Source organism: Antedon mediterranea, chromosome 10 (genome assembly GCF_964355755.1).
Source record: "Antedon mediterranea chromosome 10, ecAntMedi1.1, whole genome shotgun sequence".
NCBI classification, from domain to species: domain Eukaryota; kingdom Metazoa; phylum Echinodermata; class Crinoidea; order Comatulida; family Antedonidae; genus Antedon; species Antedon mediterranea.
Window position 1 is genome coordinate 10,111,375 of NC_092679.1, and position 144,179 is coordinate 10,255,553.

General features: G+C 34.1%; 10 protein-coding genes and 2 long non-coding RNA genes across 13 annotated transcripts in view; 5 read left to right on the plus strand and 7 right to left on the minus strand.

The window, feature by feature from the left end:
* Positions 1-1,953: 1,953 nt before the first annotated feature.
* Positions 1,954-3,404, minus strand: LOC140061011 (uncharacterized). The gene is made up of 2 exons (XM_072107412.1): positions 3,004-3,404; positions 1,954-2,479 (listed from the first exon to the last, which is right to left on the minus strand). The coding sequence occupies exons 1-2, from the start codon at positions 3,223-3,225 to the stop codon at positions 2,114-2,116; spliced, it is 588 nt and encodes a 195-aa protein (XP_071963513.1). The 5' UTR covers positions 3,226-3,404; the 3' UTR covers positions 1,954-2,113.
* A 7,366-nt stretch (positions 3,405-10,770) lies between these two features.
* LOC140060973 (uncharacterized) lies at positions 10,771-14,120 on the plus strand. The gene is made up of 4 exons (XM_072107351.1): positions 10,771-10,892; positions 11,150-11,309; positions 13,614-13,686; positions 14,081-14,120. The coding sequence occupies exons 1-4, from the start codon at positions 10,848-10,850 to the stop codon at positions 14,118-14,120; spliced, it is 318 nt and encodes a 105-aa protein (XP_071963452.1). The 5' UTR covers positions 10,771-10,847.
* Positions 14,121-22,751: 8,631 nt separating this feature from the next.
* On the minus strand, positions 22,752-25,019 carry LOC140060519 (uncharacterized). 2 transcript variants are annotated; one of them, XM_072106774.1, is made up of 3 exons: positions 23,729-25,019; positions 23,109-23,175; positions 22,752-22,980 (listed from the first exon to the last, which is right to left on the minus strand). In XM_072106774.1, exon 1 carries the CDS (start codon positions 24,990-24,992, stop codon positions 24,249-24,251), a length of 744 nt encoding a protein of 247 aa, XP_071962875.1. In that variant the 5' UTR covers positions 24,993-25,019; the 3' UTR covers positions 22,752-22,980; positions 23,109-23,175; positions 23,729-24,248. The 2 variants fall into 2 exon arrangements, with proteins under 2 accessions (XP_071962875.1, XP_071962874.1); XM_072106773.1 differs by having other exon boundaries at positions 22,752-23,175.
* Position 25,020: 1 nt separating this feature from the next.
* LOC140060974 (uncharacterized) lies at positions 25,021-26,180 on the minus strand. Its single transcript, XM_072107352.1, has 2 exons — positions 25,254-26,180; positions 25,021-25,059 (listed from the first exon to the last, which is right to left on the minus strand). The coding sequence occupies exons 1-2, from the start codon at positions 26,178-26,180 to the stop codon at positions 25,021-25,023; spliced, it is 966 nt and encodes a 321-aa protein (XP_071963453.1).
* A 222-nt stretch (positions 26,181-26,402) lies between these two features.
* Positions 26,403-28,064, minus strand: LOC140060976 (uncharacterized). Its single transcript, XM_072107353.1, has one exon. It carries the CDS (start codon positions 28,062-28,064, stop codon positions 26,403-26,405), a length of 1,662 nt encoding a protein of 553 aa, XP_071963454.1.
* Positions 28,065-28,092: 28 nt separating this feature from the next.
* Positions 28,093-30,173, minus strand: LOC140060824 (uncharacterized). Its single transcript, XR_011847374.1, has 3 exons — positions 30,021-30,173; positions 29,408-29,474; positions 28,093-29,279 (listed from the first exon to the last, which is right to left on the minus strand). It is a non-coding gene; the product is annotated as an uncharacterized lncRNA (long non-coding RNA).
* A 948-nt stretch (positions 30,174-31,121) lies between these two features.
* On the plus strand, positions 31,122-82,041 carry LOC140060355 (uncharacterized). The gene is made up of 4 exons (XM_072106526.1): positions 31,122-31,173; positions 51,753-51,839; positions 59,086-59,229; positions 77,127-82,041. The coding sequence occupies exons 2-4, from the start codon at positions 51,755-51,757 to the stop codon at positions 79,847-79,849; spliced, it is 2,952 nt and encodes a 983-aa protein (XP_071962627.1). The 5' UTR covers positions 31,122-31,173; positions 51,753-51,754; the 3' UTR covers positions 79,850-82,041.
* Positions 82,042-94,496: 12,455 nt separating this feature from the next.
* LOC140060363 (uncharacterized) lies at positions 94,497-95,429 on the plus strand. Its single transcript, XR_011847317.1, has 3 exons — positions 94,497-94,561; positions 94,686-94,936; positions 95,061-95,429. It is a non-coding gene; the product is annotated as an uncharacterized lncRNA (long non-coding RNA).
* A 36,674-nt stretch (positions 95,430-132,103) lies between these two features.
* LOC140060977 (uncharacterized) lies at positions 132,104-132,391 on the plus strand. The gene has a single exon (XM_072107354.1). It carries the CDS (start codon positions 132,104-132,106, stop codon positions 132,389-132,391), a length of 288 nt encoding a protein of 95 aa, XP_071963455.1.
* Positions 132,392-135,264: 2,873 nt separating this feature from the next.
* Positions 135,265-135,837, minus strand: LOC140060978 (uncharacterized). The gene has a single exon (XM_072107355.1). The coding sequence runs from the start codon at positions 135,835-135,837 to the stop codon at positions 135,265-135,267; it is 573 nt and encodes a 190-aa protein (XP_071963456.1).
* A 120-nt stretch (positions 135,838-135,957) lies between these two features.
* On the minus strand, positions 135,958-140,173 carry LOC140060979 (uncharacterized). The gene is made up of 2 exons (XM_072107357.1): positions 137,317-140,173; positions 135,958-136,904 (listed from the first exon to the last, which is right to left on the minus strand). Exons 1-2 carry the CDS (start codon positions 140,171-140,173, stop codon positions 135,958-135,960), a joined length of 3,804 nt encoding a protein of 1,267 aa, XP_071963458.1.
* Positions 140,174-143,678: 3,505 nt separating this feature from the next.
* LOC140060980 (uncharacterized) overlaps positions 143,679-144,179 on the plus strand; it is a 586-nt gene continuing 85 nt past the window's right edge. Inside the window, exons 1-2 of the mRNA XM_072107358.1 lie at positions 143,679-143,694; positions 143,909-144,179. The exon at positions 143,909-144,179 is cut by the window's right edge and continues 85 nt beyond it. Of these exons, the coding sequence (XP_071963459.1) occupies positions 143,679-143,694; positions 143,909-144,179 (287 nt within the window). The remainder of the gene's footprint in view (positions 143,695-143,908) is intronic.

Sequence of the window (144,179 nt, forward strand, 5' to 3'; positions counted from 1 at the left end):
AGAATAAACACTCATTGTCGATAATCATTTGTACTTTTATTTTCTGAAGACATCTTATATACTACCATTTGTTTTAATCTAATCAATACATCATACATAACGGAAACAAAAAATATCGATTCTTTCATGTCACGATTATTATATATCCTTGGTTCTCTATTGTTCATCCTGTATATCAATGATATGCCGATGACACATCTATGTTATTTTCAATAAAACATTTTAACTATCTGTATGAAGAACCTAAATTAATAAAATAGTAAATTAAATACGTTATTTTTCCGGCAATAAACTTTCTAATAATTTCAATAAATCAAATGCTTTATGGATGAAACAATCTTATAAAATCTCCAAATGTTTAATGACATTGAGATTCAACTGGTAGACCTCGTAAAGTTTCTTGGTGTATTGACTCTTATTTAAGCTGGAAACATCAAATGCAAACAGGAAAAACAAAATAATCTTGACAGAGCCAATAATTGAAATGTTTACTCTCTCTAGCAACTGAACCCATCAGAATAACAAATAAATAAGATACACATGAACATTATTGCCAGGAAAGTGGATTAACTTTTTTGTAAGATTATTTTCCTAATTGCTATTGGTATCTACGAACAGCAGCATTTCTAAACTGGTGTCGGTGTCTTCTAGGCTTGCCAAACGCATTCGACACATTTCTACATAAATTATAAAATATGATATAATTATATAAAATATGCCTTTTCAACTTATTAAAGCTCTTTTTCTGACCTCTAAAATGTACCATGATGTACGTTTTATTTATTAAAGATGTATTGTCCCTTGAAACACAAAAAATGAAGGTCAAAATATTCTAAATATAAATTGGCCATATCAAAGTAAATATTAAAGTTATTCACTTTAAGTCGAAAATTCGCGCCAAAAACAAAAAGTTTACGTAATTAACAGGTAAATTAATTTGATTACATTTCGTCTGGAAAATCGTCGTGAGCGAAAGTAAACAAAGATTTCAAACAACGAGTATGCATTATGCATGATGCTAATTAGGATTGTTTACAACTCGTCACGGGTGAGAAGGTGTTCTCACACAGAGGTGTTCTCACACAGACCGCGAACAAGTTTTATGATTATGCATACAGAGTAGCCAAACAAGCGCGTTGCATTATGGGATATGTTTTGATCGAAAACTTTGACTGGAAGTCAAAGTTATTTTTTGAACAAAAAAACGTCTATATTTCAGTTAAATGAATTTTTGTTTCGACTCATTTTCGGTGAAAGTTAATACCTATTCTATGATACTTAAAAATCACCCACTTTTTTTCGAAATCTTTTTGTTTAACTTTTTTTTTAAATTAGTCAAAAGGACAATACATCTTTATCATTTTCATTGTATTATATTATATTAAAATGTAATTTAAACCAAGGCAGCTATGCATAAAGAAACATACAATGTACAGTTACCTAATGTAGCCTCATTTGCAAATGTTGTATCTATATTGTATTAATACCATAATTATTGTAATTTATTACCTCCGCCAAGGAGGTTATGTTTTCACCCCTGTATGTTTGTGTGTGTGTTTGTGTGTGTGTTGGTGTGTTTGTGTGTGTGTTTGTGTGTGTGTCTGTGAACAGCCTGGAGGCCACAGTTTTTATCCGATTCTAACCAAATTTGGACACAATGATCTATGCCCAAAAAGCTCGGACGAGTTCGAATTTGAGGGGGAAAGGTCATAGGTCAAGGTCACAACTAACAAAAAACTATTTTACTGTCTAGAGACCACAGTTTTGATCCGATTCTCACCAAACTTAGCCACAATGATCAATGACACATCATATAATTGTGGTTACATTTTGAAGGGTCAGGGTCAAAGATCAAGGTCCACCAAAAAAAAAATAATAAATAAAAAAATAATAAAAAAAAAAAACCCTCAGTGGGGCTTGAACCAGCGACCTCAACTGTGAGAGGCTGGATACATAACCATTACACCACACTATCATCCACAACTTTGTAGTGTGCAGTTAACACATTTACACTTAGAGCTAATAAAAAAAAATAAAAAATAAAAATATTCAGGGGGCATTTTATGTAGAGGAATTTTACAGTAGGCGGAGGTTTGTACTCTCGGAGTACCCTCTAGTTTAGAATATTTCTTGTTGCTAAAATGCTAAAAAATCCAATTTCTCTTCTAACACAATCCCTTAGGTTGATGTAAAAGAGCATAGAACCTTCTGGAGTAGTTGGGATCTCCCATTCGTTGAATATGATTGCATTCAAACAGTATTCAAATAGATCACGATCACATGGGTATTGGTCTTTGAATTTACTGGATTCTTTACAAAGGTCTATTCTCCTCTGATCTACCTGCTTGATGTGATCCCTGCTGTGATAAACCTGTGGCAGCTGAAACATCACTAGAGGGCATCCATTGGTAACATGGTCTTGCTTAGACCTTCTTATCAAATGAGTGTCCCATAACTCCGCTGTTCTATCAAGATCATCCTGCATAAATGTAGACAATGATAATCATAAATACATAATTCATAATCTAAATCCGACGTATTACAAGCTTGAAAACGAATAAGCGAGTTTCGAATGATTGTTTCTCAGAAATGGCATCCATGTATTTATAGCTAACATTATTTAAAAAATGCAATATCTTTTTAACCAGGAGCTGTACAGTAGGTATGACATATGAAGATGTGTTGAAATTTGTGTTGTGATCATGAAATACTATAGTGCATTAGCTAGATTGACATTGAGGTAAAAAAAATCTAATGTAGCCATTTAATTAAACTACTGCATTTGTTAAAATTTGAAAGCGTTCCTTTATTAGGAAAAAAAACCCATAAATTAACAGACAACCACAATTGATATGCCTTCCATTTTAATGCTTATAATTGATATTCTACATTTAGGCCTACATGAAGATGCCAGATGATCAACAGGCATTATGATTGGAATATGCCTTCCTTACATTGGATACTGGTTGGTTAACACACAAATTCATGACAGAAGTTACTAACCTGAATAAGCCTCATGAACACAAATCTAACAAGTTCTTTGTCCAATAAGTCACCAGAGAAGTGGCCTTCATGAATAAGATATTTAAAAATCAAAATCCAAAACTCTGTGCACTGCTTCCTTAATTGTCCCCACCAAGATTCTATCCTTTGGTTTGCCGTACTTTGGCCACTCAAGTAACTCTTTTTGCCAGCAAACGTGTCATCATGATTTCTGAGAAACATCGGAAATGCCGCAATATGCCCATTTTCTGTTCCTTTGTCTGTTCTGACAAGAGTAGGACATCCTCCTATCCTTTTGACTGCTTTCAAGAAGAAACCTCCAATATAAGCTGGATCATTTGTTGTGCTGTTCGCCTCAACCCATCAATGCATCCATTAATACCAATGCCATACGGTTTGAGTTTGTCCATTGAATCGACATGCCATACAAAATTCGGCCCTCTGGCTGAATACCGTCGATGTACTAATCTTCGCCTTTTCCGAAGCTTCACCCCTTCTGGATCTAGTTCAAGTAGAATCTTTCCAGGGGTGGCGCCAGTATCTTCCCGACGCGGGGGCTACATTCCCCGACGAGGGGGCTATGCGAGCGAAGCGAGCATCACTAGTCTGGGGGACAGGGGGCCGCCAAGGGCCCCCGGTGGGGGTCCAGGGGGCGAAGCCCCCGGAAGCAACGCGTTCTAGCGTCATTTGAGGTCATTTTAATCAGATTTAGGGTAGCCATTTTTTCCATTTTTTATAATGCATAAATAAAATACTGCGTGCAAAAAAACGATGCGCGATGACTGTTTCAATCCATATTTTTCAATTTAAAAAATAAAAGTTCAACGAAAATTTAGAAAAATAGAGTTGGAGGTCCCGGAAATTGGACTTATTATACTTCAAAACATGAAACAAAATATATAAGTCCCTATCATGGTTGTGACTGAGCTAAGAAATGTTTGAAAAATAGAGATGTTAGGTCCCGGAAAATGCATTTCTTGTTCTTCGAAATATGACCAGCTTTATTGTTGGGGCTGAGCTAAGAAAATGTTTAAAACTAGAGCTGCAGGTCTTCAAAAAATTGCATTTTATACTTTGGAAACGTCAGGCCTAGAGGCTTAAAAAACGCAAGCGTAGACCTTTTTCAGTCGGGGAAATAAGTTTATTCCTCTCAAGTGTATGCGTGCGTACCATCTGGACTTCCAAGTGGTGAGAAATTCATGACATAGGTCTACAGGATATTGAAAATGTAATAACTTAGCTATAATAAGATGTTGGCTAAGCAAAAATAGCATGTTTTTTTGTTTAGTACGAAATGGATGAAAAATTTATTTTAGGTGCCCCACAGTACAGAAGGTTACTTGTAAATTAAAAAATTGGTGAACATACGAACAATTAACATAATTCGTTTTTGCTGTAGTGTAGCGTACGTCGACGCAGTACACGACGTAACCGTCGGTAAACTTCGCCTGGAAAATAACTACAGTACACATTTTGGTCCCTGGATGGAACATCATATCACCCGTCTCGACCCAACGTTGAACGATTCGTACAAAGGGATACCGCCAGACAAGTGCGTACCTAGCTATTGTTTAGTAGTAAGTTAAGATCGCTGGCAATAATGAATGCATATAAAGTGCATAATATCACTCTGACGTACTCTCACGGTCAATGAAACGTCGCGGTTTTCTAGGCGCTGAAGCTAACTACGAAGTGAACGCGAACACTTTTTACTGTATATTATATTCCCCGACAAAAAGTACCCGTGTTCCCTTCGGTAACCGTCGGTATACTTCGCCTGGAAAATAACCACATTACACATTTTGGTCCCTGGATGAAACTTGATATCACGCGTCTCGACCCAACGTTGAACGATTCGTACAAAGGGATACCGCCAGACAAGTGCGTACCTAGCTAATGTTTAGTAGTAAGTTAGATCGCATAAAATTGCATATTAGCCCTCTGACGTACTCTCACGGTCAATTGAACGTCGTGGTTTTCTAGGCGCTGAAGCTATAGGCCTATGAAGTGAACGCGAACGTTTTTTACTGTATATTATATTCCCCGACAAAAAGTACCCGTGTTCCCCGACGGGGGGGGGGCTAGGCTCCCCAACGAGGGGGCTAGAGCCCCCATAGCCCCCCTGCTGGCGCCACCACTGAATCTTTCTAACGTTTTCTCTACTAACAACCATACCTGCCTTTACCAACCTCAGATGCATCCAGCGATAACCATGCAACTCACCACCTCTTTGCAATAGATTTAGTATAAATCTTCTAACTTGATCAATGTCAGTTTGTTGTCTGTGACGGTACAGCTCTAGGCGCTGTAGTTCCCTTTGCAGCTGACGAATGCTTATGTTAACGTCATAACAGCAACTCAATGTGGCTGCTCTTTCAACATGTGTATACCCAGACTTGAAATAATACTTGATAAGTTCATCCGTTTCATTCAATGTCACTTCCATGAAGATTAAATTATAAGAAAAAAAAAGTACAATTAACACCAAATTTACAAAGATATACTGAATATCTTTCACAAAAGACAGCTCACTGTTCCAACCTGTAGGCCTATGTCAGAACAACAACACATACAGTATAATGTTACAATGTCATAAAATTGTGAAATGCCACACTCGCAATGATTTTCAACTAATGCCTATATTAATAATTCCAAATAAACGTATGATCTCCATTCAAGAAGTCTAATTATGTTTGTCTCCGTTTATAATGGTTATACATTAAACCATCACGATTAGGCATAGCCTTATATTAGTTAGGTATTAGCAACATTATTACTAAATAAGTACTATTTAAGCATGGACCTAATTTATAGGTCTATGATTTAAGTAAGCAATATGCACAGTTCTAGTGTTAATTATAGGTGGCGCTATTTCGTTTAACAGTATGCCTTAAGTTGAGAAACTATTTTCCAAATTAAACAAGAAATATTTCTTACAAAAAACGCCGCGTAACTTTTTGACTGGACAGTTGTAAGAACAGTCTTCATTAATCTAATATAATAGGTCGGCCAATCAAAACGCAAGTGAACAATTGGGACTTTACTTGTGATTTATGTCATTGGCCTGTCAGCACAGTCGTTTCTTTCTACTGTAGAATTAAACGCACAAATTTGTATTGGGAATAATGTATGTGGTTATTACTATCGCATTTAGGTATTGATAATAATAATAATATGGCTTTTGAATATATAATTACTGTCTGTAGAATAACATTTATACATTTTCGGTTCGCGATGAAAAGTTATATGAATGGATTTGTAATAGGTATTTATAATAATAGTATATGGGTTGTATTATTGCTAAGCTATCACCAAATCGCGTTATAACATTATTTCTCAGGGTTTTTTGCACCATTGATCAATACCAAACGCGTATCGGTATTATAGGTTTTAATGAATCATTACATTAATAAAAATACCCAATTAAATCAATCGCGTCAGTCCAATTCCGACTTATGTTTCGATCACATAGTTCTGTGTCTACACTGTCCCAACTAGTTTAATAAAAAAAGTGTGATGTGCCCAAATATGGTAGTGATATGCCCGATTATCGTAGTGATATGACATCGTCATATCTATATAATATGGGCACATCATATTTAGTTTGATAGTATAGACAGAGCTTAAGGATTATATTTAAAAAATGTTTTCTTACATTTTGAACGGAAGTATTTATTTGTTTATAAGCCCAATTTTCCAGTCTTAATTTTACATTTTGAAAAAAAGTATTTATTTGTTTATAAGCCCAATTTTCCAGTCTTAATTTTACATTTTGAAAGAAAGTATTTTATTTGTTGATAAGCCCAATTGTGCAGTCTTATTTTACATTTTGAACGAAAGTATTTATTTGTTGATAAGCCCAATTTTGCAGTCTTATTTTACATTTTAAACGAAAGTATTTATTTGTTGATAAGCCGAATTTTCCAGTTTAATAATAATGACCCCTTCCACAGTGCTTATACCATATACATTTTACATGATATTGACCGTGGGTTCCTTACGCCTCTGATGCATTTGTTTTTATTGTACCTTTTTAATAAATTATGTTTAGGCCTAATCACACCCAATTTAATGAAACGGTCAGATTCCGATTTCAATTGAACAAAAGTAGTACTATATTTATTATTCATTGATAAGCCAAGGGTCCCATGGCGTTAGCCAATATCTTGAGCATTTGACTCTTGTGTCAACCTGTAACACAAATCATTCTTCAAAATCTAAAGAAAGAACCTCACACGTCTTTTTTGTGAGTGATACACTATGGATATGCCCACGGAAATAATATGTGGACATTGCAAACAATCATAGGCCTACAGTAACAAACATAACATGGCTAATAAGCATAACATTCAGACTTGCTTGTTTTCTAGTGGATTTTTATTTACTTTAGCATGTAGAATAAAACTAGTAACAGTGGCTATATTAATAATTATACTGATTATCCTTGATGTTATCGCGTCTAATAATAACATATTTTGTTGTTGATAAGCCCAATTTTTCAGCCTTGATTTTACATTTTGAACGAAAGTATTTATTTGTTGATAAGCCCAATTTTGCAGTCTTAATAATGACCCTTCCACAGTGCATTTTACATGATATTGACCGAGGGTTTTTACGCCTCTATAGGCACTGATCAATACCATAATTAATGTACTTTTTTAAATGAATATTGAAATGTTTCAACACTCCCAGATTTCCTCATCTTTATCGTTTCAAAAATTAATTAAATAATTTTCAGTGTATCACCGGGCGGTTTGGAATTTATTTCTATGCCTGTTGTGTTTATATATATAATATTAAGTATAATTATGAATTCACCAACACTTTCAGGCCCGGGGCCGAGTTTGTGTAGACTAGACTTCCATGCACAGCCACATGTTAAGGAATATGAATCTCTTTATGATTTTAATATGGTTCGAAATGATATTACACAACAACGATTAGACAGCAACTGTGCAAGAGTCAAACTAATAAAATCGGAATGATCAATTAATTGAACATTTGCAGCATAAGGCCCATACACTAGGACGATAACGATCGACGATAAATAGACAAATGTGCATTTTTAATATATAAACCAAAAGAAATATAAACAATTCCTTTGATGAAAATTATATTTTCACACGTCCAATCAAATGACGTCATGATTAGTAAGACCAATAATATCGTGACAATACAGCGATTTTATTGTTTTTATTTATCATGACGTCATTTGATTGAAATTTGAAAAACATTATTTTTAGAACGAAAACCTTTCTAATTTCTTTTGGTTTATGTAAAAAAAATGCATGCTATATATTTATCGTCTGTCGTTATCGTCATAGTGTAATTGGGCCTTTATACACAAAAAATAAATTGATTACGAAGTTACATGTCATTTTCACCTATCACCAAAAAACTAACCTTTTCAAAACTAATTAATTGTTACGAAGCCAATTTATATTATATATTTCATTAAAACTGAACTTTACGGTAAATGAAGAGTAAGTATCAGTTAATATGAATAATATAACTAGTAGGTCTATGAACTTGCGTCCAGACACACAGAACTGTGACATTACTATCATAAATGTTGAAACCACTTATAAAACCTTTTTTTTTAAAGAAAATATAATTGTGTTAGGAGAAGGCTAATAAACAAATAGATAATGTTCAAACCTTTTTCTGGATTAATTAATGGAGCAGGCGTTCCTAATAATCTGCTGTAGACTGATTGTTCACCTTCTGACGATAATTGATTGGACCCCCCACGGCATCTGATAACCAACAAAAAATTTACGAGGACTGTTTCAATGATTTAATATCTAACGGCGTATTATTATAACATTGGCCTAGATTGAAAGTCAAAGAAAGTCATTGTAAATACCTCCCTTTATGTTGACAGAGCCAAAATAAAGTTTTGACCATTATCGAATGATTATTTGACAGTGACTTATTATAATACCGGCCTGGTTGACAGCAAAAACGAAGTTATTATTTATTGATCAATATTTTACAGATTTCCGTCTACATCTCAATAATACTGTATTATCAGCAAAGGCTTTCATATAGACTCTCTTCTCCCAGACGTTTTTTGGGTCCAGCAGCTACCTATAAATTATAGTCGAGTTTCCAAATTCACAAAACTGTCAGTCTTAGATACTAAAGCTACCGCTATGAAACAGCTTATTAATGAATGTGTCCTCCTGGGACATAACTGGCTAGAGCCGCGGCGCGAAAAAATTGCATAATAATACTATAGGCCCAATAGGCCTAAACCGGTCCTAGTTCGGAGAGCGGGATCGATTAAATTCCTGATTGTGATAATTATACTTATAGGCATCTTTCAGCTATGTCCAGCGCTAACAGGAAGCATACATTTTGATAACATAACAATTAACATGAAGCGCATCACACACGCACGCAACCCCTTCGGCCCACTATTTATTATAGAATACTGTAGGCCTACAGGCCTAGCTAGTAACTATTATTAATAATTATTATTAGGCTCAGCCTAGCAGCCCATTAATTTAATTCATTATCTGTCGTCACTTGCACTTATAGTGTAAAATTTTACAAGGCCAATTTTCAATCAAATAATTATATTGTCCAAGGTATAAACATGTTTTTAGTCGCGTGGAAGCGACTCTATAGTTCACTATGTCGGTCGGTTGGTCGGTCTGTCTGTCTGTCGGTCTGTCGATCCGGTATCACTATGCGTTTTATCGCTTTCTGACCTTATCTTGATATCAGTTTAATCTAGCTAGGTCAATTTTTCACAGTATATTCCTTATGGCCAGGAATCAATGTGGTTATGTTTTCACGCTGCGCAATAAAAAATGACGCGGTCTACGCACGATTTAACGAAATCACGTTTGTAATCATATCTTCACAACCATGAATCACAATTAAATAAAATTTGGTACTCATAAATTTCAGGGCATAAATCATCATATGGCAATACAATTACGTGCGTAGCGCAACTAACGCATGCGTACGCGCGCTTAAAATTTTCAAAATTTATTTTCGATGAAATAAGAGTGCGTTTCAGGCAATTTTAAGCGTTTACAAAATTGCCATGAGTGCGCATATTTTTGCGCGCGCACTGCGCGTTAAATGTTATTGCACACTCTTTTTGCCCGATTTCTGTTTTCTTGACTTACTTTTCAACTTGAAATTACGTTATACGAGCACGTCAAAAGTGACAGGCTACGCACGTGTAAATTAAGAAAATATAAATGTTTTTAAACATTTCAACATTTTTAAACATGTTCAGTAATTTCGGTCAGTATAGTTCACTATGTCGGTCGGTCGGTCTGTCTGTCTGTCTGTCTGTCGGTCCGGTATCACTATGCATTGTAGCACGCGACTTAATGGCTGTTGGCCTTGTTTATAATACAATAATAATTAATACTACTAGGCCTATACTTACTTTTGATTTCTGTGTTTCTTCTTATTACACGTGACGCTGTGGAAGCGTACTACGCATGCGCATGTACGTGGGAACGGATTGTATAATTAGGGCGTTATAACGCCCTAAATTAGGGCGTAGGGCGTTATAACGCCGTATTAGGGCGTTATAACGCCCTAATACAGCGTTATAACACCCTAATACGGCGTTATAACGCTCTAATTACGGCGTTATATGGCCGTATTATTATTATAAAAAAAATTTCTTTGGCGGAAATCAGCCACCGTAGATTTGTCTTCTAAGTGAGATTAAGGCAAACATTGATGAACTTAAGACGAAGGTGGAGCATAATACATTTTTGTTGACGGAATTAGACGTTTCTGGGATCCAAACTACTGTTCCAGAACTTGAGGAATTACCTGTGGAGTTTCCCATTCGTTCAGTAGAGAGTTTGATGGAAATTGAAGCTTCTCTTGATGCATCTATGTGCAAACAATTGGTGAGTTTAAAAGTAAAAACATATTAAACTTTTGATTATCATGGAAGTTTTAACCAAATTTGCACCAATTGGTTCTGACGATACTGTAGGTCCCGATAAATGGTTTCAGAAATTATATAACTTTTAAATTATTAGAAACTTAATTAATGTGAGTCCAAAGACTATTATGATGTGTAAGCCTACCATGATAAACATTTTTATGTATTAAGTTTATACATTATTGTATCATTAACAATGTATGCCAATCATGATTTCAGGTTTTAAAGCTTGGTTTAATTGGCGGTAAGGACTCTAAAACTACAACTAACAATATTTTGAAAAACCTACTATCACCGTTTGTAGCCAGCCAATATAATTGGACTGGAGCAAAAGGAAAACTGGAATTTGGAAACCTAAAGTTGTTGAAAGTAATACTTGGTAAGTGATTAGTGTCATTTATACATAGACCTAAGTATACTCCTGTCTGTATAGACCTATAATTGATTGACTAGTTTGTAGCATTGGTTCCTTTCAAGTCCCCTGTGTACTCATTACTATCCCTATGTTTACTTTAACTTTCACTGTAATGGCTTAAAGAGCTGACAGGGTGGCTTGCACAAGGGACCAATTTATTGTATATAGTCAACTCTATCTATTCATAAGGACAGATTCAGAATGACATGACTATGGCGCGCCAAGCTGTCATTTATTCGGAAATAAGGATATCTTAGTTTTAAACTAAGATATCTTAGTTTAAAACTAAGATATCTCTATTAATAGAGATATCTCTATTAAAAACTAAGATATCTCTATTAAAAACTAAGATATCTCTATTTAAAACTAAGATATCTTAGTTTTTAATAGAGATATCTCTATTAATAGAGATATCTTTATTAATAGAGATATCTCTATTAAAAACTAAGATATCTTAGTTTTAAATAGAGATATCTTAGTTTTTAATAGAGATATCTTAGTTTTTAATAGAGATATCTCTATTAATAGAGATATCTCTATTAATAGAGATATCTCTATTTAAAACTAAGATATCTCTATTAAAAACTAAGATATCTTAGTTTTTTAAAGAGATATCTCTATTAACAGAGATATCTCTATTAATAGAGATATCTCTATTTAAAACTAAGATATCTCTATTTGAAACTAAGATATCTCTATTAATAGAGATATCTCTATTAATAGAGATATCTTAGTTTTGTTTCCGGTTCAGTGTTTTATGGGTAATACGATTTTCCATCTGTGACTGAGGTAAGGTCAAGTTCCTATATTGTTAACATCGCAGTCCCAGTTGTAATATAGAGGCTATAATGAAATAAAATGGAACAGAGGCAGAAACAGAATGTTTCAGAAAAAATGATGAGGCTTATAATGAGCACATAAAAACTTTCCATAAAGATAAAAACCATTGTATTTGATCACTCTTTAATTATGGATGATAGAAGTTTCTATGTACAATTTTGAATAAGTTTTCGTGAATTTTGAATGATAAAACAAAATTGAAATACCTCTAGTTTTCTAGAAATTTCACTCTTATTTATCTGATTCGCGGTTAATGCCTAGAAAATTGTTTATAAAATACGTGTTATTCCAGGTACAATCAGTGGGGAGGAGTAGAAGATGTAGATGAACAATTGTTATCTCCATGTTTGTAAAACGAAAAATAAATTTAAACGTGAACACGTCGATACTCATTGCAATGAAACCGACTGTCGTCCTTTTGAGCTGTCTTATTTTATACAAAATACTACTAATCGGAAAGGGAAAAAATACTATTTCGGAGAGAGCGCACCACATATTTATTAATTATTTATTTCGTTTTCTTTCAGTAGGATAGCCCTCTCAGAAATAATATAAAAACTGCTCTTCCGATCCCGAGGGGCCCTACGACATGCACATTTCGTTTTCTTAGTAATAATATAACAAAGTTTATGATGTCGATCCATGTCCCTTTTCACTTCTTTGATAGATTTTTAACCTTCAAAGGCTCGGTATAACTATAATCACCACATTCACAACTATACCATTCCCTACATACTTTGCAACAGGAAACAAAACTAAGATATCTCTATTAATAGAGATATCTCTATTAATAGAGATATCTTAGTTTTTAATAGAGATATCTTCGTTTTAAATAGAGATATCTCTATTAACTAAGATATCTCTATTAAAAACTAAGATATCTCTATTTAAAACTAAGATATCTTAGTTTTTAATAGAGATATCTCTATTATTAGAGATATCTCTATTAATAGAGATATCTCTATTTAAAACTAAGATATCTTAGTTTTTAATAGAGATATCTTAGTTTTTAATAGAGATATCTTAGTTTTAAATAGAGATATCTCTGTTAATAGAGATATCTCTATTAATAGAGATATCTCTATTTAAAACTAAGATATCTCTATTTAAAACTAAGATATCTCTATTAAAAACTAAGATATCTCTATTGCTTGAATAAATGACAGCTTGGCGCGCCATACATGACATTGGACTAGTAAACACTTTAATATAGGATAGGTACAACTCTTTTATAGAGTACATAGTAGCAATAAAGTTTCATACTTGAACTGAACCTGTTGTCTGTGTGCTAAATCAGATTACATAAACATACAGACTATAATTATGTCATGTTATGTCATTATATCACCACCATCCATACTGTTACATCAAATCAAAAACATTTATCATATAATAATTGTCTTGTTTTTGTTTTGTTTTTTATTTTAGGAGCTGTTCGAAGAAATCCAAGTACGAAGGATGCCACACGGGAGGAAATAAAAGACAATATAAAGTCTTTTTTGTACAATGCAAGGGATAAGGAGGGGGCGGGGGTGGGGAGAAAGGCAAGAACTAACATATTGCCTACTACACCTTAAAAAAACTGTATTTATGTACATCATTTTTTAACTGTTTTATAATATAGTTGGTCCCATTTCTTTGCTCATTTGTTTAATGGAACATGACATAACCAAAATACTAAAACTTTTATATTTTATTTTGTAAAAACGTTTTCTCACCCAACGTTTTCTCACTAAGAAGGAAACTTTTATAAAAATATATTTTGGAAGATGAATTAAAAAATTTTTTAACTGGACTAATATATTAGTTTCGGCTTGTGTGTCGTGTTTCGACTGTATGATCAATATTTATACTATATATGCTATTTTAAATTTGTAATGTATTGTTTTTTTTAGTAATATCCAAGTCCAAATAAAGGAGCATCTAGAGTGTTGAAACTTAAATACTGCAACTTTAAATTACTTTTTGTGATCTCGATTAACTACCATTTTGGAACTGCTGCCCATATCAGCAATTAATGGGTACCATATGGGATGAGGAACAATCCATATGCAGCCCCAATGGGCAAACCCATATGCTGCTTATATGAGCAAGCATATATGGGTACCATATGAGATTTACATATGGGCCCCATGTGGGACAATCCATATGCAGCCCTAATGAGCAAACTCATATGCTGCCCATATGAGCAAGCATGGGTACCATATGAGATTTACATATGGGCCCCATGTGGGACAATCCATATGCAGCCCTAATGTGCAAACTCATATGTTGCCCATATGAGCAAGCATATGGGTACCATGTGGGATTTACATGGAATGATATGGGGTAACCCATATGATGCCCATGTGGGGCTTGGGTGCAGAATCTGCTGGGGCCCTACTGGGCAAGCCCATATGCCGCCCATATGAGATTTGTATAAGGGTCCCATGTGGGATAACTCGTATGGGGCCCTAATTGGCAAACAAATATGGGTACCATATGGGATTTACATGGGATGATATGGGCTAACCCATATGACGCCCATGTGGGGCTTGGATGCAGAATCCGCTGGGGCCCTACTGGGCAAGCCCATATGCCGCCCATATGAGATTTGTATATGGGTCCCATGTGGGATAACCCGTATGGGGCCCTAATTGGCAAACAAATATGGGTACCATATGGGATTTACATGGGATGATATGGGCAAACCCATATGACGCCCATGTGGGGCTTGGGTGCAGATTCCGCTGGGGCCCTACTGCGCAAGCCCATATGCCACCCATATGAACAGTAATATGGGTACAATATTGGTACCATATCGGCTTGCTACCTGGGTAACGTCCTAATACGGCGTTATAACGCCCTAATTACGGCGTTATAACGCCCTAATTATTATAAAATAATTTTTTTCTTTGGCGGAAATCAGCCACCGTAGGTTCCCCCTCCTGCTTGGAATAACTTTTCACAGAGCCATATATAGAGAGAGTTACGACTTTGCGTTCACGGATTTTAGAAAGTCACGTGGTGTGCAGGCCGGCCATGTTTTTGTCCAACTATGCGTCCAACTATGCCTATAATAATGTCTTGGGTAACTTTTGTATAGATATTTTGTACTTTTTAATCTTCACGTTGTTTTTAATGTTGTAATTTTGTATTTTATTGTTGGATGATTTTGTTTTGCTGTAGGCCCTAGCATTTATTCTTTTGTTATTATAGACACAATATATAATGTTACCAAATTAATACCATTAATAAAATTAATTACTAAAATAAAAACGAAATATAAGCGTTATTTCATAGACAAAAAAATCTAAAAATAATGCATGAACTATAGGAAAACGCTATACAAAAGAGATGCGCGAGCCCCCAGCGTGCGAATTCTTTGACACAAAAATAGCTCTATTCTATCCCACAATGCCTTTCGAAATTGTTACGCGCTTCGGACGAACAGGAGATTCTTGTGTTATAAGTTCTTTGACAAAAAATGTAAAAAAAGTGCATTACTATAGAGAATCGCTGTACAAACTAAACGCGCACGCGTAGAGCGTGCATGGAGCGCACAACCAGAGCCGTTCCGAAATTGCTATTTTTGTTGTTTCATGTTCGCAGTAACTTTATAATTTTTTTATTATTTTAACAAAAACCTTTAATCAAATTGATTGTTTTGATATTAAATTCGATAATTAAAGCCTTTTAAACATTTTCGAAACAAAACACTCAACTCCATACGCTACATAGGAATAGTTGGACACACAAACACGGCTTCTAATCCATTCAATGCCGTAACTCTCTCTATTATATATATATGGCTCTGACTTTTCAGTCTGGAGTACTAGTCCATGGGATTTAGCTAAAAAATGACCCTTTTCTCACACAAATTGCAAGAAAAGTTTTTTTTGATGAAATGTGTTCTTTAGACAGTACTGAACACATTTATCAACGTTAGGACATTTTTCGACAACAGGAAGTAGCCTAATTTGCATAATTAAAAATGGCCGCCATTTTTAATAACGTACTCTGTATCTTGGGAACCGCTAGTCACAGATACTTAATTATGGTGTCAAAATCGTTAGAATATATGTTTTTATATTCACTTTAATGAAAAAGTTTGTCCAAAAATGAATGGAAGTGCTATTTCTAACATTATTGACCTTTGACCTTGATTTATCATATCTCAGCAACCACTAATCGGAAATATACAAATTAGGGCTTAAATTGTTCAAAAACTACACATTTATATCCAGTCTAATGGCATGTTTTTGCAAAAAATGGCGGATTCTAACATTATTGACCTTTGACCTTGATTTTTCATATCTTAGCAACCACTAATCTGAGAGACACACAATATGGCTCAAACTGTTCAGAAACTACATATTTATATTTAGTCTAATGGCATGTTTTTGCAAAAAATGGCCGATTCTAACATTATTGACCTTTGAGCTTTGCACTACATAAAATCGCATAACTTTGAAAATATAGTACATATGAAATTATTTTTAGTGTCAAATTATTCAGAACATACATGTTTCTATAGAGTCCAATGACACATTATGTCCAATAATGACCTATTGTATGGTTATTAACATTTGAACTATATTTGAAAAAGATTTTTAAACCCGGAATCTTCTTCATGTAGGCATTCATTAGAACATGTGATTTGGCACTGCTTGTTTGGAATATGGTGGTAATTTAAAATGCATGTAACCAGTTGATTTAAATTAAATTTAAAAACTGAAAATATTCACTTAAAAAAAAATATTAGACTATGTATACATACATTATAGGTTTGGATTATTAATAAATTTTTAATTAGGTCTTGCATCTTACTCAGGAGAAAGTTGGTGTTGACACTATTAACAGAGCCAACAAAAATGTAGTTTTTTTATGATATATTGTATACTTGAAATAGGCCATGCCATTTTGCAGGTTTATTAACGTTTTTTTCAAGTTAGTAATTTATTTTTTGATCAAATTAAATTGCAATTAAATGGCATATTCAAAAAACTAATTTCTAAAGCTTATTTAGTTTATATTTTTCTAAGTATAGCATCACTCTTGAGGGCATTCTTTTAGGTTGAAACTATAGTCTTATTAAGAAGGCATTTTCTACTAATAGACGCATTGTTGACAACTGGAATTTTAAAAGATCGATATGGCTATCGAGACTCCTAATTAGGCTGACCACCACTTGCAATATTTTCGCAGTATACATAGACCGGGCGCCCAGAAGATTTATTCATGTGAAAAGCCACAAAAGGTCTGATGGTCTGATTATGTAGATATATGGCCAAGATTCAATAATCAATATTGCTGCCGGGTTCTCTCCTGTAAATTTACCCTGGGGACACCAAATAAGAGGGGTAAAAAATGGATTTATTCATGTGAAAATCCACACGGATAAAAGTTGTTAGACATTGTTCCCATATGTGTATACAATGTTAAAACAGCAATGACAGCAACTTTATCCTGTAAGTTGCCCGAGACCGTAGCCCCAAGTGACCACTAAAAATGGTGTTATTCATGTCAAGAGCCACACGGCTAATTCCTTTTGCATTGTAACTGTTACACATTGGGGTGCACAAAAATATCATTGACAGCAACTTTATCCTGTAAGTTGCCCCAAACAGTAGCCCCAAACAGTAGCCCAGAAATGCCCGTTGAGCCATACAAAAATTAATCACACGAAAAGCCACACGGCCAATTCCTATTTTATTCGAACTGTTACGTCTTGGGATAGACGAAAATACTCATGACAGCAACTTTATCCTGTAAGTTACCCCAGACAGTAGCCACAGACAGTAGCCCAGAAATGCCCGTTGGATCCGGGCCTACAAGATTTAATCACACGAAGAGCCACACGACCAATTCCTTTTTTATCGGAACTGTTACGTTTTGGGATTGACAAAAATACTTATGACAGCAACTTTATCCTGTAGGTTGCCCCAGACAGTAGGCCCAGAAATGCCAGGACGGCACAAATGCGCTTAATCAAATTGCAGACAGTGACGAATTCTTAATGAATATGAAGAATTTTTACATCGTACTATAAAGGGTGAATTTGGCAACACTGCCGCATATTGGGCTATTTACGTGTACCTTATCAACCGCTTGTATCGTCAATTCCAGCGTGCAGTAATAACGAATGATGTGATTCTGTACATTAATGTACTACCGTATTTGGTTGAATCATTCTTTGCTCTGAACCGGGCAAATTATGCTCGTTGGGGTCAATTTTATTGAAAAAATGAAGAATTTGGACTTCGCAGCATTACATGTTTTTAAATCCGGTGCCTTTTCAACAAGACGAACGAAGAAAACGTACTCTAGAAGTTCAATAGATCTTACATTCGAGCAAACTGTTAACAGAGATGCTGCGTCATCGGCAACTGGAATTACAGCTTTTGCAAACTCAGAGAGTGCATTTCGTCGTTGGTGCGTAACACATGTTAAATTATTTCTACCAACAACTCCGTTACAAGGTATGACTATAAATATGTTGTTAAAGTGTTCATTTGAAATTTATATATTCAAATCATATAAAAATAATGTGTTTCTTTAACCAGTTAATGTTTGCATCATATCCATAGTAAACTTCGGTTTCACAATCTACTATTTATGCACTATATGTGTAAAACAGACAGTAAGTTTTAAATGTAGTACTGTAATATCAACTGAAAAATATAAAACTATGATACTAAAAGTATTAACTAACAAATTAATTCATTCACTGTATGTCTTAATTATCACTGATCATCATCATCATCCTCATATTCACTCTCACTGTCACCACTCCATGGTTGGCTATCATAGTCAATGTCTTCTACTTCACTATCTTTAGAAATATCTCTATCGAAATCATACACGACTGCATCCTTTGCTTCATCACTCATTACGTTTCTGGATTCGCATTCTGCGTCTTTCAACTCTTCTGGCAGAGATGTTCCTTCAAACCAACGAGGCACATAATAACCATCTTCATCGTCAAAAGTCATCTAAAATTCAGCGGATGCAGATGTTTTGTTGGTTCTGGGGTGTTACTCGCCTCCATACCATAGATATATAGTTGCCCGTAAAATATGTTGATAAAGTGTTTTGCTGTATGGCGGTAATGATGAACAGTTTATTTTCTTCACCTGAACACCCTTCCTACCCTATGTCATCTTAATAAATGACTGATACCTTGCCTCATTTATGTCATTTAACGACTTGAAACCGTAAATCTGACATTTATCAATACCTTCATCACTACCGAGTAATATTAACGCAGCAATATGTTTTGAATTTTTCTCTAAATGAGTAAATAGCATTAACTTTCCCTTTCGGTAGAAAGCCGAGTTAAAATCACATCCGGTAAGGGCGTGGAAACCAACGAGTGCTTCGCTTAAACCACGTTGTTTCTTTTCAAGTTTTCGTGAAATACGTCTATGTCAGATGACCGAACAATTTTTGTCACCTATTATTGGACCATAGTGATCATTCTAGACATCGTTTATAAGAAACTGTGCTAGAGCTTCCTTAAATTCTCTATTCTTTAATAGATCTATACCTTTCTTTTGCTGTTGTTGATCCGGTCCTGTTATAATGAATGTGTTCTTGGCGTTCTGCTCTGCACCTCTCTTTAATATTTCGACATCTTTGATTGATGGTTCTATATATATGACCAGCAACAGGTGAACTGAATTTCCACTTGCTGAACATACCTTAATCATGATATCTGCAACGATTTTCCCATATGTAGACACATTATGACGAGGTAAAACTTTATGCAGAACAAGTCCGCCATCAAAGAGAGTTGTGTCGGTCACGGGAGTGTCTTCCTTATGTGAACCAGATTGTCTTGTTCCTAAAATCTTCGCAAGAATTGCCTTTTCTGTTTTGTTGGAGTACCATCGGAATGTGCAATAGCTATTGGTATTTCAATGATCGGAAAACTTAGTACATAATGCAAATCTGTAGTCGTCTTTGATAACAAGTATCCAAAAGCATCACGAACACCGTCAGCTGCACCAAGAGCTTTTGTTGCATTTAATGATTTCTTCTTCATGTTTGAAGCAGCAAAATTGCGCACCTTTATACGCTTGACCGTCTATAATAATCTTGTTTCGTCTGAAACACATTCTTTGTGAAATAGCTGCCGTGATAAGGCTCCTTTCTGTAGTGTTCCCAGCAAATATGTACTTGTTATGTCATTTGCAGCTTTACCTGGTGAATCAGTGGCGAATGGATTGCATGTACTATTTAGCTTAATGAGTCTACATCATTATTATCTCTCTCAATCCTCCGTCGACGTAACTGGTTAGCTGGTGTTGAATTCCACTCATGGACAGCCATACTCCGTTGAGTGAGACTTACGCACCAACGACAAAATGCACTCTCTGAGTTCGCAAAAGCTGTAATTCCAGTTGCCGATGACGCAGCATCTCTGTTAACAGTTTGCTCGAATGTAAGATCTATTGAACTTCTAGAGTACGTTTTCTTCGTTCGTCTTGTTGAAAAGGCACCGGCTTTAAAAACATGTAATGCTGCGAAGTCCAAATTCTTCATTTTTTCAATAAAATTGACCCCAACGAGCATAATTTGCCCGGTTCAGAGCAAAGAATGATTCAACCAAATACGGTAGTACATTAATGTACAGAATCACATCATTCGTTATTACTGCACGCTGGAATTGACGATACAAGCGGTTGATAAGGTACACGTAAATAGCCCAATATGCGGCAGTGTTGCCAAATTCACCCTTTATAGTACGATGTAAAAATTCTTCATATTCATTAAGAATTCGTCACTGTCTGCAATTTGATTAAGCGCATTTGTGCCGTCCGGGCATTTCTGGGCCTACTGTCTGGGGCAACTTACAGGATAAAGTTGCTGTCATGAGTATTTTCGTCTATCCCAAGACGTAACAGTTCCAATAAAATAGGAATTGGCCGTGTGGCTCTTCGTGTGATTAATTTTTGTATGGCTCAACGGGCATTTCTGGGCTACTGTCTGGGGCTACTGTTTGGGGCAACTTACAGGATAAAGTTGCTGTCAATGATATTTTTGTGCACCCCAATGTGTAACAGTTACAATGCAAAAGGAATTAGCCGTGTGGCTCTTGACATGAATAACACAATTTTTAGTGGTCACTTGGGGCTACTGTCTCGGGCAACTTACAGGATAAAGTTGCTGTCATTGCTGTTTTAACATTGTATACACATGGGAACAATGTCTAACAACTTTTATCCGTGTGGATTTTCACATGAATAAATCCATTTTTTACCCCTCTTATTTGGTGTCCCCAGGGTAAATTTACAGGAGAGAACCCGGCAGCAATATTGATTATTGAATCTTGGCCATATATCTACATAATCAGACCATCAGACCTTTTGTGGCTTTTCACATGAATAAATCTTCTGGGCGCCCGGTCTAACAGTAAAAACCTCAGTTTCTTATGGAATTTATTTATTTATTTCAATAACCATATACAGTACGACTACTAGTGGTGTATAGTTTTTAACCTTTTATAACTTGTTTTTGTACTTTTTTTACGTGAATGTATTGTTTATGTACCATGTTTCTATGTGGTTTAATTTTTACCATTTTTTAACCATCAATGTTAATGCTTTTAATATAAATATCTTGTAATTCAGCTTCAGCTGCAAAAACGATAAGAAATAAAATAAACAAACGTGTAAACTTATAGGCAGTTTATGGATGAATGCAATAGTTTATGCTTATAAATTTAATGTACCATGGCCTACTTTAAACTAAACATAATAATTCAACGTTGCAACTCTTACATTTTAGAGTGCCAAATCACATGTTCTAATGAATGCCTACATGAAGAAGATTCCGGGTTTAAAAATCTTTTTCAATTATAGTTCAAATGTTAATAACCATACAATAGGTCATTATTGGACATAATGTGTCATTGGACTCTATAGAAACATGTATGTTCTGAATAATTTGACACTAAAATAATTTCATATGTACTATATTTTCAAAGTTATGCGATTTTATGTAGTGCAAAGTTCAAAGGTCAATAATGTTAGAATCGGCCATTTTTTGCAAAAACATGCCATTAGACTAAATATAAATATGTAGTTTCTGAACAGTTTGAGCCATATTGTGTGTCTCTCAGATTAGTGGTTGCTAAGATATAAAAAATCAAGGTCAAAAGTCAATAATGTTAGAATCCGCCATTTTTTGCAAAAACATGCCATTAGACTGGATATAAATGTGTAGTTTCTGAACAATTTAAGCCCTAATTTGTATATCTCCGATTAGTGGTTGCTGAGATATGATAAATCAAGGTCAAAGGTCAATAATGTTAGAAATAGCACTTCCATTCATTTTTGGACAAACTTTTTCATTAAAGTGAATATAAAAACATATATTCTAACGATTTTGACACCATAATTAAATATCTGTGACTAGCGGTTTCCAAGATACAGAGTACGTTATTAAAAATGGCGGCCATTATTAATTATGCAAATTAGGCTACTTCCTGTTGTCGAAAAATGTCCTAACGTTGATAAATGTGTTCAGTACTGTCTAAAGAACACATTTCATCAAAAAAACCTTTTCTTGTAATTTGTGTGAGTTAAAAGTCTAAATCCCATGGACTATACGCCCTCTAGCCTTCGGCTTATTACATCTCGCTGGTGGTGCCTGTAGTACGCAGCATGCATGGGAGTGATAAATACAGGCAGGATCTTTGTGGTGACTACTGTTTCGATATTCAAACTGATAAAAAACTCGTGAACTCAGATTGACTTGAATACTGGATTTATTGTGTCCCAACTGATTATCTCAAGTAGGTTGTTCGAACCTATCAATAAAAATACAATACTATACGTAAATCTTAGAACGTTTAACTCAGTAACAAATGTATAATCTAAGCTATTGATAATTAAAATTAAAGTTCAGCTCATGATCAAAGTGTATACTTAAACTTACACTTTTCGACATCCAAAACTCAACTCAAATTACTCAACAGCTTGAACATTGAAATGTTAAATATCACCTAAAAAAAACACAAGAACGTTTATACATGTTAAATCATTCCGTAAAATTGTAAGCTCAAAACTAATAAAAGTAGATCAAATCAAAGTAATAAAATCTCTTCTTATCTTTCTACACTCAGAAACTTCTAACCCCAAAATACCATTAATCAGGGATCAACATTCACGAGCCGAACCCCAACCTCAGCACAATAGAAACTCAAAATGATATCAATCTGCGTTATGTACTTGTGTAGAACATTACTAACATTTTACTCTTACATTAATACACTGATAGAATATAGTTCCAATAATATAATGTTCTTAAACATCTACAACTAACTTTGCATTACTAATACATATGCCGTATCATTCAATCCACAACTTAGTTCAACCATAAGCTATAATGTTGATTAAGTAATTAAACATACCGTAGTAATTTCCTTTCAAACTTTAAGTTCACTAACTATCTATACTGTTACCGTATTTATATACTATGATTTCGGCATTTAAATCGTTCTAATATAACTAATACTTTTATAATCACGTTTAATACAATAAAATAGATTAACTCACCGATCGTTTCTTAAAATACTCTTAAACAACGGCGTTAATTTACTCAATTATTTCTCTTAATGTTTTCACGTTTTCTCAGAAAAGTATGCAGTCTTCTCACGTGTATTACTGTAAAACCACAACTTTGTAGAGGGCGTTAATTCCTTTCTCTAACGAAACACTCCCCCCACCTTAATACAATTACTAAAATTACATATGTTTATTTTTTGTTTGTTTGTTTGTTTTAACTCTCTTCAACAGGTAGTAATAATACCAATCTCTGAATTGCTCTTCTCAATCTTGTTATAGCTCCAGTATTTGTTGTCGATCGTACAATCACGTTGCGCACTCTATCATCATTGCTAACAATTGCTTCTTCAACTACTCCTGTCTTCCATTTACCTCGCTTAATTCCTTCTTCTTGTATTAATACTACGTCGCCAACTTTCAAGTTCCTACATTCCGATCTCCATTTCTTTTTCACAATCAATGACGTAAAATAACATTTGGTCCATTTCTGCCAGAACTCCTCTATCAGACACTACATGTATCTCATCCTTCTCGCATGACCTCCCCTGTCATTCCATGGTCCCATAGGTGCCGCTTTATCAGATCTACCCAGCAACAAGTCGTTCGGACAAAGATACGTGCCATCTTCCGGACTAGTAGGATGTTGACCTATTGGTCTACTATTTAGCAGATCCGATATTTCAAATAACACGATCTGTAGCTCCTCAAATGACAACACTTGTTCACCTACTGTATGAAATAGTGCTTTCTTTATGCCTTTAATTAAAGACTCAGTAACCCCATTTTGCCAAGGAGCATCCGGCGTACTATATGTCCGCTTAACATTATACTCCAGCGACGATTTCTTGAGTGTCTCATGCATCGCTGCCAACTGTGACCCACAGTCCGTAAATACTTCTGCTGGATATCCTCTTATCGCAGAAAACCTCCTAAATACTTTCTGCACTGCACCCTCACTGTAGTCAACCGCCAAATCGAGATGCACAGCTCTAGTCACTAGACAGTTTAGTATCACTCCATACGCCTTGCCGTGAGTCCTCTTCTGGACTTCACCTCTTACTCTGAATGGGCCGAACAGATCACACCCTACATAAGTCCACGGGGGTGACGGTTTTAGTCTTTGGATAGGTAGTGATCCCATAATTTGTTCCTGCACTTTCCCTTCAAGGCGTCTGCAACCCATACACTTGTTTCTTACTGATGATACTATGCGCCTTAATCGGATTATCCAATATTTTGCTCTAACCTTTGCCATAGTAGCGCTCACTCCACTGTGAGATAATTTATGTACCTTCTCGGTATAAAGGTGAGTCCCGTGTTCTCTGAACGTAGGGGAATGAGCTGTTAGGAGCTCATTGTACTAAGCCTCGGCATTATGTGGTAGGGTGGCCAGTTCCTTTCCACGCCGCCTTTTCTCCCTAGTATTTTCAACCAGGTACTCATTTACAGCTGAGTGGACTGGGAGTTGTCGGGAATTGAACCCGGGTCTATCTGTATGACAGTCAAGTGTCCTAACCACTCGGCTATCCAACTCCTTGTCGGTATACAACTTAGAAAACGTATGATCTGTTGGAAGTAGAGGTACTAGTTTGTTATTGTAACTGAAATGAACATGGTTCTTGATTCTCTCTCCCACTACCACAATTCCATCTTCGTCTATCATCGGTCCTAAGCTACCATATTTGTTCGTAAATGCTACTGGCGTTTTAATCTTTAAGTCTCTTATCGGGCGTTGTACAGTCTTGATCCAATACCGTTCGGCTTCATATATGTCGTTCTCGTTCAGATCTATTCCAGCGGACTTAAAGCTTTTTTGCTTTGCTATGCGCTTAACCATGGCGGTTGTTTTTAACAATTTGTCGAAGCTTCCAAATCTTTTAATGTTAATAGGGCTTTCTATCACTTCCTCTACGTCTGCCACCATGATCACTCCAACTCTTTCTGGTATGTCCGAAACGCTACAACTCTGAGAGATTGGCCATTGCTCTAAAGGATTTCTCATGAATTCTGGCCCCTGGAACCACTGTTTATTTTCTTCTAAACATTTGCTCGTAATACTCCTAGAAATAATATCTGCAATGTTATCTTTGCCGGCAACCCAGAACCAGTCAGTAGAGTCACTAAACTGCTGAATTTCTCCTATCCTTGTCGCAGCGAATGTTTTAAAACCATAGCTTTCTTTCTGTATCATGGATCGGACAATTTCGCTGTCTACTAGGTATAAAACCCTTACAAACGGGATTCTGCTCTCTTCTCTGATTGTTTTTGCTAGTCGCACACTCATTACTGCCGCGCTCAACTCCAACCTGACTATACTTGTTATTCTCACGGGGGCAACTCTACTTTTAGCAGCCATCAAGCGAGATTCGAATACCCCAAGATTCGTCTCATATCTGATGTAGGCAACTGTCCCCATAGCTTCTTCTGAGGCATCTGAGAACATTATCAACTTAGGGTTTTCGCTTTGTTTGCTTGGTTTTACACTTCGAGGTATTGACACCTTTTCGCAATTTTTAACATCCTTTAGAAAGCTGCGCCATTCGTCTAAGTCTCCCGGCTCAATTTCTTGATCCCAATCCACCTTCTTTCCCCACAAATTTCTCAGTAGTATCTTCGCTCTTAGTCAGGCTTCCTACTTCTTCGCAGTACGTTGGTACTGGTACCTTTAGCTTATCGTCTCGGGGTTCCATTCTAACCCTAAAAATGTGGTAGTGTCCATGTTTACACCTGAGATGGTCCATTCTTTTACATTGAAACTTCCTTTGCTCAGTATAGCGTTGATCTCTTCGGATCTCTCGTAGGCCTTTTCTACGGTCTGTAGATTATCGGCTATATCGTCCATATACACGTTTTCCTGTAGCGTTTGTGCTGCTTCCGGAAACAGTTCTGCTGAAAGCTCTGCTGTCTTTTGTAGTGCTCTTATAGCCATAGTAGCAGATGGTCCATCTCCAAAATTTACCGCTGTGACACAATAAGTGTGAATTGGACGATCTATCTCCATATTCCTCCAAAGAAAGCGATGGGTATGCTGGTTCAACATTGAAATATCAATACTGTGGTACATTTTCTTGATATCTCCTACTAAAGCAACTTGTTCTCTTCTAAATCGAAATAGAACGGCCAACAAGTTATTGTTAACGTCTGGTCCTTTGGCCCAATATTCGTTCAGCACATGGCCCTTATAGTTTGCACTACTGTTAAAAACAATTCTTAAAGGTGTACTTTTACTGTCCGGTTTTGCTATTCCGTGATGTGATATGTAGTGAACAGGTCCTTTATAGCTCCTCATCTCACTGTCAGATAACTTACGAGCAACTTTCCGCTCTAACATATCATCCATCTGTGAAGCATAGTACTCTGCATATTTCTCATTTTTCTGCAATCTCTTTTCGGTTGCTCTCAGTTTCGCTTCCGCAACCGATCGGTTGTCCGGTAAATCTTTAGGATCTCTGATCCATGGATATTTGGCTGTCCATTTACCATCTGAATAACTCAAACCTTCGTCAATAAGATTCAGTTCTCTTTCTTCCTTTAGGGTAAATCGTTTGGACCCAATGGGACAATTGCCACACTTGCAACTTCTGCACTTCGGATTGCAAGCAACTACCATACTTTCTATATCAAGGAATTGCGAAGAAACCTGTTTTTCTATGTACGTAAGATTGGTTGCGTTAGACTCACTCCGACACACAGGATGTTTACCAAGAATCATTACTCCAAACGTCCCTTCACATAGAGCCAATTCCCCTTCAGTCCGCAGAATGTTCGGAAATAGACTTGCATTGTCTGCTCCTATCAACAATTTTACTGCACCTGTAGGTCTCTCTATCAGATGCTTTTCCACCTTAAAGATGTCAGCTAACTTCTCAGTGTCTTGAGGGAGTAGTCTGTTTGTAATGCGTGGCATCCCAAATACTTCTATTTTAATATATCCATTATACTTCGTCTTTAGCGGCAATGTATAACTGAATGTCTCGATTTGCTCAGTTTCACCGCCAAATTTTGTCACGGAGACTGTCAGCGGCTTTCCTTTCAACTTTAGTTTTTCAGCTACGTCTGCCAATATAACGGATGACGTACTGGCCGTATCAAACATCGCGTTGACTTTGGTTCCCCCTTTCGTTATCACGCTCTTGGCCATTAAGATACACGGCGCGTCAGTGCCGGTACTAGTCTGTTGCGACGTTGCGGTGTTCTGAGTATTTTTTGAAGCTGGCTCTTTTTTCGGTGGAAAATGAATTAACGGGTGATGCTTCCTACTGCATCCATCCTTTCCACAATTTCCCAACTTACATGTTTTCACTTGATGCCCATGTTTTTGAGGCATCTGAAACAAACTCTTTTCTGTTTGATGACCTCTATTCGTTCTTGCATTGACATGGCCTTAAAACCTTTGCAGTCTTGCGTTTGGTGTTTAGCATTGTCATGTAAGATACAAGCAGCAATATCTGTGGGCTTCTCTGTAAATACCGTATTGACAATGCTGCGATGCTGTTTTGGTCTCTGATTAGTTTCGTGTAAGCTAGTCATCATATATTTCAAACTTTTGGCTTCTTCTTCTAGATAGTCCAAAAGAATCTTCAGTTTACCGTCTTTTTCTATTTTACCCTTCGATTGAGGATCATGTATTAGTCTGACCCATCTTCTCTTTTGATCGTCGGGTAACCTACTCTCAATTTCACTTATTACTCTGGTATTGTTCATCTCGTGCTCTATTGCCATCCGCTTCAGATTTCGATGGCATGCTGAAATTAGATCTATGAACTCAACAAATTGTTTCTCTTCTCCTTCCTTTAAAGGATTTTGCTTCAGAATGTCCCCTATGAGCGCATTGACCAGCTTGTGTCTATCGCCATATTTCTCGTCTAGTAGGGTCCACATTTGCTCATAATCGTCTTCCTGCTTGTACAACTTTATTCACCTCGTTACCTAAACAAGACCGGAGTCTGAAAGGCAACTGCTCTGGATGTGTAGCCTTTTCCACAAATTTCTTAAAGTCAGTCTTAAACCTCGTGTATGTCTTCTTTATGTCCCCATTGAATTTCGGCAACTCCATTTTCTTTAGCTCAATTTTATGTGTTTCGGTTTGTCTCATTCCGTCTTTGGAGTCCTTTTGTACCGCCTCTTCTTGATCTTTTCTATGTTTATAAAAGAGTAGTCTGATCGCGCTATGAACGTCTATCCGTGGTAGCATCCATGCGTCTTCTTCCGCTTCTTTGTCAGCCTCAGTCAGATCTAGTATCTTCTCGTGCGCAATCTTTAAATTTTGGAATGACTCGTCCAACTCTTCATACAAATCTTTTAATAACTCCGGTGGATGATTTGCGTGTACCGATGTTTTCATCTCCTCTGCCTTTGTTTTAAAGCTCCGTTCTCTCCTCCGTCTGTGCCTTTTTGCATCCTCCATCTCTGTGCGTTGACAATCTTGCCAAGTGTTCGAATGTTTCGATATTCAAACTGATAAAAAACTCGTGAACTCAGATTGACTTGAATACTGGATTTATTGTGTCCCAACTGATTATCTCAAGTAGGTTGTTCGAACCTATCAATAAAAATACAATACTATACCTAAATCCTAGAACGTTTAACTCAGTAACAAATGTATAATCTAAGCTATTGATAATTAAAATTAAAGTTCAGCTCATGATCAAAGTGTATACTTAAACTTACACTTTTCGACATCCAAAACTCAACTCAAATTACTCAACAGCTTGAACATTGAAATGTTAAATATCACCTAAAAAAAACACAAGAACGTTTATACATGTTAAATCATTCCGTAAAATTGTAAGCTCAAAACTAATAAAAGTAGATCAAATCAAAGTAATAAAATCTCTTCTTATCTTTCTACACTCAGAAACTTCTAACCCCAAAATACCATTAATCAACATTCACGAGCCGAACCCCAACCTCAGCACAATAGAAACTCAAAATGATATCAATCCGCGTTATGTACTTGTGTAGAACATTACTAACATTTTACTCTTACATTAATACACTGATAGAATATAGTTCCAATAATATAATGTTCTTAAACATCTACAACTAACTTTGCATTATTAATACAGATGCCGTATCATTCAATCCACAACTTAGTTCAACCATAAGCTATAATGTTGATTAAGTAATTAAACATACCGTAGTAATTTCCTTTCAAACTTTAAGTTCACTAACTATCTATACTGTTACCGTATTTATATACTATGATTTCGGCATTTAAATCGTTCTAATATAACTAATACCTTTATAATCACGTTTAATACAATAAAATAGATTAACTCACCGATCGTTTCTTAAAATACTCTTAAACAACGGCGTTAATTTACTCAATTATTTCTCTTAATGTTTTCACGTTTTCTCAGAAAAGTATGCAGTCTTCTCACGTGTATTACTGTAAAACCACAACTTTGTAGAGGGCGTTAATTCCTTTCTCCAACGAAACAACTACTTCTTCGCATGCAGCTAAAGTAAAATGACGTCACGTTAAAGCGTGTCGTCACAGAGTCTCATGCATATGCAAAAGGTATATGTTTGTCTCTGCTTGTACCAAATAAGCGCGTAGCGGCGCTATACAATCTTTGATTTTATAAAATGTTTTCAGTGATAAATGATGGTGCGATCTGCGATCGGTGGTACGGAAAATAAAATTATTCCGATATTGTTCCTGATAACAAAGAAGCAGATTAAATATAGTTGTTTATTTGACCCATTTGGCTTAGATGCCTATGCCTAGAAATATTTTCTATGATACTACCTACTCACTAGCGGCCTAACTAAAGTAAAATACAGTATATTTGAGTAGTAGTTTATTAGTACACTACACACTATCAGGCCATCCATATCCTCCTTCATCGTTACCGCGTGGCATCGTGCAGATGTACACTAACCCAGCACGTGCAGATGTACACTAACCCAGCATAATGCTGGGTTAGTGTACATCTGCACGATGGCTAATACACTTCCCACCCACCCTTCCTAGAGGTATGCACTGCGCTACCACTAGGCCTAGCCTATTTCGGATCTCATGTCTTGCAACATCTGAAAATACATAATGTACTAATAGTAATACTGTACATTATTGTTATTATTTTTTATTCGCACTGGAAGTATCTAGGCTTTCCTGTTATGTTAAAATTAAATATATTATTTATTATCCTCAGCAGTGAAAACAATTATATTATAATTGTATATGCCGTGATTTTAATTGTTAAAAATATGATCGTCAGTCGATGGCTCAGGAGGAGTTTCGATAAATCTCGCGTCGCGCGTGGTGGAAAACACGCTCAGCAAGTTTGCCTCATTAATATGCATGACGACCCACTTTAACGTAACGTCATTTTACTTTAGCTGCATGCGAAGAAGTAGTCACCGCCGATCATCTCTCTCTCTATGTGTGTTCATCCGGGTATTTTGTTCGAAGAATGACGACGAAATAAGTAAATATAATTTACCTATTTATATTCTTTGATAATACTGTTGTTTGTACACTCTCTAGGCCTGCGCTACCTACGCCTAGACTATACTCAAATTGCTTTGCTGCTGTGTGTGCCCGGCCGGCTTGGAAGAAGTGTGTTTTGGGTACTAATACCCCTAATAGTAATACAGTACATACAGAGTGATAGAAGGAGCTTCTTATCCCGTTGTGCCACGTAGAAGAAAAAGGCCAGCTAGCCTAGCCTAGCTAGGCCTAGCTAGTAAGTTACAAGTGGGTTGCCTAGGCCCTAGGCCTAGTAGTAGTCTCTACTGGCGTAGCTAGCCTAGGGCCGGCCCTAGTCTCTAGCAAAAAGGAGGCCTACTAGCTAGGCCTAATAGAGCAGCAGAGGATTTAGCCTAGCATAATATAGGCCTAGCTAGGCTAAAGCTTTTCTAGCTAGGGCCTAGCTAGTAGGCTATAGGGCGCTAGTTCCGTTTCGCACCTGTTTTTATTTCGACTTCCTTTTGACTCCAAACTGTTAAGCAACTTATTGTGAATACCACACCTTAAAATTGGGCCTCATAAGTACTTTTATGAAGAATAATCGGCGCTAGTTCCGTTTCGCACCTGTTTTTATTTCGACTTCCTTTTGACTCTAAATTGTTAAGCAACTTATTGTGAATACCACACCTTAAAATTGGGCCTCATAAGTACTTTTATGAAGAAGAATCACATAAAAAGTAACAAATAAATCCTTAAGGCTTAAATTGATGATTTTACAGACATGTTTCTCGCATACCGTTCGCGAATTTAGCATAGGCCTAGGCCTACTCGAAGTTCAATATTTTCGTTTCTATGGAGCGCCAAAAGAGCAACAACAATAGATGGTTAAAACCTCAGTGGAATTCTTGAAATACATGTTTAATTTTAATATATTTTGTCAATAAAAATGCTGTATGTAACATTTTACAGCTAATAATTTGCTGTTTTCAAATAGCAACCAACCCTAGGCCTAAGACTATTAGAGTAAGACTAAGACTATAAGAGGAATATTATTTAGATCAGGTATACCCATACAGTACATGTAATATGATGATGAATTTGTCGATTTTCATTCCTAAAAGTTCCTGCAAAAACCATGTACAGTATCATATCAACAGTAAAATTTTTGTTACATTGACAAAATTGAACGTAATTTTCACCAATAAATGCATTAAATATACGCAATTTACCGAGTTTTTAGCCCTCTATTATGATTGCTCTTTTGGCGCTCCATATAAACAACAACATTGAACATGGAGTATGCGAAATTCACGAACCGATGTGCGAGAAACACGTCTGTAAATTCATCAATTTAAAGGATTTATTTTTTACTTTTTGTGTGATCTCCTTCGTAATAGTATTTTTGAGGCCTAATTCTAAGGTGTGGTACTCACGATAAAGTTACTTAACCAATTTTGAGTTGAAATAAACGACAGGTGCGAAACGGAACTAGCGCCGGCTATAGTATAGTACGGTTCCAGGACGATTCAGCCCTTAGACCACTTTTGGTGGGACGATTCGGCCCACTTTTGGGCCGAAAAATCCCACTTTGTGGGCCGGAACGTCTCACTTTAGACCAAATTCATATTCATTTTTTTGGTATTTTTATCATGTTTTTAAAGTTGTTTCACAATCCGTATTTTATAATTAATATTGAAAACAATGTTGATATAGGCTAATCTATAATAAATTACTAAAAAAACGTAGGCCTAATTTTATGTTCAATTTATTACTTCGAAAACCTTGTTTATTTCATAAAAATCGCCAAGCGGCCAACAGAGGGCGTAACTTGTTTCGTGTGACTTAAAAATGATCATTTTCGACAATGTTTTCAAAATGTTTGCTTTATTGCATCTTTATCCCTAGTAATACTACCCCATAGTCTCTCTGAAAATAAAGTTTGAGGAAAAAAGCTTATTTTATGCTTATAAAATGCATATCAAAGCCGATAAATTTAAGTGTGCCGAATCGTCTCAGGGCCGAATCGTCCCGCTACCTTTAGTATAGCCTAGGCCTGGTAGATATGTGGGTGATTATTTTAATGAGGGAGCAAATAGGAAATTTGTGTACCAACATGATGTAGTGTGTTTCTTGTTTTAATTGGTAGATTACTATCAATTTGTGTTTATTTGATTTGATTATGGTATAAATGGAGAACATTATAAAATGATCAAAAATAAAAATATTAGCCAAAAACATTGTGGTGTTACCTGTAATATAGCACAAAATGTGTGACATTTTTATGTAGTATGTTCCATTATACTATTCTGTGTTTATTATTAAAGAAGATAACATCTGTTCACGTTAAAAGTATAAAGTAGTGAATATTTAGTAGGCTGTGTACGAGTTTCTTTTGTATTACTTTACGCACGGATAATATCGACCTTGAAAGTGAGGCATAACGACGTAACATTTCGTGTTTCAAAATGTTACGTGGTAAATCTACTATTTAAAAGGGAACTACAACAAACCAAGGCTATAGGGAAACTGTATAACTATGTTTTATAAAGCACGAGTTTACAACAAATACACTAAAAACAGTTTTGATGAATAATCATAAGTTTTAAAAACAAATAAACGATTATTCATACTTTTGTTATGCATGTCGTGTTCTCGATTTTCGTTACGCCGTGAAACTCTCCCCGCTTGAAAAATGCCATCACCTGTTCAGAAATAAAAATCACGAGGTTCTATGACGCCCCCAGTGGTGCGAAGCGTTATTCGCCGACCTCTCGAACTTCATCTGACCTTCCAGAGGTAAACACAGCAGACGATAAATTTTCGTGTTACAGGTTGTTACGGAGTTAATTTGTTACGGCGTGAACAACAGTTCGTCGAAATATCGTAGGTAAGTTACTTTTACAGACATCAATTGTATTGTTATTTTTAGTAATATGTTTCCTAAAATAGTTATGAAAAGTTTCAAATCAATTGTGGAATTTAATCTATATAATTTGGGGTTTGTATGTGATGTTTTTACATACAGTAACGCCATTTTGTTTGGTGTTAATGTTACGGGTTTCGGGGTTCCACAATTATTAGCTTATTTATCCAATTCTTCCGCATCGAACTCTAAAACAAGATGCAATATATGTAAACTAATTTTAAATTTAAATGATATATACAGTATATGATGATGTATATTCCTATAAACACGTCATACCTGGTGAATATCATGATTACGAATGAAACCACATCACGACGTAAACTGAACACCAACAGGCTAGGCTAGGCCTCTTAGAGGCCTAGCAAATTTTGTGTTTCGTTTTCATGTTACGGCGGTAGCCTACCTATAATTCCCTAATTCTTTTGCAACAAACTTCTAAAATATATGTGGTACACTTGTGAATTACTTTTAAATACTAACGACTAGCTAGGCCCTAAGTTATATTTCTATAAAAACTGCATAGGCCTAGGCCTAGCCTAACTTGTAATTATGGTACCAAATTCAACATGTAACTGAACACGATACCTAGGCCTAGGCTAGTCTAATTATAGGCCTAGGCCTAAAAAAACAGCCAGGTAAAGTTAGAGATTTGGATGTGACTTTTTAACTGACTTTATTTAAAATAAACAATGATAACAAATGTACTATATTTTATTACTAGGCCTAGTAGTATTTAATAAACTAAATGTTAATTGTATCATACATTACAAAGTTCATGTTGAATGATAATTATACAAAATAATTAAGCAATTTATGTATGGATCATCATCATCAGCATTGGTAATATCTTCCAATATTTTTCGTATAAATTGGTAATTTTTCCTTTTCTATCCTCAGGCACTTGTGATGCATGAAAACGCAGCAATGCTTCCGTTTAATTTACGGTTAAGGTTCAGCTCAAAACAAAAATTACATGCGAAGAAGTCACCCGTGAAGAAGAAATCAGCATCTCATAACTTACAATGCGAGAGTGGAGCAAAAAAGCCAACATGGAGAGATCGGATAAAAGCTACTGTGCATTATATTAATAATTCATATTCCACTATTAACGTTTCGGAAGGTTTTATCGTTACAATTAATTGTGGTGTTACCGTTACACGTGCAATATTTAGGTTGCATATTACTTGTTTTGTATGACTTAAATATCTCCTGTGCAAAACAACAAACATACTGCATGACGAAGAATATAAATTGAAAACGAAACGAACGAAACAAATAAAACACACAAACAAAACGATTTATTCTTTTATACTGTATTGTTTGATAAAAAACTTGATCCAGGCAAGGCTGCACATGTTGTCCTGATAAAGGCCTGACGCCGATCACACATGTATCGCATCAGGCCGGTGAGGCTGCAGTAGATAGGCCTAACATTTTTGCATGCAGTCATGTTTTATTTGTAATCACAAATTTTGATTGAATAAAAGTTAAAAACAACACAAGTGCAATTCCATGGTTACGGAATTACACTTTTTCCATAATTTGATAATTCAATTCCTTGTACCTTTAATACTTGGATGCAGTGGTGGCGCCAGCGGGGGGGGGCTACGGGGGCTCTAGCCCCCTCGTCGGGGAGCCTAGCCCCCCCGTCGGGGAACACGGGTACCTTTTGTCGGGGAATATAATATACAGTAAAAAACGTTCGCGTTCACTTCATGCTTCAGCGCCTAGAAAACCACGACGTTCCATTGACCGTGAGAGTACGTCAGAGGGCTATTATGCACTTTTATGCATTCATTTATTGCCAGCGATCTAACTTACTACTAAACATTAGCTAGGTACGCACTTGTCTGGCGGTATCCCTTTGTACGAATCGTTCAACGTTGGGTCGAGACGCGTGATATCAAGTTCCATACAGGGACCATAATGTGTAATGTAGTTATTTTCCAGGCGAAGTTTACCGATGGTTACCGAAGGGAACACGGGTACTTTTTGTCGGGGAATATAATATACAGTAAAAAGCGTTCGCGTTCACTTCGTAGCTAGCTTCAGCGCCTAGAAAACCGCGACGTTTCATTGACCGTGAGAGTACGTCAGAGTGATATTATGCACTTTATATGCATTCATTATTGCCAGCGATCTAACTTACTACTAAACAATAGCTAGGTTCGCACTTGTCTGGCGGTCCCTTTGTACGAATCGTTCAACGTTGGGTTGAGACGCGTGATATCATGTTCCATCCAGGGACCAAAATGTGTACTGTTGTTATTTTCCAGGCGAAGTTTACTGACGGTTACGTCGTGTACTGCGTCGACGTACGCTACACTACAGCAAAAACGAATTATGTTAATTGTTCGTATGTTCACCAATTGTTTAATTTACAAGTAACCTTCTGTACCGTGGGGCACCTAAAATAAATTTTTCATCCATTACTAAACAAAAAAACATGCTATTTTCGCTTAGCCAACATCTTATTATAGCTAAGTTATTACATTTTCAATGTCCTGTATGTCATGAATTTCTCACCACTCGGAAGTCCAGATAGTACGCACGCATACACTTGGGAGGAATAAACTTATTTCCCCGACTGAAAAAGCTCTACGCTTGCGTTTTTTAAGCCTCTAGGCCTGATGTTTCCAAAGTATAAAATGCAATTTTTTGAAGACCTGCAGCTCTAGTTTTAAACAGTTTCTTAGCTCAGCCCCAACAATAAAGCTGGTCATATTTCGAAGTACAAGAAGTGCATTTTCCGGGACCTAACATCTCTATTTTTCAAACATTTCTTAGCTCAGTCACAACCATGATAGGGACTTATATATTTTTTTTCATGTTTTGAAGTATATTAAGTCCAATTTCCGGGACCTCCAACTCTATTTTTCTAAATTTTCTTTGAACTTTTATTTTTTAAATTGAAAAATATGGATGGAAACAGTCATCGCGCATCGTTTTTTTGCACGCAGTATTTTATTTATGCATTATAAAAAATGGAAAAAATGGCTACCCTAAATCTTATTAAAATGACCTCAAATGACGCTAGAACGCGTTGCTTCCGGGGGATTCGCCCCCCCCCCCACCCCCACCGGGGGCCCTTGGCGGCCCCCTGGCCCCCAGCCTAGTGATGCTCGCTTCGTTCGCATAGCCCCCTCGTCGGGGAATGTAGCCCCCGCGTCGGGAAGATCCTGCCGCCACCGATGCAGATTAAAAAAAAAAATTATAGTTTTATAGCTAGTGAACCTACAATAACCTCTTCAATAAAAAATTTTTTTAAAAAACCTCCCATAATTTTAAATAATTTCATAAAATATGTATGGTTACGAAATTACGAAAAAATACTCCCACATTTTTACCCTAAATATTCATCAATATCCCTGTGAATTGTATTTTAGATTTTAAAGCTCAGGTACAGGCATGATATTTTAATAAAATTTTTGGTTAATTGTACATAAATCAAAGATTTGGAACGGAAATCAAGACGAAAAAAAACATGAATTTCCCTTAATATCGTCAAATACAAAATTTGGCAAAATTCTTGCATAAAAACCAGGAAGACTTTTTTTTCAGTAGTTACAGTAGGTGGTTAACCTAATGTAATAACATGTATAATATAGTTTTTGATAAATATTAAAATTTCTATAACTGGTCTGGTTACGGAATTACAGTTATGGAATTACTTCTGAAATTATTAGGTTCCTAAGTTAAATTTTAATGGAAAAACACAATATAATAACTAGACATGAAACTCGTCACTTTGACGAGTTAGTTATCCGCACGACAAACGCCACGTGCACGTCATACGTTGGGATATTGCACACAGAAAAAGATTATGGCATTATGACATGAACTGAAGAATATGATATGTTGTTATTGCTGAATTCTGTTATTTTGTGTCATATAGTATACACGGTATAATCTGTATACATATCACATACAGTGTAGAATAGGTGAAATTACGGGACCCGCTATTTATTGCAATTTTTAACATGTTGACGGTTTTAAAATGAAACGCGAAGGTAGCAATTTCGGAAGGAAATTATCTCGGCAACAACATATTAACGTGTAGAAGAAATTTTAATACGTGAAATATTAATGCGTGCTCTTTTAAATGTAATGAACTATGACGCAAAATATGAAAATACGACTTTTTTTTATTTAACTGGCCATATGATGACGTCACAACATCCGATTGGCGAAAAGTTCACATGATTTCGTATCTACAATCCAATAGCTTCCAGAAAACGTTTTAATCGTGATTATCACATTTTTTTCTTACGAGCTATTACAGATTAAAATTTACTCTAAAGATGAAATTAATGACCCACGTAATTAAAATTTTTAGGCATGATGACGTTATAAAAATTAAAATATTTTTATCTCATGCTAAAGAAAGTTGATTGACCTAGACAATATATAAATGTAGGAGAAAAAGGAATACAGATAAGCGTGATGCGCTCCATTGAATGTGATGAGCAATAACGAAAGAGACAAAAATCCTATATTTTACATTCGTGTGGCCATACGATTACGTTACAATGTTTTTTTAGCCTTATCGATGCATGATCCGATATCTACAACTCATCAACTTCTAGATTTTGTAATAAAAATAAACGGTTCACGGTTTACTTTAGAAACTATGACTGTTTAAAAAAAGACATTATTTTGATTATTTTTTAAGCCTTTTCATAAAAAACGCGCACGAATTGTCTAATTCAACGTGTTCGTATGGCGTTATTTAAACTGGAAAAGGTCTAAATTTTTTTCAAAATTACTAGGAAAGGCTTGAAAAATATAATTCAAGAGAAAAAAATATGTTTTTAACGCTACGTGTGCACCGCGCGCGTAAAAAATTGCGCGCCCGTGGGAATTTTTGACATGCTCAAAATGACATGAAACGCGTAAAAAGTTGATTAGAAATTAATTTTGCGCATTTTGAAATTTTAAATGCGCGTGCACGCGTAACTTCTTGTGAAACATGCCATTTTTAATCCGTAGAAAGTTTGCCCCTGATATGACTTAAATTTTGTCAAAGTGTCAATACTAAATGACTTTTGGTTTTTAATCTATGTTCAATCATTGAAATTCATAAAATTGCGCGTAAGTCACGTTGCGCAACTATGACGTCATTCAAAAATAGGAGGTGCACAACTTCACGTAAATGCCCATATGCTGTCAAAGTTATGAAATGTTATGTTTACACATTTTAGAGAAACGCGACTCACAAAAAGGAAGGAAGGAAACAAGAACTAGACATGTAACTCGTCACTTTGACGAGTTAGTTATCCGCACGACAAAGGCCACGTAGACGTCATACGTTAGAATATTGCACACAGAAAAAGATTATGGCAATATGACCTGAACTGAAGAATATGATATGTTGTTATTGCTGAATTCTGTTATTTTGTGTCATTATTATACAATATAATCTGTATACATATTACATACAGGGTAGAATAGGTGAAATGACTGGACCCGCCATTTATTCCAATTTTTAACATAGCGACGGTATCAAAATGAAACACTAAGATAGCAATTTCGGAAGGAAATTATCTCGGCAACAACATATTAATGTGTAGAAGAAATTTAAATACGTAAAATATTGATGCGTGCCCTTTTAAATGTGATGAATTATTACGCAAAAGATGAAAATACGACTTTTTTTATTTAACTGGTCATATGATGACGTCACAACATCCGATTGGCAAAATGTTTACATAAATTCGTATCTACAATCCAATAGCTTCCAGAAAACGTTTTAATCATGATTATCGCGTTTTATTCTGACGAGCTATAACAGATTGAAATTTACTGTAAAGATGAAAATAATTGACCCACGTTATTAACGTTTTTAGACATGATGACGTAATAAAAATTAAAATATTTTTAACTCATGCGAAAGATAGTTGATTGATCTAGACAATATCAAAATCGGGGTGAAAATGGAAAACGGATAAGTAGAGATGCGCTCTATTAAATGTGATGGGCTACGACGAAAGATACAAAAATCCTAAATTTTATATTTGCGTGGCCATACGATGACGTCACAATGTCCGGTTAGCCATATTAATACATGATCCGATATCTATAACTCATCAACTTCAAGAATATGTCATCCACAAAAAATTGACCGTCCAGTTTAGAAATTACGACTGTTTAAAAAAAGGCATAATTTTGACAATTTTTTTTACTTTTTCATCAAAAACTCGCGAAAATTATCCAATTCTACGTTCCCGTATGACGTGATTTTAAGTCGAAATTGTTTAAAAGTTTGTAAAATTACTAGAAAAGGCTGGAAAAACATAAATCACGCGAAAAAAAAGTGTTTTTGCGCTACGTGCGCACGTGTACGTAAAAAAATTGCGCGCGCCTGGGAATTTTTGACATGCTTAAAATGACATGAAACGCATAGAAAGTTGATTAGAAATTGAATTTTCGCATTTTCAAATTTTAAACGTGCGTGCGCGCGTAACATTCTGTGAAACATGCCATTTTTTTTCCACAGACAGTTAGCGCAAGATAAAAATTATACTTTTGCTAAGTTTCAATTTAAATTGTTTTATGGTTTTCGATCTATGTTAAATACGCGAAATTCATAAAAACGCGCATAAGTCATGTTGCGCAACTCTGACATCATTCAAAAATAGGAAAGCACAACTTCACGTGAATGCCCATATGTTGACAAAGTTATGAAATGTTAACTTTACAGGTTTTAGAGATACGCTCTGCACAAAAATGACAGAAAGAAAGAAGAATACAGAAAAAAAAAGATGATGAAACAGGACAGTTACAAGGAGTTATCCGCCATGAGCGGATTAATACAGAAAACTAGATTTGAACTCGTCACTTTGACGAGTTCGGGTTATCCGCGCAAACGCAACATGCACATACTTTAAACTATATGAACTTCGACAATTGTTATGCCATCCTATGACATGAATTAAGAATGTTTACAGTGCTGAATTGTACCTATTTTGTAGCATACAGCATATTACAGTATTTACAGAATAAACTGTATAATTATGTTATATACAGTGTAGCATAGACGAAATAACGAGACCCATCTTTTAAATCCAATTATTAACACGATGACGTCATCAAATTGACATAAAAGATAACAATTTTAGAAGATAATTATCTAAATAATTGCATTATTACAAATTTGAAGTATTTTGGGCACTTAAAAGTGAGATGCGCTCTCGTTTAAACATGCTGAACTATGACGCAAAATATGAAAATACGACTTTTGTTATTCAACTGGCCATATAATAAATGACGTCAAAACATCTGATTAGCAAAATATTGACATGAATTCGTATCTACAATCCAATAGCTTCTAGAAAACGTTTTATTCATGATTATTACTGTTTATTCTGATGAGCTATAGGGCAATTTCACAGTAACCTAGGCCGTCAGTAATAACTGAGAAATAAGCAAATAGCTCTTCATCAGGTTGTAGTTGTCTGATTTAGTTTGTAATTTTTGATAAAGCACCTGATGGGCAAACTACAAAAAAAATTTTATTGAGCGACGATGAAAACTTTTGTTACAGCGGCCAAAGATGTCATGTTTTTAGACAAAATTGAGTGTCTCATTGCAAAAAATCATTTTTATGAAATGCATTGTTGTTGTTTGTATGTATATATATTTATATGAATTATGTACATTTAAATTGGTTGATCTACCCCCAAACGTATAAGGTATAAACAATGAGTGTGAAATGTATACATGTTTAACTTTTTTGTTGTTTTCATTATTGTAATTCTGTCCGTCCAAAATGTCCACTCCGACACGTTGGCTTATATCCAGAGCAAATAAGTAAGCAAGTCTACTGTTTTTCATCTATATACAACACTAATAAGATTAACCATACGTTAAAACTTAAATAATATATTTAACTGACAATTTGGCTGAATGCCGGGGAATCGAAATCTGTCCGTCCAAAAAAATGTCCACTCCGACACCTCATAAACTACCATTAATTTTTATGTTAATAATATAAAAAGTTGAATATTCATAGCAAAAATTATAAGCTGACATACTACAATTAATATAATGTACATATAATGTTTCTAAACCCAAGTAATTCACTGTAATGCACTCTAATATGGTGTTCACATAATGTCCACTCCGACACACATATTTGATCAAAGTAAAATGGCTGATTTTTTAACAACTATGATACAATGTTATTGTTATTTTATTTATATCTGTTTGTGTCATTGTTATTTAAGTGAAAATAATCTTGTTTAACTGTGTTTTTAGTATTACTAACGAGTCACCGGCACCTGCTTCGAGGCGGTATTTTAGTCTTTTTATCATGGTAAAGCTTAAAAAGTACAAATTTTAACACAGTAAGCTGTAGAAGTGGCAATTAGTTGGTTTTATTGTATTTGTAGCTATATAATACAACAAATTTTTTATTTGAGTCTAATGTTTGCTAATTATTCAACATTTATTGTTAAAATTCTCAGAAAAATTCAATTTTTCCACTCATATGATGTTTATATAAAGCGCGAGTATATTTTTTATATTGATACTCTGTACTAGTAATTAAATATTAGCCAAATAAGCAGTGACTTTTGTGTTATAATAAAAAATATTGAGATGTTGATTTCCAAATTTTTCAATAAAATTCTTCCAGTTACTAAATTCCTACTATTACTGTGAAAATGTCCGGATAGTTGTAGCTTTATAATATTATTTTTTATTAAATATAAACCAGTATGTTTCAAAATTAATTGAAAAATATGTAAAAAAAGGACTTTGAATTTTTGACCCTGTGAGACACTTGCGGCCTAGGTTACTGTGAAATTGCCCTATAACAGATTGAAATTTACTGTAAAGATGAAATAAGGTTACCCACGTTATTTACATTTTTAGACATGATGACGTCATAAAAATTAAAATATTTTTAACTCATGCGAAAGATAGTTGATTGACCTAGACAGTATTAAAATATCTGAGGAAATGGAATACGTATAAGCGAGATGCGCTCTTTTTAATGTGATGAGCAATAACGAAAGAGTAAAAAATTCTATATTTTACATTCGTGTGGCCATACGATGACGTCATAACATCCAAGTGGTAAAGATTCTGCATGAATTCATATCTACAATTTATCTTCTTGCATAATAAGTTAAAAAAATTGGGGGTCACCTTTGATCCTGAAGAGCTATAATAGATTCAAAATAGGCATTATTTTGACAATATATTGTAACTTTTTCAACTAAAACGCGCGCAAATGGTCCAAATCAACGTGCTCGTATGACGTGATTTTAAGTCGAAATTGTTTAAAAGTTGGTAAAATTACGAGAAAAGGCTGAAAAAACATAAATCACACGAAAAAATCTGTTTGTTAACGCTACGTGCGCACCGCGCGCATGGGAAATTTTGACATGCTCAAAATGTCATGATCAGCGTAGAAAGTTGATTAGAAATTAATTTTGCGCATTTTGAAACTTTAAATGCGCGTGCGCGCGTAACTTCTTGTAAAACATGCCATTTTTAATCCATAGAAAGTTTGCCCTTGATATAACTTAAATTTTCACTAAGGCCCTGTTCAGACCCATGGCGTTAGACCGTTTTAGCGTACGACGCTAAAAGAATGTGTGTCTGAACAGTTGGGGATTAGCGTACAACGCGTCGTACAACGGTTGTAGCATTGTAGTGGAAAACGGTTGATAGTACCGTTTTAGCGTACGACGCTACTGTAAGTCAACGTTGTATCCAATCAGAACGTTTCCTGTTATGACGCGAAACAAGGTTTGACCTAGGCTGACATCTTGTATCGTCAATGTGTGAGATGGATTTCAATAACAAAAAGGCCAGAATAAATAAGGCCTAACTACACTACAAATACAACTGTTACAAAGGCTACAAACTACTATCAACTGATTACCATTATATTTTCTAACAAATGACATAAATACATGCACCTTGTATTTAAACATAGGGACTACGATCCCATCCGCTTTTAGGCCTAGCTAGGCCTAGAGCCATTCACGCATTTCATTCAAGCTAAAAACTAGCGTGGGACATCAAGTCACTCATTCATACAAGGCAGACTAGACTGGACAAGTTTAATGCTGAAAACCCCCTAACTCCTAAAAAAATCAGTAAACAAACAAGGGGGAGCTGTGTCTCTTTTATTAGCAAGTTAAGGGTTATTTTCACCAAAGAATATACATATCTTTGACTGGACTGGATAGACTAATCACAATAATATTTTTCTTCATCATTACGAGGCCTGCTTTATTTTCGTAACACAAGAGCCTGGGGAGAATGTGTTTTTACTACAAAATAAAAACAATAGAAACAGAAATTTGGCTTTACTATATTTTTCTTAAATAAATGCTGAGGTATGTTTTATTTACGGCAAATTTTGTCATAATTGTAGGGCTGAGATCTAGGCCTATATACAGTGGAAATAATGATGAACACGTGTGTATGAGCACATGAATATGCAACTAGAAACAACCTGGATGACGTACTTCCGTTGTAACGATAATCGTACGCTATGGGTCTGAACACCTCGTTTTTTTCTCTGCGGTTTGTAACGTGACCTTGATAGTAACGTTGTACGCTAAAACGGTCTAACGCCATGGGTCTGAACAGGGCCTAAGTGTCAATTCAAAATGACTTTTATTTTTTATCCTATGATCAATCATTGAAATTCATAAAATCGCGCGTAAGTCACGTTGCGCAACTCTGACGTCATTCAAAATATGGAGGTGCACAACTTCAGGTAAATGTCCATATAATGACAAAGTTATACAAAAGATATATTCACAAGCAATATGGGATATGCTGCTCACAAAAATCCGGGAAAGAAAGAAGAATAAAGACGAAAAAAAAAGATATTTACAATAACAAGGGTTATCCGCAACTTGTAAAGTTGCGGATAACCAAAAAATGTTGATCCCATACAATAACAAGGAGTTATCCGCTCTACCAAGAGCGGATAACTAATAAGAAAATAAAACCACTTAGAATTGTTAATAAGGATAAATGAGCTTAAAATTTGTATAAAGTATTATTATATAACAGCTAATATTAATATGATAAAAACATAATTTGATATAAAAAAAATGTATTTTTAATTTATGGATTACTCGCCCAGCTAGTTATGCTGCAATACTTATTTATGTTACAAAATACACATTCAACATATTTAGGTATGAATAAAATTAAATTTTTTGTGCAAAATCTTGTTTTATTATTATTTCATTAAGGTTACGGAATTAAAAAAATTATATTATAACATATTTTGCATTAAATGCATTTGCAGAAATAATTATCAAAATAAATATGCCCTATGTCCTTTAGTAGTGGTTCCTTAAAACATTATGTCCTATAAAATATTGAATATAGTCCATCCAGGGCAGGACGTTGGTCCATCATCCTTGGCACTTAAAACTGTTGATAATATGAAATACAACTATTTGTTTTGCAATGACATTAACAACATATGAAAGGACTTTAACTGTAATTGTCACCCAAAATGTTCTCCATTCACAATTGTTAACCTGTAAATAATGCAGGTAGACATTGTCATGAACAACCAGTGAAACAATTGTTACAATTTGTGTTTAATTTTAAGTTTAATGGTAAATGTAATAATTGTTTGATGCAAATAAATAAAATGAATGTTATTTTTTTTAAATCACAATAAATTAAAAGTAATAAAATATTAATACTAACAACTGAAACAAAACATGTTTTTAAGTAAACTGTAGTGTTTAATCTTTTTTTAAGCAAAAACACAAGTCTACCAGAGCCAGTAGCTATGTTTAAGTCAGAAAAGCTATTTTTTCATCTTTCCTATGTTAAACAATGGTTACGGAATTACGTAATTCCGTAACCACATATTGGTTACGGAATTACAGTTTTCAAATATTAATAATTTAATAAATAAAAATATTCAAAAGAAACAACAATTGTATTCTGATACATACAAATGCTTGATTTGCATTGGTACTACATTTTACATAACAGATTATTTTTTGAGAAATGCAATGTACTAATTTGAAATATCATGCAATTAATCTTGTAACATAAAACTATTTATGTTTTATTGGAACTTGAAAATCTCTTAAATTTATCATTTTTGTTAGATTTTTGGTAGTCAATTTTTGAAATAAATTTTCTATATCATATCTTGAAGATAGAAAAATATTTCTTATATATCCTTTTTCTACATAAATGAGGCATGGGATCACAAAATCGGCGTAGTGTCGGAAATAATATTATTTTAGATTAAGACAGTGGAACCATAATTACCTAGACATAACATCGGCAGGGGTTCGAGGCTCACTCACTCCATGTTTCTGGTGGTAGAACGAGTCTTCTCGGATAAGGACTATAAACCGTAGGTCCAGTGTACACATCTAGCTCGTGTGCACTTTAAAGAACCTAGTACATCTTTCGAGACGAGTAGGGGGTTACCCCGGTGTATTAGTACATCACAGCCACTGATCACCAACTGGGCCCTCTGGGAGACCAGTCATTGACTGAAGAGGCAACCAGTACATCCATTCATAGAAGCTTTGATGAAGTAAGCCTACCTGGTGGTGGCAATAGAACGGTCCCGAGATAACGACTATACTTCGGCTTTAGTCGATAGAAGATTGAATAAATTGTTAGAGATAGAGTATACGATGTTATGATTATGTGTAGATATGTGATTTTTTTTTTTTATTCAAGTCAAGTTCAATATTGAATATCGAAACGTGGCAGGCTGAAGGCGCTTGACCTTTGACAAGATCGCCTAAATTTTTAATATATTAACTTTACAATACTTAGTGTTGTATATTCTGGTACAGCCGCTCCATAATCTCTTTGCTTTTCTTCCTTATATCTATATTTTTAATTTATACTAACAAATATCTTTTTATTAATATAATAATAATAATATATCAAACATTTATTAAATAATATTTATCGCATAATATGCAATCTACGATAATTGAATTAATTGATATAACAAATTTATTAAATACATAACATCATTTGAATAAAAAGAACAAATCACATATCTACACATAATCATAACATCGTATACGCTATCTCTAACAATTTATTCAATCTTCTATCGACTAAAGCCGAAGTATAGTCGTTATCTCGGGACCGTTCTATGGCCACCACCAGGTAGGCTTACTTCATCAAAGCTTCTATGAATGGATGTACTGGTTGGGAGCAGAAAAACTAGTAGACCATACCCAGTACCATTTTGATTACGATCAATCGGGAAATTACCTCACGAAATACGAGTCACTTTCTAGCTCAAGAAATCTTTATTTTGAGAAAATCAACAATGAAGTAGCGACGCCGATTAGCTTTGCCTGGCCTGGCCCACTGGATCACTGCGACAAGACTCTCTGTCAAAACTCACTATTATCTCCTCAATAACGGCAAACTAGTCGAAAATATATCACTGTGTGGTACATAATATTATATTTGTTATTTTTTTTTAATATATGGATAAAAATAACGAATAAAGTCCTAAATATTCACAAAATGTTGAAACGTTGATTCGAAAAACTACGGTGGAAGTTTAATCGTAAACAAAAGCGTCAGCCAATTAGAGAGCGTAATTTTTCTCTATAGCCAATCACAGTCAAGGATTTACAAATTTTTGTTAGAAATTTTAGCAACCTAACACCTTAATAAAACCAATTTCCATTGGCTAGATTAACAAAAATGCCTTAGGTTGTTAAAATTATGTTAGCTGATATATTTTCAAACAGATAGGTGCCAAACATGACGTCATTCGGGTTACCGGTTTGTTTACAAAGCGCCATAAAGAACGTTGATTTTTCGTGAACAAAAGTACAATTTCCTAATAGATTTTCAATGGAAATGACTTAAATAATTGCAAAATACACATACTTGTGATATTTTTTCATGAACAAGAGTTTGATATGTTAAGTGTTTTAGAATAGTATCGTTTTTTATTGAAATTTTAAAATGGGTAGGTTAGGCCGTTTTTCACATTCTGAACTTCAAGGCTATATATCTCAAAAGTTTAGGTTGCGACTCTGCGCCGCTTTTGTGATGCCATGCCTCAAATTAATCTTTAATTTGATTTGAAAAGATGAAAAAAATGCCTCTTCATCATGGAATTGCCCACAAGACAACAACCTACTCAATTATTACGTTCCAACTACTCGTCTGTATAGTTAGGTAGGCTCGCGTATCATCTACAGTAGGTCGTGCCCACAGATGGTTCTCGAATACACATTAATTTCAGCGTTAACAAAAATTGTATCTTCTAGTACGATGATATTGACTGAGTAATTTTCGCGTAATTATCGTGTCCCTGTCCTTAAACATATAAAATCCAGCAAATTCTCAAGTACGATGATATTGACTGTGTAATTTTCGTGTGACAACAGTCGCGTTCGGCGATAAATAATCAAAAGTCATCTTGAGTCTTGAACTCGCGATGAGATTGTCACTCCATCACAAGACAATGCTTCAACTGCTGCGCTAAGGAACTTGCTTGAAGAAATTAATCAACTAAACTATTTAAGTTATGCATACATAGCGCCCTCATTTGTTATTAGTCCTCCCTAGATGTGATGAAACACCGTTTGTGATTGGTCAATACTCACGGTAGTATCCTAGTAATTAGTAAGCGCTGAACATCCAGTGATTCGGCTCGAAGAAAACGAATTGTTTATTAGGCCTACCTGATTATAATATTATTATTATTAATGTAGGCTTTAATTGATGGAAATTCTTCTGTTAATTTAAACGACCTAGGGCTATTGTGAATATTTTATTGCCATGGAATATATAATTAGTAATAATTATCTGTATATTTTTATTCGCAAGGTAAGATGTCTAGGCAGGCTTGTTTACATACATACAATACAAAAAGGAGGCCTATAGCCTAGCTTCACCCGACCCAGGAGATATTTTACTTGTTGTTGGCTATGTATTGTAATATAACAGATATTGCCTTTTATATCTGTGAAATATAAGAGTTAACATCCCCTCGGGATGATATTATGTTCTCGGGGAATTACTTTATATATTCCCTCGAACATAATATCATTCCCTTGGGGATGTCAAATCTTATATTTCACCTCTAAGCAGGCAATATCTGTATAATATCTAACAGTACACACTCGCAGGAAGAGATTTGCAGTTCAAATTGGGACCAATATTGGTTAATACGTATTTACAATAATTGTCAAAGTATTGCAGTACTATCCTAAGCTCATAAATTTACGGTACTTGTGTTAAACCACTGGGAGACTGAGAGATTGGAATGTTCCATTCATGGCAAATCAATACATTTGTATCATATATTAAATCTATCAAAATAGTAATTTCATTATTTCATTTTTTTAAATGGATGAATATCTGTAGATTGTTACTGTAGCCTATGAGGACTAAAATTGCGTCATCATTTTTTCTGAAGTTAATACTATAGGCCTTTCTCTTATTGATTGTTGATCATTCTGAGAGGTATTTGAGAGCGCAACTAATTATGCATCGGAGCACCAGCAGGATCTTAAATTGAACACGCAACTCCGCTCCAAATACGATCGCCTCGGTCTTTTCATTAAGTAAGCTTGAGGAAGTTTAAGCCCATCCATGTCCTAATCTCAGCAGTGCATGCTTCTAAACGTTTTACGGCGGTCAGAATCTCAGTCTGACGGGGCTTGACAGAAACATAAATTTGTATATCATCAAGAAGTTGACCAGGAATATGTCCTCTATACATTTGACCTTAGAGGGTTAGATGAAGGCACTTCCTCTTATTTGGAAATTTCCTGATGTATGGCGTGCCAAACTGTCATTTAATCATTAAAACAAGATATCACACTAGTATGAATGAACTACAAGGGCATGGTGACAGGACAGTCTGGTCATGCGGTCGTATTCTTTAAGCCCATCTTATTGATCTAGTTGAGAAAACGACCATGGAGTTGAAAGAGTATGAAGATGATGAACAAGAAATTGAATTTGAGGTGGACGATGACTGAACATCTATTGTAGTAACTTGATAAGTGGGTTTTGAATGAGTAGTTTATGTAGACCTACTGTACATATACATAGTTTTATTTTGAAAACAGAAAAATTCTTACTATATAAGATTTCTGTGAAAATTGAGGTCCTCACTCCTGAGGACGATCAAAGCATATTGATCGAAACGTCGAAAAACTTAACAGTTCTTTTCAGAATTAATATATGTGATGTACCGCAAACTTTCAAAAATTGAGGTCAATGATTAAATGTGACAATACTAAAATTTATGACCATTTCTTGAAATAAATATTCATTAGAGTGGATAGAAACATGTATGTTTTGAACAATTTAATATAAAAAAAAAATCTTTATGACCAAGGGTTACTGAGATATGACCTTCAGGTGTAAACAAGGTCAAATGTCAAAAGTGGTATTTCTGGCCATTTTGTATGAAAATGTTTTATTAAATTGCATATTCTGAACAATATAAATCAACATCAAACCTCTATGACCACTGGTTGTCAAGATATAGAACGAATACAAAAATAGTCTAAATTATTGCGAAAATCGTTATACAATAATGTCAAAGGTCAAAAGTGATATTTTCCATCAAATTTCAAAAATATGTTTCATTAAAGCTAATATAAATATGGATACTCCGAACAATTTAAAACAAAAATAAAATCGTTATGACCATTGGTTACCGAGATATGACCCTTATGTAAAAACGAGGTCAAAGGTCAAAAGTCGTATTTCCGGTCATTTTGTATGAAAATGTTTTATTATAGTACATAGGAAAGTGCATATTCTGAACAATATAAGACCAAAATCAAACCTCTATGACCACTCGTTGTCAAGATATAGGTCGAATACAAAAATAGTCTAAATTATTGCGAAAATCGTTATGCAATAATGTCAAAGGTCAAAAATGATATTTCCCGTCAAATTTCAAAAATATGTTCCATTAAAGCTAATATAAATATGGATATTCTGAACAATTTAAGATAAAAATAAAATCTTTATGACCAGGGTTACCAAGATATGACCCTTATGTAAAAACAAGGTCAAAGGTCAAAAGTGGCATTTACGGCCATTTTGAACGAAAACTTTTCATTATAGTACATAGAAATGTGCATATTCTGAACAATTTAAGACCAAAATCAGACCTCTATGATCAGTCTTTGTCAAGTACCGTCTATATTTATGATTTTGATCAATCCAAGATGGCCACCAAAATGGCCCCCAAAAGACCCCATGGGACAATATTTCGTCTTGGGAACATCAAAAAATGTTAATTACATATATTCAGGATTACAAAAATGTACATTAAAAAAATACATCATGGGAGTGCACGGTAACCCCTCCTTCCTACTAGACTAATAGATTCCTTGTCTGTGGTTTAGACATCAAGATATCGTATTACCTTCGCCTGAATGGCGAGAGGTTATTTGGTCACTTGTGTGTTTGTTAAGAAAGTTGGTTAATAATAATAGAAATTGTTTTATTTTTTGCATTTCAAATTTTTAAACTTTTAAACAAATTCATTACTAGTATAATGTTGACCGACTTACAAAATGTTCATGTTTACAAGTTTTAGAGAAACACAAAAATTGACAGAAAGAAATAAGCAAGAATTTGTTTAAAAGTGCAAATAACCAAATACATTTTAAATTTTCTGTGCTTTTTCTGTTTTATTGTAGCAATGAAGGCTTATAAAGTTTGGGATTTACCAAGAGAGACAAAAAAAACTGTTGTTGCAAGCTCACTTGTTGAAATTATAAAAAAAGGTAAGAAATGTCACAAAAGTCTATCTTTATGCTTTTTTTTTTGTGATGTTTACTTGAGTTATTAAAGATACAATATAATTTGCTGTTTATCAGAAATGCAAGACCAGAATGACTACTGCAGCTACAGCAGTTAGCGATTTTTTTTCCCGTACGATGGTTCCTCCATTTTTTAATTAACTCAATCGACTCTTCGGATCTGTGGCTGCTCACAAACCATGATCTTACTTACTTACATCTACTTACGAACTTGAGTGCCAGATTTATAAATGCTGCTTTTTAGTTACAGTAAGAAAATAATATGCCTAGCAATTTGAAGATATTTTATCATTAATTGGCCTATGTCTACTACCCAGTGTATGCCCTATCGGATAGTATTTGTTGAAGTTGTCACAAACAAAGGAAGCTGTGTTCTAGCAAAGCGTGCATATTACCATGTATCAACAAAAAAGAAATTTACTCATTACCGTACTGACACGGTTATAAGCCCATACTCGGGTATAACCCTACGCCAGACTCTCAAATTCAAATTTATTCACCTCCCAATAGGAGAAACATAAAAAACTGTACAATAAAACACATCAAAATGAAGATTCACACGGATCAAAAGATTAAAATGGTTTTAACAAGTTACTGTAAATAAGGTGTCAAAATCATTGTGAAAAAGGGCAGACTTAACACTATCACAGATACCATGATTGACACAATCCACAGATTTATACATTTATAAAGGATTATGGCGGTATGTACTATTAAAGACAATATTACAAAAAGAAAAGTCATTGCTTTGTATGTTTTTAATTAGGATGTTTTTTACATGTTCTAATTTAAATAGCAATTTAGAACATGTAAAAAACACCATCTATTAAAATTGATGCATCTATTAAAATAGATGCTTGTAAAAAGACCTAGATTTGGAATCACTAATAAATATCTGGTGAAGTAATAATTCACTTGGTTATATTTAATAATGTTGGACAACTTAGGTAAATTTAAGGAGTGAAGGAGAGCAGTGTTTCTACAGAATTTAGGTAAACCCAACGCTGCTTTAATTAATTTACTTTGTGTTTTTTCTAAGTCAAGAATATCCTTCTTGCTCAGATTTACACATTGTAGGCCATACGTTAGAGTTGGTATCAGGACTGTTTTCCAGACATGTAGTTTTACATCTGTAGATGAACCATATTTACACATGCCAGTTCCTTGCAATGCATAGAACTTATTCTATTCCTGACATGAGCTTCGCCCTTAAGATTACCACCCAGTTTAACGCCTAGGTGACATAACGACATCAAGAAGATACTGTTTTCTATAGATACTATGTGGGATCTTCAACAAATGGTGATTTTCCAAACACAGTGTAGAACGTTTTTGTTAGATTAAATCTCGGACCATGAGGAACAATGTAACTATTAGTATTAGCAACATAAATTAATTTCTAAAGACCCACAACAGATAGAAAAAATATCATCCGCATAGCAAAATGCATTATAAAAACAGTTGCTGATTGCTATACCACAATTAAGGTTATTTAATTGAGTTTGTGTTAACGATCTAACTTAGGCCAAAGGCGATTCAGTCGGTCGCTCGAAAAGACTGCCGACAGAAGACCGTAATTAATACAGACCTAGTTGTTTTGGTCACATGCCATAAAACGCAAAACTCTCTTTTTTTACCGCAACCTCTTTTTTTTAAACTCAGTACAAGAGGCTGCCGTCTGGCGATTAAACAGTGCCGTAATTATGATCATGATTTTGTGCCACATGAACATGAAACGTAACTCTCTCTCTAAACTGTTCCCACACGATCGACTTTTTCACATCTCCCCCCCCCCCCCCCCAAATTCTGGTCGTTATGTGACTTCATGTTCATTTTTGGATCCTAGGGTATAAGCCCACCCCCAAACTTGACATGATTTCATTCAAATTTTAAATTTGTTTCAAATTACAAACTGTTTAAATCTAGTGCCCTATTTATCTACTCTATGCAACTATACTTCATATACCGTATATTTCGGTGTACAAGTCGCACTTGTGTATAATAAGACGAACCCATAATGGAGACTGAAATATCATTATTTTTTATGTTGACGATGTACTATAGGCCTATAAGACGCACTTATTTCTAGGCCGAAATTGAAACATTTTACAATTAAAACAATGGTATTTATTAATAAAACAATGGTTTTCAAGATGATATAATTTTGTTTGATGACCTATTTATTAGTAGTATAAAGCTACGTTCACACCAAGCCCGGACCCGGTCCGGTGGCCGGAGAAAAAATCGTGGAAAATGGGTATAATGTTAAAGAATAGAAGCATTCACATCAAATCCGTCCAAATTTCGTACGATTTTTCTCCGGTGGACGGATTCGGAGTGATGGATTTGGAAGCCATTTCATTTGTAAAATCGTACGGATTTTTTCTTCTGACCAATCAGCGTTGAGTACTATGACCTTTATTTTTACGTTCGTAAATATCACAGATGTACAAAACATGCGCGACGAAAGATCCTCCTGGAAAAATACTCTGCTTTTTTTTTTAATTTTGGACATTAATATATTAGCAAGTTATTTTATTAAGATAAGTATACTTCTGTTTGTTATTTTAGGCTAAACTAGGCCAATAATATAATAATTACATCTACTTTACTTCCAATTCTGTGCACACCCACCTTCAACGTCCTGTGTTCCTATGCAACACAAAACAGACGACACTGTGACAGGCACTCCGTTTGCCTTTGCGCCTAAACGCCCAACTAGCCCAGGAGAGGAGGAGAGTATATTCGTACGCCAGCACTAGACCTAGCTGTATTCGTGATTTCTAACTAGCATTATTATTAGAGTATATTCGTTATCCAGAGGTAGGCATGTATTTTTGTGTGCAGTTATTTTTTCATGAGCACATCCATTAGACAGTGTATACCACGATCGGAAAACACCCCTATTTGGGGCAAATCGTTGAACCTAAATTCGTTTTAATTGTCAATAACTAATTATCTAACTAAATTTAATTAGTAAACAAGGTTACCGTATATTTCGGTGTATAAGTCGCACCTGTGTATAAGACGCACCCCCTAACTGAGAGTAAAATATCGGTATTTTTTATATTGTCGATGTATAAAACGCACCTTATTTTTCATCAAAACAATGTTTTTTTAAATTGTTATCAATATTATTGTAATAATATATTTTGTTATATCTACAACGGCGTCCTTTATTTAGGTTTTTTCATACCTACTGTAGGCTCGGCCGCGCCCAGCCTCTACAAGTTCTTTCTAACTTGTTATCCATGAGTTTCGCCGCAACATCGAGTGCATGACCGTGTGTGTAACACGTACGTGTGTGGGCTAGCCTCGCTCGATCATTTCGAGAGGGCGCACGTTTTCCCGGACAATCGTATTCGATTAGTATCTATGTATCCGAGAAGTGTATACGCTAGGCCCATGCTATAATCAACTGGAGAATATACTATTCGAATACCGTACACCATGTGGCCGCCAAGAAGGGCTTGCGCTAGGCTAGGGGTACGGCGGTCGTGCGTATAACTATAAATACACCATGTGGCCGCCAAGCTTAAGAAAGGGCTTGCGCTGGGGGTATGGCGATTGTGCGTATAACTACTGTATAAATAATAGTATTCCAACCGTACGTAAACGTTTACAAATGAAATTTTATCGGAGCGCCTTAATGAACAAATCTTTTCATCATATTTAGTATAACATCATGCTAAAATGTCTTGAAAACTAGGCAGAAGCAGGTTGCTGTTACGTTAGTTAGTTACTGTAGCTAGGCCTAGCCTAGCAAACGAGGTGACGATAGCCTAGGCCTAGGCTTATGTACAATCTGTGTGGTGAGGCATTTATGTTCGGTGTATAAGACGCACCCTTAATTTAGAGGTCAAATTTGCGTGTCAAAAGTGCGACTTATACACCGAAATATACGGTACATCAGGTGGTTAAAATCAGTACCCAGATTCTAACCAACTTTATATACCATCGAGTAAACATTCTAAATAACACGCGATTTACCGAATTTTTCCCTTACGTAAATTTATATATAGATAATACAACTTAACACTAATTCTTATTGGTCTAATACATCATGCAACTGTTTAAAGGTGATTATTAATAATAGTCAGTAACTTTTTTGTTGTTTAAAGGGGGGTTCCGGGTTTAAAATGAATAGTAAAAAATGTAAAATATATTTGTTTGTCTCTTGAACGGTAAAAGTTTCAATTTATATAAGCGCCCAGTGAAGCAGAACGAAGGCTGTGAAATGAGGCCAGATTACAAGTGCAGCTACGGCAAAATCACACTGTGGTTACAGAATAGCAAATTCGTGAAATGGTCAATCTTCCGACGACTCGTTATCATTAACCATATCAATTACTTTTGTAAAATTATACTTATCTGATGTAATTTTAGTCGGTCTTCCCATTTATAAAGTCAATTTTCTATGAAAATCCATCAAAACAGTGAAAAATTAGATAAGTTTGCACTTTACGTTTGCCAATTTTCGCACTGACTTAGGGAAAGCCTTCAAAATCAATGAAGCGTAACGTATACATTCCTGCTGAGCGAGGAGAGCGAGACGACGATACACGTGCTCTCTCTGCCCATGCCTGGCATCGTCACGTGATAAGCAGATACAGTATACAATACCAAACTGGTCGGGTCGAGTATACCCCGTCTATAATCACAACATGAACGATGTACAGTATTTGATTGAAGGTCGACTCAACCTACCGGAATGGTATAGATAATATAGCTCGAATGAGAGAGTTGGAATATTTGTAAACATAAGTACAGTATTGCTAATTTTAACAAGTGTAGCCTATAGTAAAAGGCCTGGTAGTATCAATTCGCATAGGGTCTACTACACTAGCTAGCTCAATTTTAACTGGGCCGGATCGGCTAGGCTCTAGGCTAGGCCTCCTTCCTACTACCGCCCGGTCTACTTGCTTGATGCAGTATCCGCTTTTTTGGAGAGTAAACTAGGCCTACTTATTAGACGATCGGGACACCATACGTGCGGACGGCGATCGGACCTTGTTTTGCCTCAATATTTACTGCCGATTTTTGTAGAACGTTTTAGGTTTAGATTGTTGTTTAGGAGTTTGGTTGATAGGATGGGTTTGGAATCCACTGAGTTTTGTTATTGATGGGCCAATCGTTTAGTAATAGGCTAGCTAGGCCCATGAATGATGGCCCCAATCAATGTTTTAACGTAGCCATCGTGGCATGGAATCCCTAGTCAGAAATGGCTCTCACCCCGGCATGAATAAAATGATTTAGGCTAGGCCTAGCCTAGTACGTGAAGCCGATATACGATCTGTACTATTAATTCGAGGTATAAAAATAGTATAATTTATGACTCCGTAATCTGTACTAAATTTTGTATTTCATTAAATGTCAAATAAATATATGCTACTACTGTTATTATTACACTTTAGGCCTAGCTTAGGAAATCTACAAAAAATGTATTTAACAATGATCGGGTGGTCGTCGTTTGACAGAGGAGAGAGAACACAACGTACAAGCTTGACGTCGCGAGTTTGGAATCCACTGATGACGTGATTTTGTGAATATCTCATGAATATTAATGAGCTTCCCTAAGCTGCTGAAAAACAGATTTTCCATGAATTTACCCTAAAATGTATATGAAATTTAATTTTTTTAATTTCTTGTTATTACTTCTTCATTCTGACATGTCTATATTGTTATAATATTTTTTATTTAATAAATAAACGATATTTAAAAGCAATTTTAAACCCAGAATCCCCCTTTAAGGTAGTAATTCATAATAAATCTGGTAAATTAATAGGTCAGTCTGCTACTATCGGTTTGTTACCAGACCCAAGTTTGTAAATATTGATCCACCAACACCAAGGAAGCAATTAAAAATATTTTTTTTTAATCATTAATTCCTGATACATTATTTCACGTAATGAGTATGTTACCATAAAGATTGGTAATTGCAAAAAGTATATACAGTATTGGTAAAATTGTTGTTTTTTTTTTGTCGGGCTGTTACCATTCATATTAATATCAATATTTCATTTTTGACTATAGATATTGATTTTTAGAAGATTGTCAATTGTATGTGTTTGGAATCAAGAATAAACTTACCTCAAAGCTTTGATTTATACTGTACAGTAGAACCTCCATTTTACGTACGGTACGGGACCGAAAGGCGTACGTAAAACAAGGGATTCGTAAAATCAAGGTTGACCTTAAATTGACCCCAAATACGTAGAGATCGTAGCTAGCCGTATTTGCCTACTTCTGTACTGTGTACAGTATGCGTCACTAGCTTAGCTAGGCCTAGGCTATTCAGGCTAGGCTAGCAGGCCTAGCAAGATGTGAGGCCTAACTAGAAAAGTACAGTTATACAGGCTGTGCGATGTTTAAATAAAGTGTAAAATATAATTGTTTTCTATCAATAAAAACAGTCGCTGCTTTAGGGGGAATGCACGTGCGTAGCTTGTCCCCCACACACAGCAGAATTCCTCATACAGCCATGATTGTGGCTTTGTGTGCTTTGTTGTTGTTAAATTGCGCCCTCAATGTAAGAAAATGATGACGTCATCGGTTATTTTAAGCGTACGTAAAATCGAGGGAACGTAAAATCAGGGTACGTAAAACACAGGTTCTAGTGTACTTCTTTTCTATAATATTTAAACCCTTTTAAACTGATATGAATACAAAAAAATGTCAGTATGTTACCGTGGAATTGCCCCTTTATTAATACTGTACTACAAAATAACGTATTCATAGTCTGAAATAATTAATCTTTATTTTTTCATGTTTTTGGGAGACAATACATCTTTAATGTTTAAACATCTCATATCTAAAACCAATAGCAAAAAAATATTGTATTCCAACTGAATTTGTTTGTATTTAGAATGGGCTACTGACTGATATTAGAAATTCATTTCTATGCACAATTTGGATACATGATCGTTATCAAAGACAAGCGCGATAATGGTGGACAGCTAATTTTACTAGGTGAGAGTAAATTATACTATTAATATAAATGAGAAAAAGATGCTCATAGTTGCGAGGTTTGCCATGTGTATGTTCAGATTGAGTCTGAAACAAATCGATGGAGGAACTCTTGTATGGGAAAAAAATCACAGCAGTCATGGTTTGTAATAAAATAATGGATATACTTTAGTATACTATAAACAGATGCCTAAGCTGATGCAATATAGAAAGAAATTAATTTATCCATTGTAAATGTTAATAGGATCAGAGAAACTTAATTTAAATAATGTGGTGAAAGTTGTTACTGAAGAAGATGGTACCGAGATAGATGATGAATACCTGCCACATATCAAAGAACACACAATTTTATTGCTTTTGAAGAAGAATGAAAGGTGGCAAAAACCAGGTTGGTAATGGTATAGTATTTAATTTAACAATCAATCATAGAATTTCATGACAAGACAATACTATCACAAGGGTTATCCGCATTAAGTGCAGATAGAACTGACATTATTATTTTTTTTTTTTTATAATTTCTATACCCGTGAACTAATTGACATTGTTTTCTTTCTCTTAATTTCCCTTCCCTTTTAACAATGATTGGTTGTATTTTACATTATTTTACAACATGCACATACGTTAAACTATATGAACGTCGACAATATTTCATCCTATAACATTAATTAAATATGTTTATAGTGCTGAATTGTAACTATTTTGTGTCATAAAGGTATCTACAGAATACAGTGTATATGTTATATACAGTGTAGCATAGATGAAATTACGAGACCCTTCTTTTAAATCCAATTATTAACATGATGACATCATCAAATTGACATACAAAGATAACTATTTTAGAAGATTTAGCGATGAAACGCGATGAGCTTTTACGAAAAGAAAGAAAGACTTTTTGAATTCAACGGCCATATGATGACGTCATGACATCAGATCATCTAGACAAAATTTGTATATGAATTCATATCTACAATTTAACAACTTCCATAAGTTTTAATCGCGTGGTTCACTTTTCATTCCGATGAGATATAACAGATTAAAATATTCTGTAAAGATGATATTAAGTACGGTAACTCATTTTATTCTAATATTTATATATATTAATAACAAAATAAAACTCATGTGAAAGAGAATTGATTGAGAAAGAACGTATTAAAATCTAGGAGAAAATGGGGAATGTGCTCTATTAAACTGGATTAACTAGTACAAAAGTGAAAAAAATTCTATTTCTAAAATTCGAATAGCCATATGGAGACATCAAAACAACCGGTAGGTACAAATTTTACATGAATTGATATCTACAACTCATCAGCTTCCATAATATATTAAAAAATAATAGGGTCGGCAAACATCCTGAGGAGCTGTAACTGATTAAAGGTATTTTTTGCACACATTTGCATTAAATTACTATCTACAACATTATCTGCTTACATAATAAGTTAGAAAAATTGGGGGTGAACAATGATCCTGAGGAGCTACAATAGATTCAAAATAGGCATAATTTTGACGATATTTTGTAACTTTCGCAACTAAAACGCACGCATTTTTTATTTATTTTTTTTAAAATAACAATTCATGAGAATAAAACATGATTTTCATGCACCGTGGTAAAATTGTTTGCGCGAACAGGAATTTTTGACATGCGCTGAATGTCATGAATCGCACGGAAAGTTGATTAGAAATAAATTTTGCACATTGTGAAATTTTAAATGCGTGTTTTTAATCCACAGGAAGTTTGCCCTTGATTTGACTTAAATTTTCACAGTTTCATAAACAAATAATGTTTGGTTTTTAATCTATTATCAATCATTGAAATTCATAAAGTCGTGCGTCATGTTGCGCAACTCTGACGTCTTAAAAAATAAATGCTGCACAACTTCATATAAATGTCCATGGTGTTGACAAAGTTATGAAATGTTATGTTAACACGTTTTAGCGATACGTGAACCACAAAAAAGTGAAAGAAAGAAATAAGAAAAACATAGAAAAAGAAACAAGACGATTACAAGGAGTTATCCGCTTGTAGCTTGTAGCGGATAAGTAGTAAATATGAAAAAAAAAAAGATATTTACAAGCACAATGGTTATCCGAAACAAAGGTCGCAGATAACCAAAAAGAAACAGGACAATTACAAGGAGTTATCTGCCGAGTGCGGATAACTAATAAGATAAAAAAAAAAAAAAAAAATCATCCTGACAATGACAAGGGATAACCAATTACTGAAAAAATGACAATGCTGTGTGTATCAGTCGCTGGTTCTCAATGGAGATGCAAAATAAAATATGCAAATGCAAAATCAAAACGATAAAAGTAAAACAGCCAGAAAAAGTAGCAGAGCTTTCGGGCTGGACCTAAAAACCTTCAGAATTCATCAGTGCAATATTTTATATATATATATTTCTTTTCAAGCTGCTGATCTAGCCAGCTAGGTCCCATGAGGAATACTCATTCAGAAGCTAAAGCAAGCAGCAGTTATAAACTCGACTATAATTTATAGATCCCAGCTGCTGGACCTAAAAACCTTCTGGGAAAAGAGAGTCTATGAGGGCTCACTGTTGAACAATTTTGGATTCTTGTCCTTTGATTGGTTGACGCGAATCAACAGACTGGGAAGAATTTCCTCACTTGTACCACCGTGAAGTCACACTGTCTCTAGAGGGTATTCAATTGCATGCCTACAGGTTGAGGTCACACACACAGCACATTAAAGTTCAAAATTAACCATATTTAAAGGGGCATGTGATTCATAATTAAAGAACTATCTTTGATTTGTATGTATTTTTGCGATTAAAGGATATCTTTTTAATAATTAATCATAAATATATCTGAAGAAAGAACAATGATTAATTTTAAAATGTCGAGCAGCGTTTTTTGGAAGAAATATTTCTTGTTTTACTATGATCTGAACACATGGTCTGATGGAAACTTACCTGTGTAATAAATAGTTTATTTGTGGATTGTGACCTTGACCTTTAAATTAATTTGAAAAAATATAATATATATTTGGGTGTCTAGAAAACTCAGATCTAGAAAACTCAGATCTGACTTTTCTAGATCTAGAAAACTCAGATATCTGACTTTTCTAGATCTAGAAAAGTCAGATATCAATATCTGAGTTTTCTAGTTCCAAAATAGAACTAGAAAACCCAGATCATCAAATATGGATCGTTCCATTATAATCAGAGGGTAGCTTGTTTGAAATACTATACTATAATTATTATACGTTTTCTTACTAATAATAATTATTATTGCAACTTGTAGTAGCGGCCTATGTTAAATCATAAAGAAATACAGTATAAACCTTTTAAAATGTAGGCTTAACATTTAGGCCGAGCCTAGCTAAGCAAACTCAATTTTACGGCTCAATATGTGGGCGCTATAGCGATGTATCACGAAGAGTAGGCCTGGCCCGGGTACTAGGCTAGAAGTGGTCAACTCGTACCCAAAATAACTCGTACCTATTTTTTTATTTTATTTATTTAATTTTGGATTTATATAGCGCTTTTCCAAGTGACCAAAGCGCTGTACAATAGAAAATACTATATACTCAACAAAACTTACAAAAAACAAAAAATAGAAAATGGAATGAAAATACAAAAATATATATAATATAAATAAAAACTATGAGGGCCTATACAAAAAGTTACCAAATTTCATTAACATTATTTAGGAAAGAGATAGGTTTTAACATTTTCTTGAAATATTGCACATTTGGGGCTTCACGAATATAAGATGGTAAGTTATTCCACAATCTAGGACCGATGACAGAAAAACACTTATCGCCAAACGACCTCTTGGTCTTGGGGATGGTAAGACGGGTATGGCCTTGGGTAGATCGAAGTCCATGCCGACCAGAATGGTGTTTGTTTATAAGGTCCTGTAAATAACCAGGTGCTGAGCCATACAGACAGTTGTACACATGCACTAAGATCTTGAATTCAATCCTCTGCTGGACAGGCAACCAATGCATCTCCCCAATGAGAGGAGACGCAGTGGTGCGCTTGCTAGCTTGAAAAATAAGACGTGCAGCGCTATTTTGCAGTGTTTGCAAACGTCGGACGTCTGAAACAGCCAATCCACCGAGCAAAGAGTTGCCATAGTCCAGTCGGGAAAGAATTAAAGATCTTACTGCATGTGTACAAGTAGAGCGGTCTATGAAACACCGAATCCTACTCAAATTACGAAGATGGAAGTTTACCCTACTACGCAATGTACTAACATGATTTTTCATAGAGAGTTGGTTATCAAGCATGATACCAAGATTTTTAATCTTACTGGATGGGGTAATAATAGATTCACCGATTTTCAAATCAAGTTGGGGTATAGCCTTAACATGCCTATTAGATGAAATCACGAAAAACTCAGTTTTTGAATCATTTAGCTTCAGTTTGTTGAGCATCATCCACGGACGTATTTCAGTAATGCATTCGGTAAGTTTAAACTTAGCAGCGGAGATATCCTCCTCCGACTTTGAATCAAAGCTAACGTAAAGCTGTATGTCATCAGCATATATGTGATACGCTACATCAAATCGCCTAATGATATCTGCAATAGGTTGCGCATACATAGTAAAGATAGATGGACCTACGATGGACCCTTGAGGTACACCATATCTCAAACCATGATTCTGCGAGTATTCACCTAGAACACAGACTCTATTTACACGTTCATGATAGTAACTAGCAAACCAGTTTAATGCAGTACCGGAGATACCAAATTCACTCTGCATTCGATTTACAAGGATGTCATGGTCTATGGTGTCGAATGCAGAGGAGAGATCTAGTAGGACCAACATAATTGATTTACCTTTGTCAAGTTCATTTAACATATCATTCTTAACCCGCAAAAGGGCAGTTTCCTTACTATGAGATGATTTATGCAAACTGGTACGGTACTGGTAAGATCGTTGTTCTGGAGATGCTCTTTAAAACTAGAGACTGCGGAATATTCAATTATTTTACCTAACGTTGGGAGGTTGGAGACAGGCCGGTAATTTTTAAACACATCAGGATTTAAAGGGGGATTCTGGGTTTAAAATTGCTTTTAAATATCGTTTATTTATTAAATAAAAAATATTATAACAATATAGACATGTCAGAATGAAGAAGTAATAACGAGAAATTAAACAAATTAAATTTAATATACATTTTATGGAAAGTCTGTTTTTCAGCAGCTTAGGGAAGCTCATTAATATTCATGAGATATTCACAAAGTCACGTCATCAGTGGATTCCAAACTCGTGTACGTTGTGTTTGTCAACTAATTTACATCTCTCTCCCCCCCCCCCCCTGTCAAACGACGACCACCCGATCATTGTGAAATACATGTTTTGTAGATTTTCTAAGCTAGGCCTAAAGTGTAATAATAACAGTAGTAGCATATATTTATTTGACATTTAATGAAATACAAAATTTAGTACAGATTACAGAGTCATAAATTATATACTATTTTTATACCTCAGTACAGATCGGCTTCACGTACTTAGGCTAGGCCTAGCCTAAATCATTTTTTTTTCATTGGTGAGAGCCATTCTGACTAGGGATTCCATGCCACGATGGCTACGTTAAAACATTGGGGCCCATCATGGGCCTAGCTAGCCTACTACTAAACGATTGGCCCATAAATAACAAAACTCAGTGGATTCCAAACCCATCCTATCAACCAAACTCCTAAACAATCTAAACCTAAAACATATCGGCTGTAAATATTGAGGCAAAACAAGGTCCGATCGCCGTCCGCACGTATGGTGTCCCGATCGTCTAAGTAGGCCTAAAATAAGCCTAGTTTACTCTCCAAAAAAGCGGATACTGCATCAAGCAAGTAGACCAGGTAGTAGGAAGGAGACCTAGCCGATCCGGCCCAGTTAAAAATTGAGCTAGCTAGTGTAGTAGACCCTATGCCAATTGATACTACCAGGCCTTTTACTATAGGCTACACTTAAAATTAGCAATACTTATGTTTACAAATATTCCAACTCTCTCATTCGAGCTATATTATCTATACCATTCCGGTAGGTCGAGTCGACCTTCAATCAAATACTGTACATCGTTCTTGTTGTGATTATAGACGGGGTATACTCGACCCGACCAGTTTGGTATTGTATACTGTATCTGCTTATCACGTGACGATGCCAGGCATGGGGCAAGAGAGCACGTGTATCGTCGTCTCGCTCTCCTCGCTCAGCAGGAATGTATACGTTACGCTTCATTGATTTTGAAGGCTTTCCCTAAGTCAGTGCAAAAATCAGCAAACGTAAAGTGTAAACATATCTAATTTTTCACTGTTTTGATGAATTTTCATAGAAAATTGACTTTATAAATGGGAAGACCGACTAAAATTACATCAGATAAGTATAATTTTACAAAAGTAATTGATATGGTTAATGATAACGAGTCGTCGGAAGATTGACCATTTCACGAATTTCCTATTCTGTAACACAGTGTCATATCGCCGTAGCTGCACTTGTAATCTGGCCTCATTTCACAGCCTTCGTTCTGCTTCACTGGGCGCTTATATAAATTGAAACTTTTACCGTTCAAGAGACAAACAAATATATTTTACATTTTTTACTATTCATTTTAAACCCGGAACCCCCCTTTAAGGTTGGTTTCTTAATCAAAGGGGTAATAATCGCTTGACGAAGGATAATAGGAAATATTTTGACATCATCGTATGGCCATCCGAATATAAAATATAGGATTTTTGTATCTTTCGTCATAGCTTATCACATTTAATAGAGCGCATCTCCACTTATCCGTATTCCATTTTCTCCGAGATTTTAATATTGTGTAGGTCGAATCAACTATCTTTCGCATGAGTTAAAAATATTTTAATTATTATGACGTCATCATGCCTAAACATTTAAATTACGTGTGGCATTAATTTCATCTTTACAGAAAATTTTAATCTGTTATAGCTCGTAAGAATAAAATGTGATAATCACGATTAAAACGTTTTCTGGAAGCTATTGGATTGTAGATACAAAATCATGTAAAAATTTGGCAAATCGGATGTTGTGACGTCATCATATGGCCAGTTAAATAAAAAAAGTTGTATTTTCATATTTTGCGTCATAGTTCATTACATTTAAAAGAGCGCGCATTAATATTTTACGTATTAAAATTTCTTCTACACGTTAATATGTTGGTGCTGTGATAATTTCCTTCCGAAATTGCTATATCAGTGTTTCATTTTCATACCGTCACCATGTTAAAAATTGGAATAAATGACGGGACCCGTAATTTCGCCTATCCTACACTGTATTAATATGTATACAGATTATACTATGCATACTGTAAATAGTATATGACACAAAATATACAGCATTTAGCACTAACAACATATTATACTCTTCAGTTCATGTCAATATGCCATAATCTTTTTCTGTGTCCAATGTATGACGTGCACGTGGCGTTTGTCGTGCGGATAACTAACTCGTCAAAGTGACGAGTTTCATGTCTAGTTAGTTATCCGCTTAATAGCGGATAACTCCTTGTAATCGTCCTGGATCTTTTTTTTTTTTTTCTTTATATTATTCTTCTTTCTTTCTCCTCCATTTTTGTGTCTCGCGTATCTCAAAAACTTGTACACATAACATTTCATAACTTTGTCATCATATGGACATTTACGTGAAGTTGTGCACCTCCTATTTTTTAATGACGTCAGAGTTGCGCAACGTGACTTACGCGCGATTTTATGAATTTCATTGATTGATCATAGGATAAAAAATAAAAGTCATTTTGTATTGATCATGACATTTTGAGCAGGTCAAAAATTCCCACGCGCGCGAACAATCTTACGCGCGTGGTCCGCATGTAGCGCTAAAAACATCTTTTTTGCGTGAATTATGTTTTTTCAGCCTTTTATAGTAATTTTATCAACTTTTAAAACAATTTAGACTTAAAATTACGTCATACGAGCACGTCGAATTGTACAATTTGTGCGTGTTTTTAATGAAAAAATTAAAAAATTCGTCAAAATTATGCCTTTTTTTAAACAATCATAGATTCTAAACTACGAGGTAAACTTTTTTTTACTTACATATTCTGGAAGGTGATTGAGTTGTAGATATCGGATCATTAATCAATATGGTTAACCGGACATTGTGACGTCATCGTATGGCCACACGAATGTCAAATATATGATTTTTGTCTCTTTCGTTATTGCTCCTCACATTAAATGGAGCGCATCACCGTTATCTGTATTCCTTTTTCTCCGAGATTTTAATATTGTCTAGGTCAATCAACTATCTTATGCATGTGTTAAAAATATTTATTTTTTATGACATCATCATGCCTAAAAATTTAAATTAGGTGTACATACAGATTATACTGTGTACTTTAAAATGTATATACTATGACACAAAATAGACAGAATTTAGCACTAACAACATATCATATTCTTCAGTTCAGGTCATAATGCCATAATCTTTTTCTGTGTGCAACATTCCAACGTATGACGTGCACGTGGCGTTTGTCGAGCGGATAACTAACTCGTCAAAGTGACGAGTTTCATGTCTAGTTCTTCTTTCTTTCCCGGATTTTTGTGTGTCGCATATCCCCTATTGCTTGTGAACATAACTTTGTATAACTTTGTCAAAAGATTGATCTGTAGCTGTAGATGTGCAAGAAACTTCGTTATATGACGTTAGAGTCGCGCAGCGTAAGTTACGCGCGTTTTTAAGAATTTCAATGATTGGTCATAGATTATAAACCAAAAGTCATTTTTTATTGACACTTGGTGAAAATTTAAGTCATATCAAGGGCAAACTTTCTATGGATTAAAAATGGCATGTTTCACAAGAAGTTACGCGCGCACGCGCATTTAAAATTTCAAAATGCGCAAAATTAATTTCTAATCAACTTTCTACGCTGATCATGACATTTTGAACATGTGAAAAATTTCCACGCGCGCGTAAAAAATTACGCGTAAGGTGCGCACGGAGCATGAAAATCATGTTTTTTTCTCTTGAATTATGATTTTCCAACCTTTCCTAGTCATTTTAAAAAAGATTGACATGATTTGAAATTAAAATGACGTCATACGAACACGTTGATTTATACCATTTTCGCGCGTTTTAGTTGAAAAAGTTACAAAATATTGTCAAAATTATGAATCAGGATCATCCACGACCCCCAATTTTTTAAATTTTATATGTAAGTAGATATGTTGTAGTAGATATGAATTCATGCAGAATCTTTACCCCTCGGATGTTATGACGTCATCGTATGGCCACACAAATGTAAAATATAGAGTTTTTTACTCTTTCGTTATTGCTCATCACATTAAATAGAGCGCATCTCACTTTTACGTGCCCAAAATTCTTCAAATTTGTTTTAATGTAATTATTTAGATAATTATCTTCTAAAATGGTTATCTTTATATGTCAATTTGATGATGTCATCGTGTTAATAATTGGATGGGTCTCGTAATTTCGTCTATGCTACACTGTATATAACAGTTTATTCTGTAAAATACTGTAATATGATGTATGCTACATAATAGGTACAATTCAGCACTGTAAACATATTTATTTCATGTCAAAGGATGGCATAATAATTGTCGAGGTTCATATAGTTTAAAGTATGTGCATGTTGCGTTTGCGCGGATAACCCGAACTCGTCAAAGTGACGAATTAAATTCTAGTTTTGTTATTATTGATGTTAACTAGAGCATCATTGATCATAGCCAAAAATGCTATGGGACCAATGATTGTGCCCTGGGGCACTCCACCCATCAACTCAATCCAATCAGAGTACGAATTTTTATATCGGACTCTTTGTTTTCTTTCCGTCAGGAAGTCCACCACCCACTGTACGAGTGGAGGAGGTGCCCCAAGTTCGAGTAGTTTTGTGACTGAGATTTGATGGTCAACTAACTCGAACGCCTTGGAAAAATCAGTTAGCACAAGTGTGCTAATGTTTTTTGGCTTCTCTGCACCAGAAACTAGATGGTGGTAAATATCAATCAGACAGTGGGTGGTGGACAATCCTTTGCGGTTACCGAATTGTCTATAATCAATCCGGGGATTAATTGCCTCAACAATCCATTTACAAACACGACCTTCAGCAATTTTTGCTAGGCACGGGGTCAAGGAAATCGGGCGTAACTTGTCAATTGATGGTGGGGCCGTTTTAGGGAGTGGGATCACATTGGCTTCCTTCCATTGGGTGGGCACTTTGCTCTGCGTAAGGGATGCATTAACTATATTTGTCACTGGTTGACTTAGTTCGTATGCTACAACCTTTAATAAAAGTGGGGGTAAACCATCTGGGCCACCAGCCTTACAAGTGGAAAGTTTATTCATATCGTCAAATATCTCCCAAGGCTGGACCTGGGGAGGAGGCACTGGGCTAGGTAAATAGGCAGGGAGATCAGTTAAAACCAAAGGTTGTTGTGAGTTGGCGGCTATAACTAATTGCTTATTAATAGCAGCAGCTCCTACAAAATCTGTAGGTGCAATATCTGTCATTTGGATGGTAATATCAGATTTGTTCATGTTTGCTAAATACCTGACCTCTTTGTGCTATTTCCCAGGTTCAGTCCTTTGGAGTCTTCGAACTTTATTAATATTGTGTGAAGCCTTGGCTTTTTTAATTTGCTTAATAATTTCGTTTCTGAGGCTAGTCCTGGAGGTTTTATCATCCATGGTTTGTCCCTGTTATGTAATTTCACAGTTTTGGTTGGAAAAAAACTATCAACACCATGATTAACCGTTTGATAAAAGGCGTCTGCCTTGGACTGAACATCAACAGCTTCATAAACATTAGACCAAGTTTGGTTTTGGATCCAATTACCAAATTCTCTTACTTTAGAGTCCTTAATGGGCTGGATGGTTTTCACATTTAAGATGTTTACACACTTAGAAATCTTGGGCAACCAACTGACACAGTTGTGGTCACTACGACCAATCGGAGAACTAATATGGGGAGTATGGTATAACCCCGCAAAATCTGATATAATCAGATCAAGGATGGCGTTTTCCCTAGTTGGTGACTTAACCACCTGTGTTAATCCATTACCCAAACATAAGGGTTTAGTATTAGTCCGGTTAAAATCTCCTAGAAGCACTAAACCAGCCTGTGGTTTAACAGTACGTAAATAATCGATAGTTTCTATTAAATGGGAGTTCAAAAGCTCTTGGTGCGGCGAATCCGGTGGTATATATATTGCACCTAATATAATGTACGGTAAACTTCTGGGTAACTTTGGGTGCGTAATTAGTAGCCAAGTTACCTCTAATTCATTAGGCACGTTCACATCCTGTATAGACTCCTGTATAGACTACGAAGTTTTAAGTAAGTTTGTCATCCGAAAATAGGCTGAAAACGCTGTTATTTCTGTTGTTGGTTACGCTTCGTTGCACGGCATTGTTTGTCATCGATCAAACGATCAAGATTCGTGAAAAATCTATCATGACATTACAAAAAAATTTCAGAAATTTGTCTGTCCAGCGTCAGCGTGTGACACACTGATATGACCCTTTGCCAATACATATATATAGTTATGTCTATGTATGCCTAACATGCATGTTAGGTGGAAGGCCAAACCGTTCGAATTCCCTGGCGAACTGGCCCGACGAGCGTCTCTAGTAGTAGTACAGTACAGAGTAGGCCTAGCCTAACTGATCGTCTGCTGCGCGCGGCCTTTGCAATGGTGGTAGACGTGGGCCATTATCGAACGGTCTTAAAATGTTAGGATTTACTGGTAGTACTCCTCTTCTAGGTCTATTTCTATATCCGCTACAAAATATTCCTCTTCACTATCCAATTTCCAAAATGATTATAAAAATAAGCACTCCTCCGTCGATCATGGAAAAAAAATGGCGTCGGGGTTTCTCTGTGTAGAGAGCGATCGTCCGCCGTGTGTAATTGATATTTTCACACATGCGCACTGTATCTACGTTTCTCCAGCTTTCCGATGCAAAACGCTAGTAAATTTGCAGAAGATTGCCGTAACAACAGATTTTAAAACTCATTTTAAAAATTAATCGGTTGACAAAAAAAAAATATTTGTATCCGAAAATATTAAAAACATATTCATAAACAAAAATGCAAAGCAGATAAGCCAACGCTGTAATAGTATAGAGCCAATCTGCAAAAGACTGTGAATTACCCAATTCTCCTAATGCAAATTTTTCTTTTAGTGACGTCACAAAAAGATTTTTTGTCACCGATTAGAGGGGGTCCCAGACGTCCATAACATTTAGCATAAAGGTGACTGACATGTTTCTATGCGTAATTTCCGATAATGAAACTAACTCATTTTTTTTAACATCATTTCATATCCATTTTAACATTTTGCTTAAGGTACATTTCACGATCTTCACCAGAGAGTTTTTCTCTTGCGTTCAAGTTGTCTACGCTCACGACGCGAGTCTTTTACATCATCAGTATACCATTTAGGTTGTCTGATCAGCTTCAGGGACCGTGATTTCTCTGGGCAATGTTTATCAAGTACTTCGCGAATAGAACTATTATATAACTCAGCTTGAGAATTGGGATCATTTGTCAGAAGAATACACTTCGTATGAAAGATTCCATGTCTAGGTCTTTAAACGATCTACGGGTGATAATTCTTCTTTCGGGACATGGTTTAAACCTATTGATACTACACTCTATCATGTTATGATCAGATCCATATCTGCATGGTGATACAGTAATGGATGACTCGCATGTAATAAAGATCATCTTCTGGATGACAAATAACATGATCAAGCGTATTTCCACATTTATGCGTTGGGCTGTTAACGTACTGTTTCATGTTGTGTTCTGCCAAAGAAGTTAAAAATTGCGACACGTCTTGTTTTGTAGGATCATTAACATGAACATTCAGATCACCCATAATCAATGGTTTGCCAGGGAGTGTAGATACGACACCCAGGAAACTGTCAAAATCTTCACAAAAATTGATTATGTGTAAAGCCATTTTTCTTTGAGGGTGGTGGTCGATAGACTGCAATAAAACGAACAAACTTTGAGTTGTCAGTTATTGAAGCATGTTCAAAAGTGACGGTATCTATTCCTGTAGGTGAAATACCTAGCTTCAGACTTGATTTGCTGATCATTGCAATACCGCCGTGTCTATCACCAGGTCTTGGAAAGTTTAAGAAAGAGTACCCTAATGGCGTACATTCACCAATAATAACAGGGTCTTCTTCAGACAACCAAGACTCTGTGATAGTCAAGACATCAACAGCTTTGTCGAGAATGTAGTCATAAATTGTTTGAGTTTTATTACCGATAGATTGTGCGTTCCAGAAGTGAACATCGAGATACTTTTTACTCTCCACTGTTATTTGCACAAGATTATTATAATTAATGACGCGAAGTTCCAACTTCCTCTGAAAGCATACATCAGTTGTGTCAGAAAAGCGAGATGTCGTAAGGACTTTTATTTGTCGTCGCTTTTTCACGCCAGCTCTACATCCTCGTACGGTCTTTCTACAAATACCGAGGTCACTCAGTCGCTGCCATAATTGTTGACTAAACGATTGTGGTCTGTTTACTTGTTTGCCAATATTCTTGATTTCATTCAACGTGTAACGTACAAGTGACTTCATAATGAATGCAAGTCAGATGAGTTGAACCATTCACTCTGAGCAAGAAATGCCGATAATACTGTATGCAATGAAAAACAGAGTTCGCAGAAAGTTCAGTTCAGCTAAAACAAAAGAATCAGCTGAGCATGAATAGACTTGAACAACAGGTCAGTCTAGGCTTGTCTGGAATCAAAGCAGGAGGCCTCAAACAGGCCTTAACTTAGCTAACTCGTACCTCAACCAACTCGTACCCACACCAACTTGTACATACCTAATTTTTAGGCCTACATTTTAACGGTAACGGGCACTGTATTTTCTTTATGATTTAAGCCGTAGGCCGCTTCTACATGTTACAATATTAGTAAGAAAACGTACACAGTAACCAGTTTCAATAATAACTAGACATGTAACTCGTCATTTTGACGAGTTAGTTATCCGCACCACACAAACGCCACGCACACGTCATATGTTGGACTTTTGCACACAGAAAAAGATTATGACATGAACTGAAGAATATGATATGCTGTTTAGTGCTAAATTCTGTCAATTTTGTATTACTATCATATAGTAAATACAGTGCAAACGGCATAATCTGTATACATACATACAGTGTAGAATAGGTGAAATTACGGAACCCGCCATTTATTCCAATTGTTATATGGCGACGGTATCAAAATGAAAAACAACGATAGCAATTTCGGAAGGAAATTATCTCAGCAACAACATTAACTTGTAGAAGAAATTTGAATACATAAAATATAGATGCACGCTATTTTAAATGTGATGAACTATGACGCAAAATATGAAAATACAACTTTTTATATTCAACTGGCCATATGATGACGTCAAAACATCTGATTGGCAAAATGTTAACATGAATTCGTATCTGCAATCCAATAGCTTCCAGAAAACATTTTAATCATGATTATCACTTTTTATTCTAATGAGCTATAACAGATTGAAACTTACTGTAAAGATGAAAATAAATGACTCATGCGAAAGATAGTTCATTGACCTAGAAAATATCAAAATAGGGGTGAAAATGGAAAACAGATAAGTGGAGATGCGTTCTATTAAATGTGATGCGCTCTATTAAATGTGATGCGCTATGATGAAAGATACAAAAATCCTATATTTTATATTTGGGTGGCCATACGATGACGTTACAATGTCCGGTTAACCATATTAATACATGATCCGATATCTACAACTCACCAACTTCCAGAATATGCAATAAAAATAACTTTGACCGTTTAATTTAGAAACTACGGCTCTTTAAAAAAAGGTATAATTTAGACAAATTTGGACGAATTTTTGAACTTTTTCAAAAAAAATGCACGTAAATTATTCAATTTGACGTGCCCGTATGACGTAATTTTATGTCAAAATTGTTTAAAGGTTGGTAAAATTACTAGAAAAGGCTGGAAAAGCATAAAAATTTGCGCACACGTGGGAATTTTTGACATGCTCAAAATAACATGAAACGCGTAGAAAATTGATTAGAAATTGATTTTTTGCATTTATGAATTTTAAACGCGCAACTTCGTGTGCGACATGCCAATTTTTTAACACAGAAAGTTAGCACATGATAATTTATAAATTAAACTTTTGCTAAGTTTCAATTTAAAATTTTATATGGTTTTCGATCTATGTTAAATACGCGAAATTCATAAAAACGCCCGTAAGTCACGTTGCGCAACTCTGACGTCATTCAAAAATAGGAGGTGCACAACTTCATGTGAATGCGCATATGTTGACAAAGTTATGAAATGTTATGTTTTAGAGATACGCTCTGCACAAAAATTACAGAAAGAAAGAAGAATACAGAAAAAAAAAGATGATGAAACAGGACAGTTACAAGGAGTTATCTGCTCAATGCGGATAACTAATAAATAATAATCTAGCAGTCCTATTTCAAATGACCTACCTTCTGATTAATAATGGAATGATCCAAATGACCTACCAACCAATCATATGATGATCTGAGTTTTCTAGTTCCATTTTGGAATTAGAAAACCCAGATATTGATATCTGTTTTTCTAGATCTAGAAAAGTCAGATATATCTGAGTTTTCTAGATCTTAGTTTTCTAGACACCCTATATATTTTTTTTAAATATGTTTTTTGAGCCTCTTTTATAGTATAATTCCCTTATTTAGATTTTTTGTTTACTATTTATTAATACTGTAGTGCATTGTGTTTGATTTTGATTATCTCTCTAAGACAGTGGTGCCTAATTAACCATGCATAGCCATACCACTTTACTGAGATATAAGTTTTACTAGGAAATAAACAATGCCAATGCCATGTATGCGATACAATAGAAGAAACAAACTAGAATTTAATTCGTCACTTTGACGAATTATAGGTGATCATTTTTATCGCTTTACTTACATTAATATTTTTTAAACATGCATGTACGTTAACATACAATAGGAAAATGTTGATGTATACCATCCTGTTATACGCTTACAGTGCTGAGTTGTGCCTATTATGTGTCATATACAATATGTACAGTATATACTGTATATCTATATACAGTGTAGCATAGGTGAAATTACGGGACCCACATCATGTTCAAATTTTTTGGTATGATGGAATTATCAAAATAAACTCGAAGATGACAATTTCGAAAGATAATGAATTGAGCAAATAAATATAAGGATTGGAAGATAATTTGAAACGTAGAAGCGCAATGCGCGCTCTTTGAAATTTGTATAACTTTGACTAAAGAAATTTAAAAACAACGTTATAACTTCAACTGGCCATATGATAACATCACAACATCCGATAGGCTTAATTTTTATATGAATTCATATCTACATTTAATCAGCTTTCATAATAAATTATAATCTTCAAGGTCACCTTTAATTCTGAAGAGCTATAACATATTCAAATGTATGGTGTAGCTGAAATTACACGACCTTGGTTATTAAAGTTTTTACACATGATGACGTCATCAAAATAAAAATGTTGACAACTGATGAGAAAGATAATTAATTGAGCAAGCACATACTAAAATTTCGGCGAAAATCGGGCTCAAATAACGGAGATGCGCTCTATTGAATGTGATAACCCACACAAAAAGATAAAAATTACTAATTTTTAAATTGAAGTGGCCATTTGATGACGTCATACCATTTTGTACGTCTAATGTGTACATGAATATGTATCTACAACCCAATGGCTTCCCGAATAAGTTAAAAAAATTTGGGGTCACCTGCCATTCTGAAGAGTTATATTCATTTTAAGAAGGCCTTATTTTTCACCATTTTCAGCACTTTGATGCAATTAATTTGCGCATTTTGTTATTTTTAACCTGCTCGTATAGCGTTATTTTAAGTCGGAACTGACTCAAATTTGGTGAATGTACTAAGGATGGTGAGTAGAACGCAATTTGTATAAAAAAATTGCAATTTTTACGCTTTGTAAGTATCGCGCGCGCAAAATATTTTTTTTGCGCAGTAATTTTTTGAAACACGCAAATGGCCTAATTCATGCTCTAAATTGATTAAAACGTAATTTTGAGCTTTTTAAATTTTTAATGCGCGATTCTACGCGCATGACCCTACGTGCGCGCGCGTTTTTACTTGCTAATATTTTTACCCTTGACCTGAAGTTTACGTGTAGTGAATTTCATAAATATGTGATAATGAATTATGGATATATGATTGATAATGTAATTTCACAAAATTGCGTATACGTGACGTCACGGGTGAGAGATCACGCTGAAAAGCTTATTATGGCTAAGTTAAAGTATTTGAAAGACATTGTGAAATTTTTGTGATCATTGCTATTCAACTTTTTGAGATATTTGATGAACAAAAAGTGTACAGAAAGAAGAATCCGATAGGCTTAATTTTGATATGAATTCATATCTACATTTCATCAGCTTTCATAATAAATTATAATCTTCAAGGTCACCTTTAATTCTGAGGAGCTATAAGATATTCAAATGTATGGTGTAGCTGAAATTACACGACCTAGGTTATTCAAGTTTTTACGCGTGATGACGTCATCACAATAAAAATGTTGACAACTCACGAGAAAGATAATTAATTGAGCAAGCACATACTAAAATGTGTGCGAAAATCGGGCTCAAATAACGGAGATGCGCTCTATTGAATGTGATAACCCACACAAAAAAGATAAAAATTACTAATTTTTTAATTCAAGTGGCCATTTGATGACGTCATACCATTTTGTACGTCTAATATGTATATATATTTATATATTTTTTTAAACACGCAAATGGCCTATTTCATGCTCTAAATTGATAAAAACTAAATTTTGAGCTTTTTAAAATTTCAACGCGCGATTTCACGCGCATGACCTTGAAACGCCCGAGTTTTTATTTGCTAATATTTTTTACCTTGACCTCAAGTTTACGTGTAGTGATTTTCATTAATATGTGATAATGAATTATGGAGATATGATTGATAATGTGATTTCACAAAATGGCGTATACGTGACGTCACGGATGAGTGATCACGCTGAAAAGCTTATTATGGTTAAGTTAAAGTACTTGAAAGACAATGTGAAATTTTGGTAATCATTGACATTAAACTTTTTGAGATATTTGTTACACAAATTTGTACAGAGAGAAATAAATAATAAGAATAAGAAGAAGAATAAAGATTTCATACAATAACAATAGGTGATCATTTTATTCTAAATGATCACCTAATAATATTAACTTATGTAAATGTTTTTTGCTGGCTAAATTATCTATATTATTGTATATTTCAGCAAAAAATGCAACTCTAAAGTGTGCTAAAAACCGGAAAAAACAAAGACAACCATTTTTAAAAGATGAAGTTAAAATTGAAGAGTCTTCCGTAAGCATGGGTAGAAGTTCTGTGAATGTTCATAAAAATAAATCTCCAAGACGTTCTGGTCGTCAACGAAAAGAAAATAGACGCTATAGGAGTAATGGGTTTTTAGAACTTGCAGATTTACCGAATGACATAAATGAAAATGATGACAAATTAATTTTTAAAAGTGATGATTATCCAGGAGAAAGTAGGTGTGCTTTTGTTGATCAAATTACAAATGGAGTTGGTGAAGAAACTTTAGAAATTATTGACAAGACAGTTGTTCGATATTCAAAACGAAAACTATTGCCAACGGATTGTTCTCATTTTGTTGTTCAAGGAAATACAGACAAATTGGTAGAGTCAATTGATTACAATTATATTCCACATGATTTAGAATTAACTGATAATGAGTCTCATGGCCCAAAAATAAAACGTGTTCGAACTCGTCCTCCTCTACCACTTTGTGAAACATGTGGAGAACAATTTCCAAAAAGATCATTTCTTTATCAGCATATTCAAACAGTTCACAATGTTCAAGATGCTTACAGTTGCTTTGGATGTGATAACAAATTTAATGACTCTAAAGCATGGGAAAATCATGAGGAAGTTCACAAAGTACAGAAAATAGCATGTACTTATTGTGGAAAGTATTTTTCTACAAAGACAAAATTAAATGTTCATATCCGGATACATACTGGTGAACGGCCTTATAAATGTGAGTTGTGTCCTAAAGCATTTGCCACAAACTCAACCTTTAACACCCACATCAAGATGCATACTGGCGAAAAATTGTACACTTGTCGTGTTTGTCATAAGAAATTTGTTCAACGAAGTGGACTAAAGACTCATTTACTAACACACAATGAAGATCGACCTCATGAATGCTCATTGTGTCGGAAAGCATTTACATTGCCAATTTATTTAAAACGACATATGTATACACATACTGGAGAACGTCCTTGGAAATGTACAATCTGCCCAAAAGCTTTTGCTAAAAAGTGGACTCTTGATGAACATATTAAAATTCATAATAAAGATAGGAAATTTCCATGTAAATTTTGTGACAAATACTTTTATGGAACAGGTGATTTGAAGGTTCATGAACGTATTCATACTGGTGAAAAACCATATCCTTGTCCTGAATGCGAAAAATGTTTTGCAACGCTCACTAAAATGAAAGTGCACCAGAGAGTTCATACGGGAGAGAAACCATACAAATGTAATTTTTGTTGTAAAGGGTTTGCTACAAGTTCTACCAGACATGTGCATGAGCGTATTCATACAGGAATAAAACCATATGTATGCAGTTATTGTGGAAAAGGATTTACACAATATGGAAATTTAGAAAATCACATAAAAACACACACTGGGGAAAAACCATTTCAGTGTACAGAATGTGGTAAGACCTTTTCTACCCGTACAAATTATGACAATCATGTAAAGGTGCACACAAAAGAAAGGCCTTTTAAATGTCAATATTGTGAACTGGCATTTTTGAGTAAGTTTAGACTTGACGCTCATGAAAGAAAGCATACAGGTGAAAAAAAATACAAATGTAATGTATGTCAAAAGCAGTTTGATGTACCTTCTAAATTAAAAACCCATGTGCGGTCACATGATGCCCCTCGTGTATATCAATGTAGTCACTGTAATAAGAATTTTGGAAACAAAGCAGGATTTGTAACACATTTAAAATCACATGAATCGGTTGCTCATGGACAAAACCAATGCAACATGTGTAGCACATCTTTTGAAGACAAAACTGCTGCAGATGTACATATGCAGATACATGCAGCAGCAGAAGCCTTAATGCTTCAGATGCAGCAAGAACCTGTTACAACTGTATTAGATGGAGAGGAAATACCTAATGATGCTGAAAAGGAACTTCAATCTAGAAAAGTTCAACAAGTAGTCCTTCAGCGTGAAGGAGAATCTGAAACTGTTCATTTGGTCCTAATACAAGAGCAGTCGTCAACAAATGATAGTGATTCACTGGATGGTATTAGTGAGGAGAAAGAGCACAAAGCTGTTGAAGCAAATCAAGAGGAACTTAATGTAACTAAAAATCATATTCAACATGTCATTTTGCAACAAAATTCAGACACTGTTGTTCATACTCAAGAAAACCTTGAAGAAGAAGTGTTTCAACAGTTAATATTACAACAAAATCTTGATAACTCTGGAAGTCAAAATCAAGAGTCAAAACTAGATGTTGTCACTTCTGATACTGATCTTGAACAGTGCCCATCTCGGGGGGAATTTGTTCAGAAATATCAAATAAACCCAATAGAAAATCAATCTAAACAGGAGATATATCATATTGTTTCAAGTGAAACTAATTCTAATTCTCAAACATTGGCTTCAGAAACACTTATGCAGAATACATTAAATGAAACTAATGAACTTTTTTCAAATGCTGAGGTTCCCACCCAACAATTAATTATTCAGGATGGAAACATTAAAGCTAGTACTTCTGCAGCAGAACTCTTACAGCAGGTTGCCATCCAACAGGGATTGATTCAAGGTGATCATAGCTTAGTTGTTTATGAACAATCTGAATTGCCATGTGATACAGTGCAACAGGTAGTTCAAGGACAATCTCAAGAACCTGTTAAGTTGTATGTGATTCAAGAACAATTTGTAGAAAATGATTAATCTAAGTTATTGTGTGAAGATTTATTTTGGATACAAGATGCACAATCAATAAAGTATACTGTACATGCTCGTACAAACCTATAATGATTACTCTTAAGAACCACTAATGTGTTGAATAAAATATGTATGTCTATAAGCAATCTATAAACTGAAAAAAAAATCATAATCCACTAATGACAAACATGGCGTTAAATGTAAAAACGTTCAGTTTGACAATTTGAATCTGCACAACCTTGTGTAATTAGAAATTGTACAAGGCAGTCTTTGCGCAATTTTAATAACATTTTATTTGTTCACAGTTCTTGCATTTTCGTGCCTCGCCTTTAGGCAGTTATAGGTCAAAGGTCAGAAGTGACATTTACGGTCATTTTTTACTAAAATGCCCTATTAGACTGAATATGAATGTATACCTTTTGACCAATTTGATACCAAAATTACCAGTGGTTGTCAAGATTTAAGGACCTATTGGTGTTTGGTCTTATAACCTTTCACCCTGACCTTTGACCTTTTGCCACATTTTCAAAATGTATAACCAAGCCAAAAATGATTGTTTGACCACCCTAAACCAATTTCTGAAGTCGGATTCTCTGGACCTCAAAGCTACTGTGTATTATGATTTCGTAAACTCGACTAATTATATGTCCATGATGCTTGACCCAACGTACGTCTGGAAAAGAGAGTCTATGAGGGCTCACAGTTGAATGATTTTGGATTCTCCACCTTTGGTTGACGCGAAGTCACGTTTTCTTCGAAGAGTGTCCAATATACAGGGAAATAATGTATTGGAATTCTTTGTATAAGGTTTTTACAGTATTTAATGAACATGTAATATCATATTTTATTGAATTTTACATTGTTGATATACAAAATGTATTACCAAAAACCTAAATTTTATGTAATTATTTATCGAAAAATGGTGTAGTTCATACAATTGCTGACTGACCAACAAGTCAGGTTTTCAAAATCCTTTCTTTATTATAAATATTGATACAAAATACTAACAGGCAATGTATAATTGTTTGAAAAATATTAACTTAACTTTTGCATCGTTATTCCTACTCTCTTAATGTAAAGGAGTGAAAATCCACTCTTTTCGAGTGAATTTTCACTCTTTTGAGGAGTGGTAAGGACCACTGTTTAAAGAGTGAAAACAACTCTTTGAATGAATGAACACATTTCAATCTTAAAATGTACTTTAAATCTGCTGGATCAATTGATAAAATCTGTACAACAATTTTAATTGTTAATTAAGCGATCAAAGATGAATTATAAAATTAAAATATTTAATTTGTCTCTAGTGCAAAATTGTATTTTACTTTTACTTTAAATGGCTATAATATTCAATTAGTATTTAAAATAGCATTGAACACTCGTACTATGTGTAGAAAGAATAAAGGCAGCCAGGAAAGGAAACATTAAAAGCATAAAATGCCTTAATATCAAATCGGAAGCTGCACACTGCTGAACCAGGGGGCACAAATAACAAAATACTGTTCTGGATTTGTAGAAGGACCAAGATCTAATAAAAAGGGTTGGGTGAATCTGTCTTTTTATTCAAAATAAGAGAACAATTAAAGTACATTTATTTGTGTGTACTTTATGTCAATAATTGATGAAACAGGTACAGAAAATGAAAATGAAACTATACACTATACAATTGACCAAACATAATAGGGCATTATATAAAAATATGAACAACAAAATAACAATGAATAACAATATTATTAAACAAATTTGACAAATGCACTAAGTGTGAATTGTATAAAAACTGTCAACAGTATCAATTTCTACAAAAGATGACTCAATCATTGTTACTGATTGTGAAATAAGAATCATTTAAACAAGACCTAACCTATTTGTTACTTACTGGTTGATGTTGGATAAGGTAGTCAACTACCTCCCTACTAGTTGGGGAGCCAGAAAGGGTTTACGTGCACCCTCTAGCAAACTATGTAAACAATGTTTTTTTGCTTCCTTGTCAATCAATTTTTTGCTGTTGGCCGAAAAAAAAATTGGGATGCTTGGTCAGTACAGCAGCCAAAAGGTCAATATGGTCAAAGTTAGAACTGTGCGTAACTTGGTAACTATTAGGTGTATTGGAATATTTTTTGTGCCAACTACTCAGAAGACCCATATTTCTATTCAGTCTAATGGGAAACTTTTGCCAAAAGTGGACAGAAACCCCTTTTCTGTCCACTGGTCAAGAAATTGGCCATATGAATATCTCATCAACCACTGGTCAGAAAGTGATAATTATGGTCTCAAATTACTCGCAACGTGTATGTTTATATTTGTTCTAATGTAATAAAAATGATAAAACTTTCAATAAACCCCTAATTTTGACCTTTGACATAAATAGCCGGCACAAATATTTTTGGCTTGGAGCACACTTTACATATCTCAGAAATTGTTGGGCGGATATGGTCATAGTTGGTGTCAAAATACTCAGAAGATACATATTTCTTTTCACTTTAATGGACAACTTTTGCCAAAAATGACCATAAAACTTTATTTTTGACCATTAGTCAAGAAAATAGCCATATCAATATCTCAGCAACCACTAGTCAGAAAGTTATAATTTTAGTCTCAAATTACTCGCAAAACATATATTTATATTTGCTCTAATACAACAGAAATACACAACATGTTAAAAAACACCTTATTTTGACATTTAAGCTATAGCTGGTACAATCATTTTTGTGTGGAGCACACTTTTATTTTTAATAACTAGCGAATGTTGTCTTTGCTTATCAAAATACACTAATATTGATATCACTCTAATAAACAAGTGCCAAAAGACAAATCATGACCACTTATCAAGAAAATGACCATAGAAATATTTAGCAACCAGGTCACAAAGTGATAGTTTTGGTCTCAAAATACTAGGAATGAATGTTTTTAAAAAAAATTACAAGTTATGAAAAAGTGGAGCCTTTCTTTTCGGGCATCATGTGATAAATTGAAACGTGTTGCCCACGATACACCATACGGTAGGCTTCTCTAGGCTAGTAAACTAGTTTTTATAGAGGGGTTTGAATTTGAAAGCCTACTCTACCAATTACGATAAATTTGTATGTGTCTATTAAATTTAAAATACACCGGCTCTGTGGATGATGGTTTTCAGTGGAAGAGGTGGCGATTGGAAGGAAGTTCTCAACCTCAGCCCCCCATCGTGTTCCGATTGAGTAAGGATATTTTGATAATATGGACTTATAGTTGACCAGAAATTAAGTTATGTAAAAATCGTATCAAAGTTCCAGCTTTGAGTCAATTGTATACAACCTTAAAAAGATATTTGAATCTGAAATATACACATAGGTCGAGCCAATTTCAATGGTAGGGGCAGTTAAGGGAAGAGGTCTTCTGTACCACCTCAGTCCCATCACGGTTGGGGCTGAGGTAAGAAATGCAAACATGGACCTTTTAGTTGGTACAATCGTATCAATATTCTCAATTCTTTAACAATAATGTTGTTGTTTGTACTGTCTAGTTTTAATTTATGGAGAGGGAAAGTCACGCCGTCTCCACACATAGACTGCCCAAATCATTAAACTCTTGCAATATTTCACTTTAAACTATACCCACTTTCTTTCTTGCTTGTGTTTAAAATTATAAAAATCTAAAGACAAATCAAATAAAACCGTTACTACAGTAGTATGACTATGTTATTATAATCCTAAAGGACATTATTGTTATTATTATTTGTCATCCTTTTTGTTGGATTTACTAAAATTCTAAGAAGCAAATAAATGATATAAAATAAATTGCATCAAACAGCTTATTGGAATGGAGGGAAACATTGGAACATCTGAACAAAACAAACCTAAGTTCGTTAGAATTAAATTATTAATTTTTAGTTTTAATTAAAATCACATATACTGAGTAGTATGAATGATGTTTAAGGTTTACTGTGCAATGTCATAACAAACATGGTAAGCTTCTTAATTAGTATTAGTTATAAATTATTATAAATTTTTGTGATTCCAACAAAAAGGAGAACAAGTAAATAAACAATATCTATAATATAGTCATACTACGGTTACTTTGATTTGTTCTATCTAACTAACTATCGTTTTAAAATATGTAACAGTATACTGTATAGCATTTGTCATTTACCAGGTTTTTTTTTAAATTGTTAAACAGTGATATAGTTTAGATCTGTAATTATAATACTAAATATTAATAATGATCTTGGTGATGAGAAATTTAACTGTGATGTTATTCATTAAAATTAATAGAATTACCTACTTAGGACTTCCGATACAAAGTATTCATAGTATATACCATACTCACACAACAGTCACTGATATTTTGATATTAAGCAAGACAATATTCGCTTGTTATTAAAAATGTAAGTGTTCTCCACACAAAAATGATTGTATCAGCTATAGGTTAAATGTCAAAATAAGGTATTTTTTAACATTTTGTGTATTTCTGTTCTATTAGAGCAAATATATTTATATGTTTTGCGAGTAATTTGAGACTAAAATGACCAAGCATCCCAATTTTTTTTCGGCCAACAGCAAAAAATTGATTTGTATTGATATAAGGAAGCAAAAAAACATTGTTAACATAGTTTGCTAGAGGGTGTACGTAAACCCTTTATGGCTCCCTAACTATATTGGCTCCTCTTGAATTTCCCTTTGCATTTCTTTGAACAATGTGCGTTTGAAGATGGCAGCATCAAGGCTAAACCTTTAGTGCACTTAGGTCATCTGAAAATCAACACACGTACAAGATATCATCGTCTTTTTTAGAATGAAATACTGTGTACTACGCCTAGGCTGTGCACGCAAATCGGTTTACGATGAAATCGGTCCCGTAAAAATCAACTTCCGGTGTTTTGTATGGAGCGCCGCTAGGTACGTTTTTGATAATTGAAATCGGTCGGAAATAAATCAAAACGATAAAGTAAAACAGCCACAAAGAAATTGCAGAGCTTTCGGTTAGCATACTTCCTCACTCAAGTATTATAATTAAATACTCAAATACAGTAGGTAGATTTTGATGATGCGGCCCAGTAGGCCTATACGCGAGATTATTTACACAGTTAATTTATTGTTTTAATGCATATTATTTGTAAGGATACTTTAGTTTAATTGACGACAACGGATACCAGTATACAGTCAGAAAGTGGAAAAAAGGCGTGCTCAAGTGAATTGGCGATGCAGTGTGACAAATAAGAAAGTGAACTATTAGGGATTAATCCAGCAAAGATAATTAATGGACAACCAAGATTAAACAACAGTAATAATATTTACGAACTGTCGGATATTTTGTTCAGACATTTAAAATGTTTAGGCATCTTGAATATGAATAGATCGCGCAGAGGAGGTAAAATAACAAGAAGACATAGGCCTATAACTGCTATTATTACTGTTATTATTGTAGAAAACTCGCTTTATACAAGCCAAAGAGGAGCTGCTGGCTAAGAAAAATTACGCTTCGAACTAACTCGCGCCCAGAAGATACCGGTAACAATAGACAACATTTCCATCATGCTCTCCCGTGTTTCTTCCTGACTAACCCTAGGTCACTTGTCTACAGACTGGATGAACTTGAGGTGCATAACCTTGCATAACAAATGCATAACATTGATATAGTCCAGTCAATCTAATGATATACCCACCACAAATTGCAATAGTAACAAAGCAGGTATTTTTGAATTCCATATAAAGTGTAGAACGACATACTAAAAGTCACCGAAAATCCAAGCATTGGGTCAAGGGGTCAGAGGTCAATAAAGGTCATTTTAAGTCAAAATTAATATGCCCCATTAATTACATATATTTACCCATTTGAAATACATTATATACAAGTGTGATTTATGTCATCCGAAAGCTTATTAAATTTCCTATTCAGTGATATCAAACTTATAGTCATAACATTTTATTTAGCATGTCATTTTTGCGGAAAAACACAACATAATGTGTCAATTTTGGCTAAAAATGTTGTTTTCGCTGTAAACAACAATGGTATACAAACAGAGATACCCTGGGGTGAACATTTCAGTCCAAAGTGATACACATGACCAGCTCAAGATGCAGATGAGTTCCTGTTCCTGTTGCTTCTGGATGATCTACATTCCATTTTTTCCAGATGGCATTTGTTTTGCCATGGTTACAGTATTTATATTGGGATGTGTAAGTATTTTAACGATTTTTTAACCAGTAGAAATACAAAGATGTTCAACAGCAGTTTGACAATGACCTCCATGTTGTATGACGTTCGGACCATCTGGGCTGGATTGTCAACAGACCTGGTGATTGAAAAGGTTTCTATGAGAAGTCTCAAAGAAAACCAGAGGTTTGAAAAAGATTTAGGAATGAGTACATCCAGACCAAATCTGCGCTGAATGTAATGCCTCGCAATAGTATCAGGGCGTTACTCCAGCAGCGGCCAACATAAGAACTTATGGCCACACGTCAGGAACACAATAGCAATTAAAACATCCATTTGGTTACGACTCAGAGATTTCATACCATTGACACGGGAGTTACTGCAGGTGACTCGGAATATTGGCAATGTGGTATTAAGCATTGAATATTTTGGACGGATGTTAGGCCAGAAAATCTTGCAATGTATTCAAGATCCTGGCAATAAAGTACATACAGGCAAATATGTGTGCATCGATCCTACAGTTCCAGAGGAGACTCAGGGTGACAACAAGGAAGTTTTTGAGCATGAACTTTGCCACCAGTACTTTTTGAAACAACCAACTTACAATACTTTCAGCTAATAAACCAACATGATGCCATGTGGAAACAATGAATAGAGTCTAACACATCCAACTCACTGAATGATGTCCAGTAGGCCTACATTCTAGATGGTAGTGCTCTACTGCACAGCATTCCATGGAATAGTGTAGAGACTTATGATGCGATCTGTAAAAAATATTGATCTGCCATCATAGTCTTTGATGATTATGAAAGCGGCTCATCCACCAAAGACGGCGCACATGGTAAGGCGGGTCAGGTGGTAGTATCCCTGTACATTTTACCAGTGACATGTTCCACAAAATTGGATCACTTTCTGTAACAAACAACAATTTATAAATCTTCGTAATTAATATTTGAACAAAATGGCAATGAGTTAATGCAGCTGCTGCTGATAATTATTTCGGATAGTACAAAAAACCATTGAATCAGCAAACAGGAAAACATCTGTCATTATCCGATGACACGGATCTATCTAGTGCTCCTCTGCAGTCAAGCATTTAAAACATCTTGTGATATTCTTTAGACTGGAACTGAGATACTGGATTATCAAACTGGTTCAAATAGTACTTTTGAGAGACATCTGTGATAACCTTCTGTTTGCTCATGCGATACTGGTGACAAAACATCCAGAGCTCTAAAAAGCTTGTCATTGCACTTATTTCTGACGTTATGCTGTAGTCTTCAGATGCAAACAAGCTACAAAAGATGACATTGTGGTTGCTAGAGAAAATGATTTAGTGTGTCTGTACAATGGACGACCTGGACAACGTGGAATGCCTTTGACTCCATCCCATCTACAAGTACAATCTCGCATATATAACTTCATAATCGTACCACAACCATAAGGTACATAACATCATGTTCAAGTTCAAGTTCAAGTTATCTTTTAGCAATGTGTACCGAGGATTGGGGATGGAAGATCAGATGATGGAAATATGGTTCCTCTACACACAGACTTAAAGCCAGCACCTGAGTATCTCCTTGAAGCCTTCAGGGGTAACTATAACTACATGTGGTGAATGCAACGGCATTGCACTGTACTGTACTGATACCCGAACAAGAAAGTGATACTGATGACATAGTTGTGAGTCCTTTTCTATTTGAAGGATTAAACAATATCATCCCACACAGGGCAATTCAAATAAAAAGGTCTGGATTAAAATGATCTTACAAAATATACAAAAATATCACAATACACAGTACAATATAACAAGAGTCAAAGTTCAAGAATTTAAGAGTCGGGTGGCAACTGGCAAAAAAGAATTTCTTTTACGATGTGTTCTACATGCCGGCCATCGAAAGCGACGCCCATGAAGCATGAGCTCGAAATCACTGAACAAGGCATGGTTAACACTTTTTAGAATAGCTCTACTTTTTTTTTTTGAGTTTGCATACAGTCACAGAAGGAAGATAAGCTACGAAGTCGACAACCTATTAATTTAGAACTTAAATTAACAATTCTTTGTAGTAAGGCATATTGCATCCAATACCGAAACCAGGCAAGAAAAAAGGTCCACCAAAAAACATCCGACCCATCATCCTTCTGTCGGTTCTTAGGAAAATGCTAGCAATATGCTTACTTAATAGGATAAACGACAGATTAGATGAACATGTCCCTGTAACACAGGACGCGTATCGCAGAGGACGAAACACTACCGAACATGTACATACATGCAAAATGTTAGCAGAAAAGGCAATTGCGTCATCTAACTACGAAATAATATTACTACTACTTGACATGACCAGTGCATTTGACACTGTGCGGAGGAATACTCTATTCGACATACTGACACATATATTACAAGATGTGAATTACACATGTTGAAAGTTTTGATAAACAATGTAAAATTAAGCGTTCGAATTGGAAAACAGACAGGAAAATTGTTTACTACTACACTAAGAGTACCACAAGGTGACTGTATGTCTCCGATACTGTTCACACTATACCTAGCAAAGGCACTCGAATCAGCAAACACAACACCACTACCCCTACAACAGCTTAATATCCAGATGCAGTATGCAGATGACATTTCATTTATTAGCGACTCAAAAGAACACATAACTAAAATAAAGAAAAATGTAACAGAGAAATTAGCAGAATTCAATCTAAAGATAAACGAAAGTAAAACAGAAGAATACCTAATAGGAAGAAACACCGATAGTAAATGGGAAGAATGCAAATACCTCGGTAGTAACTTGGACACAGAAAAAGACATTAAAAGAAGAAAATCACTAGCAGCTATGGCATATAACAAGCTGAAGTCGTCGCTAGAACACAAAACGATGTCTATAGACGTGAAATCCCGTTTGTTTGACGCATACATAGCAAGTATTTTCTTATATAACAGTGAACTCTGGGTACTAAACAAAAAATTACAAGAGAGTATCACAGGAAAATGTTGCGAAAGATGATAGATATTAAATTAACAGATAGAGTGTGTAACACGAAAATATACGAGATAACAAAACAAGAAGAATGGAGTAAAAGAATTAAACGAAGGAGACTAAAAGGGTATGGACACATAATTAGATTACCGGATGATACCCCAATCAAACAAAATGAAGGAAACAGAAAAAAATGGAAACAAATTGTGGAAAGCGTAATGTCGGAAGACGGAAAACGTTAACAACAACAACGAGTTTCTCTCTTTGACCCTAAGACTAAAAAACCAGCATATAAAGTAAAACAGTTAAAACGTTCTCAATAAAGGAATTATAAAAAAACCCTGAGAATTACTTTATCGACATTAAAATGGTTCAGCTTCCTTAACAGATAAAGTCTCTGGTGCCCTTTCTTTACTATTGGCTCTGTATTTAATTCCCAGCTGAGATTGTCCTAGAGTAGGTATTTAAAGGAATGGACAATTTTGCTGGTTCGTCATTTATGAGGGATACCAGAGGGCTGCGTCCTTTCGCCTTCCTAAAATCTACAATCATCTCCTTGGTTTTGGTCACATTGAGTTCCATCTAATGCGGAACCATGACCGTCCTGTGAATTTTTAAGGAGAGACAGCAAGACAGTGTCGTCAGCAAATTTGACAAGATGACTATTGTCCTGTTTGCTGCGACAGTCATCCGTGTATATAATATACAGGAGAGGAGAGAGGACGCAACCATGGGGAGATCCAATACTTGTCATTACGTACATTCGTTGATACTAAAATCATCAAACATCTATCTATAGTAAATCATGAGTTGATTCCAAATTATCAAGACTCATTAATTAATCAGCAATAGTACATACCACTATTGAATTTCAATATTCTTCTAGCTAGCATCATTTTTCCTATTTCATGACGATACAATAGGTACAGGAAAAACATTATTTGCACCAAATACTTCCAATAAACATAATTTAGTTTTACGCTATTTTAAGAAAATTTGAGTTTTCGTAAAAGGTCACTGACCTCTATAGTTACATAACAACTGTTGTATCAATTAGTTTTTAGAGTAAGAAATACATAGTATACACATTTGTAGTTATTTAGATGTTATTGGCAGGCATAAATGTTACCTCTAAACACAAGTTTCATCAAATGCATCTGCAATTATGGAATAAGACATTGCAGTTAATAATTTTGTTAGGAAAAATTTGAGTTTTTGTAAAAGGTCAATGACCTTTTGACCTCTAGTTACGTATAACTGTTGTATTAATTGTTTTTTTAATGTATATTAGTAGGATATACTATACACATTGGTACTAAAGCTATTTAGATATGATTATAAAACAATGGATTATAGGCATAAACGCTACCCCCTACCACAAAATTGTTTACATTACATTTGATCAAGAATCAATTTCAAGAATAGTACATCATTACTTTTAAAATTCTTCTAGTTAACATCATTATTCCTATTTTATATATCGATAGGTACAGAAAAAACACAATTTTGATTAAATGCATCCACAATTATGGCATACGATATTACAGTTAATCATTTTTTTATGGAAAAAAATGAGTTTTTGTAAAAGGTCAATAACCTTTTGACCTCTAGTTATATGAATAGGTGTTGTATTTTGTTTTTTTAAATTGCATATTAGAAAGAAATATATATTCTACACATTGATATCAAGATTATTGAGATTGGATTATAAAACCACAAGTTATGTGCATAAATGTTACCCCCTACCCCAAAAATATTTACGGAATAAAATCGCTATATAGTTGTTGAGATTATGTTAAAAATAATGTGTTCCAATGCTTCAATTTTCGGTGACTTTTAATATGTCATTCTAAAGTACATTTGGAATGAAAAAATCAATGTTTCGTTACTATTGCAATTTGTGGTGGGTTTACCTCTAAATATCACTAGATTGACTGAACTAATATTGCAGTCATCACTGAAACGTGGCAAACTCCTCAAATTGAGAATGATGCACTCACGATTAACGGTTATGATCTATTTACTAAACATCGTTGCCATCTACATAAGAGCTAATATTGCATCAAAAAATCTATCTAATATAGTTCCTGCTAAGCCAAAACGACTGCCAAGATCAGTTTCGACAATCATCATATGCGCTTTTAATATACCTCCTAGTTCGCCTAATCAAACCCTACTAATGGATCATATTACGCAATCAATTGACACATTAAAACTTGTTCATCCTGATGCTGGCTTTATAATTTTAGGTGATTTAAACAGAACTAATGTTGAGCCAATTTGCCGATCTCACAATCTACAACAAATAGTCAAGGAACCTACTCGAGGAGATGCGGTGCTTGATCTTATTGTGACCAATCTAAAAAGTCAATACGACTGTCCAAAGATTTATTCACCAATGGGCACCAGTGATCACAATGTGATAGTCCTATCACCGAAAAGAATCCTAGTCAAGCCTGATCCTAAATCAGTGAAAAAAAAGATAACGCAACCCATGAAGGCAGCGGATATCCAAAGATTCGGTCAATGGATTACGATTTACGATTGGTCTGATGTATATAATTGTGATAGTGTTGAAGATAAAACATCTATGTTTTATGAAAGCTTAAATGTTGCGATTGATTACTACTTTCCAAAAAAATCAGTAAAAATGCATGTGCGTGATCGACCATGGATGACACCTGCAATCAAGAATCTGATAAAAAAAAAAAGCGCCAGCAAGCTTTTGCGACCAGAGGAACATCAAATGTATGGAGATTCTACAAAAACCGTGTGCAAAATCAAATCAAATCGTGCAAAAAACACTATTACAAAGAAAATATTAGTAATCTAAAATCATCTGACTCGAAAAAATGGCACCAAGGTATCAAACTACTTTCAAATAAGCTTAAACCACAACCTACCATTTGTGCCCCAGGTGTTCCGTTAGATAATTTGGTTGGCACGAGCAATGCTATCAACTCCTTCTTTGGTGACATAGCACGCAGCAGACCCCCTATCGCCTTAAACAAATTACCATCATTTCTACCTGCACAACTGCCGCCTTGTGTGTCGGAGTGGGAGATGTATCTAGAACTTAAGAAAGTGAAGGTTGGAAAATCTCCCGGACCCGACAATATTCCAAATAAAATCTTGAAGGAATTTGCATGTGAGATTAGCCAACCAATAACGCATATTTTCAACACATCCTTAAGCAAAGACATTGTCCCCGGCTTGTGGAAGGATGCCGTAGTTGCCACAATCGCAAAGGAGAAGAACAAAAGTATTGTGAATGTAAATACCATAGCTCTAACTTGCACTCTTGCTAAGATAGCAGAGGGATTCGTATCCCGCTGGTTAATTTGGACATTCATAAGAATATTGATAAGCGACAATTTGTTAGCCAAAAAGATTGCTCTACCAGCCATTATTTAATTGATTTGATTTATTAAATGTATTTTTTCTGGTAGTAATACACCTAAGTCCTTGGGGAGGTTGGTTTTGACCGACTTCTCCAAGGCCTTTGACAGTGTGGACCACACTATTGCTGTGAGCAAGCTAGTTAAATTAGGATGTAGACCAGAAATAATACCTTGGATCATAAGTTTTGTTTCAGAACGTACACAAAAAGTGAGGTATAACTCTGTCTTGTCTAATAGTGTTCAATTAAACTGTGGTGTTCCCCAAGGAACCCGACTAGGACCCATCATTTTCCTTGCAATAATAAATGATGCACTGTTGAATAGTGATCTAAAAGTATGTAAATACGTTGATGATTTATGTATCGGTGAAGTGGTTAAAAGAAACAATTCTTCTAATATCCAACAAACAGTTAATGATTTTTGTATATGGTCAAATGAAAATAAACTCAATCTTAATGTTGATAAATGTAAAATGATGTACTTTTCGTTTCAAAAAGTACTTCCAGTCATTGATCCCATTGTAATTGACGACCGACAACTAGAATGTGTCACAGAAGTGAATATCTTAGGTGTCTGGGTCCAAAACAACCTTAAATGGGATAAAAATGTTAGTGAAATCATCTTAAAAAGTAGTAGAAAACTTCATATGTTATGTCGTCTAAAAAAATTCAGTGTCCCTGTAGAAGATCTAGTAGCGGTTTATACTGGCTACATTAGATCTACCCTTGAATATGCGGCACAAGTGTGGCATTCAGGTATAACTAACGAACAGAGCAATGCCATTGAGAAAATACAGAAGAGGGCATTCCGAATCATCCTAGGCCATAAATATATAGATTATCCCCACGCATTGCATAACCTTAACCTCCTAACTTTATCAGAACGTAGAACAAAGGTGTGCCTTAAACTTGCCAAAACTTGCGCAAAAGACGATCGTTTTTCATGGTGGTAGTATTTTTGGTTTAAAATACAAATTAGCATACATCTATACTATCTAAAAATAAAAATATCATCTTCAGACCCAAATTAATAATATTATAGGCCAGTTATATTTTAAATATATACCTTATACAATTTAAGATATAAATAAAGTGTTAAATGGTGAAAATATTTGAGGTGATATCAATTAAAATAAAAATCAGAATTATCAAATTTACTACGTATTAGGCCTTTAGTAGGCCTACTGTAAATAGTCACTTAATTCATTTTTGCCGTTCAATATATCAATTGCTATTAATTTTTTTAAATTTTGTTGCGTGAAAAAAAAAACCTTTACATTATCTATAGGACGTATAAATGTTGCAACTATGAGACGAGATATAAAAGCTAAGGCCGTTAACAACCCCTTTGTATCTGTTGCCGATATAGTTGAACAGTCAATAAGGGAGGAAATTGGACCATGAAATATTGCTGTGCATCCCACATTACCTAAACCTATTAATCTTTCACAACAGGCTAATTATAAGAGAAAGCTATCACGACCGAATCATCCAAGAGATTTAAATGTTGTTATTGACCAAGACTATATTCCTGTTGGTTTTATTCAAACTGATGTCGTTCTTGGTAACCAACGGCACATAGTGTTTGCGAGAAACTGTATGATGGAACTTTTTTCGAACGCAAGGAATTGGTTAGTGATTGGTTAAACTATTACTTTAAATATATATTTCATGATGATTATGAATAGTTTCGTCTTTAAAACGATATCCCTTTTTCTTCTTTTTAATATGTACGTGGATGCAACTTTCAAACTGGTTTAACAGCCGTTTATGCAACTGTTTTGTATCCATAGCTTTGTAACATCTGGTAACTGCAGTAAGCAAGTACCTATCGTCACGGAGGCTAGAAGATTATGTTGCGATTTTAGAAGCAATCGTTGATCTTATACCGAATGTTCCTTCTGTGACCAAAGTTGTAGCCGATTATGAGGCATCTATTTGGCAAGCCTTTAGAAGAGTATTTCCTGATGTGACTATTACGGGTTGTCTATTTCATTTTACACAGGTATATAAACACATACGGTTCATCTTTGTTGATTAATTTTTTTTTAAAGTTTTTGTCAACATTTGATTTCACACTCTTTTAAATTATTGTTTCACGCAGCAGCTACTTGACTACTTTTTTATTGATCTTGGCAGGCCATATTTCGAAAAGTCCAGGAACTTGGACTACAATGAGCTTATGGAAATGAAAACGGCACACATGAGGTATGAAATCAGTTTATTGATATTTAAAATGTTGGGCCTTATATTGTTGTAAACATGATTCATTGGATCTTAGAACTACATATTTTTTTATCATTATTATTATTATTATTATTATTTAATACAGTTAGTAAGGCAGCTCATTGGTTTACCGTTGCTTCTTGTTGAGCACATTCAACCTATATTCGACTTCCTTTAACGCAATGCTGGGGATAACGGCGTACGGCGTAATACGCCAACTTCTTGTGTATATGCAGCGAACATGGGTATATGGTAACGTTTTCACACCGAGAGAATGGTCTGTATATGGCCAAGACAGGCGAACGAATAACGACTTGGAAGGCTGGCATGGCAGACTAAATCGAAAAAGACGACGATGTAAGTATTCTACAGTATCATTGCGATGATTTGATACTCAATTAAATCGTTATAATATTTATTATCTGGTTACGTAAATATAGCGACTAGCTTATATATGCTTATAATTTAATTTATTTTTTAGCGAAATTACCCTTTTGCGTGGTGATTCATCTCCTGTTCGACGAAAGCAAAACTGTTCATATTGCCATGGAGCTCGTAAATCGAGAAGATTTAGATAGAGTCCAAAGACCAAGGTATAAATTGGCAACACGACATCTGTTAAGACTATAGGAGCAATACAGATTGGGGGAGCGTTCGGCGGTGTCACTTTTAAATGCTGGATGTCGCGTGATATCGAATGATGTTCGCGACCTCGAAGATGTCTAAAGTGTATCAGAAGATGCTTGGTTATTTTTTACTGGTATTTGCTTAACTATATTTTTAAATAATTTATATGATTATGTCTAGTATTTGTGATAGTGAAATGTTAATTAGTGCAATCAAGCGTTATAGGAAGTGTTAAATACCATATAAAATAAATACATTGAGTTTATATTATAATAATATACTTGAAATGTTCACAAGTTCATCTGATTTTTTTTTTTCTGTTTCATAGGCCTACATATAAGATATAAATGTACATTCATTTAATATTTCAAATTCAGTTCGTTCCTAGAACACAGAAATGTTGGCTATACATTTTATCTTTTGTAGCTATTGCTCACATTTTATTGTAAGTAATAACAGTAGATTCATTTTTAAAACAAGGGGCCTACATAACAAAATAATGTTACATTTATGCTATGCTATTCTAAACTATTTGAGTTGATCCACTCTGTATGCATAGAAACTAATATATATATATATATATATAAATATCTATCTTTCCATAAAAATATTATAGGTAAAGTTTTTCAACAAGCACACATCTTTCCTTGCAACCTGTATATAAAATTGAAAACAAATCATTAACTAGAAAGCCACTCCGAGAGTGCATACCTCCGCCTACTGTAAAATTCTCCTACATAGGCCTAAGATTTCTCCGGTAAAAAAAATATATATATATATTTGTGTGTGTCTTAATGCTGTTTGTGATTTAGGCTAATTTCACAACAAGCATGTGTATGCGAGTTTGGTGTAATGTTTATGTAACAAGCCTTTCAATTAACAATAGCTTCAGTTGACTAACAATAGAACAGCAACGCGAAAATCAAACGAGTGAATTTGAAAAGAAAACAGGTTTTTTAAACTACTGGCATAAAAAAAACGTGAACATTAAATAAAATTATGTTTTAAAATTACAAATCACAAATTATAACTCTTGCCTCTTGTACAAAAATGAAGTTTTTTGGACAAGTAGACGAGAAAATGCAATTTCAGTATACTTGTTACTTTAAGACTGCTCGCCGGCTTTTGACAAATTCTGTCCTATCTTTTAACACTAGCAGGTCTGAAAAGTATACTAAAAAGTGGTCCAGAATTGGGACAATGGTCCCAAAATTTAATGGAATGGTCCTTGACCACATATCTATCTGTATATTCATTTTGGTAAAGATCTCGTCATTACTTTTTGAGTAATCCTGCTAACAAACAAACCAATGAAAGCACTCAGAAACTGAGTGAAGTACTTGGCAAAATATATCCACTGATTGAGAGCATATTGAATTTTTTTTTTATTTAGTAGGTATTAGCTTTACATGGTTCAAATCCTGCTAGGGTTTATAATTTGGTTAAATAATTTTTAATACAAATAATGACCTTTCTGAAGATCTCAAGATTGAACTGGGAAAATGTGGACGTCTAAAGAGAATGATTACAATTAAATAATACTGAAAAATACATATGTATACATATTACTTTCTTCTTCCCGATAATAATCAATTAGTTCTGTAGACAATTTTAATTTTGCCATTCTGATTTTATCTGAACTGTGCTAAAAGCAAGTGTATTCACTGGTCACCAAACCAAGAATGTTAATTGTCCTGTGGCTGTACTGTACAGTACCCCCATGTAGGTCACTAGTGTAGCCCCAATGGGATTAATAATAATAAATAAACAACCTGTTTATCTATAAATATATATATATATATAATATATTTGATTGATTATGAATTTTAATAACACTTTATAATCTTTGTATTCCATTCAACTCCTAACTAAAGTTATTTCAGGTATCTATAATCAAAAGATATATAGCGAACTATATTATATCTCTCTGCTACAATATTCAGATGTTATCATATATATCATATCATATCATTTATTTCGCCAATATACAGAACAGTACAAAAAAACAATACAAAAGTACCAAGCCAAATTCCTGCCCATCTGATTGGCTATTGGTTTAAAAAACTGGTGTCAGTTTTGTTAATAATAGGACATGCAGTAAAAAGTCACTATTTTCTCTCTTTTATACACAAGGGAGCAGTTAAAATAATAGATTTGTCCCTAAAGGTGACTGGAAACAGGCACTTTCCATCAATCAATACAGTGTCCCTTTGGAAGACTGAAGAAAAAACCAGATCGTGGGACTCGAGAAAAGAAATAGGTTTTTTAAAACTACTCGTATAAAAAACCTGTACATTAAATCAAATTATGTTGTTAATATTACAAATCACAATTTATAACTCTTGCCTCTTAATATAATAATAATAATAAATGAAAACTTATATAGCGCCGGTATCCTCCACCCATGTGGCGCTCATGGCGCTTTGTGCATTAACAACGTGCGAGAACATCAGCGAATAGCGACGTCTTTAGGTTGGTCTTGAAACTGTTTAGACTAGTTGAGCATTTAACTGTTGCTGGTAAGCTGTTCCATACACTTGCGGCCGCAACGTAAAAAGATCTCTGACCCCACTGATTTTTCGCTCTACGCTCTTGAAGAAGGTTTTGTGACAATGATCGTAGGCCTCTGCGGGATGATTCGTAACGATCCACAAGGTCAGATAAATAAGCAGGAGCACTGTCATTTAGGATCTTGAATACAAACAACGCAAGTTTGTACTTAATACGTTGTTGAACAGGCAACCAATGCAAATCCATCAGAACAGGAGTTATGTGAGCGTTTGATTTTGTATAAGTTACAATTCTAGCTGCCATATTTTGCAAGCGCTGCAAACGTTGTATTTGAGATTTTGGTATGCCAAACAACAAGGCATTACCAATGTCAATTTTAGAAGTGACAAATGAGTGTACAATCAATTCAGCTGTTTTCTTGTTAAGATTACCGCGAATACGACCAAGGTTCCTAATCGATATGCATGCTGCTTTGGATACAGTTGTTATTTGTGCTTCCATAGTGAGATTACTATCCAGCATGATTCCCAGATTCCGGACCACCGATGAGGGAGCGATGTTAGAGTTTCCGATTCTGATATGTGTGATGTTGATTTTGGAGATGTTACATTTAGACCCGACGATAATAAACTCTGTCTTTCCATCATTCAACTTTAGGTAATTTGTTGTCATCCAATTGCGAACATCTTCTATACAGGCTTCCATCTTACTGATTGCTGCAGCAACATCCCTTTGCACTGGATTTACTGACACATAAATCTGTGTATCATCTGCATAGAAATGGAAATGTAGACTGTGTTTGCGAATAATGTCACCAAGGGGAAGCGTATAAATGGAAAACTGGCCAGGCCCAATTACTGACCCCTGTGGTACACCATATTCCAGGCAAGCTTCATCTGAGAATGCATCATTGATACAGACTAGCTGACGTCTTCCTGTAAGATATGACTGGAACCAGTTAAGAGCAACACCATTTATGCCAATGCGATTTCTCAGACGGGTTATCAGTCTTTGGTGATCAACTGTATCAAACGCTGCTGACAAATCCAACAACACCAATAGCGTTATTTTCCCATCATTCATTCCTTGTAACAAATCATTCTGTACCTTTAAAAGGGAACTCTCCGTGCTATGACATGCACGATATGCCGACTGGTAATTCTCATTTAAATTATGCTTTTGAAGATATGGAGTAATGCGTGATGTCACTACACGCTCCAGAGTCTTTCCAAGAAAAGAAAGATTCGACACCGGGCGGTAATTTTTCAGCGTGATGATCCAAGTTTTGCTTTTTTATTAAAGGACGAACGTGAGCAATTTTCAGTTCATCTGGCACTATGCCGGTATTAAGAGAATGGTTAATGATTTCCGTTATTATTGGAACGACTGCGTCTATACACTTCTTCAGTATAGAAGTAGGAACTGGATCTAACCTGCATGATTTTGTTGGTGATTTCATCAGAATGTTGCGGATCTCATCTTGAGATGCTGGTGTAAATGTTGTGAGATGGTGATGAACAGCTGTCACAGGCTCATTAAATGACATGTCATCAATCTTGAAGTCGTCTCTGATGATCTTGATCTTGTCTTGTGCAAAAATGAGGTTTTTTAGACAAGTAGTTCTCCAGAAAATGCAATTTCAGTACACTTGTTACTTTAAGACTGCTCGCCGGCTTTTGAAAATTGTCTCCTATCTTTTAACACTAGCCGGTCTGAAAATAATATCATTTTTGTTATTTGTGAAGTTATTAATAAACCAATTGTCATGATTTTCAATAGGCATGGCCTGAGAGTATATACCTTTCTACACCAAAAATTTCAGAATGATAACTTGAAAACTGTAGGCGCTATCGTGCTAACAAACAAACAAATGAAAGCACTCAGAAACTGAGTGAAGTACTTGGCAAAATATATCCACTGATTGAGAGCATATTGAAATTTTTTTTGATTTAGTAGGTATTAGCTTTACATGGTTCAAATCCTGCTAGGGTTTATAATTTGGTTAAATAATTTTTAATACAAATAATGACCTTTCTGAAGATCTCAAGATTGAACTGGGAAAATATGGACGTCTAAAGAGAATGATTACAATTAAATAATACTGAAAAAATACATATGTGGCTTAATTTTTTGGAACTTAAATGTTTTATTATGATAAATTAAATAAATTATCACAATTATTAACAACACCAGAACAACATCAAAGAGTGACACAAGCACTATAGTATACAAAGTGCCTTTCCTCCTGTGTCAATCCCGCCAATGTTCAGTCAACACTTTTATTGGTTTGGGTAGAGAGGCTATAAAAACCCAGGGAAGGACTGAGCCTCCCTTTTCACCAAGAGATAATAATATGAAGTGATCGTAGAAGAATGAAATAGAATGTCAATAAGCTTGCAATTTAGGGACAATCTTTGTATACTGTATATTCAGAAACAAAAAGCATATAAATGTATCTTTCTTATATATTTTTTTTCTAGGCAACACTTATTCTTATTTAACGCCGCTTTTCGTTTATCTCTGTCCTTATAATTATTCTGGCATCAGAATATGCCATAACACTTCTTCTTCCCGATAAAAATCAATTAGTTCTGTAGACAATTTTAATTTTGCCATTCTGATTTTATCTGAACTGTACTAAAAGCAAGTGTATTCACTGGTCACCAAACCAAGAATGTTAATTGTCCTGTGGCTGTACTGTACAGTACCCCCATGTAGGTCACTAGTGTAGCCCAAATGGGATTAATAATAATAAATAAACAACCTGTTTATCTATAATTATATATAAATATATAATATATTTGATTGATTATGACTTTTAATAACACTTTATAATCTTTGTATTCCATTAAACTCCTAACTAAAGTTATTTCAGGAATCTATAATCAAAAGATATATAGCGAACTATATTATATCTCTCTGCTACAATATTCAGATGTTGATCCCTACCAAGCCAAATTCCTGCCCATCTGATTGGCTATTGGTTTAAAAAACTGGTGTCAGTTTCGTTAATAATAGGACATGCAGTAAAAAGTCACTATTTTCTCTCTTTTATACACAAGGGAGCAGTTAAAATAATAGATTTGACCCTAAAGGTGACTGGAAACAGGCACTTTCCATCAATCAATACAGTGTCCCTTTGGAAGACTGAAGAAAAAACCAGATCGTGGGACTCGAGAAAAGAAATAGGTTTTTTAAAACTACTCGTATAAAAAACCTGTACATTAAATCAAATTATGTTGTTAAAATTACAAATCACAATTTATAACTCTTGCCTCTTGTGCAAAAATGAAGTGTTTTAGACAAGTAGTTCTCGAGAAAATGCAATTTCAGTACACTTGTTACTTTAAGACTGCTCGCCGGCTTTTGAAAATTGTCTCCTATCTTTTAACACTAGCCGGTCTGAAAATAATATCATTTTTGTTATTTGTGAAGTTATTAATACACCAATTGTCATGATTTTCAATAGGCATGGCCTGAGAGTATATACCTATCTACACCAAAAATTTCAGAATGATAACTTGAAAACTGTAGGCGCTATCGTCCTAACAAACAAACAAACAAACAAACAAATAAACCAATTGTCATGATTTTCAGTAGGCATGGTCTGAGAGTATATACCTATCTACACCAAAAAATTCAGAATGATAACTTGAAAACTGTAGGCGCTATCGTGCTAACAAACAAACAAACAAACAAAGTGAATACTATACTTGGCAAAATTATTTTTGCCAAGTAACAAACAAATAAACCAATTGTCATGATTTTCAATATGCATGGCCTGAGAGTATATACCTATCTACACCAAAAAATTCAGAATGATAACTTGAAAACTGTAGGCGCTATCGTGCTAACAAACAAACAAAGTGAATACTATACTTGGCTAAATTATTTTTGCCAAGTAAAAAGAACACTTGATAAATATCGGTACATTTTGAAATCCTAATTGTTTTGTAATTTTTATTGAGACGATTAAAGGAAATCGAGTTTTTTAGTTTTTTCTAATCAAGAAACAGTAAAAATTGAGCCTTCATTCAAAATAGCGCGACCGATTTCAATTTTTAAAAAACGTACCTAGCGGCGCTCCATACAAAACACCGGAATTTGATTTTATCGCGACCGATTTCAAACGCGACCGATTTCATCTGACACCCGCAAATCTAGCCTAGCCTAGGGCTGTATGTTGTTGGTGGGCTGTTGGGCCACTATTTACGCCTAATTCCCTACAGACAACGTGTGGGTTTATAACATGGCAATGTGTGCTGGTTAGATGTTTCCACACCCAAAAGTCTTTAAATTGTATTACTTACGATCTCCACCATTCTCAAAATGTTTAAGAATGCCAACCGCATTGCTTTGATCTTTTGCGTACTTTAATGTTGGTTCTAAAAGAAAAACCTTCCATCTAGATAAAAATCCATCTGAAATAGCATCTCCATATTTAATATTAAAATCAAGATTTATCTGTGGGAAAACAATGGTAAAAGACAAGTGATCAATATGTGAATAATGTCATTGTGTTAAGTTACGGTGTATTGTCGAGCGGTAAGGCAGGGGCACCACAGACCATAACCAGTGAGCCTCGAACCCATAGGCATGGCTTCGAGGCTCACTAGCTCCATTATTCTGGTGGTAGAACAAGTCTTCTCGGATAAGGACTAAACCGTCCAGTATACACACACAAGCAGAATTCGAAAATATAAACCTATAGTACATCTTTCAAAAAAGAATAGAAGTTTACCCCGGTGTACTAGTCCACACAGCCCGTCGTCTAGTCTGGGTTCCAGACGGAGTTTTGTCTTAATATTAGTAAAAAAATAAATATTTTGGCACATATGGCGTTTCATACGTATACTACTTGAGACAAAAATTGAAATAAAAACAAATAAATAAAAAAAAAAGACAATGAATACAGACTTGGGGCAAATCTGCCCGTCGTCATGGTAGATTCTGCACTGTGTCTGCCGTGATCTTCAGCTTCCAGTTAAGCTGAAGTCCAATTTATATACCGTAAATAATAGATTTACAGCCATCACTCTTAAATCATCATTGAAAACATCTTACAAATGAGGGCATGTCCTTTATTCATGGGAACATCTCCAGCACTTCAGTAATCGTTGGATTTTAGTTGTTATTATAGTGAACCTCATGGTGGCTGTCTCCTTAAAATATGCTTTTATTTGAGCATTATTTTCTTAATTAGGTGGATGGTACTTAATACATTCAAACTTAAATAAAGTTATTTGTATATATAAAATATATTTATATTTATAGACAGGTTCCATTTCTCAAAAAAACGGCCTAGAAAACGAATCAAGAAGCATTTTTGGGTAGAAGCTGGGATCCACTTGATTTAGGATATTTCGACCTCGCTGATTACGAATATGGCGGATCCCAAGCGAAATTCGGCCATCTAAGCCCTTAATTTGCATAAATAAAAATGGCGGCCATTTTTAATAATTACCTTATATCTCGAGAACCACTAGTCACAGATAATTAATTTTGGTCTCAAAATGTTTTAAATATATGTTTTTATATTCACTTTAATGACACATTTTCTCAAAAAATGGATGCAAGTTTTATTTCTGACATTTTGACCTTTGACCTTGATTTATTGTATCTCAGTAACCAATAATCGGAGAGACACGAAATAGGGCTCAAATTGTTCAGAAACTATACATTCATATTTATTATAATGAAATGTTTTTACAAAAAATGGCCGATTCTACAACTATTGACCTTTGAACTATTAGTCAAATATAATAATATAACTTTGAAAATTGTGGTCTTATGAATTTTTTTTTCTTTTTAAATTGTTTAAAACATGTGTGTTTCTATCCAGTCTAATGGCACATTTTGTACAAGAATGGCCGATAGTATGGTTATTGACCTTTAAACTATAGCATAGGCCTACTGTATACTAAATAATATAATTGCATAACTATGAAATTATTTATACACAATAATAATTAGTAAAATTATAAAATTCATTGCCATCAAATATTATGTGTTATGATTTATATAGATTTTAAAAAAAATTGAACGCGCAAGTTACATTTGTTGAAATTTGAAATTTGAAATTACCTGCCATCAATATGATGGAGTATGATTATAGATTTTTTTAAATGTGAACATGTCAGCTACATTTGGAAATTAACTGCCATCAATATGATGGATTATGATTATAGATTTAAAAAAGAATTTGAACACATCAGCTACATTTGGAAATTTGGAAATTACCTGCCATCAATATGATGGATTATGATTGTATAGAGGCCTACCTGCCATCAATATGATGGATTATGATTATAGATTTAAAAAAGAATTTGAACACGTACTAAGCTACATTTGAAAATTACCTGCCATCAATATGATGGATTATGATTGTATAGATTTAAAAGAAAATGTGAACACGTAAGCTACATTTGGAATGAACATGTTAAGGGAATCAGTTTAAGATCATTCATGCAAAGGTTTGGCGTCATCTTTAGCGTTGTTACAGCGGCATAAAGCTGTACATGGTAGTTTTGACTTCTTGCACCTACATCTATTGGTTATGCATCGTGTCTTGCATCCACAATAAATCATCTCTAACGAAGCAGTAGGAATAGTTTCATTTTTCAGAAGCACTGGTTGAAGTTTACCATTAGATAGCTCCCACCCAAAATCTGTTGGTGATGGCAAATGCTGGATTGGCGATACAGCTTTTTTCCATACGAGTGCTTGGAAGTGTGCTCTTTTTATATGTTGGTGCACTGCATCGCTTGTTGGAGGTAATGCCTCCGGTTTTGTTTTTTTTTTAAAAAGCCTAACTTCATTGGTACTTTTAACTTGACAAACACCGTAAACGTAGCAAATGAATCTTTCCGATTTCATAATAACTTGGTCACTGATAGGTTTTCTCCCAGGTCTTTAATTAGTTCATAATTTTTTTTAATACTTCCCATGCCGATGCCTTTGAGTGACCACTTAGATATGAACAGGGAAGAGTTAAATTACTGTATGTATGTATTAATGTAATTTAACTCTTCCCTGGATATGAGGTAGTATCGCATCCACTAATAGTGTGGAATGGAATCAGTGCTTTTGCATAACCCTCGGGCAAGGCTTGAAAAATGTCTTTTATAGATACTTTCTTTTTTTTGGATGTCCCTGTCATCATCCATTTGGATACCATTCTTTGGTAGTGAGACACTAGAATCACTAGTACGTCTGTATCCCTAGAAGCAACTACAACTGTGTCGTATCGGACATTGGCAGCATGACAAGTCTCGTGTCGATTCTTCATGATCTGCGACCAGAGACAACGTATTCGTGTAGACTTTTGATGATTTAAAAACTGATTCTTTCATAAATCCACCAGCTGTGACAATTTCTTTGTCTATAGGAGCTTGACGAATCAACTCCTCTGATAGAAATCGTGCCAGATCTGCTTTATTATCTTGTAATGCCAAAAAGTTTGACCAGCAATTTGGCAGCGGTATTTCACCACTTTCTATAATTCGACGAATTGGTCTCTGTGTTTTGGTTCATCTTTGTCTAGTGGTGCCCTTTATCGACAGTTTTAAGTTAGGCATGCCATGTTAAAAAAAACAAAACCAGAGGCATTACCTCCAACAAGCGATGCAGTGCACCAACATATAAAAAGAGCACACTTCCAAGCACTCGTATGGAAAAAAGCTGTATCGCCAATCCAGCATTTGCCATCACCAACAGATTTTGGGTGGGAGCTATCTAATGGTAAACTTCAACCAGTGCTTATGAAAAATGAAGCTATTCCTACTGCTTCGTTAGAGATGATTTACTGTGGATGCAAGACACGATGCATAACCAATAGATGTAGGTGCAAGAAGTCAAAACTACCATGTACAGCTTTATGCCGCTGTAACAACGCTAAAGATAACGGAAACCTTTGCATGAATGATCTTAAACTGATGCCCTTAACATGTTCATTCCAAATGTAGCTTACGTGTTCACATTTTCTTTTAAATCTATACAATCATAATCCATCATATTGATGGTAGGTAATTTTCAAATGTAGCTTAGTACGTGTTCAAATTCTTTTTTAAATCTATAATCATAATCCATCATATTGATGGCAGGTAGGCCTACTATACAATCATAATCCATCATATTGATGGCAGGTAATTTCCAAATTTCCAAATGTAGCTGATGTGTTCAAATTCTTTTTTAAATCTATAATCATAATCCATCATATTGATGGCAGGTAATTTTCAAATGTAGATTACGTGTTCAAATTCTTTTTTAAATCTATAATCATAATTCATCATATTGATGGCAGGTAATTTCCAAATGTAGCTGAAATGTTCACATTTTAAAAAATCTATAATCATACTCCATCATATTGATGGCAGGTAATTTCAAATTTCAAATTTCAACAAATGTAACTTGCGTGTTCAAATTTTTTTTTAATCTATATAAATCATAACACATAATATTTGATGGCAGTGAATTTTATAATTTTACTAATTATTATTGTGTATAAATAATTTCATAGTTATGCAATTATATTATATTTAGTATACAGTAGGCCTATGCTATAGTTTAAAGGTCAATAACCATACTATCGGCCATTCTTGTACAAAATGTGCCATTAGACTGGATAGAAACACACATGTTTTAAACAATTTAAAAAGAAAAAAAATTCATAAGACCACAATTTTCAAAGTTATATTATTATATTTGACTAATAGTTCAAAGGTCAATAGTTGTAGAATCGGCCATTTTTTGTAAAAACATTTCATTATAATAAATATGAATGTATAGTTTCTGAAAAATTTAAGCCCTATTTCGTGTCTCTCCGATTATTGGTTACTGAGATACGATAAATCAAGGTCAAAGGTCAAAATGTCAGAAATAAGACTTGCATCCATTTTTTGAGAAAATTTGTCATTAAAGTGAATATAAAAACATATATTTAAAACATTTTGAGACAAAAATTAATTATCTGTGACTAGTGGTTCTCGAGATATAGGGTAATTATAAAAAATGGCCGCCATTTTCAATTATGCAAATTAAGGGCTTAGATGGCCGAATTTCGCTTGGGATCCGCCATATTCGTAATCAGCGAGGTCAAAATATCCTAAATCAAGTGGATCCCAGCTTCTACCCAAAAATGCTTCTTACACCATATTTCAGAGGAAATAGAACTTGTCTATTAAGGAAACAAAATTGAACAATTCAGTATTTGAAAACAAAGGAAATAAGATAAATGCTTTCAAGATATTTATATAAAGTTAATATTTCAGTTTTTCTTCTCTGCGAAAGAGTTTTGTTTATAATGTAATACCGAAAATCTAAATTAACTTTAGTAAAGTTAAAAACTGAATGGTTGACTAAATTACCTCTGTTCTTCGAGCAAAAAATGTGTAAAGTTGTATCATTTCTATTAAATTATTCTAGCGTTAAAATAAATCACCTTTTGTAGAAGCTCAGCTGTAGGTTCACAATCATGTAGTGTGCCATTACTACTTGTTTCAGTTGCTGTGATCTTCCGCTTGGTCTTCTCTGGTTTTCTTTTTTCTGCAGCCATAGGAACCCGAAGGGTTTTAAGTCTGTACTCAATGAAGCCCGACCCTTCATTGTAGAAATGTTCCTGCATATAACAAAAACCACTTGATTACAAAGAGGTACAAGTTTTTAAAAATTGTAAAAATTTAAAAAAACTAGATGGTACGCGAGCGAAGCGAGCGTACAATCTAGGTCGTGTCCAAAGATGGTTCTCGAATACACATTTCAGCGTAAAAAATGTACGTACCACAGGACTATAATAGTACATTGTCTTTTACAGAAACGAATAAATAGACACGATGATTTATGTAAAATTAGCACCCTGGGAATTATCTTAAAAATGAGTCCAATTGTTTTATTTGAACTCATTTAAACAAACCCAATTTGTGTTTTGTATATAACATTTGAGAGTTGAGTTAAGAGATGGGGAAGAGGATGGGAAGTCAGTCAGCAACGAAATATTGTTTTAAATATACCACTAAACACAGTAAAACATTTACGATTTATCATACTTTTTTAAAACTGTCCCTGTTATAGTCGATTGAAATAGTAAAGTACATATAACGATACACCACTACGACGTTTATATTTTTTATAATTATTAATTAATACAAACGTTGAGAAGTGTCAGTAATCTACCCACAGTCACAGTAATAATTTTGCCCTTACGTAAATTGATATATAGATACACAAATATTGTTCCCAATTTGACTTGGTTGTGGACAGTTTTTTATTAGTAGAAATACTGTACCATCATTTTTGTTTAAATAATCTCTTGACCTATTTTGTAAACATTTTTTTTCTGCAAACATATACCCTTAGGGTGTAGGCCTACTTTTTGTTACATGGCCTGTTGCATTTATTTACTCTACGCTTATAAATATAGTTTCATCTATATATAAATTATGGTTAATTCTGACATAGCCAAGCACAATGCAAAAACTTCGGTACAAATCTCCGCCTTGGATACCTACCTTATCTATCTCAGATGTACCGCGAAAGGTAGATTTGATAACATTAGTTTTCACATCGACGCTATTGTTCCATATTTCTATCTTAGGAAGATATTATAAAGAGTTTTTTAACAAAATTTATGATTTCAATAGTAGATTTTCAACTCAATTTCAAATCTTCGCGGTCAAAGTAATTTCCGGGTTCACCTTGCAACAACCTGGTTTCAACTATTTTCTCTCTTTTATACACAAGGTACCAGTTAAAATAATATATTTGACCCTAAAGGTGACTGGAAACAGGCACTTCCCATCAATCAACAAAGTGTTCCTTTGGAAGAAGGAAGAAAAAAACAGATAGTATGACAGGAGCTTAAGTTGGCCATTAGCCATAGCCATTTCAGTTGTTTGCTTATTTTAGGAACGGACCGCGCGTGTTTGAAGGTACAGTAGTTAAAAAATAAAAATTATACTGCAAATTAATAAAGATCAAATTAAATATACGCCATCAAGGATCGGAATATATTGTGGGAAATAGTATTATAAAATTACATAAGGAGATTTGATGATAAGACATTTTGTTTAAAATCGAGTGAAATCCCGATAGTTGATTGAGTAAGCTGGCAGGAATAACTGTAGGCTATCTTTGTCCCGTTAGGACCGAGATGTCTGCCCATGTTGCAAGCCGTAATGTCTTCTTTCTTGGGCCCACTCTGTCACGGCAGTTAGTTTCAAAAGATGTTTAAATTAAATAATGTATTAATAATTATTAGGATGGTATTTATTTGAATAAACGCCTCTCCAATAAAACATCACTTAGAGTGATATCTATTAGAGGATTTCATTTGATTATAAATGTTACCATATTATTAAAACTAAAAAAATTAATATATATCCCTCGAATAAGCACCTCCTTCAAATGAACTCCGCCTCCCCAAACAATAAACACTATACTTTAAAATGTTATTAATCATCTAAAACACTGTGAAACAGAGTAGTTTAGTTTTACGAATGTCAAGCATTTTCAATATTGGTAACCGACAGAAATTGTACAAGGAGAACATTTTTATCATTCCCAGAACCATCGTCTACACTTCCTAGAGGGGGAGCGAGCTAAGTGACTAGTAATATAAATGATGGCAAGGATACCTTCTGACTTGTTGTAGGATATATATAAAAATACATTGATTTGAAATTACATCCATTTTTATTTACCAACATTAAAAAAACTGTATAATTAGTGGCCTACTTACAGTCCTCTCCCACCTCTTTCAGCCACAGTTATCTGGATCAGTTTTTTTTTTTTTTTGCATTTGCAGATTGCATTTTATTTTATTTTGATTTGACTCATTAAGTAGATCCTTTCCATTGACATATGTTTTCCAGAATCTCCATAATATTGTAATCCTGGGTTAAAACAAAATGATTATACCTTTTCATTTGCACCATAAGTAAAACGGAGGTGTCAATAAAAGTGTACTCCAACCTGATGGCAAAGATGACCGTGATTAAGAGTGGATGGAGACAGCGGAAGTGTGGGTATGTCCAGATCAGATGACATTGATCTGGAGGGCGATGACGATACATCTGAGCTTGGTGGTTACAGTGACTTTAAAACTGCAATTGATAACCGACGCCTTTCACCAAACGTAGCCACACCTATTTGTAAAAAATCTGCTTCTGTCATGGTTTCTATACACTGCAGGTCAATATTATTATCTACAAAGAAAACTAATTAATAACGTTAAAATACCTGTTGCATAAAAACAAACAAATGATCAATATGTATTTTATACCAAGATAAATCAATAGAATTTGTAATCATGGTCAAAACAGCCATCAAAATACATTGCTACACACATTATTTTTTAATCTTTTGATGACTATAGTACTGTTCCACAATAAGTAGTTAAGAATGTATGATGCTACGTAGAGAGATGTAGGATTTCGTATCAAGTTCACAATATGTATACAAAGCAGATTGCGGAAGTTGATCCTTTAGTTCATTAGGTACTACAGTAGTAAATACAGCAGGATTATCAACAACTACTACAAATGTGGAACATAATCTAATGTTAAGCATTTTTGTAAAACAAAATGTACAGCCTGTTGTCCACGTACTAAAATTGCCATAGCCACATCTATAATGACAAACAAGCGAGGAATGTACGATGTGCCAAAAACTTTACCTTCTGTTGCAACAAAAACATCATTATCCATATTTAAATTCAATTTGTCCATGATTACAGCAGATCCTGGCAGGTCTCTTACTTTAACAACATTTCCCGATTTACACTCGATTTCAAATAAATTCCTAGGATTAATCCAAACTGCTGCTTGTAAAATTTGATGTTTGTTTGCTACAGACAAGCGAAGTTTTTAAAATTACAGTCACGTCACATGTCCAATTTGTTTGCTATAATTGTGCTTCATTTCATATTTTAGGCATGCAACATTAAACAGGGGGCCGCAGGCGATAATGTCAGACGGATAATGATGATGTTTGTTTATCAAGTTAAATTCTAGAAATAGTTCTTTAAATATTTTATGATGTTCAGCAATTAGATGCTTTAAATACAGAACTTGGAATACATGTATGGATAGGCAAATAAAATGTCCATACACCTTAGCAAGAGGAGTAGCAAATTGTAGTATGCATTACTGACAGGAACTTTGTCCCCAATCAAAAATGGAAGCGCCCTAATAAAACAACCCATTTGAATAGCCTCGTGGCTCATCTTGTGGTCATTTAAATTTACAAAGCATGCTCTCGTAATAGAAGATGGTTTCTTTTTAACATCAATAGGCATATGAAAATTACTTTAATCTTCGATTTAATTCGTCAAGGGTAAAAAAATGGTCTCAATTATCAGTTTATTTCTAGATCTGAGTTTTCTAGACACCCCTTGAAACAGGCATAGTGATGGTATTAGAGTAGATCCAATTTTTAAATCGGGCAATAAAAGTGACGTCAGTGATTATAGGCCCATCTCTATTCTGCCTACCGCTTAAAAAATCCTTGAAAAAATTGTTTAAATTAGAGTAAATAATTATATCACAAGGTTTAACATCCTTAATAATGCACAATATGGTTTCAGAAAAAAACAGTTATACTTTTTTTTTTCTCTCTTTTGTGGCGTTAACCACTATTTATTCATTTCATTTCATCAACAGATTAATACAATTATTTCTAATAATAATAATAACTATTCATTGTTATTCTTACTTTTGTTTGGTTTATATATATATATACATATATATATTTTTTTTTTTTTTTTTTTTTTTTTTATTTTATCAACGTTACTGTTCTTGGAATCAAAGCATTATTTCTTTTCTGTTATCCACCTTTTTTCATAAATTTCTAGTATTTTTTTTTGTTCTATAATTCTCAACATCTAAAATTGTGAACACTTAACTAATAAATGTACTGTAGGAGATACATTTACTAATTTTGTATAGTTATTTTCGGTAGTATTTTGACATATAATTCATTTATACCCTATATACAGATTATATACATTATTTTAAAATACGAATATAAAAAAAAAAAAAAAAAAAATATTAAAAATGCTTTTCTTACTCCTGTGTCTAGTTTTATGTCTCATGGTTATATTTGTTTGCTTATCTTCTCGTGCGTTACTTATGTTGCGTTACGTTTCTTTTTTGTTTTCAATATTAATTTATACAATTTTTTTTTTTTAATTTATATTTCATATAAGATAAAATGAAACTGCCTATGTGTATTATACAACATTATTATGTAATATATTTTAAATAATCAGATTCACATCAATATAAATTATAATAGGTGGTTAAGGTAAGATCTTTTGTTTTTTTCCGCCATAAAAAGACGAGACAATGATCCGGTCCATTTGTTTACATTTTTCAAAGTATGTGCCTTGTAAACGCAGAAGCATCCAATAGAGAACATGTGGTCTACATATTTGTTTCCTGTACCTAGTACAATGTTTCGATAATTTGCCTCGATCCCAAATTTGTGCATGGTGTAAACGTTAATATATTCCCATAAGGGTTTTACTTCAGTGCATTCATAAAAGAAATGGGCATCATCCTCTACTACGTTGCATTGTAGGCAAGTATCTGTGTTGCTTATTTTCCATTTTAACAGCCTTCTTTTGGTAGGTGTTATACAATGCAATAGTTTGATGTTCAACTGTTTAAGTTTATTATCTTTAATATCTTTAATTTTTCTTTTCCATGTTACAGACCAATCGTTATACTTTTATGGCCGTTATAGGTCTGGTTGAACGAATTACCGATGCGCTTGATAAGAAAAAAATTCCATCGGAATATTTATTGATTTGTCAAAAGCTTTGACACCATCAACCATGATATTCTTCTAAAAAAAATTGGAACACTATGTCATAAGAGGTACGGCACTCAACTGAAACTATATTAGTGGAAGGAAACAATTTAGGTCTATTGATAACACAAGTTCGTGTTTGATGGATATAAATGTCTGGCACATAGGCTTAGAGTAATATTGAGCCAGAGAACAATCAGATAGAACCCTTAATTGACAATACAGGTGTGCTTAAAGGACCATCAGATCATGATAACGGTAGTGCTATGCCAAGGTGCCTTAAACCCAAAGAAAGTCTAACTGTAGTAGACAAAACAGTAAATGTTAGAAGATCATCCAGAAAAAGTAGGCCGCCTGAACGTTGGGGTTTTAAGAACGATGTTAATACTGTGTACTAAATAATAATATACTGCGTTTTTTAAGCGGGGGAGAATGTGTTGACATGTTGCACCATCTTTAATCATTCGTATCACGAAAGTTGTTGTTTATGTAATGTTGTTCACATTTAGTTGATTAAAACCTTATACAGGTAGATGAAGTCTTTTCTCTTTATTGCTAATCACACTATAACAGGTACGTTCTACATCATAAACATCAGATAAGCCGTTGATTTTATCGCCCAAAACGTGCCAATATTCGTTATAACGGTAAAGAAGGCCGTCCACTAGAGAAAGTTTATACGATTACGATATTCTGTCACTCAGATTCAGATTTAATTTTATTTGCCAATTTAAAATAGAAATAGTATGAGTACATTTTCAACATTAAATTCTAAAATTAATATTATTACTATATAAAAAATAACACTAGAGATATATTATTTTAATATCTTTAAAAACAGACATGAAATACCACTGGGATACAATATAGGCCTATTAAAAGCAACATTATATGAACATAAAAAATACTACGAATTACTTTATACTGGTTCCAGTAATTAATTAAAATATGCAAAAAAATGGCTAAAAAATAAGAATAAAAATAAAAATGCTGACTTTACTATGCTTATGCGGTTCTATATAGGCCTAAAGATCATTTCTCTCGGAGCGCATTTTATGATAATTACTATATTACGTCTTTCTGAATGGTTTTATATTTAGCGAATAATTCATTTCTGTAATTAAACCACATTTCTTCACGATGTTGGATGGAAGTTATCTTCTTATCCTCTACATTTCCCATACCATACAACACAGCAGAAATCGATGACACTTTCAACCACTGATGAGTAGAACAAATTCCACTCAAAATGTATTAAGTTCCTAAGAAAGAATAGTCAAATAATATTATATTGCCTTTCCGTATAGTATTTTTACATTGTTCAGCCCAATTTAATTCATTGTCAATGGTAATACCTAGATATTTGTAATTATTTACGATTTCAATAACAGAACCATTTATATTGAATGGTTTAATAGGTAGAAAATTTATAGCTGAGATTATTTAGAGGGTTAGGTTCAGTTCATAGTTGAGATTATTTAGAGGGTTTGGTTTAGTTCATTGTTGAGATTATTTAGAGGGTTTGGTTTAGTTCATTGTTGAGATTATATAGAGGGTTTGGTTTAGTTCATAGTTGAGATTATTTAGAGGGTTTGGTTTAGTTCATTGTTGCGATTATTTAGAGGGTTTGGTTTAGTTCATTGTTGAGATTATATAGAGGGTTTGGTTTACTTCATAGTTGAGATTATTTATAGGGTTTGGTTTAGTTCATTGTTGAGATTAGAGGGTTTGGTTTAGTTCATGGTTGAGATTATTTAGAGGGTTTGGTATAGTTCATTGTTGAGATTATTTAGAGGGTTTGGTTTAGTTCATTGTTGAGATTATTTAGAGGGTTTGGTTTAGTTCATAGTTGAGATTATTTATAGGGTTTGGTTTAGTTCATTGTTGAGATTATTTAGAGGGTTTGGTTTAGTTCATTGTTGAGATTATTTAGAGGGTTTGGTTTAGTTCATTGTTGAGATTATTTAGAGGGTTTGGTTTAGTTCATAGTTGAGATTATTTATAGGGTTTGGTTTAGTTCATTGTTGAGATTAAAGGGTTTGATTTAGTTCATAGTTGAGATTATTTAGAGGGTTTGGTTTAGTTCATTGTTGAGATTATTTAGAGGGTTTGGTTTAGTTCATAGTTGAGATTATTTAGAGGGTTTGTTTTAGTTCATAGTTGAGATTATTTAGAGGGTTTGGTTTAGTTCATAGTTGAGATTATTTAGAGGGTTTGGTTTAGTTCATTGTTGAGATTATTTAGAGGGTTTGGTTTAGTTCATAGTTGAGATTATTTAGAGGGTTTGGTTTAGTTCATAGTTGACATTATTTAGAGGGTTTGGTTTAGTTCATTGTTGAGATTATTTAGAGGGTTTGGTTTAGTTCATAGTTGAGATTATTTAGAGGGTTTGGTTTAGTTCATTGTTGAGATTATTTAGAGGGTTTGGTTTAGTTCATAGTTGAGATTATTTAGGGGGTTTGGTTTAGTTCATAGTTGAGATTATTTAGAGGGTTTGGTTTAGTTCATAGTTGAGATTATTTAGAGGGTTTGGTTTAGTTCATAGTTGAGATTATTTAGAGGGTTTGGTTTAGTTCATAGTTGAGATTATTTAGGGGGTTTGGTTTAGTTCATAGTTGAGATTATTTAGAGGGTTTGGTTTAGTTCATAGTTGAGATTATTTAGAGGGTTTGGTTTAGTTCATAGTTGAGATTATTTAGAGGGTTTGGTTTAGTTCATAGTTGAGATTATTTAGAGGGTTTGGTTTAGTTCATTGTTGAGATTATTTAGAGGGTTTGGTTTAGTTCATTGTTGAGATTATTTAGAGGGTTTGGTTTAGTTCATAGTTGAGATTATTTAGAGGGTTTGGTTTAGTTCATTGTTGAGATTATTTAGAGGGTTTGGTTTAGTTCATTGTTGAGATTATTTAGAGGGTTTGGTTCAGTTCATAGTTGAGATTATTTAGAGGCTTTGGTTCAGTTCATTAGTTGAGATTATTTAGAGGGTTTGGTTTAGTTCATTGTTGAGATTATTTAGAGGGTTTGGTTCAGTTCATAGTTGAGATTATTTAGAGGGTTTGGTTTAGTTCATTGTTGAGATTATTTAGAGGGTTTGGTTCAGTTCATAGTTGAGATTATTTAGAGGGTTTGGTTTAGTTCATAGTTGAGATTATTTAGAGGGTTTGGTTTAGTTCATAGTTGAGATTATTTAGAGGGTTTGGTTTAGTTCATAGTTGAGATTATTTAGAGGGTTTGGTTTAGTTCATAGTTGAGATTATTTAGAGGGTTTGGTTTAGTTCATTGTTGAGATTATTTAGAGGGTTTGGTTTAGTTCATTGTTGAGATTATTTAGAGGGTTTGGTTTAGTTCATAGTTGAGATTATTTAGAGGGTTTGGTTTAGTTCATAGTTGAGATTTTTTAGAGGGTTTGGTTTAGTTCATAGTTGAGATTATTTAGAGGGTTTGGTTTAGTTCATAGTTGAGATTATTTATAGGGTTTGGTTTAGTTCATTGTTGAGATTATTGAGAGGGTTTGGTTTAGTTCATTGTTGAGATTATTTAGAGAGTTTGGTTTAGTTCATTGTTGAGATTATTTAGAGGGTTTGGTTTAGTTCATAGTTGAGATTATTTATAGGGTTTGGTTTAGTTCATTGTTGAGATTAAAGGGTTTGATTTAGTTCATAGTTGAGATTATTTAGAGGGTTTGGTTTACTTCATAGTTGAGATTATTTAGAGGGTTTGGTTTAGTTCATTGTTGAGATTATTTAGAGGGTTTGGTTTAGTTCATTGTTGAGATTATTTAGAGGGTTTGGTTTAGTTCATAGTTGAGATTATTTATAGGGTTTGGTTTAGTTCATTGTTGAGATTATTTAGAGGGTTTGGTTTAGTTCATAGTTGAGATTATTTAGAGGGTTTGTTTTAGTTCATAGTTGAGATTATTTAGAGGGTTTGGTTTAGTTCATAGTTGAGATTATTTAGAGGGTTTGGTTTAGTTCATTGTTGAGATTATTTAGAGGGTTTGGTTTAGTTCATAGTTGAGATTATTTAGAGGGTTTGGTTTAGTTCATAGTTGACATTATTTAGAGGGTTATTATTTAGAGGGTTTGGTTCAGTTCATTGTTGAGATTATTTAGAGGGTTTTATTTAGTTCATTGTTGAGATTATTTAGAGGGTTTGGTTTAGTTCATAGTTGAGATTATTAAGAGGGTTTGGTTTAGTTCATAGTTGAGATTATTTAGAGGGTTTGGTTTAGTTCATTGTTGAGATTATTTAGAGGGTTTGGTTTAGTTCATAGTTGAGATTATTTAGAGGGTTTGGTTTAGTTCATTGTTGAGATTATTTAGAGGGTTTGGTTTAGTTCATAGTTGAGATTATTTAGAGGGTTTGGTTTAGTTCATAGTTGAGATTATTTAGAGGGTTTGGTTTAGTTCATTGTTGAGATTATTTAGAGGGTTTGGTTTAGTTCATAGTTGAAATTATTTAGAGGGTTTGGTTTAGTTCATAGTTGAGATTATTTAGAGGGTTTGGTTCAGTTCATAGTTGAGATTATTTAGAGGGTTTGGTTTTGTTCATAGTTGAGATTATTTAGAGGGTTTGGTTTAGTTCATAGTTGAGATTATTTATAGGGTTTGGTTTAGTTCATTGTTGAGATTATTTAGAGGGTTTGGTTTAGTTCATTGTTGAGATTATTTAGAGGGTTTGGTTTAGTTCATAGTTGAGATTATTTAGAGGGTTTGGTTTAGTTCATAGTTGAGATTATTTAGAGGGTTTGGTTTAGTTCATAGTTGAGATTATTTAGAGGGTTTGGTTTAGTTCATAGTTGAGATTATTTAGAGGGTTTTGTTTAGTTCATAGTTGAGATTATTGTAATATAATGTTGTGTTGTTGAGGTACTAATGAAAGACTCTTACTCGCTTAGCTGTCATAACACATATATTGTTTATTCAGTATAATACTTCAGTACAATAATGATTCGGTACAATATACTATTAGGATAAGGATACAGAGGATCAGTGATGCTTTCGGTGAGGTGTGAAGTGTGTAGATCTGCTTCTGAAGAAGTGGCTGTGAGGTGTAGATGTTCTTCTGAAGAAGTGGCTGTGAGGTGTGTGCTCCGTGAAATTGCTGTAAGGTGTAGATGTTCCGTGAAGTGGCTGTAAGGTGTAGATGTTCTTCTGAAGAAGTGGCTGTGAGGTGTGTCTGGGCCCTTCTGAAACTTGGGAGTATATTGGCTCCGGTTCATTTGCATATGTCACTACGTAATCTGTGAGGGTAACGATTGGTCCTAAGTTGATCCAGGGGTGTTTAAGTGGGAGTGATTAACGGTATAATAAGGTATTTCTATGATGGATGACACTGTCAAATCTGTACTTAAATAGTGTCAATCTCTCCTGGTTTAACGATGGGAAAAGTCACAAAATTAAGCTAAGTGTTTTCTTTAGGGATTCTATTATAAACTAAATGGTCATTAAAACATCTGGACAAACTCTCCTCTGGACTTTCTGGGTCAAGTTTTTTTTATGAATGATCTATTCTGGTCATATTTTTGAAATTGTTATTACATGTATAATAATATATATATATATATTTTTATTCAACTGTCATTTATGATTATTGCTTATTGTCTCTATTGTTTACATATATATTTACTAATTGTTATTGTTTTTATTGTAATTTATTTATTTATTTAATTTTTCCAATTTTTAATTCTTACATAGGACATCAAATTTTAAAGCTTTGCTTATAGTGATGCCCGATTCAATCAATCAATATATAACTTTTGCTTAAAACCATGTTCAACTGTAGGCCGTTGCCAATATACAGTAATCTCCCTAAACAATGCTACTTTTAATACTTACAATATTATATGTTTTCATCTTTTCCATTGATTGTAAACCTCTAACTAAACTTTCCAGTATTTTATTATTCAACTTCTGTTTCCAATAATAGTCAATATAAACAATTAATTTTTATTTTTATCATTACTGTAAATAATCATTGTATATATTTTATAATTTATATTTATATTGGTCTTGTTTTTTTTTTTTTTGTAAAAATCTACTGTAATATTAAACTTTATTGTGGTTACCATTATAACAAATGTACGATTGATTGAATAAAGTTCACATATAGACTTAACCTATTTGAATTCCGATACAAAGGTCAATTTCTTAAATATAAAAGTATATCGTTATATTACATTATTTAGAGGGTTTGGTTTAGTTCATAGTTGAGATTATTTAGAGGGTTTGGTTCAGTTCATAGTTGAGATTATTTAGAGGATTTGGTTTAGTTCATAGTTGAGATTATTTAGAGGGTTTGATTTAGTTCATAGTTGAGATTATTTAGAGGGTTTGGTTTAGTTCATAGTTGAGATTATTTAGAGGGTTTGGTTTAGTTCATTGTTGAGATTATTTAGTGGGTTTGGTTTAGTTCATAGTTGAGATTATTTAAAGGGTTTGGTTTAGTTCATTGTTGAGATTATTTAGAGGGTTTGGTTTAGTTCATAGTTGAGATTATTTAGAAGGTTTGGTTTAGTTTATAGTTGAGATTATTTAGAGGGTTTGGTTCAGTTCATAGTTGAGATTATTTAGAGGGTTTGGTTTAGTTCATAGTTGAGATTATTTAGAGGGTTTGGTTTAGTTCATAGTTGAGATTATTTAGAGGGTTTGGTTTAGTTCATAGTTGAGATTATTTAGAGGGTTTGGTTTAGTTCATAGTTGAGATTATTTAGAGGGTTTGGTTTAGTTCATCGTTGAGATTATTTAGAGGGTTTGGTTTAGTTCATTGTTGAGATCATTTAGAGGGTTTGGTTTAGTTCATAGTTGAGATTATTTAGAGGGTTTGGTTCAGTTCATTGTTGCGATTATTTAGAGGGTTTGGTTTAGTTCATAGTTGAGATTATTTAGAGGGTTTGGTTTAGTTCATTGTTGAGATTATTTAGAGGATTTGGTTTAGTTCATTGTTGAAATTATTTAGAGGGTTTGGTTTAGTTCATAGTTGAGACTATTTAGAGGGTTTGGTTTAGTTCATTGCTGAGATTATTTAGAGGGTTTGGTTTAGTTCATAGTTGAGATTATTTAGAGGGTTTGGTTTAGTTCATTGTTGAGATTATTTAGAGGGTTTGGTTTAGTTCATAGTTGAGATTATTTAGAGGTTTGGTTCAGTTCATTGTTAAGATTATATAGAGGGTTTGGTTTAGTTCATTGTTGAGATTATTTAGAGGGTTTGGTTTAGTTCATAGTTGAGATTATTTAGATGGTTTGGTTTAGTTCATTGTTGAGATTATTTAGAGGGTTTGGTTTAGATCATAGTTGAGATTATTTAGAGGGTTTGGTTTAGTTCATTGTTGAGGTTATTTAGAGGGTTTGGTTCAGTTCATTGTGGAGATTATTTAGAGGGTTTGGTTCAGTTCATAGTTGAGATTATTTAGAGGGTTTGGTTTAGTTCATAGTTGAGATTATTTAGAGGATTTAGTTTAGTTCATAGTTGAGATTATTTAGAGGGTTTGGTTTAGTTCATAGTTGAGATTATTTAGAGGGTTTGGTTTAGTTCATAGTTGGGATTATTTAGAGGGTTTGGTTTAGTTCATAGTTGAGATTATTTAGAGGGTTTGGTTTAGTTCATAGTTGAGATTATTTAGAGGGTTTGGTTTAGTTCATAGTTGAGATTATTTAGAGGGTTTGGTTTAGTTCATAGTTGAGATTATTTAGAAGGTTTGGTTTAGTTCATAGTTGAGATTATTTAGAAGGTTTGGTTCAGTTCATAGTTGAGATTATTTAGAAGGTTTGGTTTAGTTCATAGTTGAGATTATTTAGAGGGTTTAGAGGGTTTGGTTTAGTTCATAGTTGAGATTATTTAGAGGGTTTGGTTTAGTTCATAGTTGAGATTATTTAGAGGGTTTGGTTTAGTTCATAGTTGAGATTATTTAGAGGGTTTGGTTTAGTTCATAGTTGAGATTATTTAGAGGGTTTGGTTTAGTTCATAGTTGAGATTATTTAGAGGGTTTGGTTCAGTTCATTGTTGAGATTATTTAGAGGGTTTGGTTCAGTTCATAGTTGAGATTATTTAGAGGGTTTGGTTTAGTTCATAGTTGAGATTATTTAGAGGGTTTGGTTTAGTTCATAGTTGAGATTATTTAGAGGGTTTGGTTTAGTTCATAGTTACGATTATTTAGAGGGTTTGGTTCAGTTCATTGTTGCGATTATTTAGAGGGTTTGGTTTAGTTCATAGTTGAGATTATTTAGAGGGTTTGGTTTAGTTCATAGTTGAGATTATTTAGAGGGTTTGGTTTAGTTCATAGTTGAGATTATTTAGAGGGTTTGGTTTAGTTCATAGTTGAGATTATTTAGAGGGTTTGGTTTAGTTCATCGTTGAGATTATTTAGAGGGTTTGGTTTAGTTCATTGTTGAGATCATTTAGAGGGTTTGGTTTAGTTCATAGTTGAGATTATTTAGAGGGTTTGGTTCAGTTCATTGTTGCGATTATTTAGAGGGTTTGGTTTAGTTCATAGTTGAGATTATTTAGAGGGTTTGGTTTAGTTCATTGTTGAGATTATTTAGAGGATTTGGTTTAGTTCATTGTTGAGATTATTTAGAGGGTTTGGTTTAGTTCATAGTTGAGACTATTTAGAGGGTTTGGTTTAGTTCATTGCTGAGATTATTTAGAGGGTTTGGTTTAGTTCATAGTTGAGATTATTTAGAGGGTTTGGTTTAGTTCATTGTTGAGATTATTTAGAGGGTTTGGTTTAGTTCATAGTTGAGATTATTTAGAGGTTTGGTTCAGTTCATTGTTAAGATTATATAGAGGGTTTGGTTTAGTTCATTGTTGAGATTATTTAGAGGGTTTGGTTTAGTTCATAGTTGAGATTATTTAGATGGTTTGGTTTAGTTCATTGTTGAGATTATTTAGAGGGTTTGGTTTAGATCATAGTTGAGATTATTTAGAGGGTTTGGTTTAGTTCATTGTTGAGGTTATTTAGAGGGTTTGGTTCAGTTCATTGTGGAGATTATTTAGAGGGTTTGGTTCAGTTCATAGTTGAGATTATTTAGAGGGTTTGGTTTAGTTCATAGTTGAGATTATTTAGAGGATTTAGTTTAGTTCATAGTTGAGATTATTTAGAGGGTTTGGTTTAGTTCATAGTTGAGATTATTTAGAAGGTTTGGTTTAGTTCATAGTTGGGATTATTTAGAGGGTTTGGTTTAGTTCATAGTTGAGATTATTTAGAGGGTTTGGTTTAGTTCATAGTTGAGATTATTTAGAGGGTTTGGTTTAGTTCATAGTTGAGATTATTTAGAGGGTTTGGTTTAGTTCATAGTTGAGATTATTTAGAAGGTTTGGTTCAGTTCATAGTTGAGATTATTTAGAAGGTTTGGTTCAGTTCATAGTTGAGATTATTTAGAAGGTTTGGTTTAGTTCATAGTTGAGATTATTTAGAGGGTTTAGAGGGTTTGGTTTAGTTCATAGTTGAGATTATTTAGAGGGTTTGGTTTAGTTCATAGTTGAGATTATTTAGAGGGTTTGGTTTAGTTCATAGTTGAGATTATTTAGAGGGTTTGGTTTAGTTCATAGTTGAGATTATTTAGAGGGTTTGGTTTAGTTCATAGTTGAGATTATTTAGAGGGTTTGGTTCAGTTCATTGTTGAGATTATTTAGAGGGTTTGGTTCAGTTCATAGTTGAGATTATTTAGAGGGTTTGGTTTAGTTCATAGTTGAGATTATTTAGAGGGTTTGGTTTAGTTCATAGTTAAGATTATTTAGAGGGTTTGGTTTAGTTCATAGTTACGATTATTTAGAGGGTTTGGTTTAGTTCATAGTTGAGATTATTTAGAGGGTTTGGTTTAGTTCATAGTTGAGATTATTTAGAGGGTTTGGTTTAGTTCATAGTTGAGATTATTTAGAGGGTTTGGTTTAGTTCATAGTTGAGATTATTTAGAGGGTTTGATTTAGTTCATTGTTGAGATTATTTACAGGGTTTGGTTTAGTTCATTGTTGAGATTATTTAGAGGGTTTGGTTTAGTTCATAGTTGAGATTATTTAGAGGGTTTGGTTTAGTTCATAGTTGAGATTATTTAGAGGGTTTGGTTTATTTCATAGTTGAGATTATTTAGAGGGTTTGGTTTAGTTCATAGTTGAGATTATTTAGAGGGTTTGGTTTAGTTCATAGTTGAGATTATTTAGAGGGTTTGGTTTAGTTCATAGTTGAGATTATTTAGAGGGTTTGGTTTAGTTCATAGTTGAGATTATTTAGAGGGTTTGGTTTAGTTCATAGTTGAGATTATTTAGAGGGTTTGGTTTAGTTCATAGTTGAGATTATTTAGAGGGTTTGGTTTAGTTCATAGTTGAGATTATTTAGAGGGTTTGGATTAGTTCATAGTTGAGATTATTTAGAGGGTTTGGTTTAGTTCATAGTTGAGATTATTTAGAGGGTTTGGTTTAGTTCATTGTTGAGATTATTTAGAGGGTTTGGTTTAGTTCATAGTTAAGATTATTTAGAGGGTTTGGTTTAGTTCATAGTTGAGATTATTTAGAGGGTTTGGTTTAGTTCATAGTTGAGATTATTTAGAGGGTTTGGTTTAGTTCATTGTTGAGATTATTTAGAGGGTTTGGTTTAGTTCATAGTTGAGATTATTTAGAGGGTTTGGTTTAGTTCATTGTTGAGATTATTTAGAGGGTTTGGTTTAGTTCATAGTTGAGATTATTTAGAGGGTTTGGTTTTGTTCGTAATTGAGATTATTTAGAGGGTTTGGTTTAGTTCATTGTTGAGATTATTTGGAGGGTTTGGTTTAGTTCATAGTTGAGATTATTTAGAGGGTTTGGTTTAGTTCATAGTTGAGATTATTTAGAGGGTTTGGTTTAGTTCATAGTTGAGATTATTTAGAGGGTTTGGTTTAGTTCATTGTTGAGATTATTTAGAGGGTTTGGTTTAGTTCATAGTTGAGATTATTTAGAGGGTTTGGTTTAGTTCATAGTTGAGATTATTTAGAGGGTTTGGTTTAGTTCATAGTTGAGATTATTTAGAGGGTTTGGTTTAGTTCATTGTTGAGATTATTTAGAGGGTTTGGTTCAGTTCATTGTTGAGATTATTTAGAGGGTTTGGTTCAGTTCATAGTTGAGATTATTTAGAGGGTTTGGTTTAGTTCATAGTTGAGATTATTTATAGGGTTTGGTTTAGTTCATTGTTGAGATTATTTAGAGGGTTTGGTTTAGTTCATAGTTGAGATTATTTAGAGGGTTTGGTTTAGTTCATTGTTGAGATTATTTAGAGGGTTTGGTTTAGTTCATAGTTGAGATTATTTAGGGGGTTTGGTTTAGTTCATAGTTGAGATTATTTAGAGGGTTTGGTTTAGTTCATAGTTGAGATTATTTAGAGGGTTTGGTTTAGTTCATAGTTGAGATTATTTAGAGGGTTTGGTTTAGTTCATAGTTGAGATTATTTAGAGGGTTTGGTTTAGTTCATAGTTGAGATTATTTAGAGGGTTTGGTTTAGTTCATTGTTGAGATTATTTAGAGGGTTTGGTTTAGTTCATTGTTGAGATTATTTAGAGGGTTTGGTTTAGTTCATAGTTGAGATTATTTAGAGGGTTTGGTTTAGTTCATTGTTGAGATTATTTAGAGGGTTTGGTTTAGTTCATTGTTGAGATTATTTAGAGGGTTTGGTTCAGTTCATAGTTGAGATTATTTAGAGGGTTTGGTTCAGTTCATTAGTTGAGATTATTTAGAGGGTTTGGTTTAGTTCATTGTTGAGATTATTTAGAGGGTTTGGTTCAGTTCATAGTTGAGATTATTTAGAGGGTTTGGTTTAGTTTATTGTTGAGATTATTTAGAGGGTTTGGTTCAGTTCATAGTTGAGATTATTTAGAGGTTTGGTTTAGTTCATAGTTGAGATTATTTAGAGGGTTTGGTTTAGTTCATAGTTGAGATTATTTAGAGGGTTTGGTTTAGTTCATAGTTGAGATTATTTAGAGGGTTTGGTTTAGTTCATAGTTGAGATTATTTAGAGGGTTTGGTTTAGTTCATTGTTGAGATTATTTAGAGGGTTTGGTTTAGTTCATTGTTGAGATTATTTAGAGGGTTTGGTTTAGTTCATAGTTGAGATTATTTAGAGGGTTTGGTTTAGTTCATAGTTGAGATTTTTTAGAGGGTTTGGTTTAGTTCATAGTTGAGATTATTTAGAGGGTTTGGTTTAGTTCATAGTTGAGATTATTTAGAGGGTTTGGTTTAGTTCATAGTTAAGATTATTTAGAGGGTTTTGTTTAGTTCATAGTTGAGATTATTTAGAGGGTTTGGTTTAGTTCATTGTTTTCATAGTTGAGATTATTTAGAGGGTTTGGTTCAGTTCATAGTTGAGATTATTTAGAGGGTTTGGTTTAGTTCATAGTTGAGATTATTTAGAGGGTTTGGTTTAGTTCATAGTTGAGATTATTTAGAGGGTTTGGTTCAGTTCATAGTTGAGATTATTTAGAGGGTTTGGTTTAGTTCATAGTTGAGATTATTTAGAGGGTTTGGTTTAGTTCATAGTTGGGATTATTTAGAGGGTTTGGTTTAGTTCATAGTTGAGATTATTTAGAGGGTTTGGTTTAGTTCATAGTTGAGATTATTTAGAGGGTTTGGTTTAGTTCATAGTTGAGATTATTTAGAGGGTTTGGTTTAGTTCATTGTTGAGATTATTTAGAGGGTTTGGTTTAGTTCATTGTTGAGATTATTTAGAGGGTTTGGTTTAGTTCATAGTTGAGATTATTTAGAAGGTTTGGTTTAGTTCATAGTTGAGATTATTTAGAGGGTTTAGAGGGTTTGGTTTAGTTCATAGTTGAGATTATTTAGAGGGTTTGGTTTAGTTCATAGTTGAGATTATTTAGAGGGTTTGGTTTAGTTCATAGTTGAGATTATTTAGAGGGTTTGGTTTAGTTCATTGTTGAGATTATTTAGAGGGTTACAGTATACCAGTATACATAGCGTTACCTTTAACATCAAATAACTTTAATTAACATGGCAAGCAATACTTTGCATTGTGTTTCGCTAAATTTCAGAGGTCTACGTAACCAAACCAAGCAAAGAAAAATCTTCAAATGGTGCAAGAGGATCAAAACACAGATATACTGCTTATCCAAGAAACACATTTTACGCCAGAGTTGTTAACCAAAGTTAATATTCTCTGGAATGGCACCTGCTTTCATAGTACTGGAAGTTCTAGTAGCGCTGGAGTATCTATTCTATGTAGAGTAATTAACACATGCATTGATAAAAATAAAAGGTATATTATTGTTGAAATAGAAATATTTAGAAAAAGCTATGTTTTTGTTAATATATATGCGCCAAATAATTGTAAAATAAGAAGTATGTGTTTTTTAGAGAGATTCAGAAAGACATAGTCAACATGGTTGAGATTGAAAAAGATAAAATTGTGATTGGAGAAGATAAATAATGTGTTTTGAACAGAAAATATGACCAAAAAAATTGCGCTGAGCGAAAAGACAAATCAGTTTTACTGTTAAAAATGTTATTAGTAAACTAAACCTAGTTGATGATTGGAGAAAATGCAACCCTGAAAAAGCACACTTTACATGGCGTAGAAAATGTGGTCTCGAAAGGATTGATTGATCAATTGACTGCCCTTCGTCGAGTGCAGACGTGTTTGAGCGGAGCTCTCACACGTATACGTTTTTAGATACAGTACTCGCTTACCTGTGATAGCATGTTGCAAGGATAAGCTACTAACTGCATGAGACCTGTATACCTACCTGGATAGTGAACGTATCGGTTGCATTAAATATAGGTACACTTTTGTTATTTATTCTAACTAAACATCTACAATGGCCAACGTGGAAAACAAAGAGCCAAATATTTCTAATTTAAATATTAGCGCCGCTGAACCGAACACCTGGCTGTCGACTCTCATCAAGTCAATCATGGGCTGCAAAACCATTGCTGATATTAAATCTACATTATGCGACGCAGTCACCAAAATTGTCTCCTTGGAAAAAGACATTACCATCCTCAATCTTGAAATCACCGGTTTACAAAAAGAACTGAGGAATTTGCACGCCGATATGCAGGAAAATTCTGATTTCATGGATGTTAAGCTGAAGGATATTGCCGAGGATACGCAGCAATCCACTACGGAATGCATAGAAGAGATACGCGACAAAATCGACAACCTAGAAGGACGTCAACGCCGTAACAATCTGAGGTTTACTGGCATACCCGAACAAGCGGAGGATAGTGAAGGTACTGTTAATTTCCTTTCCTCATTTATTTCCAATACCACCGGCATCTAAATCGCTAATGATGATATACAACGAGCCCATCGAGTTGGACCACGTAATACCACCAGGGATAAACCGAGACCACTTGTTGCATACTTTCTCAGATATTCCACTAAAGAAAGAGTACGCAAGGCAGCTCCAAAAGTGAGACCTAAATTTAAAGATAATAACATCTACGTAAATAATGATTTTACCAGCAGAGTGATAAGTAGAAGAAAGGCATTATACTCATCGATGAAATACCTGCATTCCAACAAAGTAAAGGCCTGGCTCCACCTTGACAAATTGCGTTACATAGATGCAAATGGTTATGTTCGCACATTCATCGACATGGATCATCTTGCCAAATACTACCCGAACCTCAAGGAAGCACATGCCCCCGTAGCTACTGAGTAATTCTAGTCGTCGCAATAATTTAAATTTACTTTGACTCTACTTACCGTCAACCGAAATATTACCTATAATATATTTTTATTTCAAGAATTGTTTATTTTGCTTCTCATTAATTATGTATTAATGTATACAGTCTCATGCATGCTTATTGCTGTATTTCTTTTTTAGATAACGCTATACGCAGCTATTGTTAATGAATGTTAATTATCTTCACTTACTTCCTTTTTATGACTTTAATGTGAACTCTGAACTTACTAACAACAATGATATTTCTAACATAACCTTTAATCCAGTTAATTACAATGAAAATGGCAAATATGATGAATCTTTTGATCAACTAATTAATAATCTCAATTCACAGTCAGTTACCCTAGATGAATGCAGCTTTTATGATTATTCACAATTTAATTCTAAGTTTAATACATCCTTTAATACTAAACTATCTCTCTTGCATCTTAATATTAGAAGTATTACGCATAAAGTTAATGATCTCGAATGCCTTTTGAATTCAATTAATAACAAATTTTCCATAATCGGTATCAGTGAAACATGGCTTAATGAAAACTCCCCTATTCCTTTCATTAATAACTACTCCTTCTTTGCAAGCAATAGAAGCAATAATCAAATTGGCGGAGGAGTTGCATTTTTTATACGTAATGATATTAGCATTACAATTCGATATGACTTAAAATTACCAGACGACCTTTCCGAATCACTTTTTGTTGAGATTGAAAATTCAAAGACAAAAAATGATATTATAGGCATTATTCACAGAGCCCCCTGTGGAGGGCTAGATTCTTTTACTAAATCCGTCGATAATGTATTAACCCAAATTAACAATGAAAACAAAAATTGTCATCTCATGGCATCTCATCTCAATATTGATTTATTAAAATTCCATAACCATAAATTAACAAACACCTACCTAAATACCTTAATTTCCCATTCTTTTTTTCCAACTATTTCAAAACCAACTAGGATTACCTCAACTTCGGCCACCTTGATTGATCATTTTTATTCCAAACAATCTAACTATAAAATAGTTGCTGGTGTTTTACTTAATGATATCTCCGACCACCTTCCTATATTTCAGTTCATTGATCAAGAAATTAATGATCAAAACCTTGATGATAATAGCGCCAACTATTCATTTCGTATAAACGACCTAAATGCCTTATCGATTGATTTAGAAGGTGAAGACTGGTCTATGATATTTGATTGTGACCCAAGATTGAGTTTTGATATATTTATTGAAAAATTTACAAATATCCACTCCAGACATTTGGTTAAAAGTAGTATAAAATCAAATAAAACGTTTAAACAACCATGGATGTCATCTGCTCTCTTAAAATGTAGTTCTCGGAAACATAAACTTTATAACAAATATATGCACACACGTAGTAATAATGACAAATTAAATTATACAAAATATAATAATATTTTCACTAATCTTTGTCGCACTGCTAAAAAGAATTATTATACTTCCCAGTTTGATAGATATAAAGGTAATCTGAAGAACACATGGCTTGTAATAAATTCTGTTTTAAATAAAGGTAATAATAATAACAGGCACCCGAATCTAATTAAAGACGGTGATAATATTTACAAAACTCAAAAAGAGATATGTGAATCGTTTAACAACTATTTTTCTACAATTGGTCCTAATCTTATTAATAGTATGCCAACTAATATAACTGATCCATTATCTTATCTTCATTCTGCGTTTGCCAACTCATTTTATATTAGCCCAGTTTCAATTGATGATGTTAACCTAACTATATACAATCTAAATTCTAATAAAGGGTCTGGATCTGACGGTATTACTGCTCGTGTCTTAAAATCTGTATCTCTCTTAATCATCCACCAACTTACCCATTGTATAAATTCATCTTTTTTATCTGGCACTTTTCCAACACACTTAAAACTAGCTAAAGTTGTGCCCATTTTCAAGAAAGGTGAACGAAGTCAATTATCTAATTACCAGCCAATATCACTACTTTCAGTGTTTTCCAAAATTATTGAAAAACTCATGTATTCTAAACTTTCTGATTATCTCACAAAATTTGATATACTTAATAAACGCCAATATGGTTTTCGAAAAAATCACTCTACATCCCATGCCGTTTTAGATCTTATTAATAATATTACAAATTCATTTGAATCAAAAGAAAATTTATTAAGTTTATTTATTGATCTTTCAAAGGCCTTCGATGTTATTAATCACGATAATTTAATTAAAAAACTTGAGTGCTATGGAATTAGAGGTATTTCATTGAATTGGTTTAATAGTTATTTGAAAGATAGAAAACAATATGTTGCATTAGGATCTTGTACATCGTCGACGATGGATATTACTTGCGGAGTGCCACAGGGATCTGTGCTTGGGCCATTGCTCTTCCTTATTTATGTTAATGATCTGGCTAATGTCAGTAACAAATTGCAAGTAATATCCTTCGCCGACGACACCACCTTATTTTACTCTAATTCCAATATTGATTTATTATTTACTACATTCAATGATGAATTAACAAAATTTTGTGACTGGTTTATTTCAAACAAATTACTTATTAATACTCTTAAAACAAATTATTTAATTTTTCACAATTCTCAACGTAAACTAAAAGTTGATGACCTAAATATACTTCTTGGCGGAATTCAAATTGAACGCAAAACTGAAACACTTTTTTTAGGTGTATATATTCATGAAAACCTCAAATGGACCAGTCATCAAAATTACGTTTCGAAAAAAATATCAAGATCTATTAGTATTATTAACAGACTTAAGCACTTCTTCCCTCTAAATATTTTAATTTCTCTTTATAACACACTTGTACTTCTTTATTTCCAGTATTGTAACATTATTTGGGCTGCAGATTACTCTTCTAATATTGCTAGATTAACTAAATTACAAAAACGTGCAGCTAGAATTATTACTTTTTCACCATATAGAACCTCATCTGAACCCCTTTTTAAACGTCTTGGTATATTAAAATTAACGGATATCCACAATGTTCAAGTTGCCAGTTTTATGTTTAATTATTTTAAAAACCAACTTCCTATTTCTATGATTGATATGCTCTGTAAACGTACCAAATTTCACAATTACAATTTAAGAACTTCTCATTTAAACATTCCTTTTGCTAGACTTACAAAAACTAAATTTTTTATAACTATATCAGGTCCTAATTTGTGGAATCATATCCCACCAAATATCAAAACGTCAATATCATTATTTACTTTCCGAAAAAAGTTAAAGAATCATTATATATCTAAATATTATACTGCTTAGTTAATATGCTTATTATCATTATTTATACTCATATACTATTTATGTCTTACACAAAATATTAGTTGTTGTTTATTATTGCAATCTTTAATCTATACTATATATAATGTATATATAGTATATACTATATATATACTGGAATTATAATTTATGTATACATATTTTTTTTTCATTTACCAATATCGGTAGTTATTTCATTTATAATTATCATGAAACTATTGAAATATAATTTAAATAATTTTTATAAAGAAGATGTTAGTTATGTTATTATACTGTAATTTTTTATCCTAAATTATATAATTATATATTCTAGGTTATTTTTATTTTTTTAGTAATGTGTTTTGTTATGGGTCCCTACGAGACAAGTTTTTAACTTCTAGAAGAAATCCATGATAATAATGACTACCAATTACTGCTTTATCTATGTTCACTTTAATATCTTTTTTCTATTTTGTATATATTCATTCATTATTATCTAAATAAATATTATCTGAATCTTATCTGAATCTGAATTACTAGATTGTAATGAGGTCATATCATGCGACATAAGACCTGCAATACTTACTGAACATCAAGCAATATCTTTAAAGATTGGGTCTAATGAATCAAAAAGAGGTCGGGGCTATTGGAAATTAAATAATAGTCTTCTAAATAATGTTGAATATCAGGATACTATTAAAAAGATTATCAGAGGAACGCAAACAAATTATAATGAACTTAGGCTAGTATCAGTGTAGTGTGGGAAATAAAAGTCAAGAAAGTTTCCAGTTATTATGGTAAAAAATTAAACAGAGAAAAGATTAAAGATAAATAAATATTACAAAAGTGTATTAAAACACAAAATGAGAAATTAATTAACAATTCGAGTATTGATAATGAAGAAATTGAGACAGAAATAGATCTAAAAACAAAGGAATTGGAAAATATTTACAGTAAAGAAGCGAAAGGTGCATATATACGATCAAAGGTTAAAGGAAGGTGAGCGTAGCACAAAATACTTCTTAGGTTTAGAGAAAAGTAATGGATCAAAAAAGCATATAAAATGTATTATGGTAATTTATTGAAAAAAAACAAAGAAAATCATATGTGAAGAACTAAAATTCTTTAAGAAATTATATGCTAATAAGGGAATCTCCCAAGCAAATATAAGTGACTACCTAGATCATTTAAATGTAAATAGTTTAACAAATGAAGAAAAAACAAGTTGTAAAGGTTTAATCACAGTACAAGAATGCAGTGAAGCATTAAAACTTATGAAATTGAATACTATTGAGTTTTACAAATATTTTTGGGAAGAGCTCAGACATTTAAGATGTTTTTAATGAAGGCTATTGAAATAGCGAAATGAGCAATACGCAAAGGTGTGGTGTTATTAATCTGTTATACAAAAAAGGGGATAAAAATCTACTAGAAAATTGGCGTCCTATTACTCTGCTAACCACAGATTATAAAATATTAACACACATCCTTAGTAATAGGTTACATACGGTAATTAAATCTGTTGTAAATAGTGACCAGAAAGGCTATATCAAAGGTCGTTTTGCTGGAGAAAACATCAGGCTCATTGATGATCTCCAATACTATACTGTAGTAGATGTAGAAGGTGCTTTTTTGTCACTTGATTTTAGAAAAGCATTTGACTCTGAGTAGAGAGTTTAAGATGTTGGAAGTATTTAATTTTGGACAGTCCTTTTGTAAATGGGTAAACACAATTTATAACAACACAGAATGTGTCATTGTTAACAATGGATGGGTATCTGAAAATTTTGAAATGATACGACAGGGATGTTCCTTGTCAGCATTACTATTTCTATTGGTTGTAGAAACAATGGCAAGTAATGACCAACATTATAAAGGAATTTTGCTACCTGGTCCTATAAAAGAGGAAGTGCGTATAGCACAACTTGCAGATGATACAGTATTGTTTGCAGGAAATAAAAAAGTATAAAAAGAGGTCTATTCATTGTTAATAATTTCTGTGAAGTATCTGGTTTAAGCTTAAACAAGAACAAAACTAGTGCCATGTAAAAATAGATTTAAAAAAGATAAACCATTTAATTTAAATTGGGTCACTGATCTTATAAAAATCTTAGGAATATACTTAGGATATAATACTGAATTATTTGAAGAATTAAACTGGGCTAAAAATGAACAAACCTTGAAAAAGTATTAAACTCTTGGAAATAAAGGAATCTTACAATTTTTGGAAAAGTCGCAGTTTTAACAAGTTTAGCTTTAGCCTCATTAATATACAATGCATCCATAATTGATGTGCCTGAAAGTGTTGTCAAAAGGATAACACAATTGTCTTATGAATTTCATGGGAATGGAAAAATGAAAAAATAAAAAGAAAAACATTAATTGGTAAAATAGTTGAGGGTGGCATTAATATGCCAGATTTTTCTACTCAAGTTAAAACACTTAGAATCACATGGGTAAAGAGAATTCTTAACTTAAATTTGTTGCATATCTCTTAAATTGTTGTATCAGGATATAGTATGTCGACATTTCGCCATAGTAGGTCGAAAATTCTTTGTAGAAATCATGTAGAATGGAAAGTACTTCCACTGTATTACATAAACAATATTGGAAGTGAATATATGGTTTTGAATATCTCAAACTTGGATATAATTCAAATATAATTAAAAAAAAGTTGTGCAGAATTTAATGCAAATATAAACAATAAGGTAAAATCTTATAATGTTATACAAGAAAACCTATGTGGTAATAAGGAAATTGTTTGTAAAAACACTAGCTTGTTTTATAAAACGTGGAGTAATGTAGGTTTTAATCAGATCAATGATTTAGTAAAAATCAATAGACTAATGAACCCACATGAAAAGTTATTAAAATTAAATGTCAAAAGAAATTGGCTTAGTGAATATGCTACACTTATGAGAGCTATTCCTAAATGTTGGCTGGATTTAATAAAAAATTATAACGAAAATAGTTTTAAATTAAATTCAGATGATTATAGCATAAATAAGATATTTAAGATGAAAACAAAACAGATATATTCAAGTTTTATAGAAGGTATGTTTGTTGCTCCTATTACCATTCCCAAATCGGAAAAAGAAATTGGTATTTAAATTACAAACTAGTTTGATATTTGGTCAAGAAAAGTAAAAAAATAAGAAAAACAAAAAAAATGCACAACTTAATAACAAATTGCTTCTTAGAATTTTACCAACAAATTTACAATTATTTAAATGAAAAATTAAAAACACAAAAAAATGTGAGTTATGTGATGTAACTGAGGATGAAAATCACATGTTTTTCAAATGTAAAAGCATTGTCTTACTATGGAAAAAAATCAATGAAATATTTAAAAAGTTAGATAATAGTAACTGTTCTTTTGAAGAACTAGTTTTTAGGTCTGAATGCAACATAAAGAATAAGTTATACTCAATTGCTCTATATTCCATACCGGTATATAAAATAAAAATATTGTCAGAATTTAATAGGTCAATCTGTAAAAACTCATGGATCATGTTTTATTTTGAAGGTTACTGTAAACAAGAAATATTTCTTACCAAAAACGCTGCTCGCTTATTGAAAAATATTTTTTATTTCAAATGTTTTTGAATGTGTCATTTTATTGTCACATAATAGTTATTTTACCTGAAAAAAATGTAATTTAAAGCAACAAAATTAATACTTAAATTGTCTGTCAGACAATGGTTTTTGGGTTTCTTTTCTTTTTTTATATGTGAATAAATATTATTTCACCAATTGTGAAGTATCCTATTACAAACACAAACTTTAATGGCCTGTTTCGATAATACTGTAATTCAATGAATATCTGAAAGTGAATATACCAGAAATGCTTAGGGATTTGTAATTTTAGCATGACATGTCCTAATAGACTCTTTCCCAGACGTTTTTTGGGTCTACTGTAGCAGCTGGAATCAATAAATTATAGTGGAGTTTCCATTTTCACAAAACTGTCTGTCCTTAGAACTATAACTGCTGCTTGCTTTAGCTTCTGATTGAGTAGTCCTAATGGGACGTAGCGGTCTAGAGCAGCAGCGTGAAAAAGTAATTTGTACAAAAATGTAAATAGTGCAAATAAAACAGAAAAGAGAGAAAAAAGGAAAAACACTAAAAAGGAGAGTAAACAAAAATCACGGAAAATGCTATACTATACAAGAAACTAGATATTGAGTTGCTTTTGATTCTCTATATTTATTGATATTGTTTCAATTTATATGTAATGTAAATGTATAAATAATCTCTTGCAGATTTTTGTTTAAATGTAAGGGGAAACTTAATATTTATAAATGAAAATATTTATATATTTAAAAAGATAATACACGAAATGATTTCGAGGGAACGAAATAATATTTCGAGGGAACGAAATGATATTTTTTATACTACAATACATATCCTGGAAACACTGATAATAAATTGTAAGGCCTCGCACATAACACCGCCTTCGACCACAATGTCCCTTTCAATGCCGTTTTACGTGATTGGCATTATACTGTAGTGTATAAGCATAATTTGCATATAAGTGGATTAATACCACAACAATAGAGGGCGCACACTTTAACATGGCTCCCTTGCAAACGATACTAGAGATCTTTGCAAAACATAAAATATAATGACACATTACAAACATTAAACAGCACGATCAAGTTATAAAGGCTCCACTGACGGGGATTTGAAACAATAATGAAATTACTTATGATTAAGACTTAAGGTCTATTCAATTAAAGATTATCATCAGTATAGGCGAATCGCCAAAATCCATATTATTCGCAATACATTTTATATAAGAGCATGGCTAACCATGATTCTAGTATTATCAAGTTCATAAGTTCAATCAACTGGCACCAACTGCAATAGTTTGTGCACAGGTCTTTCCAGCACGGATTGTCGTCGTCCAACGAAGACTGAAACCTTTCTTACGAGCCCGTCGTCGCTTGGATGCAGTGCAATAACCTTGGCTAATTCCCAGATGTTACGTGGAACGTTGTCTCCCTTCAAAAGCACTACGTCACCAACTTTAAAGTTTCTCTTTGGTGACGTCCACTTTGACCGTGACTGCATTGACGATAAGTATTCTTTTCGCCATCTACACCAAAACTCATTGGATAAGTGTTGCACTCGTCTCCATCGCCGTCTACAGTACATATCAGCATTCTGAAAGATACCTGGTGGAGGAACTACAACTTTATGTTTTAAGGTTAGAATGTGATTAGGTGTTAGCGGTTCCATTGAATTTGGGTCATTTAAGTTGTTAACAGTAAGGGGCCTGGAATTTACAATGTTCATGACTTCGGAAAGCAACGTACGAAAACATTCATCATCCAACTGGTTACCATGTATGTTGAGTAGAGGAGCCAAAGCATTTCTCACAGTACGAATTTGGCGTTCCCAAATTCCTCCCATATGGCTGGCGGACGGGAAGTTAAATTTGAAATGGATATCACAACCTTGGCCCACAAGATATTTCTTGACCTCGTCTTCATTTACGTTTTGCCATTCATTTCTGGCACCGACAAGGTTCCCCTATCCGAATGTAGTTCCACTGTAGGTAAACGGTGCAGAATCTGAAATCCTCTCAATTGGTAGGTCTGCCATCTTCTGGTTCGATAATTTACCCCTTAACTTGCGGCAGATTACACAACGATGAACCAATTCGCCAACTGTAGATAGACCGTGGATTATCCAATAGCCTTGTTGTCGGACTTCATTTAAGGTTGAAACTTTCCCGGCATGGTTCATCTGCTCATGAAAATGTGAGATAATAAGCTTAGTTAAATGACACCTTTTCGGTAAGATCAAGGGATGCTTAACATCAAATGCAAACTTGGAACGTTTTACTCTTCCCCCAACTCTTATAAGTTGGTTTTTATCTAAAAACGGATCTAGTCCATATAGAAAACTTGATCTTTTCAGCTGAACATCTGATTTACGATCCTCTTTCAATATTAACTTCCCACTTACTTGAATGTCATCTACGCAGGGTATGGTACAGTCAGAAGAAATCGATTTAAACATGCTACCCTGTTTTATATTAACTTTAGCGGCGTCCATCAGTCGTTTCTTACACATCAGACATCTAGCGATTACCCTGCGCAACCTGGTCCATGATGAGAAATTATTGCATAAATTAATAAACCATTTCTGAAACAAATCTAAAGATATGCAAGTAGAAAATACACAAGTAGTCTTCCGCATCTCGTCTGAAATGTCAACATCAGCAGTTTCCACAAAAGATTCAGCAGTCGGTAATGGCTCATTAGTATGCAAGAATGGCGGTCCATTTAACCATGTAGAGTTCGTCAGCTGAACAATACTCACTTCCCCTTGTACCAGAGTCACTTGGATTAGATGCGGATGGAACGTAATGCCAATCACTGGTACTGGAGTGGTCATGAATTTGTTGTATGCGGTTAGATACAAATACCTTGAACTTTCTTGCTTCATTTCGGATATACCCCAGAACAACTTTGCTGTCACACCAATAATAATGTGTAGCATCGTAAGCCAGTTCTCTCGTTATCAGTCCACTCATACGTGGAGTGGAGTTGTGGCCTGGTGGTTATGATGCTTGGCTGCCAATCCAAGGGTCCTGGGTTCAAGTCCTGTCATATGTCAGGATTTTTTCTAATGACAATTTACAACTCCACTCCCAAAGACTTGTAATAAAGACTTTGTTTATGTAGAGCATTGTGTGTATATGTTTGTCTCGTGAACAGATTGCCACCTTTAAGAAGGATAGTGATTGAATTTGCTTATGGTTATCCTTGGCAATTTGCCTAAATATATAAAATAACAAAAATAAAACGTGCTGATAAGATTGCGGCAACAATTCCAACCTTGGAATGGTAGTGGTTTTGGTTTTTGGTACAATCCTGGATTTACCCAAAAGAAAAGATACGGACACTTGTCCTAGAGTGTTAATTAGTCTGATGTAAGATGATTGAGCATAAGCAAATTCACTTGCGTCTGAGAAAAAATGCATTTCTGCCTTGCTCACGGAACCAAAATCAACCGGTTTAAAACATCGTTTGACCTTAATGTTCTCGATTCCTGATATTATATCATTTCGCCATTTGGCCCACTTATGATACATCTCGTCTGGAAGTGGATCGTCCCAATCAAGCTGAGACATACACAACTCTCGTAGAATCAGTTTTCCAACAATCAATACAGGTGCCAGGAAACCAAACGGATCGTATACTGCACTTAAAGTAGAGAGAATCCCACGGCGAGTGACTGGATTATCTTTAAATTCCATTCGAAACTCGAACGTATCCGTTTCCACGCACCAAACAACACCAAGAGCACGTTCAATATGTAACTGGTCGTGTAAAGAAATCTCCTTCCAGTCGGTTGCTCTCAAATCTGTGGGAATTGAATTTAACACTTGTCTATTGTTAGTTACCCATTTATGCAATGTTAAACCTGCCTTAGCACACATCTTAGTAGAAGAGTCGATCAATTGAATTGCATCAGCTTCCGATGGAAGAGATTTCAAACCGTCGTCGACGTAAAAGTCGTTACGTATGAAGTCAGCAACTGGTTTACCGTATTGAGATTCACCATCATCAGCAGCCTTTCGTAGGCCGAAGTTAGCGACTGCAGGCGAACTCACTGCGCCAAACAGATGTACAGTCATCCTATGTTCGACTATTTCTTCAGAACCGTCCTTCCACCATAGAAATCGAAGAAAGTTACGATCAGGCTCTGAAACAAAAAACTGGTGAAACATTCCTTTCACATCGGCTTGAATAGCAATTGGTTCCTTTCTGAAACGAGTTAAGACTCCAAATAAATTGTTAATCATATCGGGTCCCTGTAATAAACGTTTATTTAATGATGTTCCAGCATACTCGGCTGAACAATCGAATACCACACAAAGTTTTTTCTTTTTCGGGTGATATACACCATGATGGGGAACGTAATTAATTTCACCATTACGCATGTCCAGTTCGTTTACAGGAACCTTCTCTGAACAGTTCTCAAGAACATCTACCATAAAGTTCATGTAGTCATTTTTAAATGTTGAATTATGATTTAGTTTGTGTTTAAGCTGTTTTAGACGCTTTAAAGCCATGTTACGATTATTCGGCATACCTTCTCTTATCTTAAAAGGCAGAGGCATTTCGTAGTGATCATCTGTACGCTGAACTACATTTGATTCCATGATATCCATGAATTTACGATCATCGGCTGACATTGCAGATTGACCAGGCTTATCGTCATTAAAATCTAGTTCATACATTATCAAAATCATCTCTTTGGCATTAGTTTGACTTACCAAACGATTCTTCGGTGATACAATCGAGTCTTTTTCCGAAGCAACCATGTGATTAGACACCGACACTTCCGGAACCTTTTGGCACATGGTGCCCACAACACCCCATCCAAGAGCTGATAGTTGTCCGTATGGTTCATCTTCTCCACCAGCTATTATGTCTCTAGGTCTAATGGCATTTGGAACATTGTTTCCTATTAACATTGCTATCGGCACATTCTGTATATAAGGAACAATAACAGATGAAATGCGGTTCAAGTGAGTCCACTTACTTGCAACAGCTGGAGTAGGGATTTGAGACCTGGTGGCTGGAATTTGATCTCTAGAAAAAACTGTAGGAACTGGTATCACAGTCTTTCGGTCAAAGCTAACAACTTCCATGTGGCTAAACTTGCGACATGACACGGATGATTTGCTATGCATAGTTGACAGAAGTAGATTGGTTTTATTCCCCTCCAACTTTAGTTTCTCAGCAATGCTATCTGAAATAAAACAAGTATTAGACTGGGGGTCCAAAATACAATAGATTAGAATTTCATTCTGTGGACATCGAGAACTTCGAAACCAAACAGGCACTATCATAGAAGTATTTGATGATTTACTTGTAACGGAGGTGCACAAAGACGTATTAACAGTGCGTTTATCGTTTTGCTTAAAAATATGCAAGCTTGATAAATGTTTGTTTTTACAATGTTTACATGTTATAGCATTAGAGCACTGGTATGCTAGATGTTCATTAGTTACATTAGTTACATTACATCCGTAACATAACTTGTGTTCACACAGATATTGCTTTCGGTCACGTCTTGTCAGCTTATTAAAACCTTCGCAGTCATCTATATGATGGTCCTTAGTGCAATACGTACAGAGCACGTTCACTTTGGTGGCAAATGATTGAGATGTTTGTCGGCGTTGATGCTTCTTCTCTGGTTCATCAATCCGTGGTACGGTTGGTTGTTGAATAAACATTGGTATATTGGCTTCATCAGCCCTTGCTCTGACAAAACCTGTAAATATTTCAAAACTTGGAAAAGAGTCAACATTAGCATAAGATTGTACAATATTTCGCCACTTATTTTCTATGAAATAAGGTACCTTCTTTATTAGTTTAAGGTTCTCTTGAGAGTAATCTAAAACTCCCAAATCCGAAATCTTTTGTTTAGCTACCACGATTTCGTTAAGAAAATCTGAAAATACTCTAAGACCAGGCGCATCTCTTGGTTGGATCTTTGGCCAACTTTCTAACTTGTACAAAAACGCCTTAGAAATAACAGCATTGTTACCATATCTATTTTTAAGTTCACTACGTGCACGATAATAACCTTCTTCCGACTGTAGTAACATATAGTTACTTATCATGGCTAGCGGCTCTCCTGACAGATGTTGACTTAGTAAGTTCAACTTTTCATTCACTGATACGGCTTTAGATTCAATTAAAGAGGTAAATGCACATTCCCACATGGGGTATTTTAAAGGGTTTCCATCAAACCTTTTCACCCTTACTGTTGGTAATCGTAATGAATTTATTAACTCTTTCATAACCGGTACTTGTGGCTGATAAACAGTGAAGGTTGCACAAATGGTGACGAAATCGGAAAGTTTTGTGATGAGACTGGCGTCGTGGCTTGACATGCAACACGCTGTGGTGGTAACGTAGTAACAAGTGATGGTGCAATCTGAAAGTTCATATTTTGTGATGAAACTGGAATCAAGAATTGAGACTCCACACGCTGTGGTGGTAATGAAGTAACAAGTGAATATGGAGTAAACGATGATGGAACTGTAATGTGTTGAGATGGAGTAAACGATATTGTGGATGTTACTCTAACTGGCACAAATGTCGACGGAAGCAACAAAGATGACGTTGCCCGAACAGGCATAGAGTTAGTATTCTTAGTCATTGTAGGTACCGGTATTTGAGCAAAAACACACGTCGGTACAGGAATTGTCATAGCTTCAGGTGCGGTAATTATTGGCAATGATATAGTAGGAACTGTTATATATGAAGTAGATGCAATCGACGACGTAACAACCCCAGGTATTGGCGCATACTGCCCAAATTAAGATACCGTTGTTGGCCGTTTATACGTATTGTAATATTGTGTTGCATTAACTGAATTACGTTCAACGTTCTTCTCGGGAATGTTATCAACATATTGTTGAATATCATCTGTAGATTGTGTAGGTAATTCGTCTAAGTACTCCATAAATGAGGTAACGGATTTAGAATCTAATTGTTTTACCTTACTTAGAACGGCGTCCACCTTGGCAAGTTCCTTCTCCTGCTGAAGTTTCCTTAATTTTGTTTCATTGTCAAGGTGCAAATGTTTCAACCGCATTTCTTCTTCCGCAAATTCCAGCTCCACTTTAACGGACACCTTTTGTTCTTCCAAGTTCAATAATTTCTCCTTTATGTCAAATCTTGAACTTCTAGCAGAAGAACGAGTTCGCATAGACCGCGTAGATTTGCTGGCTGCACTTGTTCCAAATGAACGAGATGAATTTCTAGATGAATCCCGATTTTCCTGTGCCAACTCCATCCTGTATTGGTTTCCTTTTTCAGTTTGAGTGGGCACCTTCCTCAAATTGTATCCACCTAAACCAAACTTCAAATCGTCTTCCATTCCGCAACACATAATAAACAATTGGGTTAACAAATTCGATTAGTTTCCGCAACGCAGATAACAATGGAGGCCTCCGCAACACAGAGACAACCTAGATCACCAAATTATTTTGTAACAATTAGCAATCAATTATTATACAGTCTTGATCAGTTTCTGCAACTCAAAAACAATGGCGGACTTCGCAATCAACCACAGTGGCTTCAATGACTTATAGGTACTTCCTATAACGGCACAATTTATTATTGTAGTAAAGCGACACTTTATTAATAACTCGTACACGAAGGCTTAATTTTTATGCAGGGTTTATTCTTTGAATAACGTATAATACTACAATACATATCCTGGAAACACTGATAATAAATTGTAAGGCCTCGCACATACACCGCCTTCGACCACAATGTCCTTTCAATGCCGTTTTACGTGATTGGCATTATACTGTAGTGTATAAGCATAATTTGCATATAAGTGTACTTGTAGTAAAGCGACACTTTATTAATAACTCGTACACGAAGGCTTAATTTTTATGCAGGGTTTATTCTTTGAATAACGTATAATACTACAATACATATCCTGGAAACACTGATAATAAATTGTAAGGCCTCGCACATACACCGCCTTCGACCACAATGTCCTTTCAATGCCGTTTTACGTGATTGGCATTATACTGTAGTGTATAAGCATAATTTGCATATAAGTGGATAAATACCACAACAATAGAGGGCGCACACTTTAACACTTGTACTGATAATGCAAATATGGTGCAACCTCATAATCATGTTACCTCTGTAAATAATAAGAAACAATATTATAATGATAGTTATGTAAATAATGAACACCTTAGTTCACCCATAAAAAAAAGAGTTAGAAGAGGGAAAAAGAAATCTTCAAAATTGAATTCAAACATCAAAATTGCCTTTCATATATTAGAGGGTATAAAAGTAAGAAAAAAGAAATAAGTTATATAATTCAACAACAAAAATGTGGAATGGTTGAAACATAATGATGAAGTCATTGATATTACAAATTACAATTGGATTTGAAAAAACAGACAAATCGGTGCCAAAAAATCACAAGATGGAATTGGATTGCTTATAAATAAAAATATTAAAATTTTGGGAAAATAATCTTTTAAATTCACAATCAGATGACTTAGAAAGGTGTTGGACAAAGGTACAATTTGGAGGTAACACATACTATATATACCATGTGAAGGGTCTAATAAATGCCTAACCGATGAATTGTATACAGCTCTGGTTTCGGAAATTTTTATAATTAAAGATAATAATGAAGATGCTAAAATCATTATCCTTGGGTATTTTAATGGTAAAGTAGGTAACATGATTAAAGGGGGAGATCCTATTACTAATTATAATGGCCAATGGTTAATTGACCTTTGTAATAATGGAGAATTAACTATGCTTAACGCCTCTGACAAATGTGCTGGAACTTAACTTAGGTACAAAAGAACCAAGCCAGCATACTAGATTACGCCAAGAAACCTATGAAGTAACAAAAGGATTGTTTATTGATGAATTGGACTGTATAATTATGGAAGTGATCATAACATGCTTGTAATCACATTAATAGAGAATAATATTTGTAAAACATGTAAGGTGACAAAAACTAAAACAAAACATTGTAATATCCCTAAAGATTGGAGTGATTTTAGTAATTACTAACATTAACTATGACTTTAAAGATTGGGATCCTAGTCGTTTGGATGCAAACGATGCTTGGGTAGTAGAGTGAAAAAACAAAGTTACGCTATAGGTTGCAGAGAATACAATAGGCTATAAGAAAACGAGATCAAACAAAAAGAGATGGTTTGATAAAGAAACAAATATGCGATAAATCAACGAAGACAATCGTGTCGAGCATATAGATTATATTCTAAGAATAAACATAATATTGATTTTGATATCAATTATTGTAATTCTCTATGGAAAACATACCAAGAGAAGCGGAAATTCTGTAAATCACTTTTTAAACGTAAAATTATGCAAAAGAAAAATCAAATTGCTCAAAAATTATGGATCAAGGAGACCAATCTAAATAAATTTGGCAATGAACTCAAAAGCAAACGACAGAAACAAAATTATAATACCAGGAACCTCAAGATATTCGCTAAAATTACACTTCGGCAATATTGCAAAATTTAATACAACCAAAATAGTAACGATATTCTCCACTCTTCCCACGATAATAATAATAATAGTAACAGTAATGATATTCAGTGTGATCATATTTTAGATAATGTAAATATTTCATTTGATGATGTCGCTTATGTTATATCAAAGGCAAAAAATAACAAAAGTCCAGGTATTGACTCTATAACAAACGAAATGTTAAAAAACGGAGGTAATCTAATCACATTATCACTCCAAAAATTGTTTACCAGAATTATACAAACTGAAACTATACCGAATGAATGGAATGAAGGGATAATTATCCCAATATTTAAAAAAGGAGATCGACGTGATCTCAACAACTGTCGAGGTATCACACTTAATTCATGTGTTTTTTAATTTAATTTTTAATCGAATTATTGCATATAATATTTCTCAATTTTTAGAAGAAAATGACATCCTTGGTGAAGTTCAAAGAGGCTTTCGGACAGACAGAAGATTTGAAGACCACATTTTTGTCTTGAAAAGCATTATCGCCACAAGGCGTGCTGAGGGTAAAAAAACGTTTCTGGCCTTTTTGGACTTTAAAAAAGCCTTAGATTCAGTTTGGCGACAAGGGTTAATTACTGCTGCCAAAAGAATTGGTATTCGTGGTAAACTTCTTAACTTACTAAGAAATATGTACAATGATGTTAAATGCAAAGTTGTGTTCAATGA

Bases quoted from the DNA above. Each gene is read 5' to 3' on its own strand.
- LOC140061011 (XM_072107412.1), bottom strand. From the start codon at position 3,225: ATGTTTCTCAGAAATCATGATGACACGTTTGCTGGCAAAAAGAGTTAC. The intron at 2,480-3,003 runs GTTAGTAACTTC...ACATTTATGCAG, and splicing joins TGTTCATGAGGCTTATTCAG to GATGATCTTGATAGAACAGC.
- LOC140060973 (XM_072107351.1), top strand. From the start codon at position 10,848: ATGGAAATTGAAGCTTCTCTTGATGCATCTATGTGCAAACAATTG. The intron at 11,310-13,613 runs GTAAGTGATTAG...TTTTTATTTTAG, and splicing joins GTTGTTGAAAGTAATACTTG to GAGCTGTTCGAAGAAATCCA. The intron at 13,687-14,080 runs GTACAATGCAAG...TGTTTTTTTTAG, and splicing joins GACAATATAAAGTCTTTTTT to TAATATCCAAGTCCAAATAA.
- LOC140060519 (XM_072106774.1), bottom strand. From the start codon at position 24,992: ATGGCAAAGGTTAGAGCAAAATATTGGATAATCCGATTAAGGCGCATA.
- LOC140060974 (XM_072107352.1), bottom strand. From the start codon at position 26,180: ATGTTCTCAGATGCCTCAGAAGAAGCTATGGGGACAGTTGCCTACATC. The intron at 25,060-25,253 runs GTTAGGACACTT...CCCTACGTTCAG, and splicing joins AGGAGTTGGATAGCCGAGTG to AGAACACGGGACTCACCTTT.
- LOC140060976 (XM_072107353.1), bottom strand. From the start codon at position 28,064: ATGCCTCAAAAACATGGGCATCAAGTGAAAACATGTAAGTTGGGAAAT.
- LOC140060355 (XM_072106526.1), top strand. From the start codon at position 51,755: ATGAAGGCTTATAAAGTTTGGGATTTACCAAGAGAGACAAAAAAAACT. The intron at 51,840-59,085 runs GTAAGAAATGTC...AAATGTTAATAG, and splicing joins TGTTGAAATTATAAAAAAAG to GATCAGAGAAACTTAATTTA. The intron at 59,230-77,126 runs GTTGGTAATGGT...TGTATATTTCAG, and splicing joins TGAAAGGTGGCAAAAACCAG to CAAAAAATGCAACTCTAAAG.
- LOC140060977 (XM_072107354.1), top strand. From the start codon at position 132,104: ATGTTGGAAGTATTTAATTTTGGACAGTCCTTTTGTAAATGGGTAAAC.
- LOC140060978 (XM_072107355.1), bottom strand. From the start codon at position 135,837: ATGGGAGGAATTTGGGAACGCCAAATTCGTACTGTGAGAAATGCTTTG.
- LOC140060979 (XM_072107357.1), bottom strand. From the start codon at position 140,173: ATGTGGGAATGTGCATTTACCTCTTTAATTGAATCTAAAGCCGTATCA. The intron at 136,905-137,316 runs GTAAATCCAGGA...TTGGTGTGACAG, and splicing joins GTCCGTATCTTTTCTTTTGG to CAAAGTTGTTCTGGGGTATA.